Source organism: Magnolia sinica, chromosome 4 (genome assembly GCF_029962835.1).
Source record: "Magnolia sinica isolate HGM2019 chromosome 4, MsV1, whole genome shotgun sequence".
Classification (NCBI taxonomy): domain Eukaryota; kingdom Viridiplantae; phylum Streptophyta; class Magnoliopsida; order Magnoliales; family Magnoliaceae; genus Magnolia; species Magnolia sinica.
Genome location: NC_080576.1, coordinates 81,229,273 through 81,373,451, shown reverse-complemented (window position 1 = coordinate 81,373,451; position 144,179 = coordinate 81,229,273). Strand labels below are relative to the sequence as shown.

The 144,179-nt window shown below is 40.5% G+C and overlaps 2 protein-coding genes and 1 long non-coding RNA gene across 10 annotated transcripts; 1 reads left to right on the top strand and 2 right to left on the bottom strand.

Annotated features, from left to right (window-relative positions):
• Positions 1 to 1,707: 1,707 nt before the first annotated feature.
• LOC131243284 (uncharacterized) lies at positions 1,708 to 4,692 on the bottom strand. 7 transcript variants are annotated; one of them, XR_009169991.1, is made up of 6 exons: positions 4,570 to 4,630; positions 4,421 to 4,478; positions 3,923 to 4,071; positions 3,371 to 3,730; positions 3,033 to 3,140; positions 1,708 to 2,834 (listed from the first exon to the last, which is right to left on the bottom strand). It is a non-coding gene; the product is annotated as an uncharacterized LOC131243284 (long non-coding RNA). The 7 variants fall into 7 exon arrangements; XR_009169988.1 differs by having other exon boundaries at positions 1,709 to 2,834; positions 3,371 to 3,877; positions 4,038 to 4,071; positions 4,570 to 4,584; XR_009169986.1 differs by adding an exon at positions 3,731 to 3,877 and having other exon boundaries at positions 1,711 to 2,834; positions 3,371 to 3,449; positions 4,038 to 4,071; positions 4,421 to 4,671.
• A 77,150-nt stretch (positions 4,693 to 81,842) lies between these two features.
• LOC131243281 (ATP-dependent zinc metalloprotease FTSH, chloroplastic-like) lies at positions 81,843 to 91,152 on the top strand. Its single transcript, XM_058242508.1, has 5 exons — positions 81,843 to 83,295; positions 89,461 to 89,707; positions 89,811 to 89,994; positions 90,527 to 90,698; positions 90,819 to 91,152. The coding sequence occupies exons 1-5, from the start codon at positions 81,949 to 81,951 to the stop codon at positions 91,038 to 91,040; spliced, it is 2,172 nt and encodes a 723-aa protein (XP_058098491.1). The 5' UTR covers positions 81,843 to 81,948; the 3' UTR covers positions 91,041 to 91,152.
• Positions 91,038 to 142,620, bottom strand: LOC131243282 (serine/threonine-protein kinase BSK1-like). Of its 2 annotated transcripts, XM_058242509.1 has the most exons (9): positions 142,136 to 142,618; positions 141,881 to 142,016; positions 139,843 to 139,976; positions 127,083 to 127,188; positions 121,098 to 121,183; positions 98,525 to 98,713; positions 92,892 to 93,056; positions 92,258 to 92,371; positions 91,038 to 91,526 (listed from the first exon to the last, which is right to left on the bottom strand). In XM_058242509.1, the coding sequence occupies exons 1-9, from the start codon at positions 142,478 to 142,480 to the stop codon at positions 91,272 to 91,274; spliced, it is 1,530 nt and encodes a 509-aa protein (XP_058098492.1). In that variant the 5' UTR covers positions 142,481 to 142,618; the 3' UTR covers positions 91,038 to 91,271. The 2 variants fall into 2 exon arrangements, with proteins under 2 accessions (XP_058098492.1, XP_058098493.1); XM_058242510.1 differs by lacking the exon at positions 98,525 to 98,713 and having other exon boundaries at positions 142,136 to 142,620.
• Positions 142,621 to 144,179: the final 1,559 nt, after the last annotated feature.

Genomic DNA, 144,179 nt, shown 5'->3' with positions numbered 1-144,179 from the left:
CGAGTGGATACTAAGCTCCTAAGTGCCGAATTCCAAGAGGCCGCGTCTCCCACTGTGTCGTGGTCGGTTGGGAGAGGTGTGGCCTTACCCGCCCAAGGATAGGGAGCAATACTAGGCTGAGTTTGACCAGCTCGTGAATGGGTCCGCTATCGACGTGCCGGATAGGTATTAGCAAACTATCGGGCAGACGGATAGTGAGGTTTCTTATGCTCACTAGGACTGTGCGGCTAGGAGAGCGGCAGTGCCATTTGGAGTGTACAAAATCCCAGTGATGATCCCAGAGATGAACTGTACTGATATGTGGATTTAGTGAGCAGGAGTTGCATACTCATTCATACATTCATTCATCCACTATCCACTCGGGTTGGTGGTGCGTAACTATTTGTTACGTGTGCCTTCGCAATGGCCAGGATTTCAGTTAGGGCGCGCGACTAACCTGAGATCAGGAGTTTACCACATTGAGTCTGACTATCCAAATTTAGGTATGAGATTGGTTTGGATAGAAGTCCCTTGTGATGGACTCCATAGCCTGCAATATTACGTACTATGATCTCGACTTCACACTCCAAGGATGGTCATTCCATTTGCACCGCATGTTGCATTACATCCGCAGCATATGGTATGGTTAACGCTATTCATTTTACTTATTAGGAATGTATATTGCATTGCATCCTCTGCATCGATATTTGGCTCTCTACAACTCTTCATTTGCATACCTGATTTGTATTGTGCATTTTAATATTGTATAATTTATGCACTTACCAATATTTTTGCTTACTCTATTATCGTGTGATTTATGACTTTGTCAATATTTCTATTTACTCTGATAATTCCTACTCTTGTTAGTATTTCTGCTACCTCGATAATTCATGATCTTGTTCGTATATCCGTTTATTCGATATTGTACGATTTATGGATCACCGGTATTTCGGTCTTGTATGATGATGACATTGTATTGAATACTTAGCACATACCTTATGCACACACCCACACCACCCTCTAAGCTTTTTACAAGCTTATGCACGATAGATGCGTGCAGGTGAGGTTAGATTGCAGTAGTGTTGAGCTTGGAGTGTGCAGTGATCTTCTGGAGCTTGATTCTTGATTATTTTTTTTATATTTCCCTTTCAGCATTGTACTCCAATGATTATATTAGTGGATATGTGATGTTGATGTTGCTTTTGTGAATTGGGTAATCTTGTGGTTGTGCTTATTACGAGTTAAATGTACAAAAAAAAATTCCTCCTTGTAGGATCCCAAGATCGGAAAATGGCTTATGGACGATGGGAGCCAAGAATGGGGTACTACGGAGGTCGTCGGTTGGCAATCAGGAATTTTGTGAATCCGATTTGGGTTTGGGGCGTGACAATTACTTCCACGGTCATTTATGTAGACATTTGAAGAGTTGTCTCGAAATGTAACTCTAGTAATGACAAAGTCACTTCCTGCAACAGCTTCGTATATTCCATCATCCTACAAATAGTCATGGCATTCATAAATCGGAGTGACCATTGGGGGAAATAAAGACAAAGTGAAAGAAGTGCATAATGTATAACCATTTTCTTTTTTATTCTTAATGAATTAATAAAAACTTAAAGATGAATGAAAAACCTGTCACATAATGAATAATTGTAACCACAATGATAACTATTATAAATGCATTATAATGAACAAATTATTATTATTATAGATAACTGTAATTACAACATAGATCTGTTGAGCTGATGTGCAATACTAAATCATTCTCAGATAGAAAAAAATAAAAATCAGAAGTGGGCTAATGTTAAGAGAACAACAAACTACCCAATGCATTCAGCAATGGAATTTGATCAACAAATAGATTTTCATGGAATCCTGCCCGGGCTGCCCCTAATAGCTGGGACAAGGCTATAGTGATGAAATAGATTTAGTAAAAACCATTTGATGCCTAACAAGTTATTTAAAAAAATACATTTGAGGCCTTTGATTGCTAGCTAATTAGACAAAAAACCAAATTTAGACTATAAACAAAAAAATATTTACGACTGCTACCTATGCACCATTTAGATACACTTCCAAGAAAAAGATCCAGACATGTTAGCTAGAAGTATGCATCCATATCGCAAATTACCTATTATACAACCAGCAAGGCAGCAATATAAAGTGCAATACAGATTGCACATGGTGACCCAGATTATTCTGTGGACCCAATCATGGATACACCATAGCACCCAAATCACACTGATCGGACAACTACAATGATTTGACAAATGCATGAAGCATATCATAGAAGTCTTTGCACTCATGTATATGTACAGATTTGAAGTAATATTAATTAAACAAGATCTACAAATACAAGCACGTACATTTCCAACACATGGGCCGCAACGCTCAGTCCAAACACAACTAAAAACGGGATGCACTCTAGATGAGACATCTTACAAAGTGTTTCTTAACTCAAACTAATTCTCATGCATTAGGTTCACATCTTCCTGCCATCAACCAAAACAAGCATTTCTATTGCACCTGATTTTCTTCCTACTTATGAAATGGGTTGGCCCCTATGGTTCAATTTTTGAAACATTGGTCTGTATATGGTGCCCATGTTGTGTTAGTGAGTCTTAGTCACAGATCTCAAACTAGTCTGAGATCATAAGAATGTTGTCCATCTACATTAACACCTACCCTTTGATTGGTAAAACCCAAGTAATCAGCTCCCATCATGAATTCAAGCAGAGCATATTTGCATCCCACAACAACTATAATAATAATAATAATAAAATCAAGCAGATACCGTCCATTAAAAAGGGCAACATGTGTAAGCGTGGATTAGCCAGATTGAATTGTGTAGGGCCCTGAAAACTCAAATTGAATCCAAATTAGTCGTTGGTATCCACATAAATATTGAGTTGTCTAGCATACAGTGTGTGCACTGATCAATGTTGAGTAGTATATAGGACAGTCCAAAAGCCAGCTGCCAAGAACTATTTGTCTGTAGAAAGAAGAAAACAGTACATGCCAAGCCCCACCCAACAAATGACCCATAATAATACTTTTTGAATTACCCGGCACCCATACATCTGAAGGCTCAAAGGTTGAATGCGGCCAGCAAGCTGATTTGCTAGTTCTTTTCTCTGCGCAGGGCTTCCATGCTCCAAAAACTGCAAAGACAAACAATAACCGAGAATTTTTATATCATAGGCGAACGAGTTCATACGACCAACATGAGAATGAATATAGAGACTACCAGATCACCAGCCCACAGCCTTTTAAAAAAAGATAAAGGAGGGCAGATGAATAGGGGAAAAAGAATGGAAGGTATCTTTACGGGGAAAAGAAAAGAAAAAAAAATGGAAGGAAACCAATGATTGTTTTTCCAGAAAAATCATACCTTTTGAATAACATAATTGCCGAACACATCAGTCATCAATGTTGGAGCATGTGGGAGAACTTCTTCAAAAGCAGAATAACTACAAAGTGAATCAAGAATCAAAAGCAGCATAAATGACAACAACTAGCATATGGTAACCACATCCACCATGAGACTTAGAAGTTTTACACAGCTGTAAAATCCTACAAGGAACAAACTCCTCATCTTGCCACTAATCTATCTGAACATCCTCATTTCAGCTATAATCATCCTAGATATTTACAGAGTTGTGTCATTTTTTTGAATGATGGAATTTTATTAATAACCCAAAAAGCCACACAAATACCTGCAGTTATAAACAAATTACTGTTGCAAGCTTACCTGGAGGAGGAATCGGACCAACAACAATTTAAGGTTTCTCAAATTACTCGAAGCATGAGGAATCAGACCAGTCAGATTGTTTCGTTGCAATGTCAACTCAACCAAATTCTTGAGATTCCATAATTCTGTAGGAATTGTACCTGAAATCTGATTTATAAAAAAAATACAAAATTTTAAGCATGGTCAAATTACCCAAAGCAGGAGGAATTGGACCAGTCAGAGAGAAGTTGAAGATCCTTTTCTTTCTCAAGTAGTGAAGCAACAAGGGAGCTTAATGCCTACAGAATATATGCATTTTCTTCAATACCTCTACCACAAGAACATATGCATTTTCTGACAAACTGTAAAAAAGAAACCATTTGAGGTTATTCATGAAGTAAAAATTGATATAAGATGGACAAATGACAAATGACAAGTGAGAGTAAGACCCAAAACACTGCTTCATAAGGTCCTTTTTTTGTAATAAGCATCCAAAAAAATCCATTAAATAAAATACCCTATAGTTCCTTAGTCTAAGTTGCAAGTGGGACCCATGTCTAGAAAAAATTACTGTTAAATCTGACAGGTTTCTCTAACCTTTTCTCAACATTTCAAAACAGGCGATAGACAGATGGTTATGAGCTTCTAATCAGCGCAATTTCGAGTCTTTAAGAACATCTAATGAAAATAATGTATCAAATCCACTGTGACTTCTTGTACTAAGCCTTTGTGCCTTCATCAGATTACCAAGGTTGCTATGAGCATCAACCTGCCAATAAGGGGAAGATCTGCAAATAGTAATTTCAATGCATCTACAACAAAAGAAGGAAACTAAATGATAAAACAAAACAGGGATTCACCAAGCGAGGGTTCAATGCAAGAGCCTGGTGACAACACCAGGCTGGCTCATTAAGTCTTCCTTTCCTCATATATGCACTAGCTAAATTTGACCACGCATCACAGAAATGGCGAAGCTGCAAATCATAAAGAATAAACAATATAAATATGCATATATATGTATAACAGAAAGCAGATAAGAAAGGCAGTCTTGTCCTCTAGTCTGTAATAAAGATCAACAAAAAAGGGAAACATCATAAAATGTCTCCTTGCAATACTTAATACAGAGAAAATCAAAATTAAAATAGTTGAATCAAGATAAGATCCAATAGATAAAAAGGAGGATCATAGATGCATTCTTTTGTTTCTAATTTGTGAAACAACAAACAAAACCACCCAACTCATAAGAGAGAAGAGAAAACTAAGTCTTTTCCGCTAAATATCAACTGGGGCTGGTTCAGCATTGGATTTTGAAATAAACAGCCAGGCCTATTCAAAAGATCAATTTTGCCTAGCTCTAGCCCGCCCCATTACCAGCCATAATGTCAATGTTCTCGAAGTAGCATGCTAATGTCTGTTTGGATCTGCCTATTTTTGATCTCATACCTTAAAATGATATGAGAAAAGGGATGTACAGCTTGAATAAACAGATAGGTCACAGTGTCCCCCATAAATTTGCCTGTACGTTGTCAGCTGGGGTAGGACACATTTCGCGTCCATTCCCTAAATACTCCCTTATGGAGAAATCTCAACCCTTCCATTTGGCCTGCAAATGGCCTTTCCATGCTGGGCCTGTCATCTCAAAGTATCATTTCCCCTGCACATGTTTTAGCCATATCCTAAGGTCTAGGATCATATATTTCGTCTGTACAGTTAGTAATCCGATTCTAGACCCAAGATCCACTAGGCCATTCCTACAGTTTGTTGTCATTGGGAAATTCAAAGATAAAGAGGCCAAAAGTTGAACGGCTTCAATCCTCCAATGCTGGAGAGTTTTGGGACGTACAATCTGAGACCGGGCCCTTGGAGGTGGAAATGGATTGCATCCAGCCCCTGCCTAGATAGACTTGGTCCAAGCAGGGGCTCTGTGGAGCCCACTGTGATGTATGGGTTTATACCACTCTGTCCATCCATTTTGCCAGATCATTTTACAGTCTATCCAATATTCAAACATTATGTGAATGTTTCCTAATCTGATCCTAATCCAATACACTCGGTGCATCCAAATGGAGCATCATGGAAGTAATGAAATTTGTCTCAAATTCCTTACCAGTGGGTGGCAAAATATTCTTCACAAAGAAGAAAATGGCCTTCTCATGGGTCAGATTCATACTCTTTCGAATCACGTAAACAAATTTCCCCACAGTTAAGTCAGCAGGAACAAGATACTTGCACTCAAAAAATAGCATGTGCAATAAATCAGGCGTTAAGAATGGCTAAAGGAAACATCCAACCAAAAAGAAAATGTAGTGTGTTAGATATCTCCCACTAGTTAGATGAGCAGACAGACGGTGTGGTGTGTGTGAGTGATCCAGGGTTTAATCCAATGCCTTTTTTTAAAGAGGAAACAACAATTTATTATAAAGCCCGCAAAGCGGGAAAAGAATACACATAACTAGCACATGGGATGGGCCATATACCATATCCTGTGGCCAATTGGACAATGTAATCCTTAGATTGAAGGATTTTGAAGGGTGAAAATGGGAAGTCAAATTAACTTCAGTTGACTTCTGATAACCATCCACTTTCTTCCCCAAAACTCCAATGAAATGATTTTGGGACATGGCCCATCCAAGGTAGAAACTAGAGAACCTACCAGATGATAGGTTCAGATTAGGTAAACGTTGTAACATGAACAAAAAACAAGTCACATTATGGGAAAGAAATTGACAAATTCCATTCGCTAATTCTATTATAAGATGATTATAAGAGTAAACACTATGCCATGTTTTGTAATATGACAACTTGCACATTTTTTCTCTCAAAATAATGGTCAGTGTAGCTGCTACAGCTGTCGAAGTTCTGTACTACTGTGTCAAAAGAGAGAGACCAACTAGACTGAGAGCATTCATCATTCATGGTTGAGATACATGTCAATGCAAAACTTTAAAAGCATATTAGACAGTAGGAAAGGCCCATGTTTGTTAGCAAAAAACTACTCAGGTTACAATACTATTACTAGACCATTACAAACATGTAGGTACACAGATATTTTCCCCTAGGATGAGACTCGCATGATGAATAGACCAGGAGACAAAAGGCTGGCTTCTCTAAGCAATAGGTGGTTCTCTATGGCACCTTTCTACTAACTAGACCCACCAGCCTTAAAAAAAACTCATCATTGATCGACAGAGCATTTCACCTAATACATGCATTGCAGATAGACACGACTTTTTTTTTTTTTTTTTGAGCAAGCAACAAAAGCAACTAAATTAAAGAAAAGAGTACGGAACAGAAGTCCTAATCCAAAGGGCTGATTGGCGGATTCCTTTAGAGGATGGGCCCACTACCAAATCATTAGAACCTTTACTTGCAATATTAAACAAGTGGCAACAGAAACATACAAGTGGCAATAGAAACCTGCATACAAGTGGCAATAGAAACATACATGCTTCAACAACAAAATAAAATTAAAATTAAAATTAAAAACCTGAATCAACATGACAAAAAACTTGACATTTAAAAACCTGTCTTTCCAATGGACAAGAAACAAAGCATCTCCTGAAGAAACTGAGTTCTGTTGATTTAATTTGTCTTGACCTTCCATCTGAAATGCAGTGATGCCATTCTCATTACCAGCAAACTGCATATTGATTAGAGATTAGCTAGATTCCTTGCTACTTTCAATTGGTATTGTAATTTCAGCAAGTTTGATTAGAAGCATTCATAAATATAACGTTAACATTCTTTTCAAATGCAGATTGGGGCCTGCATATCAAATGTAGAAGCTTGATATCTATAAAAGATTAGATTAAACTGACAAAAACTAAGATTTCTAATTAACGATTAACCTCCATATAAGTCTTGAGAATTCCCTTCTCCATTCTGAATGGAACACGTAGAATGCTTGCATGATCTGTTCCAAGTACTTTCTCAAGATGTTGATTGCAAGTAGTACCGACTGCATCAGGTAGTAGTCCAGTCACCTATGTTCCATAGCAAAAAAAAATGCATCATGAGGAAGGTAAAAACAAATGAGAATTAGAAATTAGAAGAGAAATCTCATGTTTCTGGCTTCTCCGGACAGGGTGAAACCAAAACCTAGAAATGAGTTGAGCATTTTCCCTTCTAATATCCTCAGCTGACAACATTCTCTTACACCCTCCCATTATGGATCAGTAGGAGCATCCCACGGCTGCAGCTTCGCGGCGGGGTCCACTGGGGGAACAAGATAACTAGCATGTGCACTCTGCACAGGCTAAATTCCCCATCATGTAGAACAACTACACGGAAATTTTTAACTTCATCAAAAAATCACCATCCCCATCGAATCGAACGGGGAAAAATGGCTAAAAGTAAAAAGAAATTATATAATATGAAAAGGGAAAAAGAAAAGATATTCTAAAACAGAAAACCCTTGATTTGAAACAAGAAAAATCAGCTAAAACTCTGAATTGAGCTCTCGATGGGGCAAATGTTGGAGTCGATCGGTGGAGGTGGCGACGCTGGTGGAGTATGGACGGTGGCTGCGGACGAAATTTGTGGTCACAGGGACTACGACTGGTGGAGGAGACGAGGTGGTGACGAGGATAAGATGAAAGGGGTTTCGAAAACCCTAGCACATGGTGTGATCACATATCAACGACGAGTTTGCAGCGAAAGGGGGTTTTGAAAACCCTAGCGAGAGAGAGAGGTTGGGAAACATGGGGCACGAGAGAGAGAGTTTGGGTTTTAGGAGAGGCACGGGCGCGAGAGAGTGGGTTTTGGGAGAGGGGTAGGCGCGCGAGAGAGAGATTTGGGTCGCGCGCGGGATTTTTTTTTTTTTGGGGGGGGGGGGGGGTTGACGGACGACACTTCTAAGTCCTTAATCTTAGATCTTGTGGGGCCCACCGTGATTAATGTTATTTATCTACTCCATCCATTTATTTTAAAAGATCATTTTAAGGGTTGATCCAAAAAATGGGTTAGATCAAAGCCGTAATCGGACCACATAAAATATTAACGATAGAAATTTATTTTTTATTCTTTCTTATGGTGTGGTCCACTTAGACTTTTAATCTACCTACTTTTTGGGCGCATCCACTGAAATTATATATCAGAATTTAGGGGCGGCTTAGATAAAACACATATATTCCAATGGGCCCCATGGAGCCCCTTAAGCACCATCAATCTCTAATGGTGGAATGTATGTTTTAGCTACGGATTAAGTAGGTTTTAGCTACGGATTAAAACCGTACAAAAATCAACAATTTTTTACACACTCAGTGGGACAGTGATTACTGGTACATTTCTTTTAAGAAATCATGAACCAAAGACAGGTTCATCATGCACCTAAGTGGTTAGGTTTGCTATAGAATCCAGTACCATTTTCATTAAACGTGGATAGGGTATCCTCATCTTAGGTTGAGCTTCTTAAGATTTTATCGACAGAAATGTTTGATATGCAAAGAGGAATTCAGCATATCGCTAAACAGTCACAAGTTTAAGTTGAAACATTAGGTAGATAGATAGCCAATAATGCTAAAAACATGAATCAGATAATGACTCTCTTTGTCGAAAAAACACCTGTGGCACCTCGACAATAGGTCGATACTAGTTTTGTCAAAAATTTAGCACCGACACCACTGGTATAACTTGTGGTACCAACACCGCATTCAACACTACGAGTACCTCTTCTTCAACAGAATACGCCTCTTTCAGTATAGGAACTACGGAATCTTTCGCAACCTACCAAGTTTAGACGACTGTAATGGGAGGTTAGGAATGTTATTTCTGAATAAGGAAACCAGGATATACCTATAGAGGGTAGCCCTTCCTTGGGAATCCACCATATAATAGAAGACAAAATCAGGTAGGTCATGAACCACCTCCAATGGCCGAATCTCGCCGTTTGAATTGCGACCAAATTATTCAAATGGTACATGAAGTAGCAGGCCAAGCTCTTAGCCGTATCACTAAATCGATCAACCATAAGCCTTATTCGAAATAGATTGACTAACATTCTCCATTGTCATGGCCGAATTTGTCGTTTTTCGATTAAGATAGTTGTCTTCGACCAAGACGGCCGAATTTGTTGTCTCTCGATTAAGACAGATGAATTCGACCAAGACGATCGGATTTACCGTTTCTTAATGAAGATAGCCGACTTCGATCAAGACGGCCAAATTTACTGTCTCTCAATCAAGATGCCCGAGTTCGACTAAGATGGTTGGATTTGCCATTTCTTAATCAAGATGGCCGAATTTTCCATTTTTCAATCAAGATGGTCGATTTTGATATTTTTTGATTAAGATGGTCAAGTTCAACCAAGATGAGTGAAAATGATGTTTTTGCCCAACCAAGCAATCATATTTATTATGCTAAACAATGAATTAATATTGCCTTCACCTTTTCAACCAAAGGCGAGATGATATGGAGGGTAATATTGTACTCTATTTCTAACAATTTCTAAAGTAATCAAACAAAGATGGATACATGCTATAGTGAAGAAAAGACATAGCATACTAAAGATATTTAAGAATATTTAGAGTGATTTTTACATAATCACAGGTAGCAGGATAACAAGACACAGAGCAATTGAGAGGTATTCAAAAGTAAACTAAGTAGCCGATTGGCATTCAAAAGTCGGATTTGAGAAGTGTCCAAAAGCATAGTGAGGGGCCAAACAGTATCAAAAAGTGACCGATTTTCTCAAAATGCGGTCATACATGTTCATTGTAAGAACATATATGGGTATTTAGGTGCTTGGGGTCAAAGTTACCAGTTTGGATCAAGCCGAATTATCCATTCCGCAGGCCTGCACACACTAAACATGGACAGTCCAAGCCTTCTACTGGTGTAATAGGCGGTTAAGAGAGAAGTACGACAATGTCCAAATTGTAAGGAAAAAAAAGGCCAAATCCCAAAAGATTAGGATCCATCGATCTGGAAAATTCCAAAGCATCCCTAATCTAGCGTGTGTCCCTATAGATTAATGGTTCGGATCACATACTAATGGCCCCACATGCAGGAAATTATCTGCGTAAGCAAGTTATATGTTTGAAGGTGAGCAGAACCTGATTTCCTCTCTGATATGAGTAGGTGGGCACATCTTCATCTTCACCAGTCAGTCTTCTCCGTTGCTACAGAACATATGAGCACGAGTGGCATCTGTCCCCTGGTTTCCGTACTTGTAAGATACTACAAGATTTATCTGGTGCACCGCCACCAACTTCTTTATCCGATGCATTGCACTTAATTCGTACATGTGGCATAACCATCGAAGATCCATACCACTTATCGGGTGTTACCCACAATGGATAGACTACATAGGACAATGGAACTGCTTGGACGATCATAGCCACCTGATCAGTGACCTACAAACGGACGGTACAAAAGAGAGAACAAAATGATCAGCCCTCAAATAAATAAATAAATAAATCACAAGATGGACAGGCGTGTAGTTCAATCTATGGTATTTATGCATGGCCATCCATCCATTCAACCCACTTCATGAGCCGCCCGATCTCAAAGATCAAAAGTAACCATAAAAGTGCCCAATTTAGCAAGGGAGCGGATTATATGTAGCCTCAGACTCGGCCAAGATTTGGGCTCTTACCGTGGACCCACCTTGATGTATGTATCCCATCTTACTCGCCAAATCATTTTAGAACATGATCCCAAAAATTAAGAAAACTCAAATCTCACGTGGACCATACAATAAGAAAAGGTGGTTATTGATCATGAGCTCAAAAGTTTTATAGGAAGGTGAATTATTTTTTTCCCATCATCTAAGTTTTTGTGACCTTATCAACCACATAGATGGCATATAAACTTTATGTCGTGCCTTAGAAAGTTTTTAATAGTAGAGCGCTCAATCACTACTATTTTTTATAGTATGGTCCACTGCTTTCAGTTTTCAACTCCATGCTTAAAATAATCTGGAAGAAAAAACGATGGACAATATTGATATAGAATTCATACATCAAAGTGGGCCCATATCTTCTTCATTTTTTAATTCATGCCCTAAAATAAGCTGGAAAAATGGATGGACAGCGTGGATATAAAACGCATAAATCACGTTAGCCCGACAGCGCCCAACTCATCAACACACGTGATGTTGGCAACACCAACTAATCAGCGTCCATTTAACAAAAGTTCGTCGTAGCTTGATGGTACATTAGCTAGCTCCAACTTGGGAATACCAGCCGTACTTGTCTGGATAGAGGACGAAAGAAGTTGATACGGTGGATGGCTTGTCCACGAACGAACCTGGACATCTTCTTCCTCTTCGTTTTTTTTTTAAACATGGGATGACATCCTCTTATACTATTTCCTGTATCCACGACCGTCGTGTCTTTTCTTCTTTCGTGGTTTCCTCGACTCAGACATGCATAGCTGTAATGGCCAATTCGTAGGTAGCATTTCCGTAATTGAGCTACGTGGAACCTTCATTATAATATTTTCTTCTTAAGTAAGGACATGGCTATCATATGGTACGGCGGCAAGGAAACAGATAGCATATGCCACTTATACAAGCCGCTCCTCGGAAGGGCCGTATGGATGCCCGGGGGAAATGGAATCGGATTGCATGGTTTGTTGACGTCACCAACTTCTGTTGGGTCCCAGCATGACGTATGTTTTATATCCATACAGTTCATCCATTTTGCTAGATTATTTTAGAGATGGGCTCAAAACTGAGACAGATACGAAGCTCAAGCGGGCCACAACACAGAAAGCAGTGGGAATTGAACTTGTACCATTGAAAACTTCTTCAGGGCACAGAAATTTTGAATCAAGCTGATATTTGTGTTTTCCCTTCATTCAGGTCTGTGTGACCTTATGAACAGGTTGGATGGAAAATAAACATCAAGTGGGGCCCACAGAAGGTTTCAACAGTTGGTCTCATTGTCCCCGCAGATTTCTATGGCGTGTGGTCTACTCAAGCATTGGATCTGCCTCATTTGACTTCTCGAATCCACGAGGAAAGAAAGCAGAAAATAGAAATAAATTCTAATAAATTCGAAATTGATTGATGAATTGTTAAAAACGAGTTTACAACCCTTTAAATAAGGGTATCAAGCAATGGGAAAGAAATCATAATCAAACTACAACTCAAACTCCTAGAATCCGCGACTTACTATAAATAGTAAACTTACTATTTATAGACGGTCGTGATGTCTACTAGTGCGCAAGGTTTTCGGCCAAAAATAGTAAGTGTCCTATTTGGCTTCACCAAACCGTTCCCCTAATTATTCTAAGCTCTTTTCACGTTGGGCGCAACTCCTAAAGCCCAACGGATGAAGAGTTATAATCAAACTAAAACTTACTATTTATAGTAAAAACGAAATTAAAACAGGAAAACAACCGTCAATCAAGGGGTTTTTCACAATTCCGGGCTGCGCAACCCGGCGTAGCGGGGTTGGTTGGCTAAAGTAGCTCGTTCTACCCCAAAATCATATATTTTACGTCAGCTAACTCATTCCGGATTGCGAGATACGCCCGATCTAAGGTCCGATGGTCCGGATCACTTCTGTCGTCGACCGGGCCTTTTCTGATCCATCTTGGCCATGAAACTGTCCGCGACCCGCTCTACATCAGTCCCCTCCACTTCAAAAGAACTCGTCCTCGAGTTCTCATCCTGCGCTGGTTCATGATACTCGGTCAGGTCCGCGACGTTGAAAGTCCGTGAGATTGCCATGTCATCTGGAAGATCAACAACATAAGCGTTGTCATTGATCTTTCGGATAATTGGTACCGGTCCAATCTTTTTATTCTTCAACTTGTTGTACGTTCCGGTCGGAAATCGTTCTTTGCGCAGATGGACCATTACTTGGTCACCCACCTCGAACACTTTTTGTCGCCGATGCTTGTCGGCTTGCTCCTTGTATTTTTCGTTCGAGGCATGTAGCTTGGTTTGTACTTCAGCATGAATGCCCATGATCTTGTCAGCCATATGTTCCGCTGCAATGCTCATGCCTGGAAACTTGGGCAGAGGGACCAAGTCTAGTGTGTGGCGAGGTACTCGTCCATAAATAACCTGGAACGGGAATTTTCCTGTCGAGCGGTTCACCATGTTGTTGAATGCAAACTCCGCTTGAGACAAGGCCAAATCCCACTGCTTCGGTTTTTCTCCTGAAATACATCGAAGGAGGTTTCCCAACGTGCGATTCACAACCTCATTTTTTTCGTCAGTTTATGAGTGGTTGGCGCTATTGAACTGAAGTCGTGTATCGAATCGAGTCCACGAAGTTCGCTAAAAGTGGTTAATGAACTTCATGTCACGATCAGAAGTAATAATCTTGGAAGCCCTGTGTAGCCGCATAACTTCTCTGAAGAATAGATTCATCACGTGTGTTATATCAAGAGTCTTCTTTCATGGAATAAAGTGTGTCATCTTGGAGAAACGATATACTACAATGAACACCGAATCCATGCCGTGTTGTATTCATGGGAGACTAAACATGAAGTCCATAAATAAATCCACCCAAGAGCCACCAAGCACGAGTAACGGAGTGCAGAGGCCCATATTATGAGATTGCCTCATGGAAGTCTGACAAATATAACAACGTTGGATAGTCTTTCTCACATCACGTACCAATTGCGGCCAGTAATACCGTTCTTCCACAAGAGCTCGCGTCTTGTCTCGCCCAAGGTGTCCACTGAGGCCACCTCCATGTAGCTCTTGGATTATCTGTTCCCTTAGCGAACTGTTTGGGATGCACAGTCGATTTTCCTTGAAAAGGAACCCGTCTTGCATATGTAAGTCACCGGGGTGACCTTCTTGGCATCTAACCCATGCGTCCTTGAAGTCGTCGTCATCGGCATATATGTCTTTGAGGCGCTCGAACCCGACAACCTCATTGCTCATAGTGACTAACAAAGTTGCACGGCGACTCAGTGCATCAGCTACCTTGTTCTGTTGCCCTGACTTATGTTTTAGTACGAATGTGAATTCCTGCAAAAATGAGATCCATCTAGCATGCACACGGTTAATGTTAGCTTGACTATTAATGAATTTGAGAGCTTGATGGTCCGTGTAAAGTATGAATTCCCTCTGAATCAAATAATGTCGCCAGTGTCACAGTGCCTGGACCACCGCATATAACTAGATCTCATATGTAGACCACTTTTTGCGTGCATCGATAAGTTTCTCACTGTAGAAGGCTACCGGCCTACCTTCTTGAGACAAAACTCTCCCAATTCCGACATATGAGGCATCACATTCGACTTCAAACAGTTTGTCGAAGTTGGGAAGTACAAGAACCGGGGTCGTGGATAATCTGCGCTTGATTTCGGCAAAGCTCCTGTCGGCTTCGTCAGTCCACTGAAACTGCCCTTTCTTCATGCAATCTGTGATTGGTGACACAATGGTACTGAAATTTTTCACAAACCGACGATAGAATGTCGCCAGTCCATGAAAACTTCGCACTTCGTGAATATTTGTAGGAACCGGCCATTCTCTGATTGCCTTCACCTTTTCCTCATCCACCCGAATGCCCGTGGATGTGACGACAAAACCCAAAAACAATAGGCTATCAGTCATGAAGCTGCACTTTTTTAAATTGAGGTACAGTTTATTTTTAGTGAGCACTTGAAGGACCTTCTTGAGGTGTTCCATATGGGTGGTTTCGTCTTGACTGTATATCAAAATATCATCGAAGTAAACCACAACGAACCGCCCAATGAAAGGTTTCAGAACTTGGTTCATCAATCTCATAAATGTGCTAGGCGCATTCGAAAGACCGAAGGGCATGACCATCCATTCATATAATCCTTCCTTGGTCTTAAAGGTTGTTTTCCACTCATCACTCGACCGTATTCGAATCTGATGGTAGCCGTTCCTTAAGTCCAATTTAGAAAATATTTTTGCACCCTCTAGCATGTCCAGCATATCGTCCAACCGTGGTATAGGAAACCTGTATTTTATGGTGATTTTATTGATGGCTCGGCTGTCGACACACATGCGCCAACTCCCATCTTTCTTTGGAGTTAATAGAGCTGGTACAGCACATGGACTCATGCTCTCTCGAATAAGACCCTTACGGATCAACTCCTCTACTTGTCCCTGCAGAATCTCGCACTCATTCGGACTCATTCGATAATGGGGACGATTCGGTAAACTGGACCCAGGGACAAAGTCGATATAGTGTTGGATATCCCGCATGGGGGGTAACCCATCGGAAAGGTCATCGGGCCAGATTTCTTTGAATTCATGTAGCAGGGGCCTTAGTCTTTCAGGGATGTTGGTAGGCTCGAGTTCTTCCCCTTTTACAATTAATGCATAAGTCTGTCCTATTTTCTTAAATTCTTCCATGAAGTCTCGTATGGTTAAGAGAAAATGGCCCTCCACTTTAGAAGTTTCAAGTGGTCTCTCTAGATCCATAGGGGCCAATATGGTCTTCCGGCCGTCCTTGATGAAGATATATATATTATCTTGCTCTTTATGAGTGGCGTCACGGTCAGATTGCAAAGGCCGACCGAGTAGTATGTGACATGCTTCCATGTCAACCACATCGCATACTACTTCATCCTTATAATGTTTGCCAATTGAAAAGGATATGGTGCACCGTTCAGTTACCTCTATTTCGCTGACCTTCTTGATCCAACCAATTGTATATGGAGAGGGATGATGCTCCGTTTTCAATTACAGTTTTTCCATCATGACCTTGGAGACGATGTTCTCACTGCTCTCATTGTCAATGATCACGTCACAAACCTTTCGATTCACCGTACACCTAGTGCGGAAGATGTTATGCCACTGTGGATGCACTTCTTTTCTTGGCATATATAATAGTCACCTCACGACAAGTGACTCGCCGTGATCTTGCTGAATCCAACCAGAATCATCCGCCTCGTCCTTGGTGGTATGCTCCTATTCTTTAATATCTGGATCTTCATAAGCGTTATCAGCACTACCATCATTGATGGCGAGGTTTGCCACTTTTCGCTGGGGACAAGTATTTGATAGGTGGCCCGGTTGGCCACAACGATAGCAGTTATCGGGCCTTGGCCGAGCATAGGGGTTCGGGATTCTACTTGGACCAGCAGCAGTCGATACGCCCCTTTGGGGTCTAGCTTGCCCACTTCCCTGATCTCGGTTCTCAAACGTAGGAGGTTGAGTGCGTGCTCCTACGGGCTCCTTTCCCTTAGGCTGTGCAGTTCCTAGACCTGCCATAGGGATCCTTGCAGTAAGATAGGTCCGTGTGTTAGGACGTTCAAGTTGCGCTTCTGCCCGAGTAGCCAACTTGATCGCATCATTCATCGTCCAGACGGACTGCATCTGGACCCGATCCTGGATAGCCATACGCAATCCACCGTTGAATCGGGCGACTTGCTGCGATTCAGTCTCGACCAAATCGTTACGCGCCGCCAGGCGGTAAAATTCTTCTGCGTATTCTCTCACCGACCGACTACCCTGTCGACAATTTTGGTATTGTTGGAATAATACCTGATCGTAATCGCTAGGGAGGAATCGGGCACGTAGTATCTGCTTCATCCGCTGTCAGGTGCGGATTGGTGCTTTCATTTGCCTTGTTCGCGCGAGTTGCAGTTGTTGCCACCAAGCTAAAGCTCCTCCTTTCAACTTGTAGACCACGAGCTTGACCTTCTTTGCTTCGGGATGTCCATATAGTCAAAAATCATTCAACTTCGAAAGCCAATCAAGAAATCCTCAATGTGTAGTTGGCCATTGAAGCTAGGAATATCAACCCTCATCTTGAATTCTCGATCCGTTCGATCTACTCGATCGCCGCCATGTCCGGGGTATTGGAAGAGTATGTCGTCGATTTCCTCCTCACCGGAGCCCCCTTCCTCGGGAATGACCCTTGGATGCACTGTTGGTACTATCCTGCGAATCAGGGCGATTAATTGGGGGTGGAGGATTGCCACCAGAACACGGAGTTGCCTTAGGTTTTCCACCAAGAGATCCGCTATGCGGTCGATGGAAGCTCGCACCCTTGCATGGCTTGCGATTCTCTCGTTGCGCTTACTTCAAAAGTGCGCCGTTAAAGGTAAATTCCTGAGCACCACTCATGGGATTGTTGCCCAACTCGTCGTTAGAAGCCATCAATCCGAGGAGAAACCTCGCTCTGATACCAAACTGGATGCAGGGGAGGACGTGAGGTCGAGCAACGTCTTCCTCAAGAGGATAACTATTCTGAATCCACGGAACTTTTCCGGACTCCTCACAGAGACTTCTCAAATCCACGAGGAAAGAAAGCAGAAAATAGAAATAAATTCTAATAAATTCGAAATTGATTGATGAAATATTAAAAACGAGTTTACAACCCTTTAAATAAGGGTATCAAGCAATGGGAAAGAAATCATAATCAAACTACAACTCAAACTCCTAGAATCCGCGACTTACTATAAATAGTAAACTTACTATTTATAGACGGTCGTGATGTCTACTAGTGCGCAAGGTTTTCGGCCAAAAATAGTAAGTGTCCTATTTGGCTTCACCAAACCGTTCCCCTAATTATTCTAAGCTCTTTTCACGTTGGGCGCAACTCCTAAAGCCCAACGGATGAAGAGTTATAATCAAACTAAAACTTACTATTTATAGTAAAAACGAAATTAAAACAGGGAAACGACCGTCAATCAAGGGGTTTTTCGCAATTCCGGGCTGCGCAACCCGGCATAGCGGGGTTGGTTGGCTAAAGTAGCTCGCTCTACCCCAAAATCATATATTTTATGTTCGATAACTCATTCCAGATTGTGAGATATGCCCAATCTAAGGTCCGACGGTCCGAATCAGGTCTGTGTGACCTTATGAACAGGTTGGATGGAAAATAAACATCAAGTGGGGCCCACAGAAGGTTTCAACAGTTGGTCTCATTGTCCCCGCAGATTTCTATGGCGTGTGGTCTACTCAAGCATTGGATCTGCCTCATTTTTGGATCCATGCCTTAAAATGATCTCGCCAAATGAACGGACGATATGGATATACACATACATCATTTTGGGGCCCACAGAAGTTGGTGACGTCAATACGCACACAACTCAATCCAATCAGGTTGGTCTGATTATCTCTTGGGACCCACATTCAATGCGGATTATCAGTAAATATTTTCTGGAAAGCAGACTCTTGTTGGCACTGAACCACCTGATGAGTGGTCTGGTATAGTATTTTTGCAGTTGTGTAAACATGATATTGGTTCGCCTGATTGATTAGGGCGGCATTGGGCTGGATAGCCTGCCAGACCCAACAAGCCCAGCCCCATATTTGGGCCGCTTGGCCATGGGCCAGGATTAGGCCTTGCATACATGGCTCGATCAAGTTTTGGATTTGGGCTCAAGTTATTTCAGCCCGACCAAACGTCACCCAGTCCAACCTGATTTATATGCACGTGTGTTGTAGCATACAAATTTGTCATTCTAATCTTTAGCTAGGCCACCATTTATTTGAAAAGCCAATGGTTGATTTTGTTCCTTTGAAATGTTTATTTTTTGGTGCATGTGTGGCTCATTTGATAAATGAAGAGGTTAGGAAATTTAATAGGAAAAGTGAGATTTTATCATTTTTCTGGTGTTGGGCTGAATCAAGTGGCCTTGGACCCAACCAAAAAAAATGGTCAGGCTTGGGCTATCTATGCTGGCCCAGTTGGGCTCAGACCTTGTGTCAAGTTGGCCCAGGCCTAGCCTGACCCAGCCCCAAGTGGGCGCATTGCCACCCCTCTTAATAAACTGCTTGGATCTTGCACATTTGCTTTGAAAGTCGTTCTGGCAACCAACATTAGGACTTGGGTCCCTACTCATGCCTCCATAGTAGACTCACAAGAGTATCAACACGAGATCTCAGTGTTCGAGTACCTATTGTGGTGAAATCACACTGTGGTGCGTGTGTGGGTGTGTGTAAGGTGTGAGTGCACGTGTAAAAAAAACAATATTAGGACTTCCTTTTGGAGCAAGTTCTTTTCTCTCTTTTTTTCCAAAAAACTTCCAGGAATTCAATATTAAAACTTCTTCACTTGAATGTAGATAATTATTTTTATTTTCCTTCTCAACCGACTATACCCATGCCGAACATCAAGAGAACCGCTATATATGGGTTAAGTTCGGTCCAGTCCCATCGTACTCATGCCCGAGGTAACTGGGTTCATGGTCTTGCCAGGTTTGGATCCCTATGGATCTGGCCCTAGTTCTTGGATACCCAAACCTAGTTCCAGTCATGTTTAGGTACCCGTGGGGTCTTCGAATCTAGGTTTACAATTTGTTTCAGTGATAAGAACATTTATATGGTTGGGCACACCAACGGATGATTTAAATTGCATACGCGTTATTCATGTTGACACGTGTATGGTGTTTAAATAGGATCTCATTAATGTTTGGCTTAGGAAACCCCATTTTGAACCTAAAATCATCCATATATATTACATAAATATAACTGGACACAACCCGGACCCGGATAGACAAGTAGAGCTATACACGAGCAGCAAATACTCAGTAACTCACTACAAGAAATCCCACTTTTAGAGACGAAAATTTTCATCGCTAAAAGCCAAAATTTCGTAGCTAAATTCGTCGCTAAAACACCGGTGTAAAAGGGTTTTATCGGCGAAAATTTTGAATCGTCGTCAAAGGCAATCTTTTTAGCGACGAAAATTTTTGCCGCTAAAAAAACTTCACAAGACTTTTAGCAGCGAAAATTTTCGCTGCCAAAAATATACGTTCACTTTTAGCGATGACCTGTCTAATCTGCATCCTTGCTTCGAGAACTAATTAAGTTCCCACTATCATCGACCGTTGAAGAAGCACCTACTACCATTTATGATTTTTGTTTGTTTTGAACCATTTTCCGTCCACCATAGGGCAAAGAGATGGTTGGTACAGGTTTTTGCCACACATGTATTATGGAGAGACGGGTCTACCATATTTTTGTTCTGACGGAGACATGCTAAGGACTGTATAGTACTCTGAACATCTCACCCACAGTTTACATCATGGACGGATCCCAGGTAAGAAAGGTTTTAAAAGATGGTACCTTCTCTTTCATTTGTCACAATCAAACACACAGCTGCAGCAGGCCCACATTTCATTATCATTGATCAAAGACCATGAAATTCATCGAGCCGAGCACGAGCTGGGACTCGAGCCGTCCAAGTCGAGCATGAGCTGGGTAAAGCTCGACTCGGCTCGACTCGTGTACACCTCTATAGACCAACGAGAACTACTTTAACTAGTTCCACCTGGACCCGACTGGAACTGTTTAGAGCCTGTTTGTAACCGGGTCTATATGGTGAGACCCAAACCTAACATGATTTCTTAAAGGGTCCAAAAGATGGGACTTAGCCTCACCCATTAACAACCTTACTTCTACCAATCAAATTTACATGGCATATTCAAATCTACATATCAACAATTTGGATTGATTAAATTAGTGGCCATGAATATGTGGACTATGAGCATGCAACTAGCCTCATTTTAGCGTGATCCCATTATGTACACAATAATAGGAATGACCCTATGGTTTGGACTATTGTCGAACAAGCTATGGACAATGCACATGGAACAAGTCATGGTTGACAGTAGAACTATTAACGCTCTCAAAGATAAATTTAAATAGAGCACCGATGAGAGAGCGTTGTATACCTATGATACCAAAGCTCTCAATGCTATTTACTGTGCGGTTTCTCCTAAGGAATTTAAACTTAATTGTACATGTAAAACGGGTAAGGAAGCATGGGACATATTGGAAGTCTCTCATGAGGGAACTAGCACAGTAAAAATATCTAAACTTCATCTCTTAATGACCCAATTCAAAAACAATAGAATGGAAGAGTCTGAAACTTTCATTGAATTTTATTCTAAACTTAATGATATTTACAATTCCATGTGAAATTTAAGAAACAAGATTCTAGATTATCGTATATATAGGAAAATTCTTAAATCCATTCCAAATAGGTTCACTACCAAGATAGCCTCGATAGATGAGTGTAGGAATATACATAAGATGAATGTAGAAGAACTCTTAGGTTCCCTACAAATATATGAACTACACTTTAAGATCACCTCTATAACAAATAAACCAGTTGTCCTTAAAACATCTCATAAGCATTCACGTAAGTATAAGATTATTGAATCGGATAGTGATAGTGATGATAAGAATAAGAATGAAGATTTTGAAAAAAAAAATTCAAGAAATTTATCAAATTGAATAGAGGGAAGAGTTGTAACAAGAAGGGCAAGATGGTTAAGCATCATAAAGAAAAATTTGCTAAACAACCTAAGCAGGTCCAATGTTATAATTGTAGGGGTTATGAACATATTGACACCGATTGCTCTAGCAAAGTAAGATCAAAAGGCAAGGCTATGGTGACAACATGTGATGATATATACGAGTTTGAATCTGCTTCAGAAGACTCCTTTAGTGTTAAAGACCTTAGTTACTTATGTGTCATAACAGCCTACACCACGGTATCCCTCCCTAGAGACTTGAGAGACCATAACACCTCGGGTAGGTGACCTTAGAAGGTCCATTTGGTCCGAATTGTTAAATCAGAGGATTTCAGCTTCTTTAGTGAACACCATAGGAAAATCAGAAGACTTAACCTCTTTTTATGCTGAATAGTTAAATTCAAGGATTATAGCCTCATTTATTTTGATAGTTTAAACTTTAAAGTTATTGAATCTTTGTATCATATATTTTTATCTTAGACTGTCATTGATCACTCCCAATTTAATTGGTATATCCTTTGAATAACCATAATAAGCATGCTCCATGTCTTTAATATTTATATACACCCATATTCCCTTATTAGTATGTTCCTTATAATTGGTAAACCTATGACTTATAAAATTTCTCTATGCTATATTTTTATTGGTATATATATTGTAATTAACTCTTTATCAAATACTAATAAAAAGATAAGAGAAAGATCAAGTCTCACCAACACAAATGTATTATGTTTTTACAGGATTTGTTTATTGTTGTAAGGATTGATGAAGTTAGGGGGAGCATTGCAAGTGTTTCATGTCTTACTGTATTTGAATTGTAAATTATTTATATTTGACATGTAATATTTATACTTGTTTTGGTATGTCATTGGTATGAACCATGACATTGTCTAAGTTAAGTTTTTATTACGTAATTGACAAAGGGAAAATTGTTAATACACTAATTTATGCACCTTGTTTGTTAATCACGTGATTCTATGTGTCATGTAATCGGTTGAGCCCTTAGAAGCTGAAGACCGAAAACACAAGAGGACATGAAGCATCAATGAGTAAAGAACAGGTAAATAAGGTGCCTTGGTGATCCTAACCTTGACCTAAAACAACTATGAACCTCTACATGATCCTTGCCTTAATAGAAAATTCTTGTGTGATCATCCCTTAACCTTATGAGCCTAATTGGAACATGATAAGATATGTTATTAGAGCTCTCGAGCTGTTGGAAAACAGATCGCCCAAACCAGTGGACTAAAGGGTGTGCTCGAGTGAAACTCGATCGATCAAGTCAATCAACCAAACATGGCCAAAAACGTCCAACAAGCTCTAGCCTAAATGTGAATTAGTTAGAGCGCTCGAAGCACAAGCTCGATCAATCGAGGAATCCTAGATTCCTCTCGGCCGATCGAGCTCGATAGATTGAATATGGCCAAAATAGTCCAACGAGTTCTCTGGATTATTTTTGGCCTAACTCGATCGATCGAGCCTAGCCGTTAGAGATCCATTAGAGTATTTTATTATATATATATTGCATTCAGGTCTTTGGGCAAATCATGGATTTTATCATTTTAGAGACTGGTGTATTCAAAGTTCTACCAAACCACCTAGGCTCTATCCCAATGAGATCCATGCTCTCTTATTGGCGATTCTTCACTCTAATGAGCATTCCAAGCTCCTCTATAAGAAGATCATAATCTCAAGCTGTCTCTAGAGTTTAGACACAGATTTTGTTAGCAAATTCTAGTATCTATCAACCTCTAAAGTGTCCATCTAGGTAAATCTTTTAGGCATTATAACTTTCCATTACTTGTAGGAGATTCACCCAACCTCCCATTACCTTGGTCACTGCAAAGGAGGATCACATAAAAAGTATTTGATCTTAGAGCTAAAGCAATGGCAATGCATTGACGTCAACGATTGGAGGAGCAAAAGGGGAGCTGATTGAAGCATAAGAGAGCATCGATCAAGTAACCTAAAACGATGTGTCAGAGGGGCTCAATTCAATAAGTGTCATGCATGAGTCCATAATCTCTTTCATATTGATGGTAAGAGTTTGTTACCCAAATTTGATTGGTTCTTGTGTAGGACTTATGCTCTTGTATAGAGTCGAATTCACCGGACATGGGTGTGTACGTGTTAGTCTCTGCGGGAGCCTCCTGTGGGAGTAAATGTAGGTCATTGAACTAGGACCGAAGTTCGTGGCTAGCCTATAGAAAACCACATAAGTCTCTGAGGGAGCTAGTCCTTATGTGGGATTGTAAAGGTTAGAGGTGAACATTAATTAAAACCTCTAATAGTGAAATCTGGTACACTCATGGGTTAAGTGCGTCCGCCAAGAGTAGAGTAGGGAAACCGAACGACTATACATGCTTATATTTGGGATTATCTTTGAGCACTTGTTTAATTATGCTTATGAGATTGAATGATTAATTATATGTATGCATAATTAAATGAATGCTACGAGTTGATAGTTAGTAAATCCCACACGCATGTACACTATCATATATAGACTAGTAGCTTCATTGGAATATAATTTGTAGTATATGTGATTGAATCCACTAACGGCTTGGAAGCATTAATGTTAAATTGCTTTACTAAGCCTTAATTGAAAATTAGTTTAGGTAATTATATGTTTAATTGGCTAAAATTGTATTTGCTCATAATCCCCCTTCCCCCTCCTAGGATCGTTCTATAGCTCCATCAAGCTTACACATATAACCCATGGCCCACCGCCACGTGCAATTTCACACTGGTCTTTAAGCATAAACAGTCAATCAACACACATGTAATGTATGCATGATTGACAAGCCTTTACTAAACTAAATTCAAACAGAAGTATTGGGGAAGCTAGAATGTCACAATCATAACAAGAATCAAATAGATAGGATCGTGTGGCTTATCACTAGTCATCCAAAATCCCAATTTGAGTTCATCACTCAACATAATTGAATAAGGGATCAAATGGTAAAGGTCTCAATGTCCAATCATAAAATCAACATGGTAATGGGTCGTCACACAAGATCAATGATTGTAGGGTCGTTACCTACATCGGTGCTCAAGACTCACTGTAAGATTACCAAATCAATATAGGTCAAAGATAGCATAAACACAATGTCCCATACCACCATGCCTAGATCATGAGCTTTAATATGTAGGATCCAATGCTCAAGGTTCTCAGTGGGGCTTGTCACTTAGTACAAGCTGATATCTCAGACATTGTGTCCCATACCACCATGCCTAGCTCATGAGACTTGATACGTACGATTGTAAGTGATTGCACAATAATGATAATTGTGGTATTTTAGATTCCATAGGATGTTCAACAACGTTCAATACAACTATGATCATCTCTAAATTAGACTGAACTGGTGGATCAAACGAACTTCGATGAGATTGGTCGGGCTAGAGTCGATCAGCCATGTTCCACCCAAATTGATCAAACAAGTCTATAACGGCCAAACCCTAGATAGGTAGTTCACATATTCACAATTTTTTAAAGACTAATTCAAAGCAATATGGGTATCATTACAAGAAAACTCACTTTTATCGATGAAAATTTTCGTCGCTAAATCCAATTTCTTCGTAGGTAAAAGGTTTTACTAACGAAAATTTTCATCGGTAAATTCGTCGGTAAAACACCGAAGGTAAAGGCTTTTACCGACGAAAAAAGTTACGTCAGCAAAGGTAAGACTTTTACCGACGAAAATTTTCATCCGTAAAAAAATAAGTAAAAAACTTTTACCGATGAATTTTTTTGTCGGTAAAAAATAAGTAAAAAACTTTTACCAATGAATTTTTTCGTAGGTAAAAATATTTACAAAACTTTTACCGACAAAGTTTTTCACCGGTAAAAAATAAGTAAAAAACTTTTACCGATGATTTGTTTTGAAGGTAAAAATATTTCATGATACTTTTACCTACGAAACTTTTCGTAGGGAAAAATATTTACAAAACTTTTACCGACGATTTTCCGTAGGTAAAAATATTTCACGATACTTTTACCTACGAAACTTTTCGTAGGTAAAAATTTTTACAAAACTTTTATCGACAAATTGTTTCGTCGGTAAAAAATAAGTAAAAAACTTTTACCCACGAATTTTTTCGTAGGTAAAAATATTTACAAAACTTTTCCCTAAAGCTATAACCTTAACCTATTCGCAATTCCCTAAAGCTATAACCTATAACCTATAACCTAACCTAAACCTAAACCTTAAACCTAAATATATTCTCAAATCCCTAAACCTAAACCTACACCTAATCCTAATCTCAACTCCTTAACTTAAACTTAAACTTGAAAACCCAAACCTAAACTCGAACCCGAACCCGAACGTGATTTCCTAAACCTAAACCTAAACCTATAGCCTTAACCCAAACCTAAAACCTAAATGTATTCTCAAATCCTTAAACCAAAACCTACACCTAATCCTAATCTCAACTCCCTAACCTAAACCTAAACCTAAACTTGAAAACCCAAACCTAAACCCGATTCCGAACCCGAACCCGATTTCCTAAACCTAAACTTTAACCTATTCTCAATTCCCTAAAGCTATAACCTATAACCTATAACCTAACCTAAACCTAAACCTAAAACCTAAATGTATTCTCAAATCCCTAAACCTAAACCTACACCTAATCCTAATCTCAACTCCTTAACCTAAACCTAAACTTGAAAACCCAAACCTAAACCCGAACCCGAACCTGATTTCCTAAACCTAAACCTTAACCTATTCTCAATTCCCTAAACCTTAACCTATAACCTAACCTAAACCTAAACCTATAACCTACACTTATAACCTAAACCTAAACCTATAACCTAAACCTGTAACCTTAACCTAAACGTAAAACCTAAACCTAAACCTAAAACCTAAATGTATTCTCAAATCCCTAAACCTAAACCTACACCTAATCCTAATCTCAACTCCCTAACCTAAACCTAAACCTAAAATTGAAAACCCAAACCTAAACCCGATCCCGAACCCGAACCCGATTTCCTAAACCTAAACCTTAACCTATTCTCAATTCCCTAAAGCAATAACTTATAACCTAAACCTAAACCTTAACCTAAACCTTAACCTAAACCAAAACCTATAACCTTAACCTAAACCAAAACCTATGACCTAAACCTTAACCTATAACCTATAACCTATAACCTAAACTTAACCTTAACATAAACCTAAAACCTAAACCTAAACCTTAACTTATAACCTAAAACCTAAACCTAAACCTAAAACTTAAATGTATTCTCAAATCCCTAAACCTAAACCTACACCTAATCCTAATCTTAACTCTCTAACCTAAACCTAAACCTAAACTTGAAAACCCAAACCTAAACCCGATCCCGAACTCGGACCCGATTTCCTAAACCTAAACCTTAACCTATTCTCAATTCCCTAAAGCTATAACCAATAACCTAAACCAAAACCTATAACCTAAACCTAAAACCAAAACCTAAACCTAAAACTTAAATGTATTCTCAAATCCCTAAACCTAAACCTACACTTAATCTTAATCTCAACTCCCTAACCTAAACCTAAACCTAAACTTGAAAACCCAAACCTAAAACTGATCCCGAACCCGAACCCGATTTCCTAAACCTAAACCTTAACCTATTCTCAATTCCCTAAAGCTATAATTTATAACCTAAACCTAAACCTTAACCTAAACCTAAACCTATAACCTTAACCTAAACCTAAACCTAAACCAAAACCTATGACCTAAACCTTAACCTATAACCTAAACTTATAACGTATAACCTAACCTTAACATTAACCTAAACCTAAAACCTAAATGTATTCTCAAATCCCTAAACCTAAACCTACATCTAATCATAATCTCAACTCTCTAACCTAAACCTAAACCTAAACTTGAAAACCCAAACCTAAACCCGACCCTGAACCCGAACCCGATTTCCTAAACCTAAACCTTAACCTATTCTCAATTCCCTAAAGCTATAACCTATAACCTATAACTTATAACCTATAACCTAAACCTAAACCTTAACCTAAACCTAAACCTTAACTTAAACCTAAACCTATAACCTTAACCTAAACCAAAACCTATAACCTAAACCTTAACTTATAACGTATAACCTATAACCTAAACTTATAACCTACAACATAACCTTAACCTAAACCTAAAACCTAAACCTAAACCTATAACCTAAAACCTAAACCTATAACCTAAAACCTAAATGTATTCTCAAATCCCTAAAGGCTTGTTTGGTTTTCCATAATCCAAGTAAATCGCTGTAAAGAAGTAATTATTACATTTTTTCACTTGTTCGGAAATGAGAGAGTAATTTCACCTAGAAAACTGGCCCAAAAATGTTGACTTAAATTCATGGGCCCCACCATAATGTATATAATATATCCGTGTCGTCCATCTGTTTTATTATAATATTTTCAGGCTTGATCTGAAAAAATTAGGAAGATCTAATGTTCAATTGGCCCACATGAAAGGAAACAATGGACTTAATTTGTCCACTGTTGAAAGTTGATTCTTTTACTAGGCCCACAATGAGGTTTATTCACCATCTAACCCGTGCATAGGGTCACATGGACATGGATAAGTGAAAAATATAAATATAAGCCTGATCTAAAATTTCTACGGGCCTCAACAAGTTTTTAATGGTAGGCATTCAATTCTCATAATTTCGTGTGGTGTGGTCCACTTGAACTTTGGATTTGCCTAATTTTTGGGCTCATGCGTTAAATTCATTTGGCATAATGAATGGGCAGTGTGGATAAGCCACACACATTATGGTGGGCCCCATATTTATTTTACAAATTCCTCAATTTAAGTGCTTCAAAAGTAACTAGTCAAGTCGGCATTGGGAAAGATACAGGTAATTACCTTGGTAAATAACGATTACTCATTTACAAGGTAATTACACTTGAGCCAAAAAACCAAACAGGCCCTAAACCTAAACCTACACCTAATCCTAATCTCAACTCCCTAACCTAAACTTAAACCTAAACCTAAACTTGAAAAACCAAACCTAAACCCAATCCCGAACCCGAACCCGATTTCCTAAACCTAAACCTTAACCTATTCTCAATTCCCTAAAGCTATAACCTATAACTTATAACCTATAACCTAAACCTTAACCTAAACCTAAACCTAAACCTAAACCTAAACCTAAACCAAAACCTATAACCTAAACCTTAACCTATAACCTATAACCTATAACCTAACCTTAACCTAAACCTAAAACCTAAACCTAAACCTATAACCTAAAACCTAAACCTAAATCTAAAACCTAAATGTATTCTCAAATCCCTAAACCTAAACCTACACCTAATCCTAATCTCAACTCCCTAACCTAAACCTAAACCTAAACTTGAAAACCCAAACCTAAACCCGATCCCGAACCCGAACCCGATTGATGTAATAATGTAGCCCAATCACATGGCAACAAACAAGAAAATCTTGCTTTGTTGACAAGCATACTTGAACTCAAGCATCACAATGCATCTATTTCCATCTCCACTATCTATCTCTTATAACATAGATTATTTGAGGTTTGTATTTATCTTATTTTTAGAGTCATGTCCTAACACAATATGATAATATTAATAGACAAGGTGGATTTGTCACCAACATTATTCCAAGACCCATATAACTTCTCCTTATAGGAAGTTGGGTAGGGCACATGCAGCTTGAATCCATCAAAGGAGATAAGGATCACCTCTCATATGTTCTCTCTCTTTTCATTTGTTTTTTTCATAGGATTGTTTATTTTGTGGTGTCTGCTCACGTACAACATTTTATCATGTTAATATAATTATAAGTGGCCTAATCTCACCTTTCTAAAAACAACTAATAATAATTTCTACCTGATGAGAAATCACCAAGTACCATTAGGCTCAACCCAAAAGATAAATCAGCATTTTCTTTTTTTCCTTTTCTTTTAACACACACTCATACGCTAGAGTCGCTTACGGCCACAATGGGTACTTGAACTCGTGACCTTGTATTGAAACTATTTTGAATCTACCATGAAGGCATGAGTAAGGACCTAGGTGTGTGTGCATAGTCGGCGATGTGTTCACCACACTGAATTTTGTGAGCCCCACCAGGAAATAGGCTATGAATAATTTTTTGTATTTTATTTATGATGTTAAACTTATATGTATTTATGCGTGGATGAATGTGATGTGGATAAGATTGTTTGTGTTTGGATGGATGTAGTTTATGTTTGGATGAATGTAGTTTATGTTTGGATGGATTTACGTAGTTTGGGTTTAGATGGATGTGAATGTGAATATGATGAAATATATTATATAACAGGTGTATATCAGGAAGAATATATTGTAATAGATACATCAGGAATTTTGTGTTGGAAAAAAAAGAAGAAGAGACTTTTACCTACGAAATATTTCGTCAGTACAAGTCCCATCCACGTTTTTTACCTACGAATATTTTTATAGGTAAAAGTCTCCTCTACATTTTTGACAATGTTTTGTAAGTGAAAATATAAGACTTTTACTGATGAAACTTTTCGTTAGTAAAAGTCTCATCCAAGTTTTTTACCTGCAAATATTTTCGTAGGTAAAAGTCTCCTCTACGTTTTTTACCTATGTAAATTTTCTAAATGAAAAATATAAGACTTTTACCGATGAAAATTTTCATTGGAAAAAGTCTCATCCACGTTTTTTACCGGCGAATATTTTCGTTTGTAAAAGTCAATATAACACTTTTACCAATGAAAAGTTTCATCAGTAGAAGTCCCATCCACATTTTTTACCTACGAATATTTTCGTTGGTAAAAGTCTCCTCTACGTTTTTGCCAAAATTTACTAAGTGAAAAATATAACACTTTTACCTACGAATGTTTTCATCGGTAAAAGTCTCCTCTACGTTTTTGCCAAAACTTACTAAGTGAAAAATATAACACTTTTACCGATGAAAATTTTCGTCGGTAAAAGTCCCATCCACTTTTTTTTACCTACGAATATTTTCGTAGGTAAAAGTAGACCAAAATTTTTAAGTGAAAAATATAATACTTTTACCGATGAAAATTTTCGTCGGTAAAAGTGGTTTTCTACTTTTTACTGACGAAAATTTTCATCGGTAAAACTCTTACCACGAAATTTTCAAAAAAGTGTGAAAATTTTCTATCTTAAAAATTAAAATACTTTTACCGGAAAAAAATTTTGTCGGTAAAAATATTATTACCGATGAAAAAAATTTCGTTGGTAAAAGTGAAGTTTCACGGATGAAAAAAAAATTCATTGGTAAAAATGTACTCTTACCGATGAAATTTTTTTCATCGGTAAAAATTTCGTCGGTAAAAGCATTGTTTCTTGTAGTGTATATAATCTCATAAACACGTTAAAAAGTAAAAATTCATAATATAACATCAATTTCATCACTTAAGTATTTAACCAAACAATTGGCGTACGAAACATGCAACTTCACGTATTCACAAAATTAAGCCTACATGAAACCCAATTTCACACATCTCAACAAATATGATATCAACATGGTAGATATAACATATGAATCATAATGATAAAATAATCTCAATATTTGAATACATATAATTCCAATCAAAACACCAAATTTACTAACTGAACCATCAAGGGCTCATAAAACCTAACTTAGAAGAATAGCCCTCACTTGCAATGGTGAATTCACGTGTTAACAACATTTAGGATAGGAAAATTCAGGAAAAACCCTAGCTTTCTCACCTAATTTCAATAAAAACCTAAATAAATCCCAAGAAAATCCAAATTAGATTCTAATTTTCACAATAGAATGTTACTCTACCTTCGATTACTTATAGGCTTCAATCAATTAGAAGAAACGGTAGTAGAATCTAAAATCTGACAAAACCCTAAGAAAAACAAATTTTTTGATTTTCTACCCTTTTAGAAAGGGAATTCCTATTTCTAATTTTTCTCAGAACAAACTGAGGTGAGTCACACAACTCACGCTCATTGGTCTCGATCTAACTTACGTGATTCGGAATACGGTCTCGGACATCTGATCCAGGTGAAAAGTCAAGTCCACTAAGGCGAATGTATTCATATAGTTTCACGATCGATGGCCCAGTAATGAACGTTCTAGAGCTCTTTTGGGCATTTTAGGTGTTTGGTTATTTCAGGAATAGAACTTTGTAGGTCTCTCTAATAAGTTTGTAACGGACATTGTTAGGTATAAGATACAGTTTACAGAGCGCATTTATTTGTTGTCTAAGGGTATTTAATTGTATTTGTACGATGACACTCGGTGGATGCTGGAGGATAAATTTTCCGAGGGGATAGGAGATTGACTCTCCTTTCCACTAGTTGCCTTACTCGAGGGTTTTTGTTTGGGGGTAAAGGAGTGTTATATTTAACCAGAGTTTCCACTAACCAATTATTACGATCTTACAGTCAGCTAGACCCTGTAGAAATACTAAGGATTGAGAATCCAAAGATCCTTAACCCTAAGATGACTCATGAATTTACATTCCAAAGATTCCAAGTAAGAGACTGCGGTTATAAAGAGGAAAGGTGTTAGGTACCCACTCTGTCCATACAGATGTACGATCTTCACTTCATGAGATCTTACTAATTTCTAAGGAATAAGACTAGTTCTTGCATGCAGATAATGTAATGCGATGTAATGGCAATAGTGATTGATCAATGTGAATTTCTGATGGGCAGAATTCGATTATATCGGCAAGCCGTAGAGCATGCGTATGAAACCATCAAGTGCAGGGTGCAAAGTATGTATGTGTAGGATGCTTGATGATATATTGATGCTTATGATAAAATGACGGCCAACTGGCTAAGGTTTCTAGTGGATTTGCTCTGATTATATCGGCAGGACTCAGAGCATATGCCTGCCAGTTAAATACAGGAAAATAATGCATTGCAATGTCTATGTCAAAATGATGGCTAACTGGCTAAGGTTTTTGGTGGACCTGCTTCGATTATATCGACAGGCCTCAGAGCATATGCCTACAAGTTGCGAGAAAATGATGAAATGCAATTGATGATGATTTATATGAGGAGCAAGGGGATTGAGAAAGGAATGAAAATTACATGATGTTAATGCTCTGATTTAATGAAACTAAATGAATTTGAATAGCTAGATGAATGGTAGTGTCGCAAGGCTAGATTGAGTGGCTCAGATTTTAACTTAGGTGGCTCAGGAGGCTTGGACTCGGGTTAGGCTGGGCTAGACCACAGCAGAACTCTCTCTCTCTCTCTCTCTCTCTCTCTCTCTCAGACACACTCTTAATCTCCTTAGTGGAGGAATGGACTAGGATCTACTGGATGTAGTGGGGGATTCCTCTGAATTCCTGATGCCTGTGGATGGGAGTGAGTGTTTTCTTATGAGAAATGATACTTGAAATGAGAAAGGAATGGGGCTATTTATAGCCTCTAAACCCATTTTTCTGGTAATTTCTGGTGATCCTAGGGGCAAAAGGTGGTTGAAGGGTTAAGATTAGATGATTGCCACATGGCATCATCTCATGGGTTGGATGAGCTGGTAAAAGTGTCTTTTTGGGTAAGGAGATAGGCATCGTAGTAAATACACTTCAACTGCACACTTGGGGTTTGAAAAAGGAAAACTCCACATGCTTGAGGGACATCAGCCCAAAGAGGAGTGCCATATAGCCCGCGAAAACCTAGTTACCACCGGTACCCACTTGAACTTCCTATTTTGGCAGGCTACCTCCTCCAAGCGTATGAAGGCTCCGCTGCGAAGGTTAATACTTTGAGGTTTTGCATATTTCTCCAATTGAGCTTGCTTTTAGAGCTTGGGTACGGGCTTGGTTTTTGGCTTAACTAGGTGAGTCGACTGGGTTGTTGGATTGGGTAGGCTGACCGGGTGAGTTGACTCAACAAGTTAACTGGGTGAGTTGACTCACCAACCTAACTCAAGGTTCTAAGGTTTTAAGTTCCCAGGGCTTTGAGTTAGGCAAACTGGATTGACTAGGTTTACTAAGTTTATTGGGTTGAATGGGATGAGTTTAGTGTTTAGGATTGGGGTTCCTATGGCTTAGGCTTTTAGGGTTAGGGATTAGGATTGGATTTTGCTCAACCATCCATTAATTCAAACTCAATCACCTTATCAACCTAAGATGGGGTGTCTACAGATTCCTCTCTTTGGCAGAGGTTGTGTGCCGAAGCAAGTGGACACCCCACCTTTGCCATTCAGTCATGAATTGTGATTTGGATTCATTGCATGCCTTTGTATTTGTGTCAATTGTTTGCCTAGAAATAGATAACTCACATAAATCATACATCATCTGAATAAACAGAAATACCGACAAGATCATGAATCATACGATATCGCAGTAAGCGAAAATATACCGGTAAGTCCATGAGTGATATCAACTATATAAAGGCTATGCGATGCAAAACATAATAAGACAATAGCAAATGATGAGGATGCAATGCAATATGCAAATCCGATGAGCCACAAATACCATCAACCTCATCTAGGCCATATAAGTGCAAAAACATAGTAACCCAAAATGCTAAGTACTCGCAAATGCAATGTAATATGCGGTGGAATGAAATGACCATGCCGGAATATGAAGTCGGGATGATAGTACGTAGTATCGCAGCTACGGGTCCACCACAAGGGACTTTTATCCAAACTAGTCCCATACCTAAATTTAGATAGTCCGACTCAATGTGGTAAACTCCTAATCTCAAGTTAGTCGCGTGCCCAACCGAAATCCTGGCCATGCAAAGGTACACGTAGCAAATAGATACGCACCACCAGCCCGAGTTCAAGGTGAATGAATGAATGAATGGATATGCACTTCCTGCTCAATAAGTATATATATCAGTACGGTTGCTCTCTGGAGAAATCATCGGTCTATTACACTCCACACCGATCGCCTCCTTCCTAGCTGCAACAAGGTGAGTGGAAGAGACATTACTATCCGCCTACCATAGCCTACCAATACCTACTCGGCTCGTCGATTGCGGACCCATTTACGAATTAGTTAACTCAGCCTAGCTTACAGCCCCTCACTCGGGCAGATATGGCTACTCCCCCCTCCAACCGACCACGACACAGTAGGAGACATGACCTCATGGTATAGGCACCGGCGCTCATATTCCACTCGGTCTAGACGTTGGAGCATCTCTTGGCCTCAGAGGATTCTGAGACTTTTACCCAAGGACATCTTATGTCCCCATAGTGCTAGAACCAAGTATTTCCGGTGTCCCATTTAGACATCCACGATGTGCCTGTAGAGGTCATGACCGCGATGTCGTTAGGGCATACAATGATGAAGTCACATGTATGCAAGATGCATGAGCCACACCATCTAGTTATGCAGCAATCCTGCGTGTACGGCGCGATATTGTGGGCACTCTGTCTCATAAGGAGTCTCGTAAATAGTTTGCCCAATGGTATATGTTATGATCAAATATTCCTCATATCACGCATACATATGATGCGTATGGGCATGAATTATGGAGTTATACTAAGTATTTTATATGGTAATGAACTATCCTCACAATGAAGATGTGCCTAAATGGCCTACACACAACAAGTACGGGCCTATCAATGGGCTTTAGGGAGAGTTATAATGCGGACATTTAACCAACATTATTCTTACAATGTGGACGTCAAACCAACATTACTCCTAAGGCATGGCCTGCCATAAATATCATTTCACAAACCATGGTGGAATCACACATACAATGGACCTTATGTACATCCCATTGGGCCTCGACCCATAGGCCGCCAATACATTAAATGTGCCTCACAACATGGGCCTCATGTATATCAAGGTGGGCCTTAACATCGGACCACAAATACATCAAGGTGGGCCTAATCACATGGGCCTCATATATATACCAAGGTGGGCCTCAATGGACGGCTATAAATAAATCAAGAAGGGCCTCATACATACACCAAGGTGGGCCTTAATGAACGACCACAAATAAATCAAGATGGGCGTCAATAATCGGCTTTATATATATAAAGATGTGCCTCGACAACGGGCCTTATACGCATCAAGGTGGGCCTCAACAACGGGCTACAAATACATCAGGATGGGCCTAATCACATGGGCCTTATGTATATTAAAACCGCCACACTAATGGGCCCCATGTATATCAAATGGGCCACACCAAACTATAAGTGGTGATAATGATTTCCACCATTAAAATTCCTAAGGCCCATCATAACATATATTTCCCATCCAACCTATTCATAAACAAACATAGTGATAGATGAAGTGGAAGCAAATATCAGCTTATTAGGAAACTACTATGGCCCCTTAGAAATTTTGAATGATGGACGTCATTATCCACTACTTTAAATGGTGGGGTCCACTTGAACTTTAGATCTGACTTTTTTTTTTTTAGCCCATGCCATAAAATGAGCTTTCAAAGTGGCTGGATGGTTTAGATGCAGCATGTGCATCATGGTGGGTCCCACAGACTATCCAACAGCCCATGGTTGGACGGCATGTATAAAACACATACACCATGGTGGGTTCCACCATCCACTGCCGTGGACGGTGTGAATAAAACACATACATCATTGTGGGTCCAACGCGGGGCCCACCATAGCGTTTGTTTTCTATCCAATCTGTTAATAAGGCCATGCATACTTGGATGAAAGGAAAAATAAATTTCATATGATCCAAAACTTCTATCCCAACAGGGTTTTAATGGCAGCCGTTCAATCTCACTGTCTCCTATGATGTGGGCCACCTGAGCCACATATACGGCTGAATTTTGAAGGGGGGCCCACTGCCCTAAGGGGTCATCAAGTGCATGGTGTGGATGTTCAAGACACATCATGATGGGGCCCACATATGGGTCCGTAGTCCCTGCTGCCCGTCCGCCAAAACGCAACAGCAGCAGGCACTGCCTGCTTATTATTATTATTTTTAAAACAGAGTTTTTCTGAGGTTTTTCGTAGGTGGGGCCCGCATCAGGTAGATCCGACCCAACCATTGGTCACTATGGCTCAAGACAAGTCAAACAAGCCCAATATTCGATATATTTTTGTGTATAGAAAAGACAGGGGGTATTTCAACGGTAAGCACGTTGTTTGATATGTTATAGCCCGTCCGAAAGTCGGATTGGCCCCATTTTTTAGCTCAATGCCTAAAATGGTCTGTGGAATGGGATGGACGGCGTGGATTGTACCAATACCTCAAGGTGGGGCCTACATGAGTGGCCCACCATAAATTTTGAATCAAGCTCCTAATTTATATATATATATATATATATATATATATATATATAGCATCCCTGGACGCTAGACGGTTTGCACACAATTAAGTTAGGTCCCACAAGGACGTGGCCCACTAGATAAATCTGATATTTGTGTTTTTCCATCTCCCTAAGGTAGGACTCACATGGTTTGAACGGAGTAAATCCTACACGTCCATCAAGTGGGTCCCACGAAGGTAGATGTCTTGGATAAAATGCATACATCAAGGGGCCAACAACAAGGGAAAAGAGGGAGAGAAAGAGAGAGATCGAGTGATGGAGGGACCCCAACACTATGAGCCCTCCCTTGCATTCAATCATACATCAAGTAGGTCCCAATACATGTGGGCCCACCAAATCAAAGATCAATGGTGGAGATTCCTTCTCCACTAAAATGGAAGGTCTAGATGACCTCTATTTGTGCAAGGAACATAAACATCATGATAGGGTCTATGGAGAATGGCCCCATCATGGAATGATCATGAGAATCAAGGTGGGTCATTGGCCACACCTAGTGTCCAAAGTAAGATTCATAGCATCAATCGGTAGGCCTCACTTGGGCCATCATCAAAACATGAAAATCTAGCTTATAGAAGCACCCACCGTTCGATCTTCTTGGTCCGTTGGAACGCCGATCTCCTTATGCCTCACTTTGATGGAAGGTGATGAGGATTGAATGGCTAGGATGAAGGATTTTTGGAATAGGGAGTGGGCCACATATATCACACTTTTCTCTCACTTGGGAAAGCCATGAACGTCCATTCTTTTGCTCTCTTTGTTGCTTGGAAATTGTTAAGAGAAAGAGAGAGAGAAGGGATGGTTGTAAGAGAGAGGTGATGGATGTGAGGTGATGGTGTACTTGACTTGTGGAGAAAGAAAGCATGGGTATGTGTACTTAACATGAGATGATTGATTGATTGATTGATTGATGAAAATGTTGTAGAGATTCTCTTGGGATTGCAAACGCGCGGCGTTTTCTTTGAAATAAACGCCGGCCCACATCTCCCTGCCAGGGTATCGGATCGGTATGCAAGACGCGGCATTGGAACCACAATGACGGTGCAATCGCAATTGTACAAGTCTCGGATTAAGCCAACTCAAATATACAGGATGTGACCGGGTGAGTTGACTCAACAAGTTAACTGGGTGAGTTGACTCACCAACCTAACTCAAGGTTCTAAGGTTTTAAGTTCCCAGGGCTTTGAGTTAGGCAAACTGGATTGACTAGGTTTACTAAGTTTATTGGGTTGAATGGGATGAGTTTAGTGTTTAGGATTGGGGTTCCTATGGCTTAGGCTTTTAGGGTTAGGGATTAGGATTGGATTTTGCTCAACCATCCATTAATTCAAACTCAATCACCTTATCAACCTAAGATGGGGTGTCTACAGATTCCTCTCTTTGGCAGAGGTTGTGTGCCGAAGCAAGTGGACACCCCACCTTTGCCATTCAGTCATGAATTGTGATTTGGATTCATTGCATGCCTTTGTATTTGTGTCAATTGTTTGCCTAGAAATAGATAACTCACATATATTACGAGGGTTTGAGAAAAATGTTACGATTGTCCTTGCGTGGGCCACCAATCGCAACCCTTTCACTCCTTATCGATATTAACATTGGAAAGGTACAACAAAGCCCATGCGCTTTTTACGGCCTTATGAGGATACTGACCTGGTACTGGATTGTCCGTTTATTCCCATATCACCCCAGGAGTAATTTTTTGGTTTAATCGTCAAAGTGGTTAGTTGTCATGTACTTTCTATGGCCTTACAGGGAACTCACTATGCCGACTTGGACTAGATCAAATTCCGCAAGTATCCAAGCCTTGGTATGTGCAAGTGACCTTTTCTCCATGCAATCTTCTGGTTTTGACACTTAGTTTACAATTTTTCTTTTTCACTATTTTGGATGATTTTTTCTAACTAGTCTCGGCCTATCATCTCTTCGTAGCATTAGCATTTGGTATAATGAATCTAACATTGAAGTTCGTCCCGATCATACTTTGATGTGCATTCAGATCCAAATAATCTTCTAGGAAACTGTGAGCCATCAGATCTTATTTAATTTTATACTGACTCCCACAGAGAGATATGGAAAATCTCTTAGTGCCTCGAAAATATGATGCTTTACTTTGAAAGTGTTTTGTGATTTTAAAAGCGACCCCACTCTAGGGAGTGAAACTCCATGGGGTTTTTATTGCAAGATGATTTTGAAATAGGTCCAGCTTATTGGTTTTTCCTACTGGGGACGCCTATGGGACTTCAACTAAGTTGGATTTTATTTAAAATGTAAGGCCCGTATCCTGGTACCGTACCGTTCTATCAACTCCCACAATTATCCCCATCGAATTCCCACAACCCACGACCTGTAGAGAGTAAATGCACGCGACCCTAAGTCACATCCCGAAGATCTGAGTCGACTTAACTCAAAACTTATACACTAGCATCCACGCCGTCGCCATAATTCTAATGTCGGGTCTTGTGCACCAATGTGATACTCATGCTAGGAGTAGTGGGCTCGCGTACATTTCGAGTAAACACCGCGCGTTGTGAATCCCAAGAGATGAATCTCTACCCAACCTATCATATCACTAGTCAAGTACAACCCATCACTCACCCATACCTATCCCATCCCTTTCTTACCAATAATGTAAGGCAACCCATATCCCATTCCACCTCATCCCCCCAAAAGTCAACTAAGCCCATTACTCTCATCCCATCTCTCCTTATACACCCATCATTCCTCTTACACAACACCACTCTTCTCTCATTTCACTCCATCCCATCTCATTTCTCTACCCAAATCCCTAGCAACCAAGAGAAAAAAAGACTAAGGAGAGAAAAGAGAAGCCAAGAGAAGACCCATCTCCGTACCACCCAATCTCACGATCCAACCATCCAAACTTCATCATCCACCATCAAAGAGAGAGCTTAGGAGCTAAATATTTCAATGAGCTAAAGAAGAAGAGCTATAGATGAGTGTTCATAGGACTAGATCTTGATTTTTACTATGGACGAAGTGAGGCCTACCGGTTAATGGTATGGATCCTATTTGGGACCCAAGGTGTGGCCAATGGCCCACCATGATTCATATATGTAAATCCATGATGGGGCCATTCTCCATGGACCCCACCATGATGTTTATTTGGTGATCAATATGAAGAGGTCACCTAGACCTTAAGTTTATGGTGGGGATGGTATCCCCACCATGATTGCATATTTGTAGGCCCACATGTGGTAGGACCTATTTAATGTATGTGTTGTAATGCTTGGAGGGGAGCTCATAGTGGCGGAGCTCCTCCCTCACATACACGTTCTCTCTCTCTCTCTCTCTCTCTCTCTCTCTCTCTCTCTCTCCCCCTATTGATGGCCCACCTTAATGATGTATGAATTTTATCCAGGCTGTCCATTTAGTGGACGGAAATGCTGTCCACAATGGGCCCACCTTGCTGCCCGGTTTGTGGCCTGCATGGTTGGTCGGCCACACAGGCCCAAATGAAGGGAAATCATAAATATTAGCTTGGTTCCCAGGTGTGTGGCCCACCCACGTGGACCCCACTTTGATGTATGTGTCTTACCCAGGTCCTCCATCAATGGACCCCAATCTAATTGGGCCTAACTGCTAGAGCTGGCACCGTCCAGCAAGCCTGGACGAAGGGAAAACACAAAGATTAGCTAGATTCCCAGCTAGTGGGCCACCCATGTAGACCCACCTAATGTAAGTATTTTATCCTCACCGTCCATCTGTGGGACGGTGGGAACCACCGTGAAGTATTTTATCCTCACTGTCCATCTGTGGGATGGTGGGAACCACTGTGATGTATTTTATCCTCACCGTCCATCCATGGGATGGTGGGATCCACCTTGATATATGAGTTTTGTCCAGACCGTCCAGCAGCTGGGATGGTGGGACCCATCTGAATGTGTTGTATCCACATCGTCCATCAACTGGGACAGTGGGAACCACCATGATGAATGTGTTGTATACATAGCGCCCATCCATTTTTTTCCAGATCTCTAAAGCCATGGGCCCCATTCCATGTAAGGCCCACCTTATGGATGTGTCAGCTAGGCCTTCCAGAGTTCTGGACGTCTAGCAGGCCCAGATGGGCTGGACATCTAACTACTGTAGCCCACCTTGTTGTGTTGCACACGCTGCCCATTTATTTTGTTGGATCATGTGGGTTGCCCCATGAGGCCCACCATGATGTATGTGTTATATGTACCCTATCCATCCATTTTCCTAGGCCATGGGCTGCCTTATGAGGCCCACTATGATGTATATGTTATATACACACCATTCATCCATTTAGGGGCAGTGGGGTGCCTTGTGAGGCCCGCCATATATAAGTAGTATGCACATGTTGTCCATCCATTTTCCAGATTGTATATGGATCATGGGCCCCATTGATGGTTAGATACAATTCCCAAGTGGACTACACCATAGCAGCAATGGTGGTTAAATGACCACATTGTAAACCTCCCTAGGGCCCATTGCTAAGCCCATTCCCCATTGATAATCCATCTCACCTTATTGGGCTATCCCAAACCATTGGGCCCCCGTTGATAATTCGTCTCACCTTATTGGGTTATCCCAAATCATTAGGCCCCCATTGATAATCAATCTCACCTTATTGGGTTAACCCCAAACCGTTGGGCCCCCATTGATGCTAGTAGGATTATCCAAACCTTGGAGCCCACCTTGAATTCATATTAGACCCCAAAGAAGGCCCAGTTTATCGCATGATATAGGGTGAGGAAGCACACTTAATTGTACATGGCTCACCCTCTCAACTCACCATGTTAACTCACCCATGAGGCCCATTCTTGCTGAAAGTACGATGCCTAGGCTATCCATTATTTAGTATATCATCACCCCTTGCCATAGTGGAAGAATATGTGGTATCAGATTTGGTATATCAACTGTTGAAGCTTATCTCAATTCGTGGGTTAGATCCACCGTCCTTGCAGGGGACCCCACCTTAGGATATATGATATGCTAGTACCTTGAGTAGGTTATGATAGTCTAACATGGACCATTCCATATAGACTTCTATATGTCGAGTGGGGCATACCGTTCAGCCCCTACTCTTGTAAGTGACATACCGGTTAAGGCCGATCATCACTTATTATATCTGATAAACATGCTAGTATACTTAGTCTAATAGGACACACTGAGAACATGCTTAGTATAACATCATGATACATGCCCATATGCATCATTTGTATGCATGTTATGAAGAGTGATTGATCATAGCATATGTCATTGGGCTAAGATGTTTATGGGACTCCCTGTGAGATGGAGTTACCCCACACGATCGTGCGGTACGCGCAGGTTTAATGCATGACTGGATGGTATGACTCATGCATCTCACATTTTGTGTGGCATAATCACTTGGTGCCCTAGCGATATCAGGGCTGTGGCCTCTACAGACATATCGTGAATGGTCAGATTGGATACTGAAAATATTTGGTTCTATCATATGGGCACTTTTGATGTCCGTGGGTGAAAGCCCCTAAACCCTTATGGTACCAAGACGTTGCTCCAACGTTGAGAGCGAGTGGATACATGAGCGCTCGAGTGCGGAATACCAGTAAGCTGTGTCTCCCACTATGTTATGGTCGGTTGGAAGGGGGTGTGGCCTTATCCGCTCAAGGGTAGGGGGAAAAGCTAAGCTGAGTTTGACCAATTCGTAGATGGGTCCGCTATCAACAAGCCAGATAGATATTGGCAGACTACTAGCCAAGCAGGTAGTGACGTCTTTTCCACTTGCATGGTTGTGTATGCTAGTTAGGCGACAATCTGGTGTAGAGTGTATTAGACCCCGATGATATCCCAAAGATGAACTGTACTAATATATGTGGACTTAATGAGGACTGGCATGCATGCTTTGCATCTTGCATATGACATTTGGCTACATCGGCCTTGCATCGCATAGCCTTGGTATGGCTGATAGCATTCATGGACTTGCCAGTATTTTCGCTTACTCTGATATTGTATGATTGGCACATGCACACACCCTCTACGCTTCGTTGTCAGCTTATGCATGACCGTTGCGTGCAGGTGACATTAGGTCGCAGCAACGCTAAGGCAGGAGCGCGCAACAGATCTTCTTGAAGCTTTTAGTAATACTTGTATTTCCCTTTTCGCATTGTACTCAAATGATTTATTATAGTGGATATGTGGAGATGATGTTTTGTGACTTGGTTATGCTTGTGGTTATGTTCCCTTACAAAAAAAAAATAGACTGAAAATCCTCCTTGTAAGAATCCAGGATCGAAATCTGGCATATGGGTGCCGAGAGCTGAGAATAGGGTACTACGGAGCCTGTCAGCGCCGGATTCGGTGATCAAAAATTCTGTAAGCCCGGTTTCTGAGTTTGAGGCGTGATATAAAATATGTGAGGGGCTAGTGCGCATGATGGTTGTGATGGGGATTGTGGATTTTTTAGATTTTATACTTAATTACTTAGATTTTGGTTATCACAATTGAGACTAAGATCTGTTGGGGATGGTTTATTTAATGTAAGTCTGATTAGTTGTTGTGATTAAGAATCCAATTAGAGATGGTCGATCGGTTCCATCATCTCACAAGGTAATCAGACTTGATTGTTTTGGGGTTGATTCATGTTGTTAGTTGTGATCAACTCTGTCTTTTATTATGGATGGTACAGATTTGTCCATCGTTGGCGGTCAAGATTCCGATTTGTGACTAATCGGGTCCGTCATCTTATGATTTATCATTAAGATTCCGATTCATGATCGATCAGATTAGTTGTTCCACTGTTTAGGGAGTCTCTAGGGAATTGTTTTGGAATTTCGAAGATGATCCAGTCCATCAGATTACAAATTGACAGTCATGATCGATGACAGTTTTTATTGGAATATTCTTTTGAAGGTTTTGAAAATGATCTAGTCCATTGGATCATGAATTAACAGTCGCGATCGATGCTGGTTTTTATTGGGGTTGTTTGTGAAGTTTTTTAAAGGTATCCAATCCATCAGATTGTGAATCGATGGTCGCAATCGATGCTAGTTTTTATTGGAATTGTTTGTGAAGTTTTAAAAGTGATCTAGTCCACCAAATCGGGAGTCAACGGTCGCGATTGATGCTGGTTTTTATTGCGATTTTTTGAGATTTTGAAAGTGGTATAGTCCATCGGATCGTGAGTTGACGGTTGTGATTGATGATGGTTTTTATTAGGATATATTCGAAACTTTTGAAAAGGATCTAGTCTATCGGATCATGAATCGACAGTCGCGATTGATGTTAGTTTTCATTGGAAGTTTTTTAGATTTTGAAAGTGGTCCAATCTATCAGGTCGTAAATTTACGATCTAGATCGATGCTGATTTTTATTGGGGGTTTTTGAGATTTTGACAGTGTTTCAGTCAATAGAATCATGAATTAACAGTCACGATCGACTCTGGTTTTTATCGGAATATCTTTTTGAAGGTTTTGAAAATGATCTAGTCCATTGGATTGCGAATTGACTGTTGTGATTGATGTCGTTTTTATTAAAAATATGCGAGGGGCTTTGCAAATGATCCAGTCCATCGAATTACAAATTGACAGTCACGATCGATGTTGGTTTTATAGAAAATATTTTTATAAAAAATTTTAAAGTGATCCAGTCCATTGAATTGCAAATTGACTGCCCAGATTGATATTGATTTTTGTTAGAAATATTTTGGTGATTATTACACATAATCCAATCTATGGGATCGTGAATTAACGGTCACGATTGATGTTGGTTTTTATTGGGAATTCATACTTACCTCGCCATGTTTGGCTTATGGTGTGGCTTGTGTCAGCAAGTAAGATTGCTTTGTGGTCGATGAGCTTCAGGACCTGTGGGAGAGAGAGCGCTTTTAGTTAGAGTATTGAAGTATTGGATTAGGGGGAGAAATACTTACCTTTTGAGGATTCCAACGAGGACTAAGAGTTTATTGCTTGATTTTTAGATTTATTGAGTCATTCGTACGTGCTTTTTGTATGGTAAAAAAATGGTGGAAAGCATTGTATTTTATTTTTATAAGCAAAGGAAAGACATATACATATAAAGAAAACATATGATGAAGTGAAAAGAAAGCTTTTGAAAATTTTGCGCCTTGTGTTGTTTGTATATGCATGGTTTGTACTTGTTGTACCCATAGATGTAGGAATCATACCGTTGACTCAGCCAGACTCTACAATCAATTTTTTAATTATTCACTAAGGGTCCTGATCCTTTTTAAGGTAGTGCGCAATGGTATCCTGCCCTAGGATTTAGGAAGAGCTTAAAAGAATTCTCGACCCATTCCTATCATCTTCACATATGTTGAATCTTTGTGTTGCCTTGGATCTTCCATGTACTTGCTTTTTTCTTTTCTTTTTTCTTTTCATCTTGTCAATATTTCTCACAGCGCCCTTTCATATTTTCACTATATCCGGTTTGCTTGTCATTTTTGTCTATAGCGTGATTTCAAGTTTTCACTACATCTCGGGTATTTGATCTTGCCTGCCCCTTGGCAGCTTTACTATTTTAAGCCTTGGCGCCCTTTCGAATTTTCACTAAGTCCATTGCATGCCCACTATTTTTACTTGAAGCGCCTTTTCAAGTTTTCACTTCGCCCAGTTTACTTAGGCATGCTTTCTTCTTCTTCTTTTCTTTTTCTTTAATTTATGTAGCGATGGAGGGATCAGACTTCCATCCTTGCAAGCCGACTAGTAGCTCTTCCTTCCTTGTCTTGAGTCACGATGGCAAAGCTGCTTACTCAAGCTAAGATCATTCTGAGGGGATGTGAGTGGGGATGGGCTTCTTGGGTCAGATTTTTTTCTTCTTCTTCTTCTTTTTTTTACTTTTTTAGACTGTGTGCTTTTATTATGTCCTCATTTCTTTTTCTCTTCTTCTTCTTCTTTTTTTTTAAAAATAAATCATGGAATGTGCATTCTTATTTTGTCCTTGTTTCTTCTTTCTCTCTTTTTCTCATTTTTTTGTTCTTTGACCATTCTTATTGAAGCACCTATTTGGGGATAGGAGGGAGTGATTCTCAAGATGGTCAGCTTTGGTCAATTGACTTCAGATTCGCTATTGTAAATCTTGACATGGTTAGATAAGCTTACCCGTTATCAGCGTTGATGGGTTCTGGAAGATCCTCTTCCCAGGTTGGTGAGTTAGAGGGCGCCTTGCAGAAGAACTCTTCTGATCATTGGGCCATCTCATGTGATCTCTGAACTGGCCCCTTGAGTCTGATAAATGCAACGGTACATGTTGTAAACCCAATATGGCTTTTCTTTCCTCAACTTCACTATTCATGAGATTTCAACTTGAACTTGTATGATTGCTTCCATTTCATAAGTTAGCTTATAAAGAGTTTCACTCGTAATTGTATGTACGGTTGTCTAATTGGCCCAAAGTGCATACGAAAATGACCCCTTGTCTTCTAATTTTCTCCAAGAGCTCGTCTATCTTTGGATTCACAAAGTGTATCTATTATTGATGATAACAGCATGTGGGATCCTGTAGCGGCTGATGATGTTGTTCTTCACGAGCGTCATCGTGTGAGATGCGAGATGCTGCCTCCATTTACTTTTTACAAAGTAATTGATCATCACGAGTATGAGGTCATGACTGTAAAATGCTGTCGGGCTGACTTTTCCGCTGATGTCGATATCTTGCATAGAGGATGTTTAGGACCTTACAAGGTTGTAGAGTTTCAAAGCTCACACATGGATCCAATACACGCACTCTTGACACTTAAAGTACTTTCCGACGTAGAATGCAAGCATGGTATTTGCAGCTTCTGCTTACAGGCTTCATTTCAGGATTTATTAACAAGTTTTTGATCAAATTTGGACAAGTGTTCATAGGATGCAAGATTGGGCAGTCATGACTTTAAGAATTCAATTATTCTCTACTCATTTTCTAGGAACAAGGATTCTTAATGCGCACTTCCTTAAGAGTTTCGAGAGATCATAAGTTTATGATTTTGAAATTTTTTGGATAACATTGGCTTTTGGTTTTGAACTTTCTGAGGAGCCCCTCTAGTTCGAGAATCGATTCATCACCTTCCACATCATCGTCTTCATCTTAACCCTTGAGTTTAAATTCCAACTCTCAATTGAAATCATATAAGTTGGCTTTATTTAAGTTCTTTGACAAACAGACTTGGCATTTTATTGTTTGGGAATTTTGAAAAGTATTTGTATATTATTTGGGTTTTAAAAAATTTTATTTTTTGGAATTTATAAATGTCTTATTTTATTTTATTTTTGAAGTGTTTGATGTTTTGAATTTTTAAAAATTCTGATTTTTTAGAGTTTTTAGTTGTAAGGGACCTCGAGCGAGATAACGATGTGAACCAGGGGTTGCCTGATCTTACTCGGAGAGGTAAGTGCTATTCACATTGGCTTTTATTACCATCAGGGTGCTACGAACCTATTATTGCCTTGCATTCTTTCCCCTCAGGAGGCAAGGCCGAAGGGATCAATAGTTGGGCCCTCATCATTGTCCTAAACAGCAAGATGAGTCTGGGGTTAAGCTCTAAGTCGTTGTCGAATGTGATTTCTCCCGGTTCATCCCCAATGAATTGCAACTCCTCGGGTTCTTCCTGTAACATCCCAAATGCATCATTTGATATATATATATATATATATATATCTCCTCTTAATTAATGAGAATTTTAACTTATTTGGTAAACAACTCTTTTTCTGTAATGATTTAGATATGACTTCTTTTGTAATAATTGCTTGAAAATGTGCCTATAATCGTGTATAATGATTAGATTTCACAAAACTCTCAAATCAAAAATAATTACGAAAATGTCATTATGATTTCTAGAGCTCATGGTTCTCATGATCCTTTTGATGTGACATTTTATATCATAACTATATATCATAAATAAATCATACATGTTAAATTTTAACCCTTCGATAATTATAGAAGTGGCCCAATTGATAAATCAGCCCCTTAACCCTTAATTTTGGGTGTCCATCAAGTGAGGAAAGTTCGTAGGTAGTTATAGTAAGATATTTTCTTTTATATGAATGACATGAATTGCCCATCATATGAACTGAATGTGAAATATGAGAACCCACCTTGGTAGGCTTTTCCTTAAGCGCGAAGTTAGTTGTTTTAGGCTTATCAACTCTTTCTAAATATGGACCTTTCGATTTACCCAATTCTTGCCTCCATCACAACTTAAATTTGAACCACACTTTGAAATCATATGACAACAAGATAATACAAAATTTAGACCCCGATCTATAATCCTACACCGTTGAATGTTGGTGCCAATTCATTCCTTTTGGCGTAAAAGGTGAAATTTCATATTTAGGCCTTTCCTACCATCGATCAACCACCAAATTTTTCTCAATCATTTTTCTATCTTGACTACACATTTCTTCCAAAAATTGAGCCTTGATCATTAAACATGGACCATTAATTGAGATCAAGTCCGTTTTGGCACCCCCTATGAAAATTTTTAAGATAAGTCAATCTAAATTTCGATTCACTTAGAAAATCATGCACCATACCTCTATTCGAAGACTCCAACACCATGGTTGGATTATATTTAAAGAAAAATTATCAAAAAAGACATATTTGATAAACCCAATTCAAGTGGGATGCAACACACCCCCTCTCACTTCTACTCCATTACAAAAGGGGGTGTGTGCCTCTTCTCCACTAAAAAAAAATTCACGCACGCCATCACTCCAACCCCTCATGCCTAATACATCAGCCCTCTTCATGTGGAGAGAGAGAGAGAGAGAGAGAGAGAGAGAGAGAGAGAGAGAGTGGGCATCCCCTTCAAGTATGCCCAAACCATCATCCTCTTCCTTCCCCACACGTTTGTTGTCTCCCTCTTCCTTAAGCAACATCTTGGTTCATGTAGAAGCCCTCTTATATTGATATCTATCTAGGGTTTATATCTAAAGGCTAATATAAGAGATTCCTTTAAGCTTACACCAATTTAAGTTAAATTTATACATAGTTCTCTTATTTTCGCTTTAAAGTTGTGTATAGTTTAGATTTTAATGTGATTTCTATGTTAATAAGTTTCTGGATAATTACGAATTATTTATCCATATTGGAATTATATTTGAGACATGATCTTAATCATATTGGACATATTTTGTGGGTCGGATCATAAAACTATACCTTAAATCATGAAACTACACATGTTCGGGTCCCGAACAATGCATAGTTTGCGTATCCAATGAATCAAATAGTTATGTCAACAAATCTTTTGATTTTACTAACATTAATTTGATTTAAAATACATATTTTAAACCTTAAGGTGGAGAGACTCACTTTTGGTGTAATTTGGACTTATCGGGCGATCATCTAACCCGAAATTATACTTGTTATACCCATGGATTCACCAAGTGTATGAACTATTTTCTACTAAATTGGTGTTTATTTTATTCTAATCCCATATTAATTAATCTATGAAAACACCACTGGACTTCTTATAAATTCATGAGGAGTGATAGATAATAGTCTTGCCCTTTGCCATTTTTCAGAGCGACGCATGTTTCCACTCTATATAAGTTGGTTTTTGCTCCTCTCTCTTTATTTTTGTTGAGTTAGCTTAATGCTATTCTTCTCTTTTATTGAGTTGACTTTTAGCTTAATCATACTCCTCTTTTATTAAGTTAGCTTATTGCTACTTTTCTTATTTATTAGATTATCATTATGCTTCCTCCCTTATTTTATGGCTTGCGCATGTGTCTTGGAATTCCAAAACTCTCATGGTTTGACTTATTTTCCTATTGATGCAAGTGATGTTTTGAAGGTCTCACAACTAGTGACTTATATGTATTTATCATAAACATAATACACTCTAGGTAGTGACCCTCTTGGTCGATGCATAAATCCTTGGACTCGGTTAGTGGTGCACACATCAATGTAAGTAATCTACAGGCACATGTTACATCATTTTCCTGGGATTGGATGTCATAATTAGTCACTCCATGAACAAATCGTGTTACGTAATTTTTACAATCCAGGTGTTGTACCATCTCAAGGTGTTACATAAATCCATAGTAGTGTTAGACATGCCGACGAATCTCCATAGTTATGGGATGTGGAGTGAGACAAATTTTTATGAATTATATTCCATAATATGTTAGTCACTTGTATGATGAAGCACACACATATTGTCAGGCATGCATTCATTTAGATTGATTGTGCATACTGATACCACTCGTAGTGATGGAATATGAAGTGTATCGGAACATTTATATTATTCTTAAGATGAATTACTTGAATTATCGTTAATCTTAAAGGACATCATCACTATGAGTAGGGCGTTGACCTTCTCCAACTATACAAATGATGCAGGTGATGCACAGGTTGAAGATATGTGCAATGCATGATCTCCATATGAAAAACTACGAGTGATGTGGGAGTATGTTATCAATGCTTTTATTTTAATTTAGCTTTATTTACTTTTCATGCTGCGAATTTGGTTATTTGTAATAAGCTCTCACCTGAGTGAGCATTAAATGATTAATTGAACTCATTCCCCTTAGGAGGAAGGGTTGAAGGGATCAGTAGATGGGCCCCCATCATTGTGCCCAAACGTCAAGATGAGTCTGGGGTTGAGCTGCAAGTAAGTCTCTGATGTGATTTCTCCTATTTCGTCCCCGATGGATTGCAGCTCCTCGAGTTCTTCCAACTCGTGTTAGACTAGGATTGTGGTCTAGTCAATCGGGAGTAATTCATCCCCCTTGTCTGAGTCCTCTGTATCATTAAATGGGATTGATGTGCAAGTGAAAGGATTGCCCTCCTTTTGACGACATTGTTTTCTTTTGGTGCACCTATGCTTTGGTTTCTTGCCTGGAGGATGCTGATATCATAATCTTCTCTTGTTCACATTCTTTTGACCCTCAAGTCAATCGAGTGTGCACTATGCACAGCTAGTTCAGGTCTCGACAAGGGCGCCGAACATCGGGCACACATGCATAAAAAATGTACGGAATTGACGAGGTCTTACAGGATTGCCTCATCGAAGCATTACACGTCTATGGCTGGGAGGACATGCTCCTTCTATCTCCATTGTTGTGGACAGAAGGTAGGGACTTCTGGCCCTAGTCATCGATTGATGATATTGTTATAGATGGCGGTGTAAGCGGCATAGACAAGGCATACCCTTGGTTAACTGATGTTAGGATGAGCAAGTTGTACCCACGGTTGATTGCTAGAGCAGGGAGGTTGTCCCCTTGATGGATTGAAGTTAAGATAGGTACGGTGTGCCCCTGGTTATATGTTGGAGCAGGGAGGTTGTCCCCATGATTGATTGATGCTGAGACAGACAAGGTGTGCCCCTAGTTGGTTACTGGAGCGGGGAGGTTGTCCCCTTGATTGGTTGAGGGTGCGAAGATTGGACTGATCGAAAATGCCCATTATATATTTAGAGGCATAGAGATTGGATTGGTTGAGGGTGCCCCTTGCAGGATGAGGGGTTCAAATTCTGAATTCGTTAACCATATACATGATTAAACCCAAATATCTTAAACAAAACATGAAAAATAACTAAAAAAGAAGAAGAAAAATCTTAGGAAGCTGCTTGTAACACCCCGAACTTTTCAATACCCGAGTATTGAAAGTTATCGAGTGTCACCATGAAGTTTAACTTAGTATGGACATGTGTACGATACCAATTTAGCTATCATAATCTTACATTTATTCTCCAACATGAATCTGACCATTGAGAATGATCTTCATCCATAGATCAAGCCATTCGACCGTTGATTTTAAGACAAGATCATCATGTGTCAAGTACTCCCACTTGTCCATCATAACCAACCGTTCAGCCAACTATCCACCGATAAGTAAAGATATCTGACCATCCACTTTGAGTTTCAACCACCCAATCATAATAAACTAAATACTTGACATCTACATTTGCTCGTACACATCAAATTAAAATTCTGATCTGCTCATCTTGTTCACTACCTATGAATATGCTTAACCCACCGTCAAAACTACAATATTATAAACTTACACATATGAACAGTATACATGTTCTGCTTCTTGATCACTTCAAAAACCTACTTGTGTTCATCCTGTTTACAAAACCGACCATATAACCACCTACATACATGATCAGTACTAACCATTAAGTTTTTTATTTTTAACATATCATCCGACCATCCATTATGTGCTAAATGGGCTGCCTAAATATCATAATGAACATCTTTATTTCAAAGATCATAAAGTATATGCCACAACTACGGTTGACTTCTCTATTAGATATATAAAAGTGTTGATTTAGACCTCGGGCGGTATAGCCCATTAAAAAGGCATCTTCGTTATCTATAAGCGATCAAGGCCCAAAATGGAGTGATGGAAAGAGAATGAAAAATAAAGAATGTTTGTGAAATTTCAATGCATTTAGATGGTTAGTCCGATGTTACGGATGGTGGAAGTTAGAGAAATAAAAGATATCAAAATCGTAAATACTTAATGCCATTAACAATTCTAGATCACATGGTTCTCATGATCTGTTTCATGTAAAATTTTATATTATGCCTATTTATTATAAATTAACCATACATGTCGAATTTCAACCTTTAGATTATTGTAAAAGTGTCCCAATTGACAAATCAGCCCCTTAACCATTGATTTTGGTGTCTATTGAGTGAAGAAAGGTCATGGGTAGTCATAGTAGGATATTTTCCTTCGTATGAACGACTTGAATTTTTCATCATATAGACCAAGTGTGAAATATGAGAACCTCATCTTGGTAGACTTTTACTTAGCTGTGAAGTTAGTCATTTTAAGCTTATCAACTCTTCCTTAATAGCTTCCAATTGACCAACATTACATCGTCAATCGTAACTTAAAATTGGACAACACTTTGGCTTCATGTGACTACGATATCATATAAAATTAGACCCCAATGTATGATCCTACACCGTTGAATGATGATCGCCTTGACTCCAATTTCTTCATCTTAGTGAAAAAGGTGAAATTTCATATTTAGGCCTTTTCCATCATTGATCAACTACCAACTTTTCTCCAACCGTTTGCCTATCCTGACTACACATTTATCCCAAAATTGGGCTCTGATCATTAAGCGTGGACCGTTAATTGAGATCAAGTTTGTTTTGGCATCCGTTAGGCCAATTTTCAAGATAGGCCACTATAAATTTCAGATCACCAAGAAAATCATATACCCCGTCTCTATTCGACGACCCCGACACACTAGACGAATTAGATTTAAAGAAAGATCACCAAAAAAGGTCAAATTGGAGAAGCCAATCTAAGTGAGATGTGAAACACACCCCCTCTCACACGCCCACTCCTTTATAAAAGGGATGTGCATCCCTTCTACACTCACACACCACCTCCCGACGTCCAAGGAGGAGAGAGAAAGAGAAAGATAAAGATAAAGAGAAGCCTAGACAGTCATCCTCTTCCTTATTCATACGTGTGGTGTCTCCCTCTTGCTCGAGGGATGTCGTGATTCATGTAGAAACTTTCCTACATCAAGATTTACCTAAGGTTTAGATCTAAGGCTAAAGTGAGGGATTCCTTTAAGCTTACACTAATTTGAGTTAATATGATTTATCTTGTTTTTACATACTTTCATATTACTGTAATTTTTCATGCAATTGATTGATGTAACATTATTAATTATCCTTTTGGGAATTATGGTTAAGGTATGATTTTAATTATGCGTGATTTTTATGAATTTATGTGAGGTGATGAATACAAGCCTTGCTATTTGCCAATTTTGAGAGAAACGCATGCTTCCACTCTATATTGAGCTAGCCTTTTGCTCATCTCCTCTTATTCTTGTTGAATTAGCTTATTTGCTACTCTTATCTTTTATTGAGATAGCTTATTGCTATTTTTCTCCATTATTAGGTTAGCCTTGTGTTACCTCCCTTTATGACTTGGGCATGTGTCTTGAAATTCCAAAATCCTCATCGTTCAACTTATTTCTCTATCGATGCAAGTGATGTGTTATAGGTCTCATATATAGTGGTTCATATATTTTATCGTGGACGTAATGCGCTCTGGGTAGTAACCCTCCATAACACATCGTGTTACATAAATCCCCCAACCACATTGTTATGTCGCCTTGGGATATTCATGTAAATTCACGTTAACATTGGACATGCCGACGAATCTCCCTAGTATGGGATGCGGGGGGAGCCAGGTTTTCTATGAATTATATACCACATTGTGATCACTACATATGATGGACCGCACACACTTTGCTAAGCCTGCATTCATATATATATATATATATATTAGTTGCATATACTAATACCACTCGTAGTAGTGGAGTACGAGACGTATCAGAACCCTCACATTATTTCTATGAATCTCTTTAATTATTATTAAACTTAAAGGATAACCATCACTATTAGTAGGGCATTGACCCTCTCCAACCATACAGATGATGCAGGTAATGTACAGATTGAAGATATGGATGACGATCTCCCTAAGGAAGATTATTCTGAATAAAGGAAGAGATAGCTTTATGTTTAATTTTATTTATTTTTCGCTGCATACTTTGAATAATGTAATAAGCTCCTATTTGAGAGGGCATTAGACTGTTAGCTAAATTTTATGTCTTGATGAAATAATAAGCACAAATGATTTTGTTCTTGTAAATGTATACCTTCGTGGAGGTAACTGGGTGTGATGTAAATGAAAAAAAATAAATAAATAATGTGCGATTTTAAAGCATCCAATTATTACTTTATTAACACCCAAAATTCTCAGGTACGAGTATGTACTCGGGCTACAAAAACTCAGGGTGTTACAAGGGGCATAAAGATTAGACTAAATGGAAATGCCCCTAGCAAGGTGAGGGGCTCTAAGAGTGGATTGGTTGGAGTGCCCCTTTCAGGATGAGGGATTCGAACTTCGAATGAGAGTTAATGGTATGGACAAATTGGACCAAATAGAGAAGAGATTCTTCCCTGATGATATTGATGGTATAGGTGCCCGATGTACTGGGACCCGCTTGATGTTATGGCAGGTGATTCTTGAGTGTGTTATTTGCAGCTGTGTTAGGAGTCACAATGGTAATTTTTCCTTGGTCAATCAAGTTTTGGACTCTGTGTTTTAAGGTGAAGCAACGATCCGTTGCATGACCCCTGGTTTGATGGTATGCGTAGTACTCATTTCATGATATGCTGATGGTAAAGGGCTCGATGTGGGCCTAGGTGGTAATGGGGTAAGGAGTTGCTCCTAAAGGAGCATTATTAACATTTCATTATAAGTTTGGTCTATTGGTGTGAACCACCTAGGCTCCCGAGACATGCCGATTTACCAACCTTGATTGGGGTATTGTGGGTTTCATCTTGGTTGATGTTGTTTTTATTGATGTTGTCCTTACTGAGGGGCGAATGGTGTGTCTTCGGTAAAGGCGAAAAGATTGTCTTCTTCCATTGGATGGGGATCAAGAACACTTCTGTTACCGTTCTGGCATTCAGTAGGCATTCCTTCCACTATCGGTTGTATCGGGGAGGCATGATGAGGCAACTAAGGGGAGATCATTCCAGCCCTTATTCTGACTTCAGCTTGTTTCTGGCACGGATGAGTTGGGTGAAATTAGCATATTGATGCGAGACAATGTATCCAGAGATACTCAGGTTTGCCGAGTGAACGGTCATGGAGATTTGCTCCTTGTTATTGATTGGTGTCTTCATTGTGGCGGTCATGGCCCACCATCGTCCAACGTAAGCTGCCAATGACTCATCATCCCTCTGCCTTAAGGGAGCAAGATCCACTCTTCTCAACACAACATTAAGATTTTACACGAAACGATCAATGAATGCTTGGGAAATTTGTTCCCAAGTTTTGATTCAATGGTAGTTTAATGACATGTACTAGTCTAACACGTTGCCTTTCAAGGAATTTTGAAACAAAAGGATTAGTGCTCCATCATTGCCTACCACAACATTAAGCTCTCCATAAAATTCTCTTAAGTGGTCTATAGGACATCCCGTACCATCATATTTTTTAAACTTTGGTACCTCAAAGCCTGGAAGTACCTTTACATCAGGGAAGGGACAGAGGTCCCTGAACTTGGTGGATGGGAGATCAATCCCACACTGCTTTTGCAGTTTTCTCTCCATCTCTTGCAGTTGCTCGATTTCATAGGGACCAGATGGGAGAGGTTTTGCCCATTGCCAAACCTGCCCTGTATCCTTCTCGTAATAGTTGACCTTGTTAAAACTTATATGATTCCTACTTGGAGGAGACTGGACCTGGTGGTTACTCCCATTATAGGGAGTTTGTTGAACTGAGACTGGAAAAGGAGGCTGCAAAGAAATCCTGGTTGTAGGAGATCATTGAAATTGACTGGAATTCCTATAAGGGAGAGAATTTTGGAATTGATTAAGAGTCTGGGGTGTGGAATGATGGAACTGACTCTCATTTGTGGGGGGGATATTGGAAAAAATGCCCAGAGGTACATAGTTGTGCTGGCCGGATGTCTCCATTGGTATGGTATCGAAAGTCTTGTGTGAACCTTGACTGTTGAGGCTGTTGTGTTGGGCCAACTTGGGTGCTGGATATTAGAACTTGCACTAGTATGAGTTGGAGAAGAATTTATTACATAATCTCTATATTTTGGACCACCTCCTGGATGCAAGAGACTAGCACTGATCCTACTGGATGTGGTTGTGGGGGAATGCCTTCCTGTATATCGAGATAGGAGAAAGGAAGAGATATTTCTTCGTGGTTAGCCATGGCTGTTCAGGATCTGGTATGGATTATGTTGCACTAAGGGAAATTTTTTTAAGACAACTAACTCGTAGATTTTTTTCTTTTTAGTTTTTTGCATTGAATGTTGATGCAGGTGCAAATGTGCGATAACTAATATTCTTAAGGAATTTGTAAGATCTTGTTTTTCAAGTTGAGTCGCGACTAATGTGAGTAGTTCATCCCCAGTAGAGTCGTCATTCTATGGATGTTGGAGGGTGAATTTTTTGAGAGGACGGGAGATCGACTCTCCTTTCCATTGGTTACCTCGCTCAAAGGCTTTCATTTGGGGGTAAAGAGGTATTATATTTGACCAGAGTCGCCACTAACCAATTCTAACTATCCTAGAGTCAGTTAGACCCTGTAGAAACGTTAAGGATTAAGAACCTGAAGATCCTTAACCCTAAGATTACTCGTAAGCTTACATTCTAGAGATTCCGAGTAAGGGACCGCGGTTATAGAGAGGGAAATCGTTAAGCACCAACTCTGCCTGTACTGACGTATAGGCTTTACTTCATAAGATCCAACTAATTTCAGATGAATAAGGCTAGTACTTGCGTGTAAATAATGTAATGCAATGCAATGACAATAGTGATTGATTGATCTAAATTTTCGATGGGCAAGATCTAATTATATCTATAAGCCGTAGAGCATACATTCGAAATGATCGAGTGCAGGGTGCAAAGTATGTATGTGTGGGATGATTGATTGTAATGCCCTGAAAATTGAGGGTCGAACAGGAGCTCAACTCCCGAGTTCCAACACATCACTTATGCAACATAGATAATGATGATAAAATGTTGTCCATATTAGTACATTAAACATTAGTAGGATTATACCAAATTAACATATCATACTCTACAGACAGTTAAATTTACGCAAGCAGAAGACTGTGATAAGTACATATAAGCATATAAGTGATTGTAGGTCCCCAGAGTATGAATGTCACTATGTCAAATAGTTACATGTATAATTCCAAAATATACAAAATGACAAAGTGTAATGTCATCTATCCATATCCTTGTAGCCCCGATGCGCAACTCCAGGTCTACATAAACTCACCAGAGAGTTGCATATAGGAGAACTCCTCATCATCAAAAAAGTCAAGCTCTACTTCGTAAGCACCGCCACCATCTGTAACTAAAACAGAGTCTGGTTGGTGTTTTAAAACACCGTCCCAGAGTGGGAGTGAGTGATCAACTCAGTGGAGCTATAAGGCAAAGGTTAACATGTTATCAATTCAGTCAAGCAGTAATGATAAAGAAATACACCAAGCATTCATAGGTACTCTAGTTAATGCAAGGATGATATGTATTAATGATGCATGCCCTCGCCTGCACTCGCTCTACGACATCATCTCACGATCGTAGCATATAACACCCCCGCTGTGCTCAACTCCAACGCCAAAGGCACATGCAATATGGTGTATGTGCGTGATTAGCCAAGTTCGTACTTAGACTTATTCATACAGCAGGTTTGGGAAGCTAAAGCACCTCCCTTTATATCATTTACCCAAATGATGATCCATCTAGGGTCATCAATCCTAGTTAATCTCATACGATAGCAGTTCTAGGTCGCTACGGAGAGGCTCGTCACCTCAACGCATGCCTAGTTTATACTCGAAGTCACTACGAAAAGGCTCATCACCTTAGCGTAGTCCTAGTGTATACTCGAGGTCACTATGAGCGGCTTGTCACTTAATCATAGGCCAACAGCTCGAATACAATGTCCCATACCACCGTATTCGGCTCACGAGTTTGGTTTGCTCACTGGACACTACAGGGTGGCTCATTGCCCCAGCGTAGGCCGACAGCTCGACCACGGTATCCCATACCACCATGCCCAGCTCAAGAGCCTTAGCGGATCGAGGTACCAAGGTTAAACGGGCTTTACATTGGTAAGTTGGTACCTTAGATTCAAGCAATAGCATCCATATATGATGAACATACAATAGGCCAATCGTGTTACCTAACAAGCTCGACTAGTACGAGCATACGTTGACTTAATCGACATGGAGCGTGTAAGCACTCCACGTGGCCTAACCACTGTCGACAAGCAGCGTATGACTCGGATTCCTCGAACATGTCTTATGTGGCAAAAACGACCTTAGCCACTAATTCGAAAATCATTACCAATTGCCTAGACTACATCGTAGCCCCAATCACACTCCAACATAATAGGCATTTATGTTTGATAGTCAAAATAGCATGTAGCAACCAATTCAAATATAAATCTCATATAAGCATTTCAACAAACAAATAGTACACATGTTAGCATACTTAGGCATTTCATCCATAAATCACATAGTAGTAAGGTAGACTACATAAAGGAAACCGTAACTATAGATAAGGGGATTGAGAATCCTATATCAACGCCCTCATTAAATACATTACAACAAGCATTTTCTCCTTCAGACATTTCATTAAACACTTAGACTACACATATCAACATACATGTAATATAGTAGTTATAACAGGTATTATAGCGACTCCTTCCACAAGGGAGTTGTCATACGTACAACAATCATGTATTCACAAGCATCAATCATAATAAGCATAAATCATAATTCCATATTCATATAAACATTTAAACGAACACATGGAATGCACTATATTCAACATGATTTATATATATATATAATACATAGAAAACATCGCATCCAAGCACATGTGATAGCAATCAAGTCAGTCATAAATCATTAACTGACATTAAAAGCCTTGAAAATCATAACCTAAACGTTTATAGTCTGCACCTTTCACCGGTAAACTCATATCAAACTCAGTTCAAACACTAAGTCTTTGTCTACAGCACAATGGCAACCTATAGCATGAAATAGGTTAGCTATTTCACTATTTACTCTATTTAGATACCTAAAATAGGTTAGGGTTAAGATTTCTTACCCAACAATGAAATCAGAATCGCCGGTGTAGCGACACGGGAAAGGTGATTCAGCATGTAGAGCAGTGGGATCGAATCCCAGCAACTATCTCCCACTTTCTCTCACTTCTCCTCACCATTTTCTTCTCTTTTCTCTCTTCTCTCTCCTAGGGTTTAGGATTTTCGTATGGAATGAGAGAGGGTGGGTTTAGGTCCTTATATAGGCCCAGAACTGATGAAAATGGCCCTAGGGCCGTGGTATACTTAGGTTATAGCCAATGAGTGGTTGTTTCGGGCCAACCGAGCTCATCTGGAGGCACATTTTCTGCATAAAGTCCAGAGAGAGTTCCCTGACAATGGATCTATGTCAGGTTAAGTCTTCGGTCCGATCGGATCAGTGGATCGACCATGAAGGACCTGTTTCAGTTCAACGGTCATCGTTACTCGATCAAGGCCACAAGTACCCTGACATGTGTTGAAAATTTTTCCTGATCCGAGGGTGTAATTAGATCAGAATCTGACAGTCTAAAACCTTAAGTTTGGCCTGCAAGCGAACGGCCCAATTCACTTAAGTTTGAGTTCATTTTCCAAAGATATTCGCGTTTCTCACACACCATACATACATCCCACAAAAAGAATAATTAAAGATCAGAAGTATAAATCATTCAACCACAACACAAGGGATTATAGTGGTTCGCCGTGTGTTCACCAACTGTTAAACAACAGCCACAGAATGCTACTTCACTCCTAATATCCTCGCATAGGGGATATTAGCGTTCACTAACAAAATAGGTTTTCCCAGGTTCACCCAAAACCTTTACAATTGTATCTTTGTCGTGGGCTTACACAATTAAAAACCCCACTTCGAGTTTTCTGGCTCTCCTCGGATAACCAATACAACAAGATTTTTCGAAAAATCTTAAAAGAAACCAAAATAGAAAGGAATTTACAATTAAATGTAAAATACCCGATTATCTCCTTCGTTGTAGCAGCCGGTAGAACCAAATCGAGTAGATGATTGAATGTCCAAGTTCAATGTCCAAGATTCAATTACAATGGTTCTAATTCTAATAGATTTTAAATTAAACTGAATAGGGCTTGCCTTAATTGATTTTGATTCCAAAGAAAGGGAATAATAATTCCTCTTATCAAATCAGATTGGAATAACCAAAAACAAAATCAATTAAATAAAGATAAGGAAAGAGAATATTAAATAAGCACACTTAGCTTAGATAGAGCACAGAATTATCTCTCAGAAGTTCGACGAAGATAGGCTTGAATGGATTAATTAATTCGATAATTTCTTCTGAGATTCGTGCACTATTTATAGGTGAGCAGATCGTGTCTTCGACTGGTCTAGAGAGATCTTTCACTAGTCAAAGCAATAACAGATATTTGAAAGATCCGGCAGGATAAGCTCTGACCGTTCTACGACTAGTCGAAGGTCTCCTTCGATCGTCGCAGTCACCTACGATCGTCGAAGATCTCCTTCGATCGTCAAGAACTGAAAAACATCTGGATTTAGAGTCAAAGATTTTCAACTGGTCGAAGCTTCGAGTCGAACTTCCTTCGACTAGTCGAGCATTCTGCTCGACTAACTGATTTTATCCGAAATTTGTAACAAACTCACGACTGATCGAGAAATTTCTTAGACAGGTCGAAGCAACTCTAGGACTAGTCGAAGAAGGCCTAGGACTAGTCGAAGAGCAGACCAAACTCATGTAAAATAAACATTCGACTTATGTATCCAAAATGACCTACTTCTAAGGTCAACCTATGGTCAGTCAAACCTCAACCATGAAGTATGGACATTGAAACATTAGGAACTAATGACCTTGAAGTATGAGCCTTGAAGTCTTGATGTAGTTGAAATCTTGATGTAGCTCAATCTTGAAAGTGTCTTGAGTTCTTTACAAACTGCCGTGTCAGATTCTTGAGGTCTGGCAGCTTGTGTCTTGTCGTGTGAGCGGTTCTTGCATTCAAGATTGATCCTTGTACTTGTGAGCTTTGCTTGTTGTGAGCCTTGTACTTGTGAGCTTTGCTTGTTTATGAATGTTGATCCTTGAGAGAGCTTCACTTATGCAAGTTATATATAACGTGATTTTGGCACCACAAATTTGACAAGATAGGGATATAAACTATAGCACTTACAAGTTCTTGTGAACTTCGGCTTCTGTTTCCCAAGTAGCATCTTCCTCAGTGTGGTGCATCCACAGAACCTTCACAAGTGGAACCACTTTACTACGTAGCACCTGTTTCTTCCTATCTAGGATACGCGTCGGACGCAATACATAGGTAGCATCTTCACTCAACTGTACCTGCTCCCATTTGATTATGTTGGAAGGGTCAGGAACGTATTTCTTCAACATAGATACGTGAAATACGTTATGCATGCCTAGTGGGTAAAGCAAGGTGGTAAGCAACCACACCCACTCGATCGAGTATCTGGAATGGGCTAATGAATCTCGACGTGAGCTTCCCCTTCTTTCTAAACTGAAGAACTCCCTCATGGGGAAAACTTTTAGGAATACAAGGTCCCTGACCTCAAACTCTAGCGGTCGCCGCCTCGTATCGACGTGGCTCTTTTGTCTGCTCTGTGCTGCCAGAAGTCGACGCCTGATAATGTCGATCTTCTCAGAGGTCGTCTGCACTAACTTGGGGCCAATTAAACTTCTCTCGTCCACTTCTGCCCAACAATGCAGTGCTCTACACGGACGCCCATATAATGCTTCATAGGGGGTTGTACCAATACTCGCCTGAAAGCTGTTGTTATAGGCGAACTCAGCATAAGGAAGAAAGTCATCCCAACTGTCCTTAAAATCTAGTACACAAGCTCATAGCATATCTTCCAACACCTGATTTACCCGTTCCATCTTCCCGTCAGTCTATGGGTGGAATGCGGTACTGAATTTCAACTTCACACCCATTGCTTCCTGAATACGAGTCCAGAAGATAGATGTGAATCGTGTGTCTCGGTCCGACACGATCTCCATAGGAACTCCATGCAGACGTACTATCTCCTTGATGTACAGCCTGGCTAAATCGTCTGCTGAGTTCGAAACTCTAATAGGGAGAAAATGAGCCCATTTCATCAATCAGTGCACAATCACCCATATGGAGTCATGTCCCTTATCTTCGGTAGCCTTGAGATAAAATCCATAGAGATGAAATCTCATTTCCATTTAACTATGGGCATGGGCTGAAGTAGTTCAGGAGGTCGGCGATGCTCTGCTTTGACCTGCTGGCACGTGAGACAACGAGACATAATCTGCTATGTGGGCCTTCATGTTGTCCCACCAGTACGAGTACTTCATGTCTCGATACATCTTTGTACTGTCAGGATGCATTGTTATCCTCGAACTGTGAGCGGCTTTGAGAACTTCCTTTCTCAAGTCGTGAAGATTTGGGACGCATAGGCGGCCACAATAACATAAACCTCCATCCGTACCAACTCTCCATTCAGAATTTATATCGTCACTGGCTCGCTTCCCCAACTCTACTAACCACTCATCTTCCTTCTAAGCCACAATGATTCGGTCGTCGATAAGTGGCTGTACGCAAATATGTGCGACGCTCTCTAATGGCTCCTCTACCATAAGCTTCTACTCAAAGTTTCGCACAAATTCTACCATGTTCCACTCGTCTATCATTAGCGGAGCTACAAATGCTATATTCTTCTTGCGGCTCAACGCGTCGGCCATAAGGTTGGCCTTCCCAGGATGGTCGGAGACCTCGAACTTGAAGTCCTTCAAGGTTTCCATCCATCGTCATTGCCTCATATTCAAGTCCCTTTGTGTGAATATGTACTTGAGGATCTTATGGTCACAAAAGAGCTTGAACTCCTCTCCATAGAGGTAATGTCTCCAGGATCTTCAATGCAAAGATGACCGCTAACTCTAGGTCATGCGTAAGGTAGTTTTCCTTGTGTTTCCTCAAGCTGTCGGGATGCATAGGCGATCACCTGTCATACGCATAAAGACACATCGGTGTATATTGTATACTTGACCCCTTGCTCGACAATACTAGCACAGGGCGAACGTTAACTTGTCCTTCGGTTCTTGAAAGGTTTACTTTCTTATTCTCGGCAAACTTAAGGTCCTTTCGAGTTAGCCGAGACCGGTCTGGCTATCTTGAAAAAATCCCTAATGAATCGATGATAGTAGCCAGTGAGTCCCAGGAAACTCCTCACCTCTGTAACCGAACTGGGCTGCTCCCAGTCCTGAACTGCTGCCACCTTGGCGAGGTCCACAGTTATCCCTTCCTTGGACACCACATGTCACAGGAACTTGACTTCTTCCTTCCAAAAGTCACACTTCTTATACTGAGCGAACAACTGGTTTTTCTCTAAAGTATCAAAGACTGCTCGCAGGTGTTCCTCGTAATCCTCTCAACTCTTAGAGTATATCAGGATATCATCTATAATTACAATGATAAATCGGTACAGGTACGGCCAAAACACTCGGTTCATCAGATCCATGAACACGGTCGGTGCATTCGTGAGTCCAAATGACATCACAAGGAACTCGTAGTGCCCAAAACTGGTTCTGAACGCTATCTTCTGCACGTCCTCATCCCTAACGCGCAACTGGTGATACCCTGACTATAAGTCAATCTTCAAGAAATACTGTGCCCCTTTCAACTGATCAAACAGATCATCAATCCTAGGCAAAGAATACTTGTTCTTCACCGTCACTTGGTTCAACCTGCGATAATCAATATAAAATCGCAGTGATCCATCTTTCTTCTTTACAAATAGTACGGGTGCTCCCCAAGGAGATACACTTGGTCGTATGAAACTTGAATCCAACAGGTCATCAATCTGTCTCCTCAATTCCTCCATTTCACATGGAGGCATGCGATACGTGGGTAAGGAAATGGGAGTCGCACCAAGCACAAGATCGATAGTAAAATTGATCTCACATTGAGGAGGTAATCCAAGTATCGTCTTAAACACATCCTAAAATTCCTGAACTACTGACTTGTTCCCCAATGTCAGACCATCAACGTGCTCTAATAAAGTAGCGTAGCAATTGATGCGGTAGTACCAACTGACCTGCACTGGGAATGTAAAGGTCGTGCCCTCAAGTCCATGGGCTGTCACCACCCTATTATCACAATCAATCTCTACCTTCATCTCCGTGAGCCAATTCATACTGAAAATGATGTCATTATGACATAATGGGGCGACCATCAGGTCAACAATCACTATTCTGCTCCCTAGTTCTATCGAGAAATCCTTACACATCTTAGTAGAGTCTAAGAAAGTCCCTATAGTGGTAAGGAGTCTCAACCCAACCATAGGACTAGTTTTCAACCCTAGTCGCTTGATTGTTGCGCATGATACTATAGAGATAGTGGACCCGATGTTCACCAATAAGAAGACCGGTGTACCTTGAACATGCGCAGTGACTTCGAAAGCTAAAGGCATGGTAACTGCTATCTCAAATGCCTCTGCTGCAAGTGAGTGCACACGAGCCTGTTGAGGGCTGTTTGACTGCGGTACCGTAGGCCGTTGAAGCAGCCTAAATCGAGGTGCAAGTGGCGACGATCGTAGAGGTGGAGCTATAATGGCCTGAGATAACTGACGGTTGATCATCTAAGGAGGCATAAAACCGTTGTCTGTCATCTTGGTGAAGCAGTAAGTGTTAATGTGGCCCGACCTCTTGTAGTAAGCACACCATAAGTCTACTCGTCTCGTCGGGACTGGTGGAGCCATAAGTCTGGAAGGTGAGTTTACATGGGGCCTCTTGCCGAGAAATGGTATGCTCGGCAAATCCGATCAAGGCCTAGGAATCGTAGCCACTCGTGTGCGGGACAGCCTGTCCCCATCCTGCTCAGCTCGTAGAGACATGCCCACTAGCTCAACATAGTTAAATATGCTAGCGCAACACATCTTCAAGCGTATCTCGGGTCACAGACCCTCAGGAAACCGCCGCATTCGCATGGCTGCTCTGCTAATATCAGGGGAGCATATGCATATCTGGCCAACTCCGTGAACCTGTTTTCATACTCTGTCACTGTGATCTATCCTTGATGGAGGCGAAGAAATTCACTCTCCTTCTCATTATGATACGTGAGGGAAAAGTACTTCTCATGGAAGTGTGTCTCAAATGCTTCCCACATCCATATATAGCCAGTAGCTACAGTCCGAAGGACGCTGTCCCACCAGAGACTGGCTTCCTTCCCAAACATATACGTAACCAGCTCAACCTGCTCTATCTTAATGCAGTGCAGCGGCTTCAGCATCTTAGAGATGCGGTCGAGCCAATATTCGGCCTCCTCGGGTCTGTGAGTACTCACAAAAGTGGGAGGTCGGAAGCGCTGGAATTGCTCGAATAAGCTGCTAGCACACATACTTCTAGTAGGCTGCACTGGTGGTGCAAGCGAGACCGTGTGTATGTTCTGAGCAATGACCCCCGCAATGGTGGCCAAAAACTGCTACTGCTGTTGTATCAAGAGCATCATCTGCTCCAACATATAAGGAGGAAGAGCCGACTGAGGCACGTGAGACGTTGAAGTAGACACACAGTTCTGCTAAGGAACCGGTGGTGCAACAGGTGTCGGCCCATTTGTGGGGCCAGTGACCAACTGAGAATCCGGCATAGTCTTGTGAGTCGGGCCCGAGCTGAGGTCCATATGGCTATCGCTGAGGGGAGGTGCCCCATCAATCAAGTCGTCAAGTGTGAGACATGCCGTACTCCGTGTGGCCTCAGGTGGCATTCCCTATATACAACATAGGGTGCGACTCGTGTCAGATTTAACATAAGCACATATACTCATCCACACATCATTCACATTCAAACCAAAGGAAACTTCATGCATTTCATTTACCAAAATTGTCACAATACATGAGATATAGTTTTACATGAGTCATGACAGAAGATGCATGTGAGCTAATTTACCAAAGCTTTAAACACTAAACATACTAACAACCAAACCAGTCTATTAAGGCTAGTACAAAGGAAGACTAACAGCAAAGCAAACTAAGAGATGACTACATATGTGACTAGTCGTCTGAATCCAGCAATAGTGGAGGAGCACCCTTGTCCTGCAGACAACACAGGATAGCCTTCAAGGTGTAAGATACTTTTTTAAATTTTTGTTTCATGAAGGCCCGGGTCTCGTTGACCTCCTGTCACAGGGCGACCTGGCCCTCCTCAAGCTGTGCCAAGCGGGCTTCGATAGCAGCCCGATCACTGTCACGCTCCTGTGTAGCAGGAGGAGAGCCCCCATCAGAGTCATGGCCTCCACTTCTTCCTCTTCCTGCTCCCTCCTTCATCACTGCCCTCATCTCCGCTGCCTTCCTCACCACTCTCTTCCTCACCTTCACCTTCCTCGACATCTTCACTTTCTCCTTCTGTATCATCACTCTGCTCCTCAAGGCGAGCTTGACATCTCCTTTGGCCAATGCCCATGTTGTTAAGTGTGTTTTCACTGATAATGTGGATCGGGGCAATGTTATCCATCTGGAGTCGGAAGTAGTAGTGGCGGGAAATTTTACAAATCAATCGACCAAAAGGTAGCGAGGAGCTTTCTCTCTTAGACCGCGCAGTGCGGATTATCTGGGATAGGACAAGCGTAGGCAGGCACACTTTCTCTCCTTGCCCAACTTTGAACAAGAAATCTACCAAGAATATCATGCATTCGGTGCGATTACCCCACCTAGGATACACGTTATACGTGCATATGTGGTGGAGTAGGCGGAAGTCGGCCGTCATCTTGAATGAAGCGAGACTTTTTTCCCACCTCCAACGCTCGAGTCGACCGCATAGGAAATGGGTGTGAAGTCTTTTTGCTCGCTCACTAGAGAGGTTCTTCTCACTGGCGTGTACCATGCCTCTTTCAATTCCCATTATACGGGCAATCACATCCACATCTACTATGGCCTCCTGCCTTCCCAAAGGAATAGTAAACTGAAGAGGCTCTATAAGTGGGTTCTGTATGTCGGCATAGAAGGCTTGCACAGCGCCTTCACTCGCATGAGTGTTTCCTTCAAATATGGGACCCCACTCATTCTCTAGGAGAAAGTTGATAATTAGATATAGTCCAAAAAACTTCTCGTCGACATGCGCTTCAAATACAACTTTGTAGTTACAGAACTTACCAAGTTGGGCACCTGCTAGTAGAGACCTTTCCAACAGGATTTGAGGATTGAGGCCCTAATTGGATCTTCGCTCTCTCTCGGCACTTGCGCTAGTCTCGACGCTCGCCTTCTTCATAGTACGGCATGGTCGGCTCGGTCTAGCCTCATCCGGGGCCGCTCTCTTCTTTCCCATAAGGGAAAGGAGCATAGAGATCGAGAAAATGGCAGTGACAAGCTTAAAGAGTGCCATAAAATTGGAAAAGTTTGGAGAATGAAGTGGATTGGAAGATATGGGACATATGAGACACAAAGATGTGTTTGTGTACTTAAATGGGAAGAAACAAGGGAGATGGAAGGTGGTAATAGATGGGTTTTTTGAGAAAAATAGTAGAGATGATGTAAAGTATGGAAGAAGATGGAAGATTGATGTGAAAAGTAGAAGAAGGTGGTGTCTTGAATGTATGGGAGGGGGTTTGAGAGGGAAATGGGGGTTTTTGGAGGGTTTAAAGGCCTAGAAATTATGTGAAATGGCAAAAGGGGAGGTGAGGGGGGTCAAATAGAGGCCCCACAAGTGTGACATGGCCCACCAGACCGGGCGATGGGCGGTGGGCGGCGCGCAGCCAACCGGGCGATGCGGCTGCCCGAACTCTGAACATCCATATGCTAGATTCCGATTCTGGGATCCTACAAGGAGGATTTTTTGTACATTTAACTCATAATAAGCATAACCATAAGATTACCCAATTCACAAAGGCAACATCATCATCACATATCCACTAATATAATCATTTGAGTACAATGCTGAAAGGAAAATACATCAATAAAAAAAAGCTTCAGAAGACCGCTGCACGCTCCAAGCTCAACGCTGCTGCAACCTAATAACACCTGCACGCATCTATCGTGCATAAGCTTATAGAAAGCTTAGAGGGTGGTGTAAGCGTGTGTACAAGGAAAGTGCCAAGTATGCAATACAATGCCATAATCGTATAATGTCGAAATAGGCGCAAGGTCATGAATCATACGTTATCAGAGTAAGCGAAAATACTAACAAGTCCATAAGTCAAAGCGAGCCAAATATTAGATGCCGAGGATACAATGTCATAAGTCACACAATATCGAAAGTACTGGTAATCCATTAATTGTATAATGTCAAAATAAGCAGAAACATTGACAAGAGCATGAATTATCATAGTAAATAGAATATTGACAAGATCAGAAATCATACGATAATAGAGTAAGCGAAAATACGGACAAGTCCATGAGTCAATCAATGTCGAATATTCAATGTAGAACAACTATGCAAATAAAGAATCATAGATAGTCAAATATCGGATGCAGAGGATACAATACAATATACATTCCGGATGAGTAACAAATAGCGTCAGATGTACCTAGACCATATAAATACAGGGACACAATAACCCAAAATGTCGTATCTGCGAATGTCATGCAATATGCGGTGCGAATGGAATGACCATCGGAGTGTGAAGTCGGGATGATAGTACATAGTATCGCGGGCTCCATCACAAGGGACTTCTATCTAAACCAGTCCCATACCTAAATTTGGATAGTCGGACTCGATGTGGTAAACTCCGATCTCGGGTTAGTCGCGAGCCCCAACCGAAATCTTGGCCATTGCGAGGGCACAAGTAATAAATAGTTACGCACCACCAACCCGAATGGATAGTGGATGAATGAATGCATGAATGAGTATGTAACTCCTGCTCACTAAATCCACATATCGATACAGTTCCTCTCAGAATCATCAGGGTCTATTACACTACGCCAGCTTACCGCCCCTATCCGAGCACACAATGGGTAAGTGGAAGAGACCTCACTATCCATTGCCAATATCGGGCCGGTTCATCGATAGCGGACCCATTCCTCAAGTGGTCAAACTCGGCCTAGATATTACCCCTCACTCGGGCGGGTAAGGTCACACCCTCCCAACCGACCACGACACGGTGGGAGACGCGACCTATTGGTATATGGCCCTTATGCGCTCATATATACTCACTCGGTCTCGACATTGGGCGCCTCATGGCCACGGAGGTTTAGAGATTTTCACCGAGGGACATCTATGGCGCCCATATGCTAGAACCAAACATTTTCGGTGTCCCATTTGGCCATCCACGATATGCCTGTGGAGGCTACGACCCTGGTGTCGCTAGGGCGTACAGTAATCATAATGCGAGATGCATGAGTTATACAATCAAGTCATGCATCAATCCTATGCATACTGCGAGCTCAAGTGAGATAACCTCCGCCTATCAGGGTCTCATAACAACATGCTCAATGACGTATGCAATGATCAACCACATCTCATAACAAACATGCAGATGATGCGTATGGACATGTATCATGATGCTATGCTGTCACATACTCATAATCGTATCAATAACCAGCATCGACAATCGACCTCGATAATGTGGACATTTAACCGACATTGCCCCCAAGGAATGGCCCACATAGATCCTAACATATAGTGGACCCATGACCTCACACAAGGGACAAATATACAACACCATGGACCTCACTCAAGAGTTTAATACACATCACGATGAGCCTTTCACATGTGCCTAACATACATCACAATGGCTCCATAGCTTAGCCCTCAAACACACCACAATGGGCTCGTACAATCATAATGGGCCGTGTCACATGGGGCTAATACGCATCACATGGGCTACATATACATCACAATGGGCCACGCCCATGAGCCTTTATACATCACAATGGGCCTAACCTAGGGGTCCAAATATATCGCAATGGGCCTCAACCCACGGGCAGAATATACATTACAATCGGAATCCACAATCGGCCACGATGATTGGCCTCGATCGATAATCAGTCAATTGGCCACGACAATCATAATCGACAATCGGCCATGATAATCAACCTCAATTGATAATCAGTCAATCGGCCATTACAATCATAATCGGTAATCGGCCACGATAATCGGCTTCGATTAGTAATCGGTCAATCGACCACAACAATCATAATCGGTAATTGGCCACAATAATTGGCCTCGATCGATAATCGATCAATCGGCCATGACAATCATAATCGGTAATTGGCCACGATAATCGGCCTCGATCGGTAATCGGTCAATCGACCACGACAATCAGCCTCGTTGATTGGTCGAACTTGGCCTATGGGAAGGTCACAATATGGACATTCAACTATCATCGCCCATCAGAGTGGACATTTAACCAACATTGCTCCCAAGTAGTGGCCCATGTAGAGTCAAGCATAAGGTGGGCCCCAAATATCCAACGGTGGCCTCGAATAGTCATCACAAGTGGGCCTTACACATGCGGCGCGTGGGCCTACACATCACGGTGGGTCGATACATTGGGCGCACCATTAGCCTAATATGCACATCACGGTGGGTCGTACCCGATGGGTCGCATCAATGGGCGTCAATCCAACAAGTGGGCCGCATCATGTGCACCCTAATGGGCCTTATACACATCAAGTCGAGCCTCGATGGGATGAAAATATGTCATAATGGGACACGACATACGGGTCGAAAATACATCGCAATGGGCTTCAGCAGAAAATACATCTTTGTGGGCCTTACCAAATGGGCCATAAACACATCCTAATGGGCCTCAACCATGGGCCTCTAACATATCATAACGGGCCTTACATCAATGAGCCACACTATTGGGGCTCATGCACATCAAGTGGGTTGCATCAATGGGCCGCACAAATGCACAATAGGTAGGCCCTGCACATGCAGCAGATGGGCCCCACCAGATGGTTAGTGTGGATATAGAATGCATACATCTAGTGGGTCACACATCCCACGGACGGTGTGAGTAAAACGTACATCGAGGCTGGCCCTATATGACCTGGACGGTTAGGGTGGGACATATGAGATGGGTTCTGCTCACGGGTTCCAAATACATTACAATGGGCCTTATACATAGCACAATGGGCCTTGCCCATAGGCCTAATACGTATCATAATGGGCCTTGCCCATGGGCCTCAGATTCAAGCAGGTGGGCCCCATCATATGGGCCTCAAATATACATTACCGGTGGGCCTAAAATATAAATTACAGGTGGGCCTCCAATCGGCTGAAAATATATCACAATGGGTCTTATCAAATGGGTCACAACTACATAACAAGTGGGCCCTGCACATGACCCTCAAAATATCAAGTCGACAGATCATCTGTACCATACCACAGCGAAATTGCATGGTGTGGCCCACCGTGATGTATTTTGAGATCCAACCTATTCATAAATTAACGTATGGATAGATGAAGTGAAAACAAATATCAACTTAATTGGAAACTAGAGTGGCCCTTAGGAATTTTGAACGGTGGATGACGCTGTCCACTATTTAAATGGTGGAGTCCACTTGAACTTTGGGATCTGACTCACTCATTTTCCCATGCCATAAAATGATCTCACAGGTGGTTGGACGGTATGGATACAGCGTGTGCATTATGGTGGGCCCCACCGTCCAAACAGTGGACGATGTAGAAATACATACATCAATGTGGGGCCTGCGGCCTACTGCCGTCAAGAGGAGTAACAAGATAGCTGATGCTCATGTAGCTTGCTGCACTTAAAAAGGCAGAGGTGGGTCCAACATAGGGCCCACCATCACGTATATATTATATAATATAATATATAATATATATAATATAATATAACACACACACACACACACATATATATATATATATACACACCATATGTGTATATATAATATAATATTATATATTTATTTTTATTATTATTATTATTATTTTATTTTTATATATGTGCGGGGGTGCACGGTGCGACATTGCTTGATTAACGTGTGGATATAAACTAACATCATTAAGGTGGGTCCACGCTGATGGATGGCGTGGATACGGTATATATATATATATATATATATATATATATATATATATATATATATATCAGTGGCCCCCACCTACACGTGTAGCACGTGTGGGTGGGTCCACGTCCTGCCCAGAACGGACAGACAGGTTGGATTGCAAATACATCACGGTCGGCCCTTCCCAACAAGTGATTTTACATTAAGCATGTCTTCACACGATTTAAGATGGTGTGGTCCACCTTTTCTTTTACGGCTGATTTTTGGGACGACCCATTATCTAGATGGGTCCCATCAAATGCACGGATAGATACAGAATATATATCATGGTAGGGCCCATGGTGGGGCCCATGGTCCCACCTTTGTCCGTGCGCAGCAGGATGCTGCTGAGGACGTCAGCAGCAGCGTCCTTGCCTTGTTTTAAATATTTTTTTAAGAAATCTATTTTTCTACGATTTTTCCTAGGTGGGGCCCGCATCGAAAAATCCACCTCATCCACTGGTTCTTGTGGCCTGAGAAAAGCCAAACAAGCCCAATATTAGGCATATTTCGGTGTGTAAAATGATTATGAACGTTTTAACGGTGAAAACCATTGGTTTCTATCTTATGGCTGCCGGAAAAATCGAATCGATTATCATTTTTAGCTCAATGCCTAAAATGAGCTAGGGAAAGAAATGGACGGCGTGGATTTACTCCATACATCAAGGTGGGACCATATATGAGTGGCCCACTCTAAACTTTTAATTTTTAATTTTTTGGTTGGTTGTTAGTTCACACCCATGTCGGTACACGCACCCCATGTTATCCACAACCTACATCCAGCGTCCAGGGACGTTGGGCGGATGGGCATCCAAACATCATGGTGGGTCCCACATGGGCATGGCCCACCTAATTAGATCAATCAAATATTTATGTTTTCCCCACGCCCAGTTGTGGGTTATGGGATGTTAGGTGGGCCCACGTGATGTACAACATGGATAAGTTGTATACTTCATGGTGGGGTCCACTCGGGTGGGCCACTCGGCCAAATCAACTCAAAATGAAAGAGAGAGAGAGAGAAGCAACCACTTATGATCTTCTCCTCCTTTTGCAAAGCATGCTAGAACCCCAATGGACGAACTTCAACGGTTGACATGGATCATGGATGGTGGAGATGAGAGTTAAGAAGGTGGGCCACACTAGCTTCTCCTCTTAGAAGCCATGGACGTGGGTTGCTTGGAGAGAGGAGCTTGAAAAATGGGAGAGAGAGATGAGAGAGAGAGGTGTAAGAGAAGTGATGGGAGAGAGGATGGTGAGTAATGGGTGATGGTTTTTGTTGACTTTTGGGTGGAAAGAGGAATGGGTATCATTCCTTGTTGGTGAAAAAGGGATTGATAGGTAAGGTTGTGTACTTGACTTTCATTAATGGATTGATGTGATTTTAAGGTAGAGATTCTCTTGGGGATTGCGACGCGTGGTGTTTTTCTCGAACTGAACGCAGGCTCACATCTCTTGGCTTGGGTATCGCCTTGGCGCGTAATACGCGGCATCGGAATCGTGGCAACGGTGCGATCACTAGGGTACAAGTTCCAGGTTGAGCCGACTCTGGAATACGGGACACGACTCAAGGTTGCGCGTAACTGCCGATAACAGATTGTGGGTCGTTGGAATTCGACTGGGAGGACCGCAGAAGCCTACAAAACAGTACTGGTTAAGGGAGTGGCCCCACAAGTGTGACATGGCCCACCAGACCGGGCGATGGGCGGTGGGCGGCGCGCAGCCAACCGGGCGATGCGGCTGCCCGAACTCTGGTCGGATCGCGGTGGCTCTGCCTGGGGGCAGTGTCCACCTTTCACCGGGGTACCGAAAACATGTGGGACCCCCTTGGGTCCCTCTGTAAATTACGGTGTGGCCCCCACAATGGTTTGAGGTGCTTTCGAACTATAACTTGTACATATTCACACTTTTTGCGTGTTTTGAGTGTGGGATTCACTGAATTAACGCCCAAACCCCTCAATTGATGGTTTAGGAAGGGGTTGGGATCATTTTACATGATCTTATATGTGTATAGGATGAAATTCAATGGTCAGTTTCACCTGTCAGTGAAACTGGGAATCCTACGACTGTTTCTACATTGTATCGCTCCCTCCTAGATCAAAGTACGTCAGTGTGCATCGTGTTTCCGTAACTCAGATTCAATTTAATCCAAATTATGCTCTAATACCAACTTGTAATGCCCTAAAAATTGGAGGTCGAGCAGGAGCCCAACTCCCGAGTTCCAACACTTCACTTATGCAACATAGATAATGATGATTAAATATTATCTGTATTAATGCATTAAACATGAGTGGGATTATACCAAATTAACATATCATACTCCACAGACAGTTAAATTTACGCAAGCGAAAGATTGTGATAAGTACATATAAGCATATAAGTGATTGTAGGTCCCCAGAGTATGAACGTCACCAGGTCAAATAGCTACATGTATATTCCAAAATTCACAAAATGACGAAGTGTAATGTCATCTATCCATATCCCCGTAGCCCCGATGCGCAACTCGAGGTCTACATAGACTCGCCAGAGAGTTGCATGTAGTAGAACTCATCATCATCAAAAAGCCAGGCTCCGCTTCATAAGCATCGTCACCATCTGCAACTAAAACAGAGTCTAGTTGGTGTTTTAAAACGCCGTCCCAGAGTGGGAGTAAGTGATCAACTCAATGGAGCTATAAGGCAAAGCTTAATATGTTATCAATTCAGTCAAGCAGTAATAATAAAGCAATACAACAAGCATTCCTAGGTACTCTGGTTAATGCAAGAATGATATGTATTAATGATGCATGCCCTCGCCTGCACTCCCTCTGCGACATCATCTCACGATCGTGGCATGCACCCTTTTCTCTGTGCTTAACTCCAATGCCAAAGGCACATGCAAATGCGATGCATGTACGTGATTAGACAAGTTCTTAATTAGACTTATCCATACAGCAGGTTTAGGAAGCTAAGGCACCTCCCTTTATATCATTTACCCAAACGATGATCCATCTAGGGTCGTCAATCCTAGTTAATCTCATACGATAGCAGTTCTAGGTCGCTACGGAGAGGCTCGTCACCTCAACGCATGCCTAGTTTATACTCGAAGTCACTACGAAAAGGCTCATCACCTTAGCGTAGTCCTAGTGTATACTCGAGGTCACTATGAGCGGCTCGTCACCTAATCGTGGGCCGGCTCGAATACGATGTCTCATACCACCATATTCGGCTCATGAATTTGGTTTGCTCTCATTGGACACTATAGGGAGGCTTATCACCCCAGCGTAGGCCGCGGCTCGACCATGGTGTCCCATACCACCATGCCCAGCTCAAGAGCCTTAGCGGATCAAGGTACCAAGGTTAAACGAGCTTTACATTGGTAAGTCGGTACATTAGATTCAAGCAGTAACGCTCATACATGGTGAACATACATTAGGCCAATCGGGTTACCTGACAAGCTCGACTGGTACAAGCGTACGTTGACTTAATCAACATGGAGCGCGTAAGCACTCCTCGTGGCCTAACCACTGTCGACAAGCAGCGTACGACTCGAATTCCTCGAACATTCTTGTGTGGTGAAAACGACCTCAGCCACTAACTCGAAGATCATTACCGATTGCCTGGACTACATCGTAGCCCCAATCACACTCCAACATAATAGGCATTCATGTTTGATAGTCAAAATAGCATGTAGCAACCAATTCAAATATAAATCTCATATAAGCATTTCAACAAACAAATAGTACACATGTTAGCATACTTAGGCATTTCATCCATAAATCACATAGTAGTAAGGTAAACTACATAAAGGAAACCGTAACTATAGATAAGGGGATTGAGAATCCTATCTCAATGCCCTCATTAAATACATTACAACAAGCATTTTCTCCTTCAGGCATTTCATCAAACACTTAGACTACACATATCAACATACATGTAATATAGTAGTCATAACATGTATTATAGCAAATCCTTCCACAAGGGAGTTACCATACGTATAACAATCATGTATTCTCAAGCATCAATCATAATAAGCACAAATCATAATTCCATATTCATACAAACATTTAGACGAACACATGGAATGCACTATATTCAACATAGTTTATTAGAAAACATCGCATAAGTCAGTCATAAATCATTAACTGACATTGAAAGCCTTGAAAACCATAACCTAAACATTTATAGTCTGCACCTTTCGCTGGTAAACTCGTATCAAACTCAGTTCGAACACTAAGTCTTTGTCTATGGCACAACGGCAACCTATAGCATGAAATAGGTTAGCTATTTCACCATTTACTCTATCTTGATACCTAAAATAGGTTAGGGTTAGGATTTCTTACCCAACAAGAGAATCGGAATCGCAGGTGTAACGACACAGGAGAGGTGATTCAGCACGTAAAGCGGTGGGATCGAATCCCAGCAACTATTTCCCACTCTCTTACTTCTCCTCACCTTTTTCTCCTCTTTTCTCTCTTCTCTCTCCTAGGGTTTAGGATTTTCGTATAGAATGAGAGAGGGGTGGGTTTAAGTCCTTATATAGGCCTAGAACTAATGAAAATTGCCCCAGGGCCATGGTATACTTAGGTTATAGCCAAGGAGTGGTTGTTTCAGGCCAGCGGAGCTCATCTGGAGGCCCATTTTCTGCATATGGTCTGGAGAGAGTTCCCTGACAATGGATATATGTCAGGTTAAGTCTTCGGTCCGATCGGATCAGTGGATCGACCATGAAGGACCTGTTTTACTTCAACGGTCATCGTTACTCGATCAGGGCCACAAGTACCCTGACATGTGTTGAAAATTTTACTTGATCCGAGGATGTAATTGGGTTAGAATTTGACGGTCTGAACCCATAAGTTTATCCTGCAAGCGAATGGCCCAATTCACTTAAGTTTGAGTTCATTTTCCAAAGATATTCGCGTTTCTCACACACTTTGCTCCGGGCTCAAGTTGTGTGTTTCTGGATACTATTAGGACTTGATTTTCTAAGATGGTTGTCAAGCCCAGCAAAGCGGGCATAAGCGTATAGTTTCGTGGTAATCAGACTTTCGACGCGTGGTCCAGGTCCGATACGGAGTTTTGTGATGCTCTTGAGAGCAACTGGGTTTTGAGATTGATCATAGGTTTTTAGGTATTACAGCGTTAGTAATTCTACTGGTTTTGGGTCTTGCAGTTCGCATAGAAAGCAGTTCAAGCTAATCTACCGATTAATTTAGTTTAGAATTTAATTAATTTCCATCTAATTTCTAAAGGATTCGGTCCTTAACGATTTCTGCCTTAGGTGGTACTTGAGTCTTTGTGTGGATTTTTCTGAGACGTTACAACAATGCTTATGAAACGATGTCCAACAACTGGCTAAGGTTTCTTGTAGACCTACTCCAATTATAACAGCAGGCCTCAGAGCATATGCTCGCCAGTCAAATGTGGAAGAACAATAGAATGCAATATATATGTCAAAACGATGGCTAACTAGCTAAGGTTTCTGGTGGACCTACTCTGATTATATCGGTAGGCCTCAAAGCATACGCCATTCAGTTAGATGTGAGAAAATGATGAAATGCAATATGATGATGATATATATGAGGAGCATGGGGGTTGAGAAGAGAATGAGTATTGCACAACGCTAATGCTCTATTTTGATCAAACTGATTGAAGTTTGAATGGCCGAATGAACGGTAATATCTCAAGGCTAGATTGAGTGGCTCAAATTTGAACTTAGGTGGCTTAGGAGACTTAGACTCTGGCTAGGTTGGCCTATATCACAGCTAGACTCTCTCTCACTCTGACTCTCCTTGGTGGAGGAATGGACTAGGATCTACTAGATGTAGTGGGGGACTCTCTCTGAATTCCTTATGCCTGTGGATGGGAGTGAGTGTTTTCTTATCAAAAATGATACTTGAAATGAGAAGGGGAAGGGACTATTTATAGCCTCCAAACTTGATTTTTTCTAGCAATTCCTAATGATCCTAGGGGTAAAATGTAGTTGAAGGATTAGAAATTGTCACATGGAATTATCTCATGGGTTGGATGAGATAATAAAAGTGTAATTTTGGATAAGGAGATGGTCATCAGAGTAAATACACTTCAAGTGCATACTTAGGATTTGAAAAAGGAGAACTCCACATACTTGAAGGACACCACCTCAAAGAGGAGAAGTGTCACGTGGCTGGCAACAACTTAGTTGCCATCGGTCCCCACTTGGACTCCTTACTTTAACAAGCTACCTCCTCCAAACATGTAGAGGTTTTATTGTGAAGGTTGTTGCTTTGATTTTTCAGCCATTTCTCCGTGGGTTTAGTTTTGGGCTTGGGTTTGTATTTGATTTTGGACTTAACTAGGTGAGTTAATTGGGTTGTAGGGTTAGGTATGCTGACTGGGAGAGTTAATCAAGTAGTTGACTCGCTGAGTTAACTCAAGGCTCTAGGGTTTTTGGGTTCCTAAGGGTTTAGGGTTGGGCTGATCGGAATGACTGGGTTAACTGTGTTGAATGGGTTAAGTTTAGGGTTTAGTACTCGGATTCTTATGATTTAGGCTTTTAGGGTTAGGGTTTAGGATTGGGGTTCGGTTGTCCATCAATTCATTCAAACTCTATCAACTTATTAGCTTAAGATGGGCTATCTATAGATATATGTGCCATATGTTGAGAAATTAATAACAAAGGAAACCAAAATCAAATAAAATAGAAAATCATACTAGGCTCGAAGCACATATCATATATGCTTTAATTAAATCGTTATTCGCCCTGCCAGCTTGCTAGCGAATCAATTTTATGATTGGTAGGGGATCGGAGCGATTTTAGCACATGTATCTTGAATTGATAGCGGCGCGCAAACTTTGGCTCGACTTGACATGCACCACTAGTTGCTTTGAGACGCTCTCGCAATTCCATCTCTCTCTCTCTCTCTCTCTCTCTCTCTCTCTCTCTCTCTCTCTCTCTCTCTCTCTCTCTCTCTGCCAACTATAAAGAGTTACAAGTGTAAAGTGTTTATGACTACTTTAAAGTATAAAGTCAAACATGGCATATTACAAAGAGTTTTAAGTGTAATCAAAATGCTTTTTTGCAATAAATGCAATTGTCTGCAAATTGTCTCTTAATACCATGGGAGTGAGCTATTCACTTTGGTGTTTGGATCATGTAGGATGTGGAGCTTAAATACATGTTTTGATTCATTGTTTGGTTGTACATGGAAAACAACTACCAATCTCGAAACCGTGTTTGAAAACTACGGTGAGAAGTAAGATAGGGCCCACCTTGATGTTGGTGAGTAATCCACCTCGTCCATCCGTTTTGTGAGATCATTTCAGGACATGCTACTAAAATTCAGGCAATCCAAAACTCAAGTGGGTCATATGAGACGAAAGAGTGAGGAAAAAATTTTCTACCGTTGAAACCTTCCCGAGCTCCACAATGATGTTTATATGTCATTACAACCGTTTATAAATTCATTCATGCGGGGATGAACTAGCCATAAAAACTTTATCATGATATAAAACTTTTGTGATCATTTGAATGTTTCAATTGTGGTCACTCAATCTCCATTGATTTCTCTTGTGTGGCCCACTTGAGTTTTAAATCTACCTCATTTTTTGTCACTTACCTAAAATGATCTTATAAAACTGATGGATGGGATGGATTCCTCACAAATATCAAGATAGGCCCCACCTCCCTTCCCAGTGTAAGAACTTCCTAACTCATGCTTTTAGGAGGAAATCCCATGGATTTCGCAAATCCTGCTTGGGAAGGTTTCAACAGTAGGAAATTCTTTCCCAACTCTTTCCTCAAGTATGACCCACTTGAGTTCAAACCTAGGGATTTAAAGTTCCTTCCTACTTAATACCATCTAATTCCATGCGCCAAACAACCCCTTAGGTTTCCGTTTTATCAATACGCTCACTTTGATATCAAAGTATCTTGTATTTTTTGTGCCTTTCTTTGATCAGCCGTTCAAGGGCCTATATTTAGAGATTGCCTTTCTCCGTACCGTATTAGCTGACATGTATGGTGGTCCTGGGGTTTATGGGAGTTATAGTGCATGTTCTAGCTTTACAGCTCACTTAGATTAATGTCAGTTGATTAGATCCGATGGTCATATTCAGGATTCTTTCGGTTTTACCTTTAGGGTTTAGGGTTTTACAGAATTTATTTATTTTTTACAGTTGGAGTTTGAAAGTTGTGTTTTGATTGATTCGTGGCTATTAGACACATCGGACAATCGGCCACCATCCAATCTAAATGGGTTACGGTCCCGCCAATCCAATCCACTGATCATTCTCTGACCTTTCCAAGGACCCTAATTGGCTGGCTAATTTGGACTTTAGTAGCCTTTTGGGCTAGCTAGAGACGGATATATCAGGATGAAGTATGGTCATGATCGAATGGAAATCGCTCGGGTTATACCCCTCCAAACTTATATAGCCACACGATGAGCGTCAAGTCATATGGATATTTTTTTATTAAAGCTTGATTAAAGTTGAAGAATAGTTTTATTTTTATTTTGAGTGGGGTGTCTATATATGCCCGGCTTCATAGAAGTTGCAAGTAACTGAATGCTAAAGCGAATACACACCTTCAAAATTAAATAAGGTATTTTTGAAATTTCATCCCTTAAAACAGTAGTTTCATCTCATTTCTAATGGAGGCATTATCGGTAAAATATAGATTCCCGTGGATTTTGCCCCAAATAAAATAAGAAAATTAAAGAAAATCATGTGTACATGTTCTATCCGACCTCCACAGCCAATACCTCTAGAAAATGCATAGAAGGCCCCATCCCTTTTGGCCTTTTTCTTCCTCCCTCACAATATCTACATGCAGCCCCATTTAAATTCATGGAAATGAAATGCCCACGTATGTCTACCCATTTCACACACAGCCCAGAAAAGCACATACGCCTGCTGTAGCCTTCCACGCCACAGTCAAATCTAAGAAAACACGAAAGACATATGTGATAGTGTACCACCATCTTAGAAACAGCCATGCACTCCTCAACTGTCTCCGTAGCAAAACTGCCCAGCTATCCACACCGTCCAAGTCACTAACTCAATTGGCTGTGGAGCAAAATTTAAAGTTTAAGCTGCTCATTACTATATTTTAACCATTCATTTGATAGTCATCAAATTAATGGCTAGGATTGCAAAATCGGCGTGCCAAAAGCTTGGATAGTATTGAGAGGCCTACATGAGTGCTCATCACCATTTTTCAGTACGGTGGTATACATCACATAAAGGCCACACAGCCACGCATATATATAGATAGACGCATCCTTCCATTCCCATTCCCCAACAGACAGCAGCAAAACCCAAACCCATCCATTCCCCTCACTCTATCTTCAACCCCAAGAGCCAAAGCTCACTGAATTCGAGAGAGAGAGACAGATGGCCTCATCAATAGCAAATCCTCTCCTTTCAACCCCCTTCTATGGCACCAAGCTCCATCACAAGACACCCACTTCAATTCCATCTCTACCTTCTCTCTTTCTCTCCATAAAGCATTCCAAATCCCCCAAATCTCTCCTCCTTCCTCCTAATAACAAAAAACCCAATTCCCAAAACTCTTCCAATCTCTTTAATTTCTCATCTCAAGCCACATTAGCCGCTATCCTCTTCTCCACCCTTTCTCAAAATACCCCTCCGGCTTTTGCCTTGGACAACAATGGCCCCACTACCCCTCCATCCTTCGCACCTCCCATGCAAGCAGAGGCCACAAAACCCAGCTCACCTTCTTCACCTTTCGCCCAATCTCTACTCCTCACAGCCCCCAAGACTCAATCTCAGTCATCCGATCTTCCCGAAGGGTCCCAATGGCGATACAGTGAATTCCTCAATGCCGTCAAGAGAGGAAAGGTTGAGCGAGTCCGCTTCAGCAAGGATGGGAGTGGACTCCAGCTCACAGCCGTTGATGGCCGCCGGGCCACTGTCACTGTCCCTAATGACCCCGACCTTATTGATATTCTTGCTATGAACGGCGTCGACATCTCTGTCTCCGAAGGTGACTCTGGCAACGGACTCTTCAATTTCATCGGAAATCTTCTTTTCCCATTCCTCGCCTTTGCTGGCCTCTTCTTCCTCTTCCGCCGCGCCCAGGGTGGTCCAGGAGGGCCTGGTGGCCTCGGCGGGCCAATGGATTTTGGACGGTCCAAGTCCAAGTTCCAGGAGGTCCCTGAAACTGGTGTGTCCTTTTCTGATGTCGCGGGGGCTGACCAGGCCAAGCTTGAATTGCAGGAGGTTGTCGATTTCTTGAAGAACCCAGATAAATATACAGCACTGGGTGCAAAGATCCCGAAAGGGTGTCTTCTGGTGGGCCCACCTGGGACTGGAAAGACCCTTCTGGCCCGGGCTGTTGCCGGAGAAGCCGGTGTCCCATTCTTCTCTTGCGCAGCATCTGAATTTGTTGAGCTGTTCGTGGGTGTCGGGGCATCAAGAGTTCGTGATTTGTTTGAGAAGGCAAAGTCAAAGGCTCCATGTATTGTGTTTATTGATGAGATTGATGCAGTGGGCCGGCAGCGTGGGGCTGGGCTCGGTGGTGGGAACGACGAAAGGGAGCAGACTATTAATCAGCTGCTGACGGAGATGGATGGATTTTCCGGCAACAGTGGGGTGATTGTGTTGGCTGCCACAAACAGGCCAGATGTGCTTGATGCTGCGTTGCTGAGGCCTGGAAGGTTTGATCGGCAGGTTACAGTTGATAGGCCTGATGTTGCTGGTAGAGTTAAAATCCTTCAGGTGAGTTTTAATGAATTATTTCCGCTTCTTTCATGTTCTTGAATTATTCTTTTTAACATAGTTTGTGATCATATAATACTACTTTACTCATGTGTACTACATTTCTCTTCAATTCTAATCATTAGAGAACATTAGTTTATAACAGTAGAAATATCAATTTGGGGCATTGTTCGATCGATGCATATAGGATTTGGTAGTTGAACCTCATGTTCAATTTGTTTATACAAACTAAGGGTTGTGAAAATGAGATTAACATGTTCAATCCCAGTGTACGCACCAAATGGAAGAACTGGGTCTGCATCTGTCATTCATCATGTGCCCAAATTGCACGTGTGCATCCATAACTTGTTCTTTCTTGAAGTGTCCAAACATGGGTCTGTGTTATTCTTTATCACGTAGATGTAGTTTTGATGCTTGCATCTCACTGAAATCCTTTAGTTTAATCACTTCTGTAATCTCGTTCTAGCTTTTAGTTCTTATGTAGGTGGTTGCATAGTTATGGTTGTATAGAATTGAGTTTAACACCAACGTTAACATTCTTTCATTTGGATGAGATAAAATTATGTCTCGATTTCTTGGAAATCACTGCATCATAACCAGCAATCTTTTATGCAGATTGCTTGTTACCAGAATTCTATAAGCAGTATGTTTAGGAGTACCTTGAGAATTAGAAGCTGGTAGAATGGTTCTCTGCAAACATGATATTTGGTTTTATATATATATATATATATATATATTCCCCTCACTGCCCCAACTAGTGAGTCACCTTTCAAAAAAAAAAAAAAAAAACTACTTACTGAGTTCAATATGAAGTCACCACAGGCACAAATTTGGGAAATCAATTTAGGGGTATTTCCAGAACCTGACTTGAACTCCAGATCTTAACATGAAATTGACATTTTGTTAAGATTAAAATTTTTCCGTGTCGTGAATGAAAATGGCTTCAATATCATTTTGGGCCATTTTTTGTGGATTGGAAATTGGCTTGTTTTTATGTTTCTTGTTTTGCCATAATGCATGGGTGAAATCATTGCCGTTGTCATCATCATCTATGCCTTACACCAACTAATTGGGGTCAGCTACATGAATCCTTTTCCACCATTCCACTCTCTCAAGGGCCATAACTTTAGTTAAGACCATCGGTAATCAAGTCTCTTCTTACTACCTCCACCACATCCTTTTGGGCCTTCCCCTTGCCCTTTCAAAGCGCCTTCCAACTTGTACCAACTCACTCATAATTGGCCCAATTGTTTGGTTTTTGTTGCACCTGACCAAACCATCTAATGATCTAAATCTACTTTCCATCGTCTTATTGCTTACTAGTGCTACTCCTAAGTTCCCTTGAATGCATTCATTTTTAAGTCAATCGTTGCCTTGCCGCTCATTCATCCCAACATCCTCGTTTCAGCTATATACTCAACATTTTGTCCGATAAAGCATGGCTGATCCTATAGCCATCCTCTTAAATTCCCCTTTTTGTTTTGAGTGGTGCACAACAATCACATAAAACTCTAGAGGCACATCCCCATTTCTTCCACCCCTCTTGGGTAACTTCCTTCTCAATGTCTCCACTCTTATGAATTATTATCAACCCAATATATTGAAAGTGGTCATTTTGGGAAACATCTTGGTCAACAATATTAACTTCCTCATTCCCACTCATATTGTCACTAAAATTTCACTCCATATATTCTATTTAAGTCAAACTAAGTTTAAATCTCTTAGATTTTAAAGCACCCCTCCATAAATCTAGTTGTGTGTTTTCGCCATCCCTATCAAACTTATGTCATCTACAAACAACATGCACCATGGGATATTCCTATAAATGCCTCATTAATTTGTCCATAATAATGTTAAAGGTGCATGCTCAATGCTGACTTCTGTGCAAGCCTACAGTAATTGGGAATGCACTTGTCTCTCTGTTAGTGTTCATCACATTTGTTACTGCTCCCTCTCTTCTTGAAATTCCTTTCTTTCCCACCGACGACTAGGTTAACTCTCTAGGGACCCCATTGTAAGCTTTCCTTAAGTCAATAAAGACCATGTGGAGCAAGGTATTCCAAAACGGTAACGGTAGCCATAACAGCAACCACTGTTGCCATTATGATACGGGCCATAACGGCTGTTACAACACTCATATCGGCCGTTATGGCCCCTTTTTTTTTTTTTTTGGAAAAACCATTATAAGTTCGTTACGGTGCCGTTACGGGGCCTTTACAGCCTTTTTTCTCTGTAACAGCCGTTACGGCCGTTTCGGCTCCGTAATGCGTAATAGTTATCATCGTTACCGTTATGTAACAGCCGTTATGTAACCAATTTTGAATACCTTGATGTGGAGATCCTTTCTTCTCTCCATATATTTCTTTATCCATTGTCTAAGTAGGAAAATAACTTCAATGGTAGACCTCCATGGCATAAAACCAAACTAATTTTCTGATGCATTCATCTCATGCCTTTGTTTTTGCTCAGTCACTATTTCCCAAATTGTCATAATATAGCTCACAAGTTTAATCCCATGATAGTTAGTATAACTTTCTCTCTCATGTACTCTTCTAAATAGATACCGCAGTACTTTTCCTCCATTTGTCTAGCGTTTTCTTCGATCCTATTGTTGTTTTGAATAACTTTATCAATGAAAATAACCCAACATATACCATGCATTTTGAAACCTTTTGATGCAGGACAATTAACCACTTGCTCTAAAAGCTTGAACTGTTAGAGTTTGGCGAATTAATCCCTTTATCTCATAGCCCAGGCCTCGCATCTCATGGGTTAGGACCTCGGCCAAACCCCCTTTGTGGGCCCCAAATCACATGGGTCGCCCACACTAAGTGTGTCCCCACATCCCACGGGCTACCCCACTTGAGCCTGTTGTGAAATGCGCATTAATCACACCTGGTAAGGAGTCTTGAATACAAGCCCTCCCCCGTGAGCCCCAAATCGCATGGGTCACCCACCCCGAGTGTGCCCCTGCATCTAACAAGCGACCCCACTCGAGCCCAGTATGAAAATGCCCCTGCATTAATCACCCCTGGTGAGGAGTCTCGAACACGAGACCTCCCGCTCTGATACCAATTTGATGCAAGATAATTACCTACTTGCTCTAAAAGCTCGAACTGTTAGAGTATGGCAAATTAATCCTTTTATCTCATAACCCAGGCCCCACATCTCATGGGTTAAGACTTCGGCTGAACCCCCTTCGTGGGCCCCAAATCACATGAGCCGCCCACCCCAAGTGTCTCCCCGCATCTCACGAGCTACCCCACTTGAGCCCTGTGTGAAATGCACATTAATTATCCCTGGTAAGGAGTCTCGAACACGAGACCTCCCCCATGGGCCCCAAATCGCATGGGTCACCCACCCCGAGTGTGCCCTTGCATCTAACAGGCGACCCCACTCGAGCCCAGTATGAAAATGCCCCTGCATTACCTTTATGGTATACCATTTGGTTCAAGGGCCTTTCATGTTTTTATCTTTCTCAAAGCTTCTTTCACTTTTGATATTGTAATCCTAGAGAAGTATCTATAGACTATAACATCATTTGAGTTTATGGTTACTTCTATGCCTATGCTCTCAAAGTGATTGGCATTAACAAGTTCTGAAAATAGCTTCTCAACCTTTCATTGATCGCATTGCCCTTCACTATCACTCTCTGGTCATCGCTCGTAATGCATCTAACATGATCTAAGTCCATACTCTTCCTCTCTCTCGTGTTTTTGCAAATATGAAGACATATTTCTCACCTTCACTTGTTGTCCTCAAATCTATTGTAAAGATCATTATAAGTTTAAGCTCGCTACTTTCTTAACAATATTTTTGGCATTTTTTTTTATATTATTTATGATTTTTATTGTTTCTGGTTCCTTTCTAGGATTGGAAATGTGAACATTTGTCATTAATAGCTTTTTGTACACCGTCATTCCAACACCAAGTGTCCTTATATAATGGGCTTTTCCCTCTAGATACTCTCCTAGAACATCTTTTGCCACATTCCTAACGTACTCAGGCATCTTATTCCACATAAAATTTACTTCCTTGACATTTCACTTTCTTCCATTTATTTATTGTTGAATGACATTGTTTTCTCTCCTTTTAAATTCCACCACCTAATTTTTGGACATCTATTTATTTCATTCTGTTTCTTCAGTCTCTTAATGTAAGCATCCATAACCATTAATATATGTTGCATGGTCAAACTCCTTCCAGAAATCACCTTGCAATTCTTACATATTGATTGTTTTGTCTTCATAAGTAGAGAGCAATCTATTTGGTTTGTATATGATCCACTTTTGAAAGTTATTAAATGTTTATCTGCCTTTTTAAAGTATGTCTTTGCTAGAGTGCTAGAGGTAGATTGCATGACATAGTGAAATCAAGAATAGCTTCCCCTATCATATTTCTTCTCTCAAAACCATTTCATCCACGTACGGTCTCATATCCTCTTTCTTTTCCCATGTGACTATCCATATCATGGTGTGGAAAAACGGTTACATAATGTCCGTTTTGGAAAAATGTAAGCCACAGCGCCCCCCCCCCCCCCAAAAAAAAGAGAGAGAGAGAGAGAGAGAGAGAGAGAGAGAGAAGAAGAAGGTACGAACAATAACGGCGATGGTTGTAATGGCCACCATTACTGTTATTGAATACCTTTATCCATATCCTTCTAGAAATGTCTCTTGATTCTATCATCTGACCCTACCTGTGGCACATATGCACTAATTAGGTTGATTACCTCCTCTCCTAACACAAGTTTTTAGGTTAAAATCCTACCACTTACTCTCTTAACATCTACAACTATATCCTTTAAATATTGATCTACCACTATCCCTCCCCATTTCTATTACTGTCTTTTCCTATATACCAAAGCTTATATCCATCAAATTCTCACGTTTTGGTCCCTTTCCACTTGGTCTCTTGAATGCAAGTTATGTTAACTCTCCTTTGTTTCATTGCATCCTACCAATGCCATACACTTACAGATCAATGTTCTTATATTCCATGTGGCAAGATGAATTCTATTCTCTTGGACTAGCTTCTTTACCTACACACATCCAGAATGGTGCGGGAAGTCCCTTGCCTACCTCTCACTGCAACCAGGTGCTATTGCAGCGAGGCGCAACTGGGGATGCCGTAGCCAACCCTAGCCCACTTCCCACTGCAGCCAGGTTCCAGTGTAGCGCGCCACTATAGGGAATGTCCTTGCATGAGTTCGGAATGTCATGTTGTTCGGACACGTGTTGGAAAGTTATGGCATAAGTTTGACGCTGATTGCTAAACTGTCACAACCCTCCTTTATCTGGGCTGGGGATTGGCAATGAGAGCAAGCTGGAATTGAAACGGTCATAATGATATTTGGGGCCAGCAAGCCCCTCATTAAGGTTATTTTCTCACTAATGACATTAGGCTGTTGCGACTCATCTCAGGAAAACATTCAAATGTACTGTGATTTCATCGGTAAAAATCTGATCTACGTGACTTTGACATCTCTACTATATGTAATGCGAGTAGTGCTTCTCAATTTTACCCCTGCAATTAGTCACAGGGAGGGCCCAAAATAAGTTGTTTTGGGTTGCCTGGCCCTTTAACCGAGTACTTTTGTCTTTTCAAAATGTTCAGTAGTCCACTCTGACTTCTCTTCCTATTTGTGTGTAGCGCATACACAGTAGGGAGATCATGCAAGAAAAGCTCTTTGGGGCCCACCGTGATGACTATATGAGATCCACATCTTATATCTATTGCACTGGCTCATGTTAGGGTATCAGACAAAAGAAATTAGGCAAATCTGAAGCTAGAGTAGGCCGCAAGGCCCACAACATCGGAAAAGTGGGGAATGGGTTGCCCAATGTCGGAAGCCATCATTGGACCTCTCTCTAGCTCTCTCTCTCTCTCATGGGTCTAACACCTAGTGTTAATGGAGATACTATGGGAAAGAATACTTTTGTTGCTCCTAACCTTTCGGTGCATTCCATATTCCAACTGAACCATAGTAGCCTGTTGGAACATAATGGATCTTTATAAGAGGCTTCTACCCATATTCTTGAATAATGTATATGCCCTGGAAATCATATGATCCGCAGATGCTTCTCTAATCAACTTTTAAGGAGCTTAGACCTGCAACTTACCATTTGATTGCCCTTGTTATTTTCTCATAATGCTTTTGTGTGACAGGTTCACTCCAGAGGCAAGGCACTTGCAAAGGATGTAGACTTCGATAAGATAGCCAGAAGGACCCCCGGATTCACAGGCGCTGATCTGCAAAACCTAATGAATGAAGCAGCCATTCTCGCAGCCAGGCGTGATCTCAAGGAGATAAGCAAAGATGAGATCGCTGACGCTCTTGAGAGGATAATTGCTGGGCCTGAAAAGAAAAACGCTGTGGTGTCGGAAGAGAAGAAGAAACTGGTAGCATATCATGGTAAATTTTGTGCTCTTCCCACATATGATCCTAAACCTTGCTAGTTTTTATGTTTGATTCCCATGGGATACTAAATAATTGAGTGCATTTGAGTGGCGTGCAGAGGCAGGGCATGCTCTGGTGGGTGCACTCATGCCAGAGTACGATCCAGTTGCCAAGATCTCCATCATCCCTCGCGGCCAAGCTGGCGGACTTACGTTCTTTGCCCCCAGTGAAGAGCGGCTTGAATCAGGATTGTACAGCAGAAGCTACCTAGAGAATCAGATGGCTGTTGCACTTGGCGGAAGGTTTGTGCCTCAGAAATTATCCCCATCAATCTTTCTTTCAAGTTCCAGTGTATGCTTAGAAACTCTTTTACTCAATAGAGAAGGCTTTGTAGAAAGTCTGTGTCACAAGGTTACTCCATCAGTGATTGATAAACCTTTTGTTCTCCCCAGCAATATGGTAACGACTGGGCCCACATGTGGTAACATGAACCATTTGATCACCTGGGCCCAAATCTTGAAGAAGCCATGCCTGGATATCTCCCTTACATGATAACTAGCTTTAACCACCCAATGGATTTGGACAATTAAATAAAGAAAATAGCCTACATTTACTAGGGCCAACCTGATGATTAGGATCAAGTAGACCACATGATGGAGAGGCAGCCCTGCACTGGTGGTTTATGTTGCCATTCCATGCATCAAACAAATAAGGAAATGGAATCATGGGCACTTTGTTTCATTTCATTTAATGTTTGGCTTCCCCATAAATCACCTAGTTTTGAGTTTTGTGAACGCTATACTTTATTTATCACTTGTTTCTTCCAAATGGCAGGGTAGCTGAAGAGGTGATATTTGGGAAAGAGAACGTTACAACAGGAGCCTCAAATGACTTCATGCAGGTCTCTCGGGTGGCAAGGCAGATGGTTGAGAGATTTGGCTTCAGTAAAAAGATTGGCCAGGTTGCCATTGGCGGACCTGGCGGGAATCCTTTCTTGGGTCAACAGGTACAGAAAACATAAATGGATTCACTCAGGACTCCTATTCCGGTTGTTGTTTTGTTATATAACATCTATTCCTTGGTTGTTTGCTTAAATGGTGTTCTTGGGCTTTGTTCGTATCTGTAGATGTCGTCCCAGAAGGATTATTCCATGGCAACTGCTGATGTGGTCGATTCAGAAGTGAGGGAACTAGTCGAGAAGGCGTATTCAAGGGCGAAAGAGATCATCACCACTCAAATTGACATCCTTCATAAGCTCGCCCAGCTCCTCATAGAAAAGGAGACAGTTGACGGGGAAGAGTTCATGAGCCTCTTCATTGATGGGAAGGCTGAGCTATTCGTCGCGTGATGAAAAATTGCATCTCCCAAGTGTTTGTATTGTATTTGTTCATATACATTGAGCCACCATTACTATCAATGGATAAACCACATGCATTAATGTAAACAACAAGGGTTCTCTATGTTACATTATCGCTGAGAAACCAAGTTCACAACCACTGGTGTTTGCATTGCCGGTGTTTGTGTTGACGATAAAGGTGTATGGATGCATTATTGCAGATGCCATCCAGCCTTGAGTCATTCAGGAGCCTCTTCCACCTCGCTGCCTCTTTTCTTCTAGCCCTGCCGCTTCATTCAGCATGTCGGCGGCATCCTTGTGCATGTCCAGCTTGGCCAAGGCAACTGCCTGCATGTAGAATGCAGTGGGCCATTCTGGATAAACGCATTGTGCTTGCATTGCGTCTCGGAGTGCAGCGTCTGGTTGATCACAGAGGAGATGGCACAGGCTCCGCCTTGCATATACTGTGGGAGATACCATTGTTCCGACATCTATGAACTGCATTAACACAAAAGCACAAAGCAAGAAAATGATTTCACAGGCCTTTCATGAGGCAGTTTTTGCTCCCAATTATCTCAAGCTCAGTATCTCCTTTCTAATTCCTATCAGAACATGAAACACTCCAGGCCCATGTTCTACATTCTGGATTGCCCAGGCAACCTCAAGCCCATCAAGCCAGACAGCTGATGTAACATTCAGGTTGGCTCCCAGAACTGGCTTTACAACTTATGGCTACAGTTTTCATGGACCACTTGGTTGATCTGGGCTGGTTAAGACTCATCCATTGGCCTCGCAAGAACAGGGACTCGCCATGATTTCAAAACAGGGGAGGAGCATGATGTAATGGACCTGTTGGTATGACAGAATATAGTGAAGGCCCCACCCCTGCCATGCTCATGGCAGGGGATGTTTGGATCAGCATACTCCCCATTGTGTGCCCCAATGTTGATGCCCCATGGTTAAAAACCATTTCCATTGTGTGCCATTGACTGGCTGACCAATGATGAGAATCACCAAGTCAGTGAGTTTTCTGGAAGATGGGTTCATCCATGGTATTGTGCTCTAAAATGGGTGGCCCCAATTCATACATACCCCGGATGCATGTACGGTGGTGTGGGGTCTCTACCATATTCCAGTTGTACCAGTTCCCTCGAAATATTGCCGCTTACATTGACAATACTCTCAGATGTGTTGATATTGACGGGTGAAATGGGAAGTTCAAACAGTACCTGACTATAACAGTCTATTGCAGTCTTGAAATCTTTATCGCGGAATGCAAAGTCCCCACGCTTCCTTGCTTCCAGCATATCTCTCATTTGCTGTGTCCACTCTTGGAAAGATAACTGATTCCACATCCAAATCAGACCATGTTAGCATTAGTAACCTTAGGCTGTACAACTCAAGCCCTCCCCTTCTATAAGGAAATGCTATAATGAAGGAGAATTGATGACCTACAAACAGTCAGAGATTGGCATGGCAAGTGCACTTTACAGTTCTGTAGAGTGCAGTCGCCACCATACATGTGGCAATCATACAGTGATTGGGACTACTGGTCTGGTGTAAAAGGGTCCTTGCCCAAAAATCCTTCAGATTGGACAATCCTTCCCCATCTGATCATTATGAGTTTTGCCTGTTGAATGTGGATAACCGCTAATATTCTAATTAAGCTCAAAAGTTAATTATCCATTTCCCATATCCAGTGAAGTCTAGACACATGATTTTTTAGCTAATGGTCCATTTGCACGATGCCCCAGAAACCCATCAGTTCTGATCATCGTTCACATGTCCCTGAAGATGTTACGGCACGCATTCATCATCTTTGTACTCTACATAATAATGCCCTGGAGAAAGTTCATTCCATACCTCATTTGTTCCTTCATCATCTCTGTAGTGTGTCATCACCAGGATCTGATGGATCGCTGTGAGGTCCATCCTGGTACAGGCTTCACCCATAGGGGAGAGAGGGTGCTGTGGAGTAGGAGGGGCTTCCTCGTGCTTCGGAATGCCCAGCATCACATATGATGGTACCTGCATGTTTTCCATAAATTATCATCAGATGGCAGTAGAAAGTGTAACTCTATCACATAAATGGCATGTGAAAGCTGGCATATTGATCCTTGAAGACTGCAAGCACTAAGCATTACCACGGTGCAGATGGATATTTTAATGCAAACAAAAGAATTAGCAGCCACTGTCTTAGTGACCATTTATTAAGAGAGGTGCCAAGATAGCATAACAGCTACAAAGCAAGGAAAATTACATCCTGAGAATAAAAGAAAAAATAAAATCTTCTACCCATTCCACTACAAAAACATGTGCCTTGGTAGACACTTCAACCGCCGATGTGCTCAAATTCCAGAAACACCTACCATTTCTCTCCCCACAATGCCCAAAGACCAGTTAATGATGCAAAGATCCAGCACACCTTTCCATCTTTCCTTAACCTGACGCCATGCCAAACCAAGAAAAGGTCCCCGATTGATTCCGGCATCACCCACGGAACACTAAACAAATTTAGTTAGGAATGTCCTCCACATCCTCTAGGCAAAAGGGCAATGTAAGAATAGATGCTCTAAGTTTCTGCATCCTCCACACACATGACACAGGAAGCACCATAGACCTTTTCTGGAGGTTGTCCAGAGTTCAACACTTCCTCCTAGCTAGCCAAGCAAATTCTGCCACTTTTGGGGGAGGGCCATAAGCCCAAAGGACTTGCAAGCATACTCTTTCACAATACCGATGGCCAAAGCATATTGTAGAAAGAATGAACTGAGAAGTATCCAGATTTTTCTGCCTTCCAAAACATTGTCTTGCTCTTCTAACTCCGGTAAATAACCCTGAAGCAGCCCCTGGAGCTTCAAAAAATCCTCAATTTCCTTGTCTAGCAGATTCCTTCGACATGGAGGTGACCAAATGACCTCACTGCCACTTGTGGAGAAGCACTGGGAGATGAGGATATTTCTTCCAAATGATAGGCTCGCCAACCTCAAAAACACCACCTGAAGCAGCTTCTCCCATAATCACGCATCCTCTGTAAACCACACCTCCCCATTGCCAATCAAAAACTGATCCCCCTGCCAAACTTGCCCTTCAAGTTAGCCACCGACTCCAAATGCATGACACCCTATACAAAGACAAATCCCTAACCCACTATCCTCTGTCCTGGCATCCATACTTCCAACAACCTCTCTCCACAACGATTCTTCTTCCACCCCGAAACTCCACAGCCATTTTCCCAACAAGACATGATTCCAACCTCCCACCGTCCTCCATCCTACCATCCATACTTCCAACAACCTTTCTCCACAACGACCTCCAAGTACATAGGCCCTATATAAAAACAAATTCCCGACCCACCATCCTAGCATCCATACTTCCAACAACCTTTCTCCACAATGATTCCCCCATGAAATTTCTCTTTTTGTTCAATCCCTTTAGGAAACTCTGCCTCATTTTTTTCCAACCTGTGCAGTATGGATTTGGGACACTTAAAAGAGGGACATACAGGCTTCACTGGTGCAAAGGGTCAGGCCAAGATATGTTGAGGGAAAGGATCCGCCCTTACGCCCAAAGAATACTGCCATCCTCTACACCTCCTCCTTGGTCATCTGAAAACCCAACAAGTCACTCTTGGTGATGTTAACTTTCAGGCCGGATGGTACCTCAAAGCATCTGATTATCTTTTTTAAGTTGTCTACCATGTTAACGTCTGCATCATAGAAAAGGATGGTATCGTCGGCAAACTGAAGATGGGAGATCAAGGGACTCATTCATGCCGCCTTGAATCCACAGATGAGGTCAACTTCCTGCCCCTTTTTAAACATCCTTCCAAGCACCTTGGCCACCACCAGAAAAAGAAGCGGAGAGAGTAGCTCCCCTTGTTGAATGCCTCATGAGCCTTTGAAGAAGCCTTTGGGAGAATCATTTACCAACAGTGTATGAGGCTGACAAAGGCGCTTCCTGAAGCCATCCTCTCCACCTTTACCCGCAACCCATTCAACCCATCATGTACTCTAGAAAATCCCCATTGACGTGATCATAAGCCTTTTCTAGGTCCAATTTGCACACTATGCCTTTCACTCCTTTATGATGAGAATCCACACATTCATGGGCTAGGAGCACACTATCCGTGATCTGCCTGCCTTCGCCAAAGTGCTTTGACTATTCTAATGATGCTTGCAAGAACCCTTCAAAATCGTGATGCCAAGGTTTTTGTGAGGATTTTATGGGACCTCCAATGAGGGTTATTGGTCTAAATTTCTTTGAGCTATCCGCATCCACCACCTTTGGAATAATGACAATGAACAAAGCCCCTATCCCTACTGATAACTGACCCCATCCGTGGAATTCCGTCATGAAGTCATCACATCCGCTTTTACCACTTCCCAAAAGAGCTGAAAGAAGGCCATAGAGAATCCATATCAACCCGAGGCCTTGTCCTTACCCAAAGAAACAACTGTAGCCTTCACTTCTTCCTTAGAAAAGGGTCTTTCAATAGGATCCATTTCAGCACTTGAAAGGAGATTAAGATTCAAGTTAACCTTGGTCTCTTCCAACCTTCATTACGTAAAAAGCCATTATAGAATTTCAACATAGCCCCCCGTCCACTCTTGCCATCCACTTATATACTGCTGATTTTAATACTAGTACTTCTAGCCTGCACGCTTGCAATGCTGTGGTAGAACTTAGTGTTTCTATCACCCTCTGACCTCTACTTCCATTTGATTTCCTCCTCTTTTAGGCAATTTGAGTATGGAAGAGCCAATTTAGCCCTTAACGCCCTTTCTTCTTCCATTAGCTCTGCCCTTCTGCCTTTATATTGATATCCAGGATGCCTTTCAAACTATCTTCTGTTTCAGCCTCCCGAGTCCCCATAATCTCTTTCTTCCACTCATTGATTTTCCTTTAGAAATCTCAACTCCTAGCTTAACCAATATCCCACAAATCCGTCCACCACGAATGATGCCCACCACTCATGAACCAGATCAAAAAATCCATCCACTTCAAGCCATGTGAGCTTCAACCAAAAGGGCCCTAGGCCGCAATTTTCCTCCTCAATCTCCAACAAGATCAAGCAGAGATTTGACATGGGAGTTGGAAGGCACCATTGCAATACTTTTGGCAATTTCTCAACCCATCCTGTTGACACTAGAAATTTGTCAGTCTGTTAAAAGACAACCTTCTCATGCCCATTTGACTAGGTAAAACTGACTCCACCCATCGAAAGGTCCACCATTCTTATCAGTGCACCCACATTTTAAGTCCTTCATGCTGCGAGTTATTCTCCCTCCACTGGATTTTTCATATGTGACTTTGATCACGTTGAAGTCTCCACCCATGCACCACAAGCTGTCAAATCTGCCTCAAATTGCACTAAGCGCTGCCTAGAATCCAACCTCTTCTTGGCTTGGCTCAACCAGTACACAACTGTGAACATCCACCTAAATCCAAACGACACGTCCTTTAACACCACCAAGACAGAAGATGCTGAAGCACTTATCTTCCTTGGCCCAAAATTTTTAATTCCTAGCGACCTCAATCCCCCCAGCAGAGCCCACGGCATCCAGAGCAACCCATTCTTTTGATCTAACTCCCCACAACAAGTCCATTAGGATTCTATTAATGTCCTGAAGTTTCCTTTCCTGGAACGTAATCGATTGAGGCTTACAATCTCTGATAAACGACTCTGACCACTCTTTTCTTCCGATTACCCAACCCCCTTTACATTCCAACTGGGAACTTCATTGAGACACCGATCATCCCTTTATTCCCTTCCTCATCCCTCCTGAGACACCACCAACTTCAAAGTTAGTAAAAGCGAGACATACTAGCTCCCCATAGCCTTTTGGAGATCTTTGGATTTTCTTTTGGCTTACCATTTGACACTTCTAGTTACCTCGCTGCTATGCAAATTAGAACAACGCCACAGTCATCCTCACTGTTGCCATAGAAAATGCCATTCTTCTTGCCCACACATTTCATCGCATCCATGATCCATTACCTTTCTTAGTTCCTACCTTCCTTATCCTTTTCTCCTTCCTCAAGAAGATTATAGGAATCTCCACACTGGTTGTGGCAGACCTACATCTACGCTACACACTCCCTGCAGCGATCTGAATCAGTTCTACTTTCAACAACTCCCCTACAAGCCCTTCATTGCTCGACTCGCCAGCTCTCCAATGCTGCTGTCATACTCACCAGGGACGGAACTAAAAGAATGTGAAAATGGAAAGCATCCAGAATGATCTATACAATATCTATCTGATTGTAACTAGGGGCCAATAAAGTCATTAGAACCGCTGACCAAGGGCCTGGAGAAAATAGAAAGAGTCTGCCAATTGTGTAGGCTGTGGGGTCCACCCTGGCCCTATTTTGATGATCAAATGTGGTCTGCATCATCATCTCAGTGGTTAAACGAGAATCCAGTATGCTAAATCTAAACTCTTGGCTTTTTTCTCGTGCAGTTACAAAAAAAATAAAAATCAAAAAGAAAAGAAAAGAGATTTGCTTGCATTGCATCTGAAATGAACTAATGCAAGCATTCAGTTTTCTAAGGACTCACTAGATTTGGCTGTTGCCATCAAAACTCTCAGAAAATACACAACAACCTTCGGGTGATATAGAAATGATCAAGAAGATTTAGTTAAACAGAAAGGGAGATCTTGATATTTCTATCTTGTAATGTTTAGGTGTCGGTTTTATTCTTAAAAACAAAGCCCACGGGGAGAACTTGGAATCCCTTTCACAACTCAAAGTCCTTAATGCAAATGAGAGAGATATTACTTGGGCTTGCAAGGCCCAATGTAATTTAGGGAAGGGGAGAAAACAAAATGAAAGTTCAAATTCATGATTGAGCCCAAAATTCCGATACTTCATTTCATAAGAGAGATTCAAGTCTTGAATAGTAAGAAACCCAAAGATTTTGAGATTCAATTGGCATTTTTGGAGAAAGGATCATAAGATCAAATAGTTTCCCATTCAATTTTAACCGTAAGATTCAAATGACATTTCATAAAATTTTCGAAACAATGCTTACAAGAGTTAGCATGCTTATTTTACCTGAGCTCCAAGCACAGACACTAAACAATCTAGTTTCACCCTTCGGTTTTCCAATAGAATGACCAACAAATATGTCAAAGTTACTGGAACTTGAAAATCGAAACTTTGTCCAGGTCAGGCCTTGTATTATGGCTATAGCAAATCATAAAAAGAATTCTGATTTCTGTTCTTTCTTAGATACATTTAAAGGGATTTCCATCCAAATAACCCACACACGTATAAATGTAAACATTACACAAACACCCAACTTAAGAAACTGTTGTGCAGTCATACCCCAAGGCATCTCATTCCAAGTCACCAATAAAAATGGCATGCAATGCTAGAGTTTCTCCTCGAGTGTGTGAGCGTGAATTTGAAAGCAGAGAACCCATTTTGGAGGAAGTATTAAGTCATCAAAAAATAGATATGTCAAAATAAAAGCTGAAGACAGAACTCACTTCTGATTTGGTTTGTAATGGTGAGAGGGTGGCAACAATGTCCTTCAGGTCGGGACGCTCCCTTGGTTCATATTGCAAACATCGAGAAGCAAGTCCAACAAGTACAGTCGCCTCTTCTGTTGAGAAGTTGCCCTCTAAATGGGAATCCATTAACATTAGGATGTTTTTGCCCCTTATCATATCAAGAGCCTACACATTGGTAGCGCACTCTATTGAATACATGAGAGCTTAGTTCAAAGTAGTAGTACTCATTGGAGAAAAAAAAATGGTTTCTTCAATACAAAACATCAAAATGCAAGCTACAGCACATCTTCTAGAAAATTCACAACATTATCAGAATGAACAAAGCAATGCTTGAATTCTAGAAAATATTGCAATAATTAGAAGTTTAAGACTATGCAAAAGGTTGAAACTAGAATAAATTTACAGTTTATCAATTCTCTCAAATTGGGTTTTATTCCATGTACCCTCACTGTCCCATAGACTGGTTAATGTTCTATGTTTGCAATCAAATTAGAGAGATTTCAAGATAAGTTAGTTTCCAACTCTCTGACAATAAATATATAGATTTTTCTAATCTTTGTGAAGCAAAAACAGAAAACCAATCCAGTGAACTGATTCCAGCATGGAATTTTCAAACCTTACATATACTAGTGCACTAGTAAAAAGGATATCACAAATACTGTAATAAAAACAATCTAATCCACTAGTAAAAAACAATCACATATAATGTAATAAAGAGATGACAGTACCACACACTAAAGTTCCTAACAAACCTCAAAAAAAATTACAGAAGGTCAATAAGACAAAATGAAAAGAGAATTAGAAGGAGCAAGATGTTTCCCACAACAAATTAAGAGGAAAGGGGAGAGGCATATCAATTTGGGTTAACTAGACAGATCAATTCCACTCAACTTGCGACAAAATAGAAGAGTAGAAGGCCCTCTTAAATTCAAAAGAAGGTGCTAAAAGGAGTGGGGTTTATTATCGGGAATGGAGCTAAAGTTGATTTCTGGAATGACGTTTGGGTAGGTGATTCAGCCCTCAAGGTGGACTTTCCTAATATCTATTGGATATCGCTTTATTGAGACATTGCTGTGGGCGACTGTTCTCTTACATCAGTGGGAAGTTGATATGGGACCTGACATGCAGAAGGAACCTCCAGGACTGGGAAGTTGCTGAATATGGAGCGCTCCTGGACCGTCTCTCGAACTCTTTTCCGGATCCCCACGGGCGAAGACAGGTTAGTCTGGAAGGCTGATAAATCTGGTGAGTTCACAGTTCAATCTCTCCACAATGTTTTGGACAGCATTTCCTCCCCCGATGAAGGCATCACGACCGATCACATCTGGCATTACTCAGCCCCTTCTAAAATTTCGTTTCTCGGTTGGTTGGTTGGAAAGAAAAGGGTTCTCATGATCGACAACCTCAGGAAAAGAGGTATGATCCTCCCGAACATATGCATCTGCTGCAATGCCAGTGAAGAGTCGGTGGACCACTTATTTATTCACTGTCCGTTCATCCAACAAATCTGGTCTCAAATTATCAGCCATTTTGGCATTTCTTGGTCCTTCCCTTTCTCCACCGATTGGCTCTTGATGGCTTGGCACGGGGCCAGGATCGGTCGTCAGCGAACTCCAATTTGGAGAATATTTCTCCTGGCTATCTGGTGGGCAGTTTGGGAAGAAAGGAACTGTAGGACTTTCAGGAACGAGTCCAAATCGTCGGACTTCGTCATCCATAGGGTGAAAAATATGATCATAGAATAGGCTGCTAGTTCAGATGCTCTAAAGGGATGTAATCTTCTTTTCTTAATTGCTTAGGCGGTCCACTTCCTCAGCGGCCCCAGCTTTCTGTAGTCTTTCCCCCTTATTTTTTATTTTTTCCTTTTTTTAATAAAATTTTCGTCACCTTTCAAAAAAAAATAATAATAATAAAAATTCAAGAAGCCTTGAAAGATAATGCTCCCTTCTCTGAAACAACTGCCTTTTACACTAATGCAGCTCTTCATCCTGCATGATAAATATCTACCCTCTGAATGTAGATCCAAGTGGCCAACAGGAAATCTGACGCAGGACAGCCCTAATTATGATGCATGCTCATGGACACAATTAAACAACGGAAATAAAAAGGAATAAATGATCTAAAATTCTAACAGTAATCATCATAACTGAGAAAATCATAAAGGAAACATGCAATGGAGCAGGCCATCACCACAACCATGAATTATGGAATTCAATTACTACTTAGGTTGGATCCGGCGAGGGATGAGACCTCCCGATCTTGCATGGTCACACCCAATCGATCAACGAAGATCACTAGTCCGAAGAACCAAGAAGTTTCTCGGATTAGGGATTTGAGAATTTGGGAGTTTAGGGTTTAGATCGGTTCTCAAGATTTTGATCGAAGAAGGATTAGCCAAAACTGAAAAATAGAAGGAAGAAAATTATTACCTTAAAGAAGTTGGAAGGGCACAAGAAGAAATTAGAGGAAGAAGATCAAGGAAAAAGAAGAAGCACCATTAGAGAGAAGAGAGGAAGGAGGCAACCAAAAGGTTTGCTTTTCATTAATCAATAGTTAAAATTCGAGTTTAGGGCTTTAGCCCACTTAAATAAGCAAATAAAGACATAAATTTACTAAAATACCCCTAGAATAAACAAATAAAGACATAAAATTACTAAAAGACCCCTAACTAAGTCAAAAACAGGCAAATAACATAAGTACGGGAAAGTTTGGATGCTCGGTCTTCTTTCTCCAATCTTCCTTCACATGTGTCTTCCCTGAGTGGGGTCTTCTATATGGCCAATCACATGTGAAAGATCTTCAGCTCCTCAATAGTCGCCTATCCATAAGGACGGCACTTGTGGTTGGCGCTTTCTTCGTTGGTACACCTTGAATGCGCTTGTGTCCGCATCAATTCCCCTCGGGTGAGAAAAACTCGACTCCGAAGAATTGAAACTTTTGTAGCGCTCGAGTAGATCTGGATCAATACCCTGCAATGCGTCGCCCGACAGCCACGTAGATTCAGACGATGGTTTGTTCTTCCACTTGACAAGATATCTTTGGAAACCCCCATCTCTCGTGGATACTATCTCGTCATCCAAGATTTCCTCAATTGCTTCTTTATGGGTAATGGGTAGAAGAGGGGATGGAAGGGGTAGGGTAGCAAACTCAAAAAAAGGCCATGAAAAGGACGATGTATCAACAATGGGAGTATGGGCACGGACTAAATCTTCCACATTAAAAGTTGGATTAATGCTCATTTCAAGTGGAAGGTCAACCCGATACGCGTTGGACCCAACCTTTTGTAATATCTTGAATGATCCAGCACTACACGCTTGTAATTTCTTTGCAGATCCTTGAGAGAATCGCTCTGGCCTTATTCGCACCATTACAGTCTCCTTCTTGAAATTCTTGCACTCTACGATGAGAATCAGCTGAAACTTTATAATCATCATTGCTCTTATTTAACCGCTGTCTAATATGTGTATGCAAATCATGAATATGGCGTGCGAATGCATCGGCTAACTCAGAAGACCTTTGGGTAACAGACATAGGTAAGAGATCTATGGGCATTCTAGGTTTATAACCACTTACAATTTCAAAAGGACTCAACCCTGTAAATCTATTAACTGACCCATTATAAGCAAGTTCAGCAGTTGGTAAAATTAGGTCCCAAGTCTTAACATGTTCACCCACTAGACAACGTAGAAGATTTCCAAGGCTACGGTTTACCACTTCAGTTTGACCATCTGTTTGTGGGTGGTAAGCAGTAGAAAATTGCAAACGAGTTCCCATAATGTGTCACAGTGTCTTCCAAAAATAGCTAGTAAATCGAACATCACGATCAGACACTATGGTTTTAGGTAACCCATGGAGACGCACCACACCATCAAAAAAGAGACGAGCAACATGAAACGCATCTGACGTCTTCGAACATGGGAGGAAATGCGCCATTTTAGAAAAACGGTCCACAACGACAAAAACAGAATCGTGCTTTTTATAGTCTTAGGAAGCCCGAGCACGAAGTCCATACTAATGTCCTGCCACGGAGCATGTGGCACTGGCAATGGCGTGTACAGCCCAATATTTTGCTTTCTTTGCTTTGCCAGCTGACATGTTCGACACTGTCCTAAAACTTTGGCTACGTCTCGCTTGAGGCTTGGCCAATAGAAACGATCTTCCACGAGGGCAATGGTCTTATCACGACCAAAATGGCCAGCTATCCCTCCTGAATGAAGCTCCCAGATGAGGAATTCACGAAGGGACATACGGGGAATACAAAGTCTGTCTCCCTTGAAAAGAAAGTCATCTTTAAGAACACATTTACCCATAATATGCTGGTCACTAGAGAGCGAGGCGTAAGTACCTCCAAAATCAGGACATATGGGGTATTCATCTTTCAGTTGCTCAAATCTGACTACCTCTACACTCAAGGAGTTGAGCAACGCCACTCTCCTACTAAGGGCATCCGCTGGTTTATTTTCAACCCCGGCCTTGTGTTTCAAAACAAACAAATATTCCTGAAGAAATGCTACCCACTTGGCATGCCTTGGGTTGAGTTTCTTCTGAGAATGCAAATATCTCAAAGTCTCATGGTCAGAAAACAAAACGAATTCTTGCGGTAGGAGGTAGTGTCGCCAATGTCTCAGGGATTGCACTACCGCATAAAATTCTTTATCGTAAGTGGAGTATTTTTGTTTTGCCTCATTTAGTTTCTCACTGAAATAGGCCACTAGGTGTCTTTCTTGACTCAACACTCCACCTATACCGACACCAGACGCATCGCACGCTACTACAAAGACTTTAGAAAAGTCAGGTAGACGCATGACAGGAGCTTCCACCATCTTGCCCTTAATTTCTTTAAAAGCCTTGACGGCGGCTTTAGACCACACGAACTCTCCCTTTTTCATGCACTCCGTAATGGGAGCCATGATCGTACTAAAACCCCTAATGAATCGACGATAAAAAGTTGCTAGGCCGTGAAAACTTCACACCTCATGAATGTTCCTTGGTTCTGGCCACTCAACATGGCCCTGACTTTTTCAGGGTCTGCACGCATCCCTTCTGATGACACTATAAATCCTAAGAACACAACTTGGCTAAACATGAATGCACATTTCTTAAGATTAGCGTACAACTTTTCCTTCCTAAGGACACTACAGACCTTCTTTAAATGTTCAAGGTGTGATTCCTTAGTGGTACTATAAATAATAATATCGTCAAAGTACACCACTAGGAATTTTTCCATGAACGGCCTCAAAGCTTGTGTCATCACCCGCATGAAAGTACTGGGTGCGTTAGTCAAGCCGAAGGGCATGACCAACCACTCATATAGCCCATCTTTCGTCTTAAACGCCGTCTTCCACTCATCTCCTGGGCGTATACGGATTTGGTGATATCCACTCTTGAGGTCTATCTTAGAGAATATACTAGACCTGGCCATCATGTCAAGCATATCATCAAGTCTAGGTATAGGGAACCTATACTTGACAGTAATTTTGTTTATGGCACGGCTATCCACATACATGCGCCACGTGCCGTCTTTCTTTGGCGTCAACAATGGAGGCACGGCACACAGGCTCATACTATCTTGGATGAAACCCTTTTGCAGAAGCTCATCAACTTGCTTCTTCAACTCTGCATGCGCTGCAAGGTTCATCCTGTAGTGAGGAAAGTTCGGTAGAGTCGACCCTGGGACAAGATCAATGGCATGCTGTATGTCCCTCATAGGTGGCAACTCATTCGGTAAGTCTTCAGGAAATACATCACTGTATTCCTTCAGGACCGAGGTTACCTCACAAGGCAACTCTGATGGAACCTCAGGTGTAATTTCTCTAGCCACAAGGGCATACACCATAGAATCCTCCTTAGCCTCTTTTTCAAACTCTCATGCGCTGATTATATGTAAAGACCTAGGTTTGGATTTCCCCATTTCTCTAGGCTCACTTGCCTTCTCATCATTCTTCTTCCCTAGTGTATTCTCAGGTGGCATGGGATTAAGTTTGATCTTTTTACCATTATACATAAAAGTACACGCATTCGAACGGCCAAAGATCGTGACATCATTATCGAATAGCCACGGTCTACCTAGGATAACATGTCCCACATTCATAGGTAAAACATCACACCACAGGGACTCTTTGTATGACCCAAACTCGATGGGGACTAGACATTGCTGGGTGACAGGTAGGGATGTCTTGTCAACCCAAGAAACTTTATACAGGTCTGGATGAGGTGTGGATTTCAGTTTTAAGCGATCTAAGGTGCTAGTGAAAATCACATTCTGACAACTTCCACTGTCCACTATCACCTTACAATTCTTTTCACCACACTTGACAATAGTGTAGAAGATAGTGCTTCGACGCCAGTCAGCATTACTTCTAGACTGAGCTAACACACGCCTGACTACTACAAGCGTTGCTTCTCCATCCACTTCTTCTTCATCAGTAAGTCCTCCTTCAGGGTGATACTCTTCAACTTCATAATCACCCTAGTCATTTCCACCCTCGTGGGACTCGCCCATAACTAAGGCTCTCCCACGGCTCTTCGTAGGACACTGATTAGACATGTGGCCAAAGTTGCCACACTCATAGCACCTCACTTGGCTCATGTTACTAGGACCTGCACCAAGAACCCCTTTGCCCTTATCCTCCCTAGGCCTAGGCGGAATGGTCGCATGTGCCCTAGGTAAGGTATCCCGTATCGGAATCGGTTGGCGAAACCGTGACCTCCAAAACCGATACGGATACGGGGGCGTAACGGTGATACGGGGGTAACGGCCCGTAATGGTGTAAATTTTTTTTTTCCCCAAAAAATATAAAAAATATAGATTAAATCTCGAATATTCTAAGCATTACAAATATGCATTCATTTATAAATTTGAAAATGTTTATGGTGGTGTAACGGTCCACTCTTTTGTGAGATGTTGTATCGGACTATCTGATGAATTTATGAACCAGATAAACTGAATTTGACTACAAAATTCATATATTTAATTTTCTAACTATCTACTATCAATGATAGATATATTAGAATGAATGTAATATGAAAATATCTTACATTTAGGTGTTTGCAATTATTTTTGAGGGCCAAAATTCATGCGTAAATAGAAAAAAATATAAAATGGCACCCCAAATATGTAAAATGCACATTAACATGTTCTACTATGATTAACACATCATATGACATCATTAAAACAGCAAAAGAATCATTAATAAATGATTTTTCGAATTTTCAAAAAAAGGGCCGAAATAAATGCGTAAATAGAAAAAAATATTAAAAAAATATAAAATGGCACCCCAAATATGTAAATTGCACATTAACATGTTCTACTATGATTAACACATCATATGACATCATTAAAACAGCAAAAGAATCATTAAAAATGATTTTTCGAATTTTCAAAAAAAGGGCGAAATAAATGCGTAAATAGAAAAAAATATAAAAAAATATAAAATGGCACCCCAAATCTGTAAAATGCACATTAACATGTTCTACTATGATTAACACATCATATGATGTCATTAAAACAGCAAAAGAATCATTAAAAATGATTTTTCGAATTTTCAAAAAAGGGCCGAAATAAATGCGTAAATAGAAAAAAATATAAAAATATATAAAATGGCACCCCAAATCTGTAAAATGCACATTAACATGTTCTACTATGATTAACACATCATATGATGTCATTAAAACAGCAAAAGAATCATTAAAAATGATTTTTCGAATTTTCAAAAAAGGGCCAAAATAAATGCGTAAATAGAAAAAAATATTAAAAAATATAAAATGGCACCCCAAATCTGTAAAATGCACATTAACATGTTCTACTATGATTAACACATCAAATGGCATGATTAAAACAGCAAAACAACCATTAAAATTTGATTTTTCGAATTTTAAAAAAAGGGGCCAAAATTCATGCGTAAATAGAAAAAAATATTAAAAAATTATTAAATGGCACCCCAAATCTGTAAAATGTACATTAACATGTTCTACTATGATTAACACATCATATGACATGATTAAAACAGCAAAACATATTAAAAAAGTATAAATACCTATTTTTGACGAATTTCTGAAAAATGGCCCACCGAGCTTTGATTCAAAAAATTTGTGATATAATGTGTTTTTATCTCAAATACCTAGCTAAGGTTGGTCGAAATTAGTAGTAGAAGGAGTGAAAAACAGTTTGGAAGCAAAAGGTTTCAAAAAAAGCAAAAAACGAGATAAAAATGAAAAAAAGTTACCGTTTCGGGCCCGTTACGGGCCCATAACGGCCCGTTACGGCCGTTACACCCCGTAACGGCCGTATACGGGTACACAAAATCGAATCGGCCGTTTCAGCCCCCAAACGGGTAACGGTTCGCACCGTTATCGTTACGTATCGGCCGACACGGCCGATACGTAACCGATTCGCACACCCGGCCCTAGGTTGACTACCAATATTAGGTCTAGTTCCTTGGGAACTAGATCTAGCACTGGAGTCTCGGGACTCAAAACGACGAACGACAGGAGCCTTCAGATATTGCTCTAACTCCTGCACGACTTGATATGCTTCATCTAAGTCCGTTAAGGGCCGAGTAATAAGCTCGCGCTGAAGATCCGCACAAAGGCCCATCTTGAAACGCGAGAGCGTTACTAGAGGGTCTTCTCGGATATCACATCGCATCACATACTCTTCAAATTTAGCGATGTAGTCAGCGGCAGGCATTGACCCTTAGCGTAAGGATTGTCATTGGTCAAGGAGCTTCTGACGGCATGAGAGAGGAAGGTACTTCTCCTTCAACTTCTCTTTCATCTCATACCAATGTGTGATAGGGGCTCTACCAACTCTCTCTATCCTACGCTCGGTGTTGGTCCAGAAGAGCTTGGCTTGACCCACAAGCTTCATCTTAGCAAACCGCATTTGACGGTTTTCCGACATGCCATATCACTCAAAGTAGTGGTCCATGTCAGCAACCCAGTCAAGGAACACTTTGGGATCCAAGCGCCCATCAAAACTCGGGGCCTCAACTCTCATACTCTTCATCGCACGCTCATCTGGATCATAGCGGTCTTGATGACCACATGTGGCTCGTGCCTTTCGCACCACACCACGACCGTTACCACGATCTCTATCCTCACTACCACCACGTGTGGCAGTGCGTTCTTCAATGATTCCTTACACTTGGGAGTGCGTATCTTCCCTTACAGCGGGGTTTTCCTTTTGGGACGCCTCTAGTTGCTCCACCTTAGTCATGGTAGTGGTAATTTGGTTCTCAAGGCGGGCAAACTCACGCCTTTGACCCGCTTCTAGGGCGATTATCTTTTGTATCAATTGAGCAAGTTGCTCAGATAACTGCTCGTTATTCATGGTAGGTTAAAGTCCGAAACCTCTACCTCTTCTCGTGGGCATACAATGAAGACTTGAACCAAACTCTACCTAACTAGACTACTAGGTGTTATGACTTTCAAGATGAATGCGATGAATGCAAGACTACTATGAACTGACACAATTAAGTTGAAACAGGAAACAACTCAAATCTAGAAATTTTCCAGATTAGGAAACTTTCTAAAATTGGAAAGTTTCTAAAATTGAAAACTTTCTAAACCTGGAACTTTCCTAAGTTAAACCTAAAAATCGAAACCCTAATTTGATAACTCGATCTAGACAAAAACCATGCAAACCTGGCTCTGATACCAAATTTGACGCAGGACAGCCCTAATTATGATGCATGCTCATGGACACAATTAAACAGCGGAAATAAAAAGGAATAAATGATCTAAAGTTCTAACAGTAATCATTATAACTGAGAAAATCATAAAGGAAACATGCAATGGAGCAGGCCATCACCACAACCATGGATTATGGAATTCAATTACTACTTAGGTTGGATCCGATGAGGGATGAGACCTCCCGATCTTGCATGGTCACACCCAATCGATCAACGAAGATCACTAGTCCGAACAAGGTGTCCTGTATCGGCATCGGTTGGCGTAACGGTGCCCTCCGAAACTGATACAGATACAGGGGCGTAACGGCGTTACGGGGGCGTAACGGCCCATAACAACGCAAATTTTTTTTTTGCCAAAAAAATATGAAAAAATATGGATTAAATCCGGAATATTTTAAGCATTCCAAATATGCATTCATTTATAAATTGGAACATGTTTATAGTGGTGTAACGGTCCACTCTTTGGTGAGAAGTTGTATCGGACTATCTAATTAATTTTTTAACCAGGTAACTTGAATTTAACTACAAAATTCATATATTTAATTTTTTAAATATGTAATTTATATACTTAACAACTTGATATCATTTCACACAATAGTTCTTTAAAAAAATGAAATTAAATTCAAGTAGATGGCGTTGCCAATTTGGGGCTGACTTGGAGGACCAATCTATTCTCCAAATCAGCCTCAAATTCATGTCATTTATTGTCATTATCCCACTTATAAATTGGTGGACATTTATTGGATAGTGAATCATAAAAAATAAAAAATAAATCAAAAGGCCCTATTTTAAAAAATAAAAGTTCACAAATTAACAATTAAAACTATTCAAATAATTTGATTTTGGCATTGTGAGTTAGCAATTGCAGTCCATAATTTAATTGTCAAATTTAAAGTTAATATATGTCTCGTGTACAATTTTTTAAGGCTTGAATTAAGAGAGACTCGGATGTAAAGTGCAGCACACGTGTCAAAGTTTTTTGGGCCTCACCCGTGATGAATGTGTTATATCCATACCGTCCATCCATTTTGCCAAATAATTTTAGGGCATGAGCCCAAAAATGAGGCACATCCAAAGCTCAGATGGATTGCACCATAAAAAACAACAATAATTAAACGATCACCGTTAAAAATTTATTGGGGGCTAGAAAAGTTTTAGATCAAGCTGACATGTGTGTTTTCCCTTCATCCACGTCAATGTGACCCAATTAACAAGTTAGATTGAAAATAAACATTACAGTGGACTTTAAGAAATTTTTAATGGTGAGCATTCTATAACCACTATTTCCTATGGTGTGGTCCACCTGAGATTTGGATATTACTAATTTTTTGAATCCTAACCTAAAATGACGTGGCAAAATGGATGGACGATATGGATAAAATATATACATCATAGTGGGGCCCACTCGAGTCTGATCAGATTGGATGGAAAATAAACGTTACCGTGCGCACTACGAATATTTAACCTAAAAATCATTATCTCTGTTGCTATTTTTGGTGTGGTCCAGATGATCTCTGGATATAATTCATTTTTTAGGTGGTGATCTAAAATGATCTTTGAAAATAGATGAACGGTGTAGATGTAATAAATACATCACTGTGGGGCCATATAACTTTGATCTCCTTTGAACCGTTCGTACAACTCGGAGCTCGAGGAGTGTCAGCACTCGTCTTTGCATGACACGTACCTACAGCAGTCAGCTGCTGCAAAAAAAAAAAAAAAAAAAAATGGAGAGAGAGGGAAACGAAAAGAAAAAAAGAGGGAAAGACGAGAGAAAAGAAAAAAACGAGGGAAAGGGGGAAAGAAGAGATTGAGAGAGAGAGAGAGAGAGAGTGAGAGAGAGAGGAAGAAGAAGAAGAAGAAGAGGAAGAAGGGGAAATTGCGAGGAGGAGGAGAAGAAGAAGAAGAAGAAGAAGAAAGAAGCTTATCCATCCACTTCTTCTTCATCAGTAAGTCCTCCTTCAGGGTGATACTCTTCAACTTCATAAGCACCCTGGTCATCTCCACCCTCGTGGGACTCGCCTATAACTAAGGCTCTCCCACGGCTCTTCGTAGGACACTGATTAGACATGTGGCCAAGGTTGCCACACTCATAGCACCTCACTTGGCTCATGTTACTAGGACCGGCACCAAGAACCCCTTTGCCCTTGTCCTCCCTAGGCCTAGGCGGAATGGTCGCCTGTGCCCTAGGTTGACTACCAATATTAGGTCTAGTTCCTTGGGAACTAGATCTAGCACTGGAGTCTCGGGACTCAAAACGACGAACGACAAGAGCCTTCAGATATTGCTCTAACTCCTGCACGACTTGATATGCTTCATCTAAGTCCGTTAAGGGCCGAGTAATAAGCTCGCGCTGAAGATCCGCACAAAGGCCTGTCTTGAAACGCGAGAGCGTTACTAGAGGGTCTTCTCAAATATCACATCGCATCATATACTCTTCAAATTTAGCGATGTAGTCAGCGGCAGGCATTGGCCCTTGGCATAAGGATTGCCATTGGTCAAGGAGCTTCTGACGGTATGAGAGAGGAAGGTACTTCTCCTTCAACTTCTCTTTCATCTCATACCAATGTGTGATAGGGGCTCTACCAACTCTCTCTATCCTACGCTCGGTGTTGGTCCAGAAGAGCTTGGCTTGACCCACAAGCTTCATCTTAGCAAACCGCATTTGACGGTTTTCCGACATGCCATACCACTCAAAGTAGTGGTCCATGTCAGCAACCCAGTCAAGGAACGCCTTGGGATCCAAGCGCCCATCAAAACTCGGGGCCTCAACTCTCACACTCTTCATCGCACGCTCATCTGGATCATAGCGGTCTTGATGACCACATGTGGCTCGTGCCTCTCGCACCACACCACGACCGTTACCACGATCTCTATCCTCACTACCACCACGTGTGGCAGCGCGTTCTTCAATGATTCCTTCCACTTGGGAGTGCGCATCTTCCCCTACAGCGGGGTTTTCCTTTTGGGACGCCTCTAGTTGCTCCACCTTAGTCATGGTAGTGGTAATTTGGTTCTCAAGGCGGGCAAACTCACGCCTTTGACCCGCTTCTAGGGCGGTTATCTTTTGTATCAATTGAGCAAGTTGCTCAGATAACTGCTCGTTATTCATGGTAGGTTGAAGTCCGAAACCTCTACCTCTTCTCGTGGGCATACAATGAAGACTTGAACCAAACTCTACCTAACTAGACTACTAGGTGTTATGACTTTCAAGATGAATGCGATGAATGCAAAACTACTATGAACTGACACAATTAAGTTGAAACAAGAAACAACTCAAATCTGAAAATTTTCCAGATTAGGAACTTTCTAAAATTGGAAAGTTTCTAAAATTGAAAACTTTCTAAACCTGGAACTTTCCTAAGTTAAACCTGAAAATCGAAACCCTAATTTGATAACTCGATCTAGACAAAAACCATGCAAACCTGGCTTTGATACCAAATTTGACGCAGGACAACCCTAATTATGATGCATGCTCATGGACACAATTAACAGCGGAAATAAAAGGAATAAATGATCTAAAATTCTAACCGTAATCATCATAACTGAGAAAATCATAAAGGAAACATGCAATGGAGCGGGCCATCACCACAACCATGGATTATAGAATTCAATTACTACTTAGGTTGGATCCGGTGAGGGATGAGACCTCCCGAACTTGCATGGTCACACCCAATCGATCAACGAAGATCACTAGTCCGAAGAATCAAGAAGTTTCTCGGATTAGGGATTTGAGAATTTGGGAGCTTAGGGTTTAGATCGGTTCTCAAGATTTTGATCGAAGAAGGATTAGCCAAAACTGGAAAATAGAAGGAAGAAAATTATTACCTTGAAGAAGTTGAAAGGGCACAAGAAGAAATTAGAGGAAGAAGATCAAGGGAAGAGAAGAAGCACCATTAGAGAGAAGAGAGGAAGGAGGCAACCAAAGGGTTTGTTTTTCATTAATCAATATTTAAAATTCGAGTTTAGGGCTTTAGCCCACTTAAATAAGCAAATAAAGACATAAAATTACTAAAATACCCCTAGAATAAGCAAATAAAGATATAAAATTACTAAAAGACCCCTAACTAAGTCAAAAATGGGCAAATAACATAAGTACGGGAAAGTTTGGGCGCTCGGTCTTCTTTCTCCAATCTTCCTTCACATGTGTCTTCCGAGTGGGGTCTTCTATATATCCAATCACATGTGAAAGATCTTCAGCTCCTCAATAGTCGCCTATCCACAAGGACGGCACTTGTGGTTGGCGCTTTCTTCGTTGGTACACCTTAAATGCGCTTGTGTCCGCATCAAAATCATGCCGGGCTCACCATTCAAACGACCCCACCAACCCCATCTCTACCATTTCCCACCAGCAAGACAGGAAAAGCCAGCAGGATAACCCGATGGTCACCTGTATCATCCCACTCAACCAAATAACAATCGGATATTACATAAAGAATTGTTTTCCCCTTTTTTTTTATTAAAAAAAAAATTAAAAATTTTTTAAAAAAAAAAGGAAAGGGAAAAAGAAACTTGTTCTAAACATCAAAAAGGTATATCAAGCTGCATAAAGTTATGAATTTTTAGGCTGAGGAACTTTCTGGGTTTTTTTATTAGAAGCTTCTAAATTCATTCTTCTCAGAACATTTAAAAGCGTTGGCCGGATAATTTCATTAATGAATTCATAAAACCTAACAATTACTATGTATGAAATATTGTTTCCAACTTCGTTCTTGAAAGTATTGGATATTTTTAAGGGAAAAAATCTTGTAAAAAGGCTTGTAGTTTAAGTTATCCTACAACCAGTTATAGGTGCTCAGTTCTCTTTTCAACAATTGGTAGTTAAGTGGCTTTTATTAGAAAATTAATAAGATATTCTGGTAAGAGCTTTGCTAAGCCCGCACACTTGTACAAGTCAGCTAATGCACACAACATCACACATGCAAGCCTAGCAGACAAGTGCAATATCCAAGTAGTGTTCAAGCTGTCAGTATCGCTACAAGTTTCGCTGGCCAGAGATAAAGATATAATATCGTTATCGCCGATAATATCGCTGATAACCAGAAATGCAGGGAAAAAAGGGGAAACATGGAGAAAATGGTGGAATTTTTCAGTGGAACTTCATGACATGCCTAAATACAAATATTTACATATTTAGGAATGAAAAAAATGCAAAAAGAATGCATTAAATAAGAAGTTTCCATTTAATGGGGGCCAAAAGGCATTCATTGTCATAAGAAATCACTCAAATAGTAACCAAAATGAGTTTATATAATACAAATGCAAGCTTATAACAATTAAGTCATGCAAAAGTAAATGAATTTAAAAAAAAAAAAAAATACACATTTCTAGCCACATTTCATCCCCACATAGAATGACGAGGCGGCTCGTAATCATCGTCCGAATCTCGTGGCAATTGAGAGTAGTACTGTTGCCCAACATGTTGGACCCACCATGAATGTGCGTGGGTTATCCACGCCTTCCATCCATTTTTTCAGCTCATTTTAATGGTTGTTTCGAAATTTGAAGCAGGTCCAAAGCTCAAGTAGACCACACCACATGAAACAATGGTAATAATGATTTCCACGGTTGAAACCTTGGTAGGGCCTACAGTGATGTTTATTTGTCATCCAACCCGTTCATAAGATCACAAAGACATGGATGACGGAAAAACACAAACAACAGATTGATCCAGAATTTCTTTGGCCTCATGAAATTTTAGACAGTATAATTTCAATTCACACTGTTTCCCGTGGTGAGGTCCACTTGAGATTTGGATATACTTAGTTTTTGGGCTAAAGCCCTCAAATTATTTGTTAAAATGGATGGACGAAGTGGATAAAATATGTAAATCACGGTGGACCCCACATAATTTACTTAATACGCGACACATATGTACCCACCCAAGTCCGTAGGGATGCGGATTAGCTATGACAGGTTCAGCAGCGAGACTTGCCACTGAAGTGACGTCGAGCGGTTATGTAGCCCTACCATGGTTTATGTTTTGTATCCACACCGTCGAACCATTTGAAGATATCATTTTAGTGTATGAGACAAAGAATGAGTCAGATCCAAATCTTTAATGAACCACACCACATGAAAACAATAATGATTGGATAACCACCGTTAAAATCTTCCCAAGGCTACAGACCTAGATGAGGGGAAAAATCAAATATTAGCTTGATCCAATACTTTTATAGGCCCCAAAAAGTTTTTAATGGTCTACGTTCATTCAACACTGTTTCTTGTAATGTGGTCCACTTGAGATTGGGATATACCTCATTTTTGGTCTCATACTCTAAAATGGTCTCGAAAAACAGATGGACGGTGAGGATACAACACATACATCATGGTGGGGCCTACAGAACATTATGGTGGGCCCAACGAATTGTTTAATAGTGAAAATCATTATCTCCATTGCTATTTGTGGTGTGGTCCGGATGATCTTTGGATATGATTCATTTTCTAGATAATGCTCTAAAATAATCTCAAAAAATAGATGAACGGTGTAGATATAATAAATACATCACTATGGGGCCCACGTAACTTTAATCTGCTTTGAACCGTTCGTACTACTCGGAGCTCGAGGAGCATCAGTGCTCGTCTACGCACAACACGTACCTACAGCAGCTATATAGCTACTGTGTGGTACACCAGCCAATCCACTTCCCTTTTTTGATAAAACGGCAATGACAATGGCGATTTCGATGATTTTTCCGTTAAAATTCTCAAAAATCTCTCCCCGAATTCCGATTTTTTTCAAATCCTCGTAAGCCTAGGTAGAAATCTAGTTTCCTTTCAAAGCTATTCTGTTAGAAGGAAAAGGGAGGTTTTAGGTTTTTCGTTCTTGTGAAAGATCCGGCGCTCTTGATCGCGATTGGCCAACCAAATCCAGCCGAAGGCCACTCCTTGAGGTAGATCTTGAGTAAAAAGGTAAGAGAGCTTCTTCTTCTTCTTCTTCTTTTTTCTATATTTTTTTCCGAATAAGAGGGTCGTCGCCTAATGTCGCCGAAAACACGGCATTTGTTTTGCTTATTTTATCGAAATCTACAGGGTAGTTGGCTGATTTGGCCAGTGATCCGAAAATTTCGCCGATAATATCAAAAATATCGGCGACATCCAAGAAGAGAAACGAAATATTGGGTTTTCGATATCGCAGGTCTGGCGACACCGATAATATCGGCGATATTATCGATTTCTCGCTGATAACTCAAACGCTGTATCCAAGCCATCCATCAGAAGGGTACCACTATGTACATTCCCCATCCCAAGAATCAGGTTGGTCCACTAGTCAGGCGGGGCACAATTAGCAGAACAAATGTACGATTGTGATGAAATACGCCCAAGTTTTCTAGCCCATTCACTTATTTCTAATATCATGGCACACCTACCGAGTGGACTGCCTTTATCTTTTGGCAGTAACATCTACACGGTGACTCGGTGAGGTCCACCCAATGGATGGCTTGGATATTTCCCCTATGCACCAAGCTGGCATATGAGGTGGTTTGTACATTAGCAAAGCTCTTTTAGTAAATAAGATATTCATAGTTGGTTACTAAAAGTTAGTGTTGATTGCAGTGTTATACACGAGCAACATCTCCACAGCTTTCAAGTGAAAACTGCTTGTAAAGAGAGGTGTGGTAGGTTCAGTTAGCCTACAACCGATTGTAGGTCATCAGTTTTCTTTTTGGCAATTAGCAGGCAAGTGGTTTATTAGAAAATTCATAAGATATTTTAGTAAATAACATATGATTGGTTAATTATAAATTTGTGTTGATTACAGTGATAAACACAAGCAACATCGCAAGTTTCACAGGCAAAATGCTTTTAAAAAGGGCGTCTTAGGTTAAGTTTGCGAAGTACATAAGTAGTTTTATCAAAAAAATATTTTATATATATATATATATATATATATATTCTAGTATATGAGAAATTAGTTAGTTAGTAGCGTTGCTTACACTATTAAACTTGAGTAGGATCTTTCTGACTCTTCAAAAGAATTTTGAAAAGTAGTAGAGTTAATTATAAATTCGTGTTGATTACAGTGATAAATACAAGTAACATCTTCACAAGTTTTATAGGCAAAATGCTTTTAAAAAGGGTGTCTTAGGTTAAGTTTGCCTAGTACATAAGTAGTTTTATCAAAAATATATATTCTAGTAAATAAAAGACTAGTTAGTTAGTAGTATTGGTTACACTATTAAACTTGAGCAGGATCTTTCTGACTCTTCAAAAGAATTTTAAAAAGTACGATCTTCAATTAAAGTTTCTCCCTCTCCATCACACACTAGCCCCTTCGGATTTTAAGAACAAATATGATCATATCCATAACATGGGAATGATAGAAGATGTATTATATGATGCAGTGGCCCAGAATTTTTAATGTACATTCAGGTTTTCAGCATATACAAGTAGAGCTCATGGTCTAGTGATCCAAGCCCAAGATCCTAGCTATAGACTATTCACCTTTGTTGGTTGAATGTTAATCATTGCTTTAGTTTCTTTCTCAACTGTCTATTTGTCAGCCACCTATTGAACAGGTGGGAATTTCCATCCAGAGAAATCTTTGGTGCATGTGCCATCCACAGCTGTGGGAGTGAGGGGCTTTAATCTGAGAACCATGGGCTCCAATTGTACAAACTGAAAACAAGAACTTTAGGCCTGAGAACTGTATAATACATCAAAGTATATATGTTAGAGTGATATGCACCATAGTAATCTCTCTAAGCAAGTGCTTTTCTTTGTATAGATTGGAGAATCCTTGAGCTGAAATCTTCAATATATATATATATATAGCCGAATGCTCAGCTACGCACAAGTTCACAAGGATCTCGTGCGAACTGTTTTGAGAACTCATCATACGTGATGTGACTCCAAAATCTGAACGGTCCACGTGAAGTAGCACCTCATGAAACCCCTTGGGCCCAATTTTTACTTCGATCCAAAACTTTGGTGGGCCATGAAAAATGAAAACAGTTTCCTCCCTTGATTTGCATTTCTCTTTGCTATGGCCCACCAGAATTTTAGATCAGGGTGAAAATTTGTCCCTTGGGGTTTCATGGGATTCCGCATCACATGGACCGTTCGGATTAGACACCCATGACACGAGTGCAAAGGTGCGCACATGCGCAGGTGAGCATGACTCTCTCTCTCTCTCTCTCTCTCTCTCTCTCTCTCTCTCTCTCTCTCTCTCTCTCTCTCTCTCTCTCTCTCTCTCTATATATATATATATATATATAGGTCTTGATCTTTCTACTTCTGAGCCTACTCTTACTCCCCACCACAAGCTACTACTACCATGACTCTACCAAGTACACCTTCAGGACCTGTTTGGATAGTTGGAAAAGAAAAGGAAATTGTAATGATTATCCAATGACACATTCTCAAGATTTCCTATGAGCACTATTGAAATATGGATGTTATTTTTAGGGGTCTTGTTCATATAGCAAGTGGAAATCTTATAAAGCGCTCGCAATGGTCACTTCGTATCTTGTGCGTGAGGATTTGACTATGGTGTTTGAATAATGATTGCTTTTTGAAATCCAATATTTTATTGGGTATCTAAACATAGATAAGTGTTCCATTGTAAGCAAGGTGTGCCATGGCAATAACAATGGCCGTAATAGCCACCACCATCACCATTATGATACAGACCATAAAGGCCCTTACAGGGGGCCGTAACAGCCATTACGATATCCTTTTTCTTTTAAAAAATAATTTAATAATAATAAAAATAAAAAATAAATAAAATAAAAACCCCTGTATTGGCCTCATAACGGTACGGGGGCAGATACGGTCATTTTTTTCGCCCATTACAATCTCGGAACGCATAACGGTTGGCATCATTACCATTACGTAATGGCTGATACAACCTCATAACGGCTGTTAAAGCCATGGCGTGCCGTTATGGCCGTTATGGGGTCGTAAAGGCCGTTGTGTAAAGGTAACGGTGGCAACCATTACACGTTACGAAGTTGTAACGACTGCAATGCCGGTTAAGGAAAAAATAACCTGTAACAACTATTGCAACCCCTTTAATGGCCCATTACGCTCCCCATAAAGGCCGTAACGACCCTATAACAGTGCATTACACCCCCGTAAAGGCCGTAATGATCCATTATGGGGCCAATACAGGTTTTTTTTTTCAATTAAAGAGAGAGAGAGAGAGAGAGAGAGAAACTAACTGCCGTTATGGGGGCCATAACTGCTGCTACAACCCATATCATAAAGGTAACGGTGGTGGTTGTTATGGCCTCTGTTACCGTTACGGAATACCGTGGTTACAAGGTAACGGTGGTGGTTGTTACAACATCCGTTACCGTTACGGAATAACTTGGTTAAGACACCATGACTGTGGGAAAAGACATACATTTTCTTTTCTTTTCTTTTCCTTTTTCCACTATCCAAACAGGCCTGTAACTCAACACAATTTGTTGTATTCTGTTGCTTTTTTGCAATATGAATATTCCGTGTATTTAATCATGATGAATTAAGGGGCTGGTTTGGGATGCAGAAGCTTAATTTGACAGCAGTTCAATAGGCAACCCACAGCTAGCTGGATAGGGGAATCATGAGGGATGATCAAGAAGGAACTTGTGGAGGTTTTGCCAGCCTCATTGGGTATGCCGACTCTAACAAGGCCAAGGTGCAGGTTCTTTGTCAGGGCTTAAACGAACTTATTCATTTTCAAACCCTACAACCCTAACAATTATTGAAGGAGACATGGCTCACATCATTAGATGGGCGTTTCTCACAATAGGTGGAAACAAGGTATTCAATAACAGTAACGGTGGCCATAATGGCCAGCGTCATTACCGTTATAATACAGGTAGTAACGGCCATTTTTTAAAAATGTATCAGCCCTGTAACAGCCATTATGGGCCATTTTTTCCATAACGGCCGTTATGGCCCCATCTGCTATCGTTACGTAGTCGTTTTTTAATATCTTTGGTGGAAGAGAGCGGGGACATGAACGGACTATCTCAGTATCCTTCATTCAATTATGTAGGGATGTTAATGCCTTAACGTTGTTGCAGATAATTCAGCTAGAAAGGATTCCAGTCTCTAAACTCTTGTAATTGGTATGATTTCCTTTTCTCTAACAAATTCACCTTGATCTTCTATAACTTTATATGGACATAGTCACTAAATAAGTCAATTATTATATTAACCTAAGCAAAGTTTCACAAATTCTAGAAGTTACCACCACATATGACACCTATTATTATTCACGTTGCCCAATAGGGAATATAATGAGACTTAGGTTATACATCATGGATACTTCAACAAATGAAATATGAAACAGGAGTCATGTGATCTAAGTAGGAGTACTTGCTACCGTAGTTTAATCTTTGTTCCTAACAAACTTCCTGAATTCCAATAGATAGTGACAACAACTTTTTTCACAATGACATTACTGGCATCCTATTATTGATTAAAGAAAGAAGGCATTTCTAGCATCAATATAATTTTAACAGATGTCTGAGAAAGACAGGTAAATGGGAGAGATGACCCTTTTTATTTCCATTAAGAAGATTCCTGTCTCAAGTTTTTGGGATGTTACTATCAATATACTTGAGATGCGAGAGAGAAAAAAAAGTTGTACATACACTTGGACAAAGATAGTATGGTATGTTGTATAAGTAAATAACATGGTTTAGCTCAGAAAAATAGCCTATTTCTGATTAGATATTTTTAAAACATGAAGATTTTATTAGAGAAAAGGAAGAAAGATTACAACAGAGAGACATAATCCTACTCTTTGCCTTGCCAAACCATCAGCTAGATCTACTTCCCTAGGATATGCATGAAGGAAACCCATAGACATGCCCTATAGTGGCATGAAGCATAAAGCAGCAACATATCCAAGTGATGGAGCAAAGAAGCATTTGTCTCAAAACGTAAACAAGTATAAATAGGTAAGAAAGTGGGAGCAGGACAATCTGAAGCAGGGAAGGCACATGGTTAGAAGGATCCTAAAACTAAAATGTCCTTTCATTTCACTAGTCTCTACTCATCTCACTACTCTCCAAGGATAAACAACTAGAGATGAGACATCAATGATTGAAGGTGGCAATTGGAAACTGATTAATTCCTTCAAGCTTGATCCACAGAGCCCTCACCTTGGGCTCACCAGAGTCCACAACCCCATAACAATTAGATACTTTTGTGATTAAAAAAGACATCACATAAAGGGGAGAAGAAAGGAATGTTGTTTCAAGGAAAAGTATATCCAATCCCAAGATCCTCCAAAGTACAAAAGACTAAAGGATGAACCCAACATTCCAATCAGCCAAAACAACCCCATGATTGGAAAGAGAAGTGATGTAAGCACTCAGCTCGCCATAGAGTGATAAAGTTTTCCGACAAATTGACTGCTTTCTCCGCTGGGGGTGGAACCTTCCATATTTTTCAAGCAAATCACAAGGACTTATCACCTTTTCTTAATAAGTCACAGGATACATTACCATATTTTCCCATTTTAACCCACCACAGAGAAAAAAGGGAGAATGGGCATATTTGGACTTCCAGACAAACAGTTGCACTGTCTATAAAACCAACCATATAGGCAGTTGCATGTCAAAGTTACTATGTGAACACCCATACATTTACATCATGTTATTAAATTAAATTAACCGTATCCATGATATACAAATGAGAACACAAATGCATGTCAAACATTAACTTGTTGCGGGTAATACATATTCAGAAGGATGAGCTTACCAAAATAAAACAGAACCATAAAGATCATAGAATAAGCAGAATGTAAAGGTATTGAACATAGAACATGCAAGCAGACACATTAAAAGAGTTCTAGTCCAAGCCAGGTTACACTTCCAGTAGATATGCTTTGTATATTCAACAGTCGAAGAACTTACATGAGTGGGAGGGATGTGCTTTCCGCTAAGAAGATCCAAGAGGACAGTACCAAAGCTGAATATTACACTTTCAGGAGTTACCCTTCCTACAGAAAAAAATAAAGTTATTATAATGAACACAGATGCCATAACAAACACCACAAAATGCTTGGCACATAATGAAAACCACTGCTATGGGAACTGAGGTAATAAGCCTTGGATATCTAATGATAAGTAATATTTGATCAACCATTCTTTTCTAAGAGAATACAACAAGCACAATGGAAACCAGACCACGGTATTAAAAAATGATTACATTATGGTCATATCGACCAATACGTAAAGGAAAAGGGCACCCCCACTACGAAATCTGGGGGTGAATTGGTCTGTTAATCTGTTATAAAAAATAAATAAATAATGGTTGTATTGGTCCGTACTGGCCAATACACCCTGTATCGGCACCTTTAAGGGGCAGGTATGGCTGTTTCAGGCCAATACAGCCATTATAACCATGCGGCCATTACAAGCCAATACAGCCATAGAGGGCCCATTATGATTTATGAAAGTTATTATTTTCAATTTTTCTAATGATTTTCCACTTATTCATTTCAACCATGAAGGACGCTTAGAAACTAATTCTAAACTAGATCTAGGCCCTACTTTGATGATCAAAACACAATATTTGATTTCTATTTGATCAACCAAAGTGGAGTGGACACCATCACTTTTTTTGTCATTTTTCCATCCTTTTTTTTTTTCTTTGTATTTACATGTGATGGACCCTAATCACCGTTACCGTTACAATACGGACCATAATGGCCGTTGCAGTCTCTTTTTTCTTTTCTTCTTTTTATTTTCTTTTCTTCTTCTTCTTTTTTGAAAAAAAAAAAAACTGTATAGGCCCCATGATGGACCATTACAGGGACATTACAAGGTGCATAACGGGCCATTCCGGGTCTTTTTTCTCTAACAGCCATTACGAACCCGTAACACGTAACCAGTGTTCGAAATATTGGTATCATGCAATGTATCACACCCTTGGGATACAGATACGTATCGGTTATCGCACAGGATATATCGTTTGTATCGCGTAATTTATCGCACTTTTTGGGAAACATTGGGAAAATGGTTGAATTTTTCAATGAAACTTCAAGGATGATTAAAAAAGACTTTAATACACACTTTCAAATCATAACATCTCAAAAAAAAAAAAAAAGTGCATGCAATAGGTTTCCTTCGTATAGGGTCATAAGCCATGCGCTGTCTGATTGAACCTAGTCAATTATATTCAAATATCATGTATAACATTTATAAATGTATCAAAACATGTATGAAAACACAACTAAGTAGACCCCACCACAAAAAACAGTGGGGACAGTGACACCCACCGTTGAAACCTTCCTAGGGCCCACCATGATGTTTGTTTGAGATCCAACTTGTTCATAAGGTTACACAGACCTGGATGAGCTTTCAAAATGGATGGGCAGTGTGGATGTAAGGCACATACCCTACCATGTCCCCCATAGTCAAGGATCCAACAAGTGGGACGTAGGTTGCATATTGACGCTCCCGGTAGCAAGGTAGCTATTGGAGAATGCTCTATGAGCCCCACCATGATATATGTTTTATCTGTATGGTCCATCTATTTTTTTAGGCCATTTTAGGGCATGTGGCCAAAATTGAAACAGGTCTGAATCTCAAGTGGACCACACCATAAGAAAACAGTGGTGATTAAACCTTCACCATTAAAAACTTCGTAGGGCCCATTGTAATGTTTATTTTGTATCAAACCTGTTAATTAGGTCACACAAACCTAGATGAAGGGAAAACACAAATATCAACTTAATCTAAAACTTTTGTGGCCCTCGTGAAGTTTTTAACTGTGAGCCTTCAATCACCACTGTTTCCTTTAGTATGGTCCACATGAGATTTTGATCTTTCTCATTTTTGGGCTAATGCCCTAAAATGATTTGAAAAAAATGGATGGATGGCATAGATAAAACACATACATTATTGTGGGGCCCGCAGGGCACTGACCAGTAGCTACTGGTACATGCAGGCAATCATGTTGGAAATCGATTTCAAACGAAGGCCTTTGATGGGAAGTTCCTACGCTGATATGCTAAGTGGGGCCATCAGGATGTTACTGAAAAATCCACGTCGTCCATCCCTTTTTCCATATCATTTTAGGACAAGAGACCAAAAATAAGGTGGATACAAAACTCATGTGGGCCGCACGAGAGGAAAGAGTGGAGATACAGTGACCACCGTTTTCACGCCTGGCCGTGCTACGAAACCAACATGTGTGTGGGACCTGACTGTGGCCCTTGCCATTACGTATGTTTTGTATCCACATAGTCCATCCATTTGGATAGATCATTTTAGGACCTGAGCCAAAGAATTAGGCCGATCCGAAACTCAAGTGTACCCTACCACAGATAACAATGGGGGCAATGACACCCACCGTTGAAACTTGAAACCACTTCTATGGCGTCCACCATAATGTTTATTTGAGATCCAACCTATTCATAACTTTATACAAATATGGGCTAAGGTAAAAACATAAATATCAGCTTGATCGAAAACTTGTGGCCCTCACAAAGTTTTTAATGGTAAGAGTTCAATCCCCACTGTTTTGTGTGGTGGGTCTCACTTGAGCTTTGGATTTGACCCATTATTTGTATTATGACCTAAACTAATCTCTCCAAATGGATGGACAGAATTGATATACAATACATACATCTATGCGGGCCCCACCGTAAGGGCCATGTCGCTTTTAGTGCAGCTAAGTCGCACCGAATCCACTTTTCGAGTGTGGATTAGGTGTTACGTGGGTAACTGCATAGCCTGTGTTAACCTAACTGTAGGGCCCACCTTTGATGATATGTTGTATCTCCACTCCGTCCATTAGTTTTTGCAGATCATTTTAGTACGTATTCCCAAACATTAAGTACATACAAATCTCAAGTGGACCACACCACATGAAACAATGATTGTTGAATGTTCACCATTAAAAACATATTAAGGCCTACTTTAAGTAGATCCTTAATGTTTATTTATCATCCAACCCATTGATAAGGTCGAATAGAATTGTATGAAGGGAATATACAAAGATTAGCTTAAACCAAAACTTTTTTGGCCTATAAAATACTTTTAATGGTCATTCACCACTTTTTCTAGTGTGGTCCGCCTGAGATCTGTATCTTCTTAATTTTTCGTATAACGTCAAATGATATTAAAAAACGGATGGACAGCCTGGATAAAACATATACATCAATATGGACCCCACAGATCTCGTGACATACCGTGTGCGATACATCTCATTTGTATCTACCGCATCCCTTTTTTTAAGGTAAGCTAATTGCGTCCTACCACTGCCCGTCTATAGCTGGGAACAGGCAACAACTTTGATTGGCCACCATGATGTATGGGTCTTATCCACACCGTCCATCTAGTTTTTTGTATCATTTTACGGTATAAGCCCAAAAATGAGGAAGATCCAAAGCCCAAGTGGACCACACCACATGAATCAACGGTGATAATAATTCTCATGGTTGAAACTTTTCTAGGGCCCACCGTGATGTTTATTTTCCATCCAACCTATTCATAAAGTTACGTAGACCTGGATGAAGAGAAAACACAAATATCAACTCCATCCAAAACTTTTGTGCCCCCCAAGAAGTTTTCAACGGTAAGAGTTTAATCCCCATTTTTTAGTCCATTTTAGCCTTGGATCTGTCTCATTTTTGGGCCTACACCCTAAAATGATACAAAAAAATGGATGGACGGTGTGGATAAGACCCATACATCACGTGGCCACTCAAAGCTGTTGCTCGTTCCCAGATGGAGACGGTGGGTGTAGGACGCAATCCGCATCGTTAAAAAAAAAAGCCTCTGAAGCCATTCTCACAACAAAGATAGGGTTCCGGTCATTCCGGAACCCTAAAATCCTATAAGTTCTCTGAAAAATCCCCAAATTCCTGCGATTTTTGGTAGACCGCTAGCTCTCAATCGAGTGGCCCACCAAATTCAGCTTCCAATTGCAATCTTCTTCCACAGGTACCGAAATCCCCTCCAATGAAAGATTTTCCCTCTTTTTTTCCTGATTTTCCGGTAAATCTGCATATACAACACGATAGTATTGCTAATATCGGCGATTTCGCAAGAAAATCGTGCGATAGTTTAATATATCGCACGAGAAAAAGAATTTTGGTTTTTTTTAAAAAAAATTCCAAAGGAATCAAATGGGTTTCGTCTCGCTGGGCAGCGATAACGATAATATCCGCTGATATATCAGCTGATAGTATCAATATTAGGAACACTGCGCGTAACTATGGCCACAATTACCGTTACGTAACCATTTTTGCATACCTTGGCCCTAATCCACCAAATCATGTTTGGTTTGCGCCCAATTAGAGCCCTTCCAAATGAAGCAACGATGTCTTTTAATTGCATCTGTAGAAAGGTGATGAGAAAAGCTCTCTATCTTTCACCATCTTATAGGGTGAATACACGTACACCTCTGATGGACAGTCAAAACAAAGATCGGAGGTAGAAAAAAGGCAAAGAAGTGATGAATGAAGAACGAAGAAAAAAAAAAAAAAAAAGGAATGGATCAGCAAAGCTCTAATACCATGTAAATTAAGATGGAAGTAGAGAAATAGAAAACAGAGGGGGGAGAGAGAGAGAGAGAGAACAAAAACGAAAAGAGAAGAGGGAACAGAAACATGCTAGGGAGGAAGAGCTACTCCATACCACCTAGCATTCTATAAACAGTAAAATAGGTTTACATAAGACGAAGGGGAATCCTGACCAAATCACAATTAAGATTCGTAACCTAATCATGTTTAACAAAATATAAGAACAAAAGAAACCAAAAATAATAATAATAATAATGGTGCACTGCAAGAGTACACAATAGCAATAGTGCACTGCAGGATATAGTGCACCGCAGGAGTACATGACACTGTGTACATTAACAATATGATATTAACTTACCCAACAGTGTTAGTTGCCACTCAAAACATCTTGCCAAAAGTAGTGATTGGACTAGAAACACCATATATTCCTAGAAGTAGATACCTATATCACCAACAAGGAAGCAACTAAAATACTAGGAGAATGATTTTGCTATTAACAAATCATTTCAAATGCTAGCACAAAAAACAGTTTTCACTTCATAGCCCCAGGTAGTCTGACAAGCATGTGGCTGACTTTTAATCAGTGTGAGTTTCCAATGTGCCTGCTTCTTTTTCTTGCATCGGTCTTTTCCGTTTTAAGAAAGCTCGAGTGATGCAGGACAACTAACAACTTGCTCTAAAAGCTCGAACTGATAGAGCGTCGCGAATCAATCCCTTTATCTCATAGCCCAGGCCCCACTTCACATGGGTAAGGCCCTCAGCCGAACCCCCCTCGTGGGCCCACTTCACATGGGTCTCGCCTCACACGAGCCAACCACCTCACACAAGCCGCCCATCCCAAGTGTGAAAATGCTCCTGCATTAATCACCCCTGGTGAGGAGTCTCGGAAACGAGACTTTCCGCTCTGATATCACTTTGATGGAGGACAAACCACCTGCTCTAAAAGCTTAAACTGATAAAGTGTAGTGAATCAATCCCTTAATCTCATAGCCCAAGTCCCACTTCACATGGGGTCAGGCCCTCGGCCAAACCCCCCTCATGGGCCCCACTTCAGATGGGTCTCACCTCACACGAGCCACCTACACGCACAAACCGCCCACCCCGAGTGTGCCCGACATCACACAGGCCACCCCACTTGAATCTGGTGTGAAAATGCCCCTAAATTATCGAGTCATCAATCATGACCTAGGGAATTTCACCAATAAAATGAAAATGTAGTAACTTAAGCATTCATACTTAGTATAACATAACTTGCATGTATACTTAAATGGAGGCTTATCTGTCAATTAGTAGAAGCTTCTACAGATTAGAAGGAGAATCACAACCAGCAAATATATGAAACTTGGATTAGAATAGAAGTGGGTACCATTTCTTAGATACTCGGGAGGTGTATAAGCAAGATTTGTGCTATAACTTTTCCCATCCCTGCTATTTTTCATTAGTCCAAAACAAGAAAGCCGTGGATTGCCATCCTGCAAAGACAAATAGAAAACAACAAACTGAATTCCACACAAAGCACCACTTTTTTCCAGTAAACTAGACCTAAGAGATCCTGTAATACTGTTATTTAAATGTCAATAAAATCCAACATAATGTGTTTTCACTAAAATAGTACATGGATCAAGACTTTAACAATGAGGCCAACCATAATAAACAAACATATTTGATTGCAACCAAAAAAGAAAGAAAAATTACACATGCTTCACGAAGTTGCATTCATATTTCAAGGGGTTGCAATATTAGAGCTTGTGATTTCTCCAATTATGGCACTGCATGCATCCTCACAACTGAAAGTGCAGAGAAATGTAGGAGATACAGCCTCGAAAAATTTCCTTATTCGTTTTCAGTTCAATTCTGCTGGAGCAAACATAAGTTGACTCATTTTGTTCGCACCTGTATTACAAAATGGGAGCATACTTATTCTGTGTGAGCATTAGCTCTTTAGGGGATGTTTGGATTGGACGTATACCGTCATGTAGGGAAGTAAATATGTAATTATTACATTTCAGAAACATTTGGATATCAGTGGTCTTCAGCGGTAAAGCAACAGCAGCTTTACAGTCCCATCACGTCATCAAAAAGGGGCAAACTTCGGCATATACAAAGCTGGATTTCACTCGATTTCACTCAAAGTGACCATTCTGACTATTGATGGACCAAATGCACATGTATCCGAGTGTCCAAACATTATCTGAGTGTACAAACATTCAAGGATGAGGTGCATTGAAACATTTTCGGTCGTTTTACAGTGTTTGCATCCCTATCCAATCTATGAATAGCCACCAACAGTCATATGCGCCTCAATCACAATGTGTATACAAATGTCAAGCACAATAATTGAATGTCAGATTCAATTCGTTTTGAATCAGAGGAATTCTGCCAAATTTTTGCTTTTCCTTATACGACGGTAGACGTCCATTACAAACACCCCCTTAACTAATTCATCTATCTCAATTCCAAAGATGTGGTAAAATATAGGAATACAACTTTTCAAGGTGTTCCATTAATAAATACAGCATTATCTATTCACTGTGCACAAAACATGAACCCATCTAACACTAACCAAACAGATTGTTTTTACAAAGAACACCCCAGTGGGAAAAAAAAAAAAAAAAAACAGAAAGAAAAAGAAAGAAACCTATGCACCTCACTTATTATTGCAATCCGATTATTGAATCCATAAGGTTTCAATACCTAATCACAAAAACTGATGAAGAACACACCCACAAGATGTTGGAGCAGAGAGGATTTAAAAACTTCAATGAAAAATGAAATTTCTTCTTACAAATATAAAGCAAAAACTCACAAAACTCAGAAAATTGGAATGCCTACCTCCTAGACCAACCCCTTTTTTCAGACCTAAAAGACACCCTAAATCCCAACGAATCTTTAATTAAGATCCCCCAACTACTAATTAATTTCTAATCAATCTAAGCTATCAACAACCCACCTATAAAGATTTGGTCCTATTCTACTAGCCTAAAAATAATAAAACCAAATCTAACAATAATCCCCAAAATCTTCAAACATATCTTCAAGATCAGCCACCTATCTTTTAAAAATGGTAAATGGTAAGTCTATGCCATTTAGCCCCCAAAACTAGCAACAAACAGTCCAGAATTCAACACATGTTAGGCCCCATTGTGGGCCTTGGGCATACATCATTCCTCTTGAGTTGGACAAAACTTGACTCCTGTGAGTTTGATGCTTCATGCAAGCAATAGAGGTCCGGATCCAATATTTTCAATTCGTTGCCTGTCATCCAAGTGTATTCAGAATAGGGCTTGGACTTCCATCTCACCAAGTATTGTTTGTATTTGCCCCGTCGTGTGTTGGTTCTCTTCATATGCAACACTTGCTCTACTTCTCCTTCTGTTTCTTTAGGAGGTCTTTATCCACATCAGTAATGATTGTCTTGCGTATCCAGCAACTCACCATCTGTTTCTTCAGGAACTCTTTATCCATACAGTAAAAATTGTCTTGCATGTCAGGTAGCTCGCCAATGTATTTGAACAAATTCGCCACGTTAGCAGTCTGCAAGATATCTAAGTCACTTCGTAACTTGATCTCGTAAGCATTGTGATGCAGGACCGATGCATGAACTGAGTAACATGTGAGATCAAATAGCCGAATTAAGATATTTAATTTTTAAAAAAAATCATAAACATCACTATAATAATTACAAATATCAAAAAAATCAAAAGAAAACCATGCATAATCCTAGCCTAAACTACCAACATCGTAACTCAAGATCATTAAATAAAAAGAAACTAAGATCTAATGGATGTAGGGACATCTAATTAGCATAGGATATAGTCTATTTCAAAATAGGAAACCTAATACAACCTAGGGTGAAAATTAGGGTTTTGGTAATTTAGGAAAGTAGGAAATTTAGGTTTAGGGTTAGGGTTAGGCTTTCGGTGATGAAAGAAAAGGGTTTTGATATAATAATGGTAGAAAACCAAAAGGGGCAGGTGGGCTTCACACGTGTGGCCATACGGTCACGCGTGTGGCATGGGAGGATGAGTTTGGGTCGGTTAGGGTTTGGATTGTGGATGGGTATAGAAAAGTTGGGTTTAGGAGAAGATGAAGATTTGGGATAGGAGAATTAAGAATCTGAAGAAAATACCTATATGGGGAAGAAAAGAGAAGATGGTGTGGGGTAGATGGAAACCTCGCACCTTCGTTGATGAAAATTAACCTCGCACCAATCTTCCTTCTAAATCGCATGGAAGTATCTTCAAATCGCATAAAGATGGAAAAAGAAAGCAAAAGCTTTTCTCTTTTTTTTAATCACGAAATTCAATTGGAGAAAGGTCACACGGCCCCCTCCTTTTATAGATCCAAGAAGTTTCAAACATTACAAAAATCCCCGTCTTGTGAACTTTAATGAAAATAGACTTAGTCTAGATAAAATCAACTAAAACACTCATAATGTGTCCAAATATAAAATAATTAAAAACTAAATCCTAAAATATGATAAAGTCTAAAACTGATGTGAACGATCAACGATCAATGGCCCGATCATGTGATCCATGCGATCTAATGGCCCAATCGTCGCGTTCCTCTGATCCAACAGTCTGGATCACTCCATAAAGCAGCCCATGTGCATCTTCCCAATGTGGGGTCTTCCAGATGCCCGAACATGCACATGGGGTCTTCAGCACGATTACTGATACTCGCCTAGCCACAAGGAAATCGGTGCGGCCCGCCTCCTCCTCTGATACATAAGGGTATACGCGACGTGATGTCCTCATCACATTGCCACCCAACTTCCTCTTAACTCGGCATGCACCAATCTTCTTAGACTCACGCTTGTTATAAGTTTAGCAACATTTCTTTCCAAAAAAAAACCACAACCAAGCACATTCTTTATGTATCTTCTCCAAACGATGTTCATTCACAGCTTCTTAGTACATGGCATTGCTCTCTTCATCTGAGCTTGCAAGTGACAAGCTTGGCTAAACGTTAGCATCTTCATTCACTTGATCTTATACCACTTACCAATAACGGTACAAAGTCAAGTACATGAAATGGACTTTTCCTGTTCACGATCTTGAATGAGGATTTTTCAAGTTGTATGATTTACATAGTTGTTTAGGCAAACTCGACTTGAGCTAAAGCCAAATAGCAATAAGAAACAATGTCGCGCAAAATACTCCCCAAAAGTTTACTAAGGCTCCTATTCACTACCTTAGTTTGGTTATCTATTTGAAGATTATATGCGCAAGACAATTAAGGCTTAGACCCTACACACTTCCACAAAGAGTGTCAAAAGTTCCCCATAGGCTCAAATTGTAGTTATTATTTTTTGTACCCTATGAAGTAGCACAATTTCCACAAAAAAATTAGTCAAAAATATGTATGGAATTAATCGTTCATTTTCACAAAATGAAGCGGGCCATTTTTAAGAAACAGTCCACTAAAATGAAAATCGAATTTTCTCCCCTTTGAGTCTTAGAAAGATCTAAAATGAAGTCCATGGAAATATCCACCATAGTGTCACTAGAATGGAAAGAGGTGTATAAAGGCTAGAGTCTTGCGCTTGACCTTCAGAGACTGGAAACCTACAACGCCGTGCTTCAAATCATTCAACATCATGACACATGAAAGGCTATCAGTATTTCTCCTTCACCATAGCAATTGTTTTCTCTTCTAAAGTGTCCATCCTGTCCTCCTTCGTGTAGCTCAAATAGGATCTTTTCTCATAAAAATCCTTTGGGAATGCAAAAGCGTGAACCCTTCAATAAATATCCATTGTGTGAGATGAGTTCACACTTTTGAACTCAAACCATCCATATATTTGTTGAGCACCTTGCTAAAAATGGAGTCATTGTATTGTGCTTTCAATGCCTCGAATCCCACAACCTCCGTTGCAAGTGTTCATAATAACACACCCCTCCTAAAAGTGTGCTGCTTTGTTTTGACTTCCAACTTTGTGAGGTAAAAGGCTAGTGGATTCTTATAAAAAAAAGTCGTCCATTTTGTATGGTGAGCACTCAACTTATTCTGAGAGTGGAGATATCTCAACGCCTTATGGTCCAAAGTATAGAATGAATTTCGCTTAATCAGATAAACCTTTTAATGTCACTTTTCAAATAATAATAATAATAATGCTTCTAATGTCATAGCTCCTAAACCACTAGATAGAATTCAAGATCATACATGGAGTAATTCATTTGTGCATCATTGAGCTTCTCGTTAAAGAAAGTGGTTGGCCTTCCTGACTTAGCACTACCCTAATACCAACATTTGAAGAACCGCTTTCCACCTCGAAGACTTTGTTGATGTACAAAAAAGTAAGACCTAGTCAACTAGAGCCTTTGTTATCTTCCTTTCTATGATACTGAAACTTTTGTCCACCACTTTAATCCATTTAAACTTCCCTTCACGCATGCAATTGGTAACACAGGCGATAATATACTGAAATTCCAAATAAATATCCAATAAAATATCATTGAAGTCACGGGAAGAATGGATCTCCAAAAGGGTACATGGGGTGAGCCATGGGTGGGCCACTCTGCAATGGCCTTAATTTCTCTGAGTCGACTTTGATCCTCTGTGCAAATACGATATACCCCAGAAATACAACACTATTGACAGGGAATAAGCATTTTTTTCAAATTTAAAAAATAAATAAATTAATTAAAAAAAGCAATTCCCTCATTATAAATTATCAAGATAAACAAACGAATCAATACTAAAAACAGGAACATCATCAAAATAAATAACTAAGAACTTCCCTAACACAGGATGGAGCACCTCTATCATCAGCCTTGTGAAAGTGCTCGACGCACTTGAAAACCAAATGGCATCACAAGTCACTCGTACAACAAATCCAAAGTCTTAAATGTAGTCTCCACTCATCCCCATAACATAAACGAATCTGATAATACCCGCTCTTGAGATCGATCTCCAAAAAGATCTTTGCTCCATGCAACATGTCTAAAATATTATCAAAGTGCGGAATAGGAAATTGTACTTGATAGTAATATGGTCGATCACACCACCATACACACACATAGGAGTTAACGATACGGGAACAACACATAATGGCATGCTTTTCCAAAGTAACCCCCTTTGTAACAAAATGTCGACCTGTTAGTGGAGCTCAATGTGTTCAACTAGATTTATTAGGTAATGTGCAATATTTGGTAGGCCTGAATCTAGCACTGAGTCAATATGGTGTTGAATGTTCCTCGGAGGAGGAAATCCAGCCAGGAGTTCTCCGAGCACTAAGTCTTTATATTCACAAAAGACCTATATATGAAATGGAACATATGATTGTTTTGTTTTTTCTTTAGCAACCAAAATATCAATGATACCACTCTCTTTCTTCTTTAAACTTTTCTAAACTAGAGATTTATGCCCCTCCTCTTCATCAGATTTAGGCACTGGAAGTTGTTTCATTGGGTGCAATATGATGTTAGCACCATTCGTAAAAAAGGAATATGTGTTAGCCCAAGTCAAATGCACCATATCTTGGTCCCACAGCCACACTCTCCAACAAAAGGCAGAGTACATCCATGGGGACCAGGTCACAATACACCTCATTCTCCTACCTAAATCCAACAAATTTGGTTTGGATATGGATGCCTGTGTTCTTTAAGTTTTTAATCTATCCACCATCTTTTATGAAATAATGTTCTCACTGCTTCTCTCATGTATTAGAATCATCCATATTTTCCCACCAAAAGTGGCATTGAAGATGGTGTCACCATCATCGCCCCTCATCAATCACCCAAGGCATCGATGGCACCGTATGTTGGATAACAAACATCTCCGACTATCTCTGTACAAGTCTGCTACATCTTCCCTAATATGCGCCCCATCATCATATGCACATTCTTCATATTGTGTCATCCTCTACTTTCATTTGAATACGATTGAGTGCCTTCCACATATTCTCCTTCCTCAACCAAATTCACTTGTAACTGTGGACTGATCTAGAGGACATTGAAAAGAACAATGTCTCAGTTGCCTACACTTAAAGCACATTAAAGTATTGTTTTGCCCCATCTTGAATGCATTAGTCCCTCGTCCATAACCACCTCCTACTAAGGTTAGTGTTTGGCTTCGTCGATGGACACTGACCTCATGCCCCTCAACCTATGGGAGGCCCCGAGCCACCTTACATGGAAATTAATTTGCTGCACATCGTTGACGATGGTAATATCTTCAAATCTTTTGGTCTTGTACTTATGAAACATCGGCCGTGATGTCAGGTATGGAATTCTTCAATATATTCATTTACACTTATTCCCTTTACATAGAGTGTTACATCTTTGATAGAGGCCTCGAGCATAAGTCGTAGATAAGAACTTCCTTTTCGATTTCCTTTTCATCTTACTCAAGTATTTTTTTTTCCTTACCTTGACGGATTGGTTTAGCTTAAAGATCATCCCAACATGCCAACATGTGACCGAAAAACTTCATGACCACTATTTAACCTTCCAATTGCTCGTGATTCCCATGCATTCAAACACTTTCTCACTTGCTTCGCTAGTCAATGAAGTCGTTGTCATGCGAAAAATTGTGGAATTCCAGAATTTCCACGTTGATTCTAGGCATTCTATCCAATCATTTGTTTCTTCACAAAGAAGGGCCACCCATTGCTGGTTAGAACCCTGGCAAGGACCTTCCCCTATGCGTCCTCATGCTCGAACATGGTCTTCAAATTCCTCCACACCAGAGCTCTCCCACTTGATTAGTGAGATCACCAACTATATGCATGAGTTGACCCACTCGATGTACAAGAGCGTGAATCAATTGGGTTACTTGCACAAACTTTTCTCGCATCAACCCCTTCAAAGCCATGAGGAGATGCAATGTAGTTATGCAATCGATGAATAGGGCTAGGCTAGAATACTAGGCCCAAGAGCCGAGCCTACGACTAAAATTTAAGCATGTTTAGTAACCAGATTGTGCACAAGGTTCATTTGAGAGCCCATTAGACAGACCTAGCCCATTTAGGATTTAAAGGACTATAGTGGGTATTTTTGCTATATATCCTGAACAACCCAGATGATGAACAGAAGTGGGTGGCTAAGATTAGGCCTGGGCTAAAGCTCGGGCAAGATTCGAGTGTGGACCATAAATTATCGTCAAGGGCAAGTCTCGATGGTTTGTTTGTTTTGGCTCATCCCAAACCAGCCCGGCCCAAGCTCGAACCAAGGTTTTAATTTGCAAGCTAGTATTGGACAGACCTCAACCCAACCCAAGCCCGACCGGGTGACAACCTCATCAATGAGGCTTTAATATCCGAGTCACAAGAATGGATGGAGGACATACTTGTAAGAACATTGGAGTAGAGAGGAATAAACAACTTCATCAAAAATTAAAGCTTCTTACAATACTCAAGCAAAAACTCACAAAACTCAAAAATTGGAAAACTTCACCTCCTAGACCACCCATTTTTAATAGACCTAAAAGACACACCCTAAGTCCCAATGAATCTTTAATTAAGATCCCCTTAGTATTAGATTGATTTCAAATCAATCTAATCTATCTAAAGATAACAACAAGTCATCATCAAAGATGTAGCCTTAGTTAATGGACTAAAATTAGTAAAACTAAATCTAACAAATAATCCCCAAAATTTTCAACTTTATCTTCAAAATCAACACCCTATCTTCCAAATTTAGCAAATGGAAGTCTCTAACATTTAGCACCCAAAACTAGTAGTAAACCGTCCAAACTTCCACACTTAGGCCCCATGGTGGGCCTTAGGCCTACATTACTTATCGAGGTGTCCACAAGTAACCTATGCATCTCACTTATCCAAGCGTCCCCAAGTGTTAACATGACAATAATATCATGCAAACTATCAAACCCTATGTTCAAGGCCTAATAAAACCCACATGAGTATTGTCATCATCACTGATTGATCCATGAACACTTAATCTAGTTTGTTGAGAAAAAAGGCATTGATGCCCAAGAGGCACATCTTCCATCTTTTTGGAGGTTGCATATGGGCCACATGTCAAATCAAAGGACAACAAGGAACTGCTCAGTGGTTTCTAGAAGTCAACATCAGGAAACCATCATCAATTAACATCAATTTTTTTATATCAATAATGAAGACTTTCATGGAAAAGAGAAGGTTGTACAACAATCCATCACAAAGCCGCAATGGTTATACACACAGGTTACACACAAATATCGAAAGTGGTCATTCTGGGAAACTTCTTGATCAGCGACCTTAACTAATTCCTCGTTTTCACTCCTATTGTTACTAAAATGCTTCCATACACTTTGCATTAGTCCAACTAATTTTAAGTTCTTTATATTCTAAAGCACCTCTCCATAAATCTAGCTTTGTGTTTACGCTCTCCCTTGTCTTGTCAATCAAAACGATCTGCAAATAACACACACATGGGATCTCTTCCTGCAAATGTGTCATTGACTCATCCATAACCTATGCGAAAAGGTATGTGCTCAATGCCGACCCCTAGTGCAAGCCTACAGTAATTGGAAACTCACTTTCCCCTCCACAAATGGTTCTCATATTTGTTACCGCTCCTTCATATATCTCCTTAATCATGTCATCCTCATGAACAACTTTCTTTCCCAACGCCCACTAGATTAACTCTCTAGAGACCCTATCATACGCTTTCTCTAAGTCAATGAAGACCATGTGGAGGGAGATCCTTCATCCTCTCCATATATTTCTTCATTCATTGCGTAAGTAGGAAAATAGCTTCGGTAGTTAACCTCCCAAACTCCCAGGCATGAAACCAAACTAATTGTCTAACACATATATCCCATGCCTTAGTCTTTGCTAAATCACTCTCTCCCAACGTTTCATATTATGGCTCAGAAGTATGTCTCATTTATTCTCATAAACAAGTACCATTGTGCTTTTCCTCCATCCATCTGGCATTTTCTTCAATCTTACAATCTTGTTGAACAAGTTTGTCAAATAAAATAACCCAGTATCTTCCACACACTTCCAAACCTCCACTAGCATGCCATCTAGTCCAAGGGCCTTTCCTATTTCCATCTTTCTCAAAGTTTCTTTCACTTCAGATGTCCTAATCCTACGAAAATATCTATTTTCCCTTACATAATTTGAGTTTATGGTTCCTTCCATCCCTATGCTCTCAAAAAGGTTGTCATTTAACAAAATCTGAAAATAAGTTTTCCACTTTTCATTAATCTCATTGCCCCTTACTAGCACCCTCTAGCTATCACTCTTAATGCATCTGACATGATTTAGGTCCCTACCCTCCGCTCTCTCATCCCCAATTTATTGTAAAGACATCATAAGTCTTAAGTTTAGCCTCATGCTTTCTTAGCAATCTTTTTTGGCATTTCTATATTGTTCAAAATAAATTTTCATCGTTTCTAGTCCTTTGTCAAGCTTAAAACATGAACATTTCTTGTGAATAGCTTTTTGTACATCGTCATTCCACCACCAAATTTCCTCATATGATTGGCTTTTCCCTCTAAGCAATCCTAAAACATCTTTTTCCGCTTTCCTAATGCACTCAGCCATCTCATTCCACATAACATTTACTTCTTCCTCAGCATTCCACTTTCCTTCTTCCATCAATTTCTTTCTAAATAACATTGTTCTCTCCTTCTAAATTCCACAACCTAGTTTTTGGACACACACACACACACACACACACACACACAAGGAAATGGTACTATTGAGGTCAACCTCATGGGAACTTCCCATGAGGTCGAGTTCTGTGGGCCCCACCGTGATGTGTGTCGAACATCTACCCCGTCAATCAGATGCACGATTCCATGGTGGGCCACTGGCTTAAAAATCAAATCAATCCATGACTTGGGTGGGCCACACCACATACAACAGTTGAGAGGGGTTACCCTCCCAATAAAACCTTCATAATCATTTATTGGGCCCACCAAGATATGGTTCACAAATCCAGCCCATCCATTGTGTGTGTCCTCTACTTGGATAAGGGTCAGACCAAGTTTCAGCCGCATCCAAAACTCAAGTTGGCCCCACCAAGTGCTTTTATATATTTTAGGCATGTCTTCACATGGTTTTAGATGGTATGGCCCACCTGAGTTCCGTATACAGAGATTTTTGGGATATCCCATAACCTAAAGGGGACCCATAAATTGCACAGTGTTGATGTTCGACACACATCATGGGGGGGACCACACAACTCGACCTCATGGGAAGAGAGAGAAAGAGAGAGAGAGAGAGAGAGAGAGAGAAAGAGAGAGAGTCGAGTTAGCTCAGTCAGCTCGCTCGACTCGCCTCAACTCAAAATTGGATTCGGACCAAGTCCAACAGATTTTTGGAGCTCGAAAAAATTTTGAACCAAGTTCGAGCTTGCCCACGCTTGACTCGATTCGAATCGAACCTCAACTCGAATCAACTCGGATCGAATCAGCTCAGTGACTCGTTTATTTTGATGTTGATGTTGCTCGCCAAGTGTTTGATGAAATGACTCAACAAAGGGTTGTTTCGGGTGCATACATTCTCTGCATGATCGGCTGGTAGCGAGGAAGGAATGGATACGAAACAAATCACTAAAAAAAAAAAAAAAAACAGAAACTTCACATGATAAAACTACCCTCATATCTTGATTTTGATGCAGCCCGCCAAGTGTTTGATGGAATACATGTGAACTATTGTTACTGTTTTGCATTATGTTAGAAATTGAAGATACACTCTGTGTTTGAGAAAATGTCGCACAAGCTTGAACTCGGCTCGAATTGGCCCGAGCTATGACTGAACAGAATCGAGCTGGCCAGTCAGGCTCAAGGACCGAGCCGAGTCAAGTTCGAGATGGGGTTAGCTACTGGCTGAGCCGAGCCGAGCTGTGCCAAGCACGACTCAGTTCGACTCATATACAACTCTCTCTCTCTCTCTCTCTCTCTCTCTCTCTCTCTCTCTCTCACACACACACACACACACACACACACACACATCTTATTTCAGTTAACACAGACACAATATATATATATATATATATATATATATATTGTTTTCTCTTGAATTCCAGTGATGGGAATTGCCTGCTATAACTATGATGCCCAAAACCCAAGTTGTGACACCACCTAGCCCTTGTGTGGAGCAATTCCATGTAGTTATCCCCTCCTTTGCATTTATTTATAAATTCAATTGTCGGTACAACTTCAGAATTCCGTAATAAGTTTAGTTTGAACCTAGTCATATCATCTGAGTTAATGCATCTGCTAGGAATTGACCTCTCTAGATGTGCCAAGGTGGAGATCGGCAAATAGGAAACTTTTGCCTTTTTCATACACTAGGAGCACATGCTTCAAACACAAACAAAGATATCAATGATCCCAAGTTCTTTCACCCCACTTAGAAACTGTTCAGAAACTGGTCTCCAACACTAACCGGTGGAATTACAAATTTTAACTTGACCACCCTGACAATCACGCTAAAGGTTCAGTGGGCATTGTCTTGCATCACATCCATTTGTTGCCATTCCTTTACATTGTCGTTCATTTGTACATGACTTTTTATACCCATTTGAACCAACTGTTCTCATTAGGAAGCATACTATTGCAATGAAGTATAGCAACTTCAACCATTGTCTGAGTCCACAATCAGCCTTCCCTTCTCTGAAAGATTCAATTTCTGTAATGTTATATACATCCTTTATGAGCAAATCATAATTATGACCTAGGTGGATAAGGATTGAAATAAAGCCTATTATGTGATAATCAAATAATTGCAGATTGCTTATCTAATACTTCCTTGCAATGGTTCTCTTTGCCTACAAGGATCGGGCATGTGTTTGTTGATATAGAGATCTGACCAGTGATGTAGAAGTGGCATGATGCCCCTGGGAAGCTTCCACCAGATCATGAATTTAAGTACCAGTTTCAGAGCGACTCACCGGGGGACCAGAACCAGTACAACTGGCCCCGACTCTATCTCGTATCAGTGTGGTGACTCGTATCATTTTGGACCTAAACAATATGAGTCGGAACAAACAGTGTTGTATCAGCCGACATTTAAAACCATGCCCAAATATGCTAGGCTGGTACCCAATATAGAAGAGGTTATCATCCTAAAATTCCTAATATCATGGAGATAGAAGAAACATTATAGAAATGGCACATAGCATCTAGAAAATAAACACAATATAGAAAATGCTTAATTACATTACCTCATCAAAAAGAACCCTATAAGCATTCAAGTCATGATATAATGGTCGGCCTTCAGTACTACAATAGTCTAATGCTTCTGCAATATAGAAAGCAACTCTTAAACGCATAGCCCATTCAATGGTTTGATTTTCCCCTGCAAAAAGAAGACAAGATGCACATAGCTAAAGAATTATGACCGAAGATTTGTGCAAGAGCATGTGTAGACCAAATATTCGAGGCAAAATTTTAAACAGAAAATTGCACGAAACAGGAAAAAAAAAAAAAAAGGAGGAGAAACAATGAGGACACATCTTTGTAGAATAATGCAACTCACAAACTTTTAAGATGGAGAAGATTTTGATCCTTGCCACCAAATATTAAAGGAAAGTATAAAATACTCTCTCATAATGAAACAACAGGAAGAGTATATTACCATTTGCAAAGGATACATAAACAAAGATGAACAGATATAAAATGGTGTGAGAAAAAGAATTAAAAATTATTGATTTAAGCCACAAAAGAGAGAGAGAGAGAGAGAGAGAGAGAGAGAGCAATTCCAGTCTCCCATATATACTGGATTCACCTATCTTTCATTCTTTCTACACCCTATACATTTTTCTTCAAGCAATCATATCAAAAGGAAAGGTTATGAAGGAAGACTGAAGATAAAATGTGACCAAAGATCCACTAGGCATGCAACCAAAGTTATCCGCATGAAGGGATCAACTTACAGTTGCATAAAGTGTAAAGCAAATCAGCGATAGATCCAAGTGCAGGAGCAGGGACACATATGTTTCAAAATGTTAGTAAGTATAAATGGCTAAGAAGTAGGACTGGGAGCACAATCCAGAGCAAGAACAGCACCAAGTCGGAAGGATGGTGCAACTAAGGATCAGCACAATGCTTTGCCATGGCCAATTTGCTAGCTTAGCAGACATGAGCATAAGCGTTTTGGCAGCATAACCATTTGCATGTCTGCAAGCTTCATTGACGAGGGTTACCTGACTTCGGTTGTCCATCTTTGAACTCAAAAGCTTTGTCTAACATGCTAACTTTTATTTTGATTCTGTGTACATAACAACACAGATCTACAGTCTAATGCACTCATATTTAAGCTAGAATAAGTGAGAGGAGGCTACTCATTTCTTGTCTTCTCAAAAAATAAAAGAAAAATAATAATAATAATAATAATAATAATAAAATAAACATACTAGTAGTCTCCCATCACACATTCTACTTTTAGAATGAGTGCATCAAACTAATAATTTGGGTCCATATAAACCAGTTAGTATCCAATGCGATAGAAGTCAGCACGTGGAGTTACACAGTAATATAAAGAGCTCTTCTGGAGAGAGTTAACATATTCAAGTGAAGGTCACCATGCTGAGATATATAGCATCACGAAGCGATTTTCTGCAAACATAATAACATATTCATTGAAACAAGCTCGTAGATGGGGCGTAATGATGAGATAAACAACGTCCATAAAGCTTTGATAGAAATGCTAACTCTTGTGGGACAGCATGAAGCAATGTAATCATTCATAAGGACGACAAAATTATCACTAAAAACCATCAAATCAATCCAACTAAGTTACCATCATGCTATGTTTACATAATAAAATATCTGGGCTGAAAGCAATCTCAATCATCGAATTCACCCAATCAAGATACCAACGGGTTCTGCAATGTGAGGTAAATGTACAAAGATCATTCCTGTTCTTTGTTCTTTCCCATAGAACGAAGATGACTGCTTTAGCAGTCCAAGAGAACTATAGTTACTCAACTGTTATTAGTTCTCGGTTGGGTCCCACGTCTTCCACCCATGGGGAGATGAGCACTATAGTTCTCACAGACTACCAATCATTTTCAGGAGTATCAATCACATATTCGTTTATCATATGAAAAAAAAAAAAGGAGCACGATTTCATTGAAAAGGTTGTCATCCTAAATTCAATAAAATTCGCTAGAAATCAACCAGATCCAGTCTAAAATAAAATTTTAGAAAAAAAAAAAAAACAGAGAATATTTCAAAGCCCAAAAGAAGATAGCTGCATACAATGAAAGAGATGCTTTGCAAGTGTATCGTTTGGCATGTACTCAGCTACAAGCAACCTCTCGTCCCCATCAGAGCAGTACCCGATCAAATTAGCAAGATGCCGGTGCCGCAATTTCCCAACACCCCAAGCCTCCTCCTGAAAATCCCACATCAGAAATCCATTAAAAAAGAAAATCTCAGAAAGCAAACTACGTAATGAATTACAGAGAGAGAGAGAGGTAAAAATAAATAAAAAGAATTGATAGAAGGATTTACCGCAAACTGCTTGGGATCGGGCCAGGCCATCTTGCTGAATTTCTTAACGGCGATCCAGCAGCGGTTCTGGAGCCGGCCCTTGTAGACGAGGTTGGGGGCTTTCTCTCCACTCTCGGAGACGATGAAGTCAGAGCTGAAGTTGTTTGTGGCGGCTTTCAAATCGGAGAGAGAGAACTCAGAGAAGGGCGGAACACCGCCCGCACCGACGGCTTCAGCATCGAAAGCAGAAGCTTGGTGGTGATGATGATTATGAGAATTGAAGGTAGGGTTTTGCTGGTGCAGCTGATTCTGCTGCTCTTTCTCTGGATGGGTTTCTCTAAGGCAGTAGGACTGGCAGCAGCCCATCTCTCTCTCTCTCTCTCTCTCTCTCTCTCTCTCTCTCTCTCTCTCTCCCCTTCGGTTTTAGAAGGGAAAGGAATGAAAAGGGAAAGGGAAGGAGAAAAGCAGAAGAAGACTTTCTCTGTCTCTCCCCTTCTTTTACTTTCTCTATTGGTGATTTTGCCTTGCGCTGGTGTCTCTCTTCTTGTCATACGAACACTCTGAGGCGATTCGCGCGAGGAGATATTCAATTGAATAAGCGATTCGAAGTACAGTAGCCGAACTCGCTAGCTCGACTCTACCCGACAACGGGATTCCGGGTTTAACGGGTTTGAGATCAGTAAAAGCCGTAGGTGGGTGTAATAAATTTATGAACTCGTTAAATCTGATGCACTTTGAAAAACGTTGAAACATTTATAGTAATGAAATAACTTTTATTGCTTTTAATCAAATCTCTCGTTTTATAAATTTACAGCCTTTAAGATTTTTCTTTTTTTAGACATTCACCTACCCACTCACATCTCACGAGCACTTGAAAGCACGACATTAGTGTTAAAACATGAAGCGTTTACTACTGAGCAATGCATCGAAAACCTATGACCTATTTATTTGTATTGGAATTTTAGATTATTAAAGAACTGTATAATAATTATAAATTATTTGGGTGTGGACATCAGATTCTTATGTTTATTTTATCCACCGTAAAATTACAGTGATGGCATTCTTGCATTATCTCAATGTTAAATCATTCCAACATACTTAGGACCCGTTTGGATCATAAGTTGCTTAACATAAGTTACTAATACCATAAGTAAATTATTTTAGTTTCTACTTATTAAGAAAATAAGTGTGTTGGCTAAACAACCAACCTATCAACTTCTCTTCTCTTTGATCTCTCATATGCCTCCTCTCTTCAACAACTCATGAAAAGTAAAAAAGTTTATAATAAAAAAAAGAACTAAAGTAATTAAGTACTTTAAAATTTTAAAAAATTACTTATAATTAATCATAAATCAAATTTATTTGAAATAAGTTACTTATCTACTTTTGTAGGTAGAAAAAGTAACTTATTTGATGGTATCCAAATGGGCCCTTAGGGACGGTTTGGCTAGCTATAAGCATAGATAAAAATTAGTAAATAAGTAGTGATGATTAACTTGAGTATTTCCTACAAGATGTTGATAAGTATAATTTTTATTAAAAAGGGTCATGTAAAATTTGTGGGCCCCACTATGATGTATGTATTTCATTGACATTGTCGAATTATTTTAAGGCACAAGCAAATAAAAAAATGAGGTAGATCTAAAAATTTTATAACTTTTGAAAAACTTTCAATGAGATTCTTCCAATTCTATTATTTTCTATTGTGTGGTACACTTGTAACGCCCTGAAATTGGGGGGTCGAGCATAACTTAGCTCCCGAGTTCCAAAACATCACTTATGCAACATATTTAATGATGGATGTATGTTGACTGTATTAGTGCATAAAACATGGAATAAATTAAGCCAAAACACAGATATGATTCAGGGATAAGTGAATAAAGCAAGCGGAAGACTTATAGAAAAATATGTGTACAAGTGTAAATCCCTGAAGTACATATACAAACCAGGTCGTATGAAAGTGTTACTTAACAAAATTATAAGTCAAGTTACATCATTCCCCAGAACAACTGAATTTAGCGATGGATCCCAAATTTCAGAGTAACATAGCGCTAACTAATCTACA

Coding starts and splice junctions, on each gene's coding strand:
- LOC131243281 (XM_058242508.1), top strand. CDS start 81,949: ATGGCCTCATCAATAGCAAATCCTCTCCTTTCAACCCCCTTCTATGGC. Junction 83,296..89,460: donor GTAGAGTTAAAATCCTTCAG/GTGAGTTTTAAT, acceptor TTTGTGTGACAG/GTTCACTCCAGAGGCAAGGC. Junction 89,995..90,526: donor GCTGTTGCACTTGGCGGAAG/GTTTGTGCCTCA, acceptor TCCAAATGGCAG/GGTAGCTGAAGAGGTGATAT.
- LOC131243282 (XM_058242509.1), bottom strand. CDS start 142,480: ATGGGCTGCTGCCAGTCCTACTGCCTTAGAGAAACCCATCCAGAGAAA. Junction 142,017..142,135: donor CCGATCCCAAGCAGTTTGCG/GTAAATCCTTCT, acceptor TGGGATTTTCAG/GAGGAGGCTTGGGGTGTTGG. Junction 92,372..92,891: donor ATGATGAAGGAACAAATGAG/GTATGGAATGAA, acceptor ATGTGGAATCAG/TTATCTTTCCAAGAGTGGAC.